This window comes from Lytechinus variegatus, chromosome 1, assembly GCF_018143015.1.
Source record: "Lytechinus variegatus isolate NC3 chromosome 1, Lvar_3.0, whole genome shotgun sequence".
NCBI lineage: Eukaryota > Metazoa > Echinodermata > Echinoidea > Temnopleuroida > Toxopneustidae > Lytechinus > Lytechinus variegatus.
Window position 1 is genome coordinate 54,845,957 of NC_054740.1, and position 127,505 is coordinate 54,973,461.

Below are 127,505 nucleotides of genomic sequence, written 5' to 3' on the forward strand. Positions count from 1 at the left end.
AGATACCCTTTTTTCATTATTTTTGTGTTTTTGACACCCTTTTCACGTTACGTACGTAACGTGCCCTATCGTGAAAAGGACATCCTTTTTACGTGTTTTTTTGGTCGCGCATGGTATCCACTCGTCAATGTAAGTGGCCCCCCCCGGGAGCTGCCCTAGATTTAGTTTCTTAAATATTATCATATTGTCCAAGTAATTATCTTTAAAATACCTTATCCAGGACCAATTACAGACAAACCCCGGCCGGAGACAAACATATATTTCTCAACTTCCTTCTTACCCTTTTATTTTCTTGATTTTGATGATGACGGGGTGCTGTCATGATGACTTCAAGTTGTCGCGCCTGGAATTAGATGTGGAATCCAGCAGTTTGGTGTTTTACGGCCAGCGTATGCCTATTTTCTACACGATATAATCACACGTAAACAAACTGTACACGTGTCAAGAACCAGAAGTAAACAACCCGTTCGACGACATGTAATTGCTGAATAGTATACATCACTATGATTGGAATCCCAATCGGATCGGAATGCTGAAAAAAGCTCCAATTGTCCTCTTAGCTTTTGATATCTACAATCAGCAAAGCCGCTCCATCAACTATGCAAATGAGCAATTCAAGTTTTTTCAACAGTCGACCTTAATTTCGTCATAATTTCTAAGATCAAGACTGAACGTGAACTCTAGCTCTATCTACGGTACGGTACTCGGCTTCATCACCGGCTAACTGATGAGCTGCGGCCGGCAGCAGCAGCACCCCGGCCGACAACACGAACTACGAAGACAGCGTTTCCTACATTCAAGTACCGAAAGTGTATTTTAGGGTATGTCCACAGTTTTGTCCAGTTTCATTTGATTTTATTTGCATTAATAGCTGGGTTTTTGTCTCACCTGCGAAGCAAAGTGAGACTATAGCTAGGCGCCGCTTTGGCGACGGCGGCGGCGGCGTCAACATTAGACAGCTGGCAGCCGTCTGTTTCGAGGAGTTTTTTAACATTTTTTAATTTTTTAATTTCTCCTCGGTGAGTGAAGCCAACGAAGTTCAGCTGAACAACCAACATAACAGAGACCGAAGCTTTTGGTCTACGTCAACATCATATCTTAACCTGAGGTTAAGTTTTTGAAATGACGTCATAACTTAGAAAGTATATGGACCTAGTTAATAAAACTTGGCCATAAAAGGCATAAGGTTAATCAAGTATTACTGAACATCCTATTAAAGTTTCATGTCACATGACCAAGGTCAAAGGTCATTGGCATACTCGTGATATAGGCCCCGCTCGAGAAAAAAATTGTAATCGATCATACCTCAATATCTAGGTTGCTAACTTCAGCTCACTATATATTCTCGTGATATAGGCCCCAATGCTGTGTTGAATGGCTTTGAATGCCCGTTCGCGGGGCCTGTTTCACGAGTATAGTACTATAACCGTTATATAGGCCCCGCACTACGACACTGCAGACACTCCAACACAGTAGCGGGGCCTATATCACGAGTATATATTAAGCTTGCATCCTAAGATAGTCGCGAAACAGGCCCCGTCCAATGCACTTGTCCCAGCATTCGCACGTGTGTGGGGCTCGGATGACGGCTATATTAGTATACTCGTTATCGAGGCCCCTTACACTGTAATATAATGGAAAATAACGTGGTCGTGGGGCTTGTTTCCCCGCGGCCGGTGAGAATTATTATGGGCGGCACTGTAGGGTGTCGGGGGGGGGACCTCCAACTTATTTTCCAAAGAAACGAAAGAATATCATGGGCGGTGCTGTAGGAGGGGGCGGGGGGTGAGGGTCTCCAATTTATTTTCCAAATAAACAAGGAGAGACAATTAACGTTAATTTACTTCTTTAGAAATTTATTTGTCGATATAGTTATTAACTTGTTCATTTATTTATCAATCAATTTCATTTATTAATTAATGTATTAATTAATCATTTAATTCATTTGTTTTCAGTGTTACTTTTTTCTCTTGTGATAGAGATCGAGTCAGAAATATTCGTTTTAAATCATTTTATAAATCAGTTCATTTATTTCAATCTATTTTACTTGATTAATTAATGTATTTATAGGCTTATTGATTGATAAATGTTATACATGTATATTTATTCATTAATCTATATTAATTCATTAATCAATGTATTTTATATTTATTGATTAATCAAGATAAATCATTTGATTTATTTATTTCCAGTTTTATTTTTCTTTTCTTTTGTGATTTAGAGAGTCAGAGGTATCACATTCGTTTTTAATTCTTTTTATGTGTGGAAGTTCATTTAATTTATTCATTAATCCATTTTAAATAATTATTTATTGTATTCATATTTCATTTGATTTATTTGTTCTTTTATGATGTAGAGAGTCAGAGGTATCTTTCGTTTTTAATCATTTTTATGTGTGGAAGTTCATTACTATTTCCCTTGTTTTTGGAAAATAAATTGGAGCCCCCCCCCCAGCAGTTTCATCGTAATTATTTTTTGTGGGGAGGGAGGTGTCCATAAAATTATTCATTTTTTTTGTATAATCCATCCCCCCAATCTTTCACTTGACGTAATGCTGCGATGGAATCCATATTATTCATGTATCATATATCTATTTATAATCACCTGGATGTAAATAGTCAACATATATATTTTTTTTCAAATAGGCTTTCTTCTCTTATTCAATATTGAAGCATTATATGGTATTCATTTATTTACTAATTCATATACCCTCACGCCCCCCCCCCCCCCCCCCCCCCCCCGATTTCCCGTTTTTATTAAAAGATTTAATATTTTCGGAAAAAGTGTCTCAATGTGTTCTTACGATTTGTTTTTAAGCACGAATTATTCTACTATTTCCTTTTCTCTGTGATATTTCATTTCAGGAGTTTAATGTGTCCCCCATGCAGATCCGAGATTTCGTAGCGGGGGGGGGGGGGCGCAAATTTGAGAAGACATTCGGTGGTGCATAGGACGTACTGTCTGCATGGTTGAATGCGTCGTTCACAGGTACGGGTCCAGTATTTTCAAAGGGGCGGAGATACAGGCTGGTTGGACACATTGCCATTCATGAAATCCATGGTCAGCCACTCAAAGAAGAAGAGGTTCATTTTTTTGGGGGGGGTTGTTATATGGAATATTTACTTTAATTTTTACCAACAAGGTGCATGTAGGCCCACCATGACTATACGGCCGAACTAAACGACAACGCTAACTGCGAACATTTTGTGTATGATTATAATCAAAAGCTATGAATGGAGCACATTAAGCTTTCTTAAACCCTAAACAACAAACATTTATTTCATATTTAATTACTAAACTTAAAATGGGAAAAGGACTTTACAGTGACGCATTAAACAGGATATAAAAGAGGGGCGCGAGCTGATTTTTTTCACACTGGAAAAAAGGATGCGAATGCGACCGAAGTTCGAGATGAATTTTGTTGATATATATATCGACACAATTTTTTTTAAGCACTGCATGCTGACAAGTAGGAGTGAGAGAGAGAGGGGGGGGGCATCTTGTTCAACACTTAACTTTCCTTGTAGAATTTGATCGATTACAAAATAAAATAATCCATTTTGAATGATTTTCGTATTGACGTTTTCCTCGAACCGTTATGTTCTTTGAATAGATGGAAGCATAAAATTATAGGTCTATAATCTATTATAGTTATTTTTATTTGGGAGCAATATTTTTTTTTACCAAAGTCCCCTTATCTTGGAGTATAATATTTTTTTCTTCTTTTTTGCCATTAAAAAAATCCCACAGCACCCCCTAATCGTTCCAAGTGCCCTGCTTATTTTTTATCGAAAATTTTACGTGGATATTTTTTTTTCATTTCTCTATATTTTAAATTTACTGCTTCATAAACTTCTTCGTTTGTATAATTTTATTTCTTGAAGACGAAATGATATGACTGTTGTGTTTAAGTGACATTTGTTACCTTGTCAGCTTCGTACGTTTAATAGTTTCTGGAGGTTAAGTAAATAACTTTATTTGATTCGTATTTACGATATACATCCAAAATGATAATGCTTGGTCATGTTGGATTCATCTGTAAATATCATTATTTGACAATGATTTACATGTATAGTTTCATTACCACTAACATAGTATCCTGTTTCTAGGCAACATCCAACAATTCTATAGGCACTGTTTGTCATGCAGTTGCATCATACATATACGGTGAGGTTACGAATCGTGGCATGTTCTGATATTGTTTTTTTATACTTATATAAATGCACAAATTTAGAATGCGAAATCAGATAAAGCACAAAAGTATTTCTAATTCTGTTGTTTTTTTTATATACAAAAGCCAAATCACAACACGTTTTTCTCGTTGTGATTTCGTTTTTGTGTTTTCAAAAACCAAACTAAGTGGCTGATTTCCGTTTTCGCTTCTTCATGGTTGGAACAGAAAAACAAATAATCCATTAGTACCTTGATTGTGCAGGTTACTGGGCGCGTAAAAGTGATATTCACAATTGATCTTAGCAAGACATCCATGGGTGGAATACAATTTCATATAACAAACACTAATTAAAGTATGAGAATGGAAATATTTGATTAGAAAATATCGAAGTTCTTAACCAAAATGCGCAATAAAAAAAATATTTTCTTCAAACCTTTAGTTTAAGAATATTTTTCTATGTTTCTGCTTAAATTATCATCAAATTTGCGTCAGGGTAAACTACCCCCTTTAAGGGTAGGCCTATCGTGTCAATTAATATAGAGCATTTTTCCCCAAAACAGTGCAATCATGAACGAATAAATGAATATATGAATAAACCAGGAAATGAATAAGTAAGTGAAACAATACGAAGGAGAACTTGAAATTAGTAATGCATTAGCCCCCTTCCTCACTCTCTCTCTCTCTCTCTCTCTAAAGTTTCACGTATATGGCTTCAGTGAGGTAACAAAATATATTTTATTATATATAATATACGGTATACAGAGAGATCAAATCCATAAGCAAAAAAAAAGAGAAATTAACGATAATGGTTGGTCCAAGCTCAAATAAAACAAAAGAGTTTGATACAAACAAATACATCAATTGTTCAATTTAAAGGACAAGTCCACCACAACAAAAAAAATTGTTTTAATAAAAAGAGGAAAATCGAACGATCATAACGCTGAAAATTTCAATAAAAAACGGATGTAACTTAAGAAAGTTATAACATTTGAAGTTTAGTTTAATTTAAAAATAATAGTTATATATGCACATCCAGGATGGTATGCAAATGAGGAAATTAATGACGCCACCCACTCACTATTTCTTCGTATCGTATTGTATGAAATATTATATTTTCCAATTTTCTTCTCATTGTCAAGTGAAACAATTCCTCCTTGAACGTATGGTTCATTCACGTTGGCCCTTCAAAATCTGTGAAAAATTATATATTGTATAATTAAAAAAAAAGAAATAGCAAGGGACATCAACTGTATCATTTGCATGCAAATGAGTTGTGCATAATATACATGTATATCACTGATAAGCGAAACTTGAAAATATCACAACTTTCTTATTTTATATCCTATTTTGATTAAATTTCCAGCGTTATGCTAGCTTGATATTTCTCTATTTATTCAAATCAACATTTTTCTGGGGTGAACTTGACCTCTAAACAAAATATGAATTCCTATTATGTAACGAAAAATAAGGTTATAACACCCCTTAACTATGACTAATTCAAAAAAGGTAAACGATTATTTTTAAATTCAGATTATATATCTATGCATTACTTTCTTAAAATTGTCAAAGCCACTGATGCCTGAATTATCGAGGAATCCTCTGAGGATACCAGGTGAAAGAGAAGATAGGCTAAGCTTTACAATGATTGCCGCCATCATTTTATATAGCCATTATAACTTACCAAATGAATAAAAATAAATGAAAAATAAATTAAATGTATGACCATGTATCCCCAAAAGACCTAAGATTAAAAAAATAATAAATACAATCATATATAGATCATAAATGAAATGAAATGAATAAATTTCCAAACATAAAAAGAATTAAAAATCGAATACCTCTGACTCTCTATATCACAAAAGAAGAAAAAAATTGAGAAGAAACATATTAAATGGGTAATAAATAAATAAATATAAATGCATCAATTAATCAATTAAAATCTATTGATAAATAGCTTCCACACATCAAAAGAATTAAAAACGAACGATAACTCTGACTCTCTCTTTCACAAAAGAAAAAAACTGAAAACAAATAAATTAAATGATTAATGAATAAGCACAATCAATTATAACAAATTAAAAGCGAATGATAACTCTGACTCCGCTCCTGAAAACAAATAAATTTAATGATTAATTAACAAATATAAAATACATTAATGAATCAATTGAAATAAATTGATGAATAAATAAATGAAATTTCACACATAATAATTAAAAAAGGAATGATACCTCTGTGATTCGCGACATCACAAAAAAAACAACTGAAATATAAATGCATTTATTAATCAATATAAATATATTAATTAATAAATAAAAATATATTAATTAATAAATAAAAATATATTGAAATAAATGAACTTCTGCACATAAAAATAATTTAAAACGAATGATACTTCTGACTTGATCTCTATATCACAAAAGAAAAAAAACCACTAAAAACACATAAATTAAATGATTAATTAATACATTAATTAATGAATAAAATCGATTGATAAATAAATGAACAAGTTAATAACTATATCAATACATGAATTAATCGACAAATTAATTTCTGAAGAAGTAGATTAACAGTTTATTTGGAAAATAAATTGGAGACCCTCATCCCCCCGCCCCCTCCCTACAGCACCGCCCATGATATTCTTTCGTTTCTTTGGAAAATAAGTTGGAGGTCCCCCCCCCCGACACCCTACAGTGCCGCCCATGATAATTCTCACCGGCCGCGGGGAAACAAGCCCCACGACCACGTTATTTTCCATTATATTACAGTGTAAGGGGCCTCGATAACGAGTATACTAATATAGCCGTCATCCGAGCCCCACACACGTGCGAATGCTGGGACAAGTGCATTGGACGGGGCCTGTTTCGTGACTATCTTAGGATGCAAGCTTAATATATACTCGTGATATAGGCCCCCGCTACTGTGTTGGAGTGTCTGCAGTGTCGTAGTGCGGGGCCTATATAACGGTTATAGTAATATACTCGTGAAACAGGCCCCGCGAACGGGCATTCAAAGCCATTCAACACAGCATTGGGGCCTATATCACGAGTATATATAGTGAGCTGAAGTTAGCAACCTAGACATTGAGGTGGTATAATCGATTACAAGTTTTTCTCGAGCGGGGCCTATATCACGATTTTGCCAGGTCATTTAGGGTCAATGAACTTAGACCATGTTGGAGGAATCAACATCGAAATCTTAACCTGAGGTTAAGTTTTTGAAATGTCATCATAACTTAGAAAATATATGGACCTAGTTCATGAAACTTGGACATAAGGTTAATCAAGTATCACTGAACATCCTGCATGAGTTTCACGTCACATGACCAAGGTCAAAGGTCATTTAGGGTCAATGAACTTTGGCCGAATTGGGGATATCTGTTGAATTCCCATCATAACTTTGAATGTTTATGGATCTGATTCATGTAACTTGGACATAATAGTAATCAAGCATCACTGAACATTTTGTGCAAGTTTCAGGTCACATGATCAAGGTCAAAGGTCATGTAAGGTCAATGAACTTTGGCCATGTTGGGGTTTTTTGTTGAATAACCATCATATCTCTGTAAGTTTATTGGTCTAGTTCATAGAAAGTGGACATAAGAGTAACCATGTATCACTGCACATCTTGTGCGAGTTAGAGTAGTATTCAAAGTCAGCACTGCTGCTATATTGAACCGCGTGATGCAGGTGAGACGGCCAGAGGCATTCCACTTGTTTAAACATTAGGTCTACAGTTTTTTTGTTAAGAAAACAAAAGAGTAGACAAAAAAATAGTTTTTTTCAGGCCTTCATTACCAGTAGTGAGTAGAGGCGCACGGCCAATATTGGAGACTGTCTCCAATGTGGGAAATTACCTCCAATATCAGAGACTTTTGTAAAGAATTTGGGTATCCAATTTCAGAGACAGTCTCCAGTTTTGGAGACTAATTTCCTTTGTTTACATTTGCGGCAAAAGGATTACCTTGGCGGCAAATAAAAATGTGATAAGCAGATTCCTCATGACAAATTACCCCTTTTCACCATCTACTTTAAAAATTCACCGTCTACTTTTGTTTTGATAAGGATTTTTGTTGTCAATCACACACAAAACAAATGGGCTTCTGACCTCAGTGAGACAAAATTTTGGGTGGAAAAAATTATGCTTTTGTTGGTGTTGTTTCTTTTGTCCTTTTGCAAAGCAAGTCTCCAATGTGGGAGATTGTCTCCCCTATTGGAAAGAGTCTAGCCCAATCACACAACATGCGAGGTTAGTAATACTAACCTCGCACAACGCATGTGATTTCATAGTGGACTTTGACGTTTTCACTCATCAAACGAATGTGAGGGAATGAAACTCGCCAAACCTTTCAGTATTTCTCCACTATGGTATTCTTTATGGAATGATTTAAGTTTGTTTTAAAAGGAATTGGAAATTATTTATAAAAGTGTTTTTATCGCTTACCTCCAAGTCTCAACCGTTCGATCCGTCCTTAGTTATCCTTGATACTGCGGTGGAAAGAAGCAAACAACAATCGAAAAGCTATTTTTCCTATTGAACATTCTCGATTCAAGTCGTCAGTGCATAATAGGAAATTGTACCAAAAATCAACAGGTTCTTCTTCTGGAAACAGTACAGTCCACCGTCTGGTGTATTGTCGTACTGGTGAAGTGCAGCGTGCAAGTGTATGTACATTATCCAATAAAAAATTGCTTACAGTGTGCAAGTAAAAACAACCACCGTTATTAACGGAGCTGGGTCTTTTGTACCTCTTGTTTAAAGATGCTTGCATCTCATGTATATACTTATTGGTAAAGTACGCCATCTTTTGACAAGATGATGATGAAAGTGGATTGAACGAGCAAGAAAATAATGCCGATCGCCTAGAATGCAGCTAGCAGTATAAGTTGCAAAACCTTAAACAAACGGTAGGCACTTAAGAACCAAGTTTGAAAGGACACTCGTAAAATTACGTCACTCTCGCCGATGAATATTCATTAGATCGTGGTCGTGCGTGTTCAATACAAACTCTCTGCATGCATGCACTGTGTATTGAACACGCACGACCACAATCTAATGAATATTCATCGGCGAGAGTGACGTAATTTTACGAGAATCCTTTCAAACTTGGTTCTTAAGTGCCTACCGGCTTGTGAATAATATCGCGCTCCCTCTTTAGGCAAAAATTGATATCCACGCTGAGCAGGAGGTATTTACGTGAAGATCACGAAAAATGCTCTTATCTTATTTAAAAAAACAGCAAAGAGAAGTCAACAAATGATCCATATGGTTCATTAAGTGTCATAGCACAATTAGAATTCTTAGCTATGATGTAAAGTCATACTTATTTTAGTAAAAAGGGTGTGAAGGATTCCCGTGCACCAGGTGCATATGAATCCTTCACACGCGAGATGATTTGAAACCATGGGTGGACCTAGCCACTTGTTCACTGCTACCACCCTGCCTGTGGGGAATCTACAGGTAGGACTATGGTATGCCAATGTTGTACAGAGCACACCTTAAAAAATCATTAAAATATCACTTCTGTAACCAAAATTACTAATTTCCATACAGTTGCAATTGATTTTTCATTGGTAACTTGGGAAGAATTTTTGTATTCTCGAGAGCGCTCAACAACTTGAAATTTACTTCAATAACTCCATACATCTACTTGATTTGCTAGTTCAGCCCTCTGGACTGCCATACCCGAAAAGAACTCCCAAGAATTTAAAAAGCGCGAGCGCGCCCTCTCCCGTTCAGGCTTACTACCCATGATCACCGCGCAACTAGCGTCCATCTTCCTCTTTTGCTTTCGGCAAGCCACCTGTCAAGACGTGCTCAGATAAGTCTCCTAGAGCTCAAATCTTTTTTGAGCTTTGGTATATTATTTTCGCTTATCTGTGGTGCATTCTCCCTTTTAATTTCAATCTTTCCATTTGTGTGTAAGATTGTGTTCAGAATTTACACCTGGCGTGACTTTTTAGACGTGTTTTTGGTGACACTTAAATTGTTTTTCTAACGTTTGATTCTCGTCGCGCCACATCGCTAGCGCGTTCGCGAGGCACCGGGCTTGGCCTGCCTACGTGGCAGCAAGCCTTCACCACCTGTCATGGTTATTGTTCTTCACGTTCAAAGCGTGGTGGCTTTTGGTGCCGTCTTTGAATTAAATTCTAGACAGCCTCTACACTTTGTTGTCGAGGGTGTTATTGTTATTTCTTTTTGCAGGTTGGGATCTTCAACTCTGTTCCTTCCTTGCTTTCTGGAATTGATTTATTAAGATTTTCGATTGATTATTGATTGATTAATTCTTCAATTCTCTTTCCTTTCTGTTCTGAATAAATTTCTTGATTGATATTTTATTCACAGGCGGATCTTAAAGCTCAATTCCTTTTCCTTCTGTTCTGAATAAATTTCTTGATTGATATTTTATTCACAGGCGGATCTTAAAGCTCAATTCCTTTTCCTTCTGTTCTGAATAAATTTTCTTGATTGATATTTTATTCACAGGCGGATCTTAAAGCTCAATTCCTTTTCCTTTCTGTTCTGAATAAAATTCTTGATTAATATTTTATTCACAGACGCTTCGGGGATTGTTTAATTCGGCTTACGCAATTATACCTTGATTGATTGGTTATTCAATCCCCCCCCAAAAAAAAAAAAAAAATTTTTTTTTGTTCTTTACAGGTGGGGTCTCCTTCCTGTTTGAAATTTTTTTGACCTTTCCCGGAATTGTTTTCTTCGTTCAATTCCCTCTTCCCTCCTAGTCTTATATTTTTTTACTTCGACAGGCGGGCTCTACGATTTCCCTTTGAGGATTTACTGTGTCGTTCTTCCTCTTGGAATCGTTACTAGAGACGTTCCTCCTTCCTCCTGTTCTGAATTTCTTTACCTTTCCACAGGAGGTTACTTTTTTTCCTCTTGGAAATTATCGTAAAATTTCTCTTATCTGGAATTTTTTAATCCCTTTTCTTCCTGCTCTGAAATGCTTGTTTTTGTGTTTCTTCGCAGGTGGAAACTTCGTTCTCTTCTGAACTTGCATTCATTTTTGAATTTTTGTTTCAAATTTTTCCTTCGGGCACAAAAAAGAGAATATAGTAGGGGAACCTTGTAGGAGTTTCTTTTTTCAAAGTCTCCGACCTCCTTTTTATTTTCTTACAGGCAGATACCTAAACTATTCTTAGGTTCTTCTTCCTCCCTACCCCTCCCCTCTTGTTTTGTTCTGTTTGCTCAAACAAACTCCTTTTAGGAGGAGGGAAAGACCACTCCGGTCTCCACTTTTAATCTAAGCGAGATCTTTGTAAAAAAAAAAGAGAAAAATTCTTGTTTTTCCTTTTTCAGGGTAGAGAGAGGTACCTTTGAATGGGACTAACACAGCCCCAGAGGACCTGGTGCCCTCCACGGGGACCGTCCCGATTGCAAGTTACAGAAGTCGGCCGCCTCCAGGCGAGTAGGAGGGACGCCGCGGTGAGCGCCCGGCGGCGGTGAGTATGAAGGTGCGTCGATCAGCATTCCGAATTTGCGGTCGGATGCTAAGAGAAGGAAGGCCGAGACTGTGGTGCCACGGTCTCGGACAAAGGAAAAAGTGGTAGCCAAGGCTTCCAAGCCTAAACTAGGTCCTGCCGCCGCAGCACCCATAGGGCTATGCGACCCACCGGCTACCAGGTCACCAGAAGTCCGGAGGGAGAGTGCGGTTCTCTCCCCCCGGCACAGGTCAGGATCTCTGCCGTATAAGTTGTCCTCCGTTGACAGCATCGGGAGAGATCGCCCAGCCCCTGACCGCGAGAGGCGTCACACAGACTGTAACCACAATCTGATCGTGACCACAATCTGACCCCGTCAGATTCGGGTGAAGTTTCGTTCTTGGCGGCCGCCCTGCCAGGGGCGGCAAATCGTAAGAGATCACCCGTGCCTCTTGTGCCTTCTTCTGCTCCGGCCACGCCGGCGGAGCCCGCAAAATAAGAAGAAGAAGAAGAGGTCGAAGGAGAGGTCGGCCAGCCCTGTTGCCATGGGCGTTCCTCCTTCAGACCCTCTTATCGGTGGCCAGATGTTACAGTCATACATGTTATGCTGCTATATTCTGCTACCGCGAGAGGCGTCACACATCAGGCTGTGACCACAATCTGACCCCGTCAGATTCGGGTGAAGTTTCGTTGTCGGCGGCCGCCCTGCCAGGGGCGGCAAATCGTAAGAAATCACCCGTGCCTCTCATGCCTTCTTCTGCCCCGGCCACGCCGGCGGAGCCCGCAGAAAGAGAAGAAGAAGAAGAGGTCGAAGGAGAGGTTGGCCAGCCCTGCTGCCATGGGCGTTCCTCCTTCAGACCCTTGTGTCGGTGGTCAGATGTTACAGCTATTCATGCTGCTACATTCTGCTACCGCGAGAGGCGTCACACATCAGACTGTGACCACAATCTGACCCCGTCAGATTCGGGTGAAGTTTCGTTGTTGACGGCCGCCCTGCCAGGGGCGGCAAATCGTAAGAAATCACCCGTGCCTCTTGTGCCTTCTTCTGCCCCGGCCACGCCGGCGGAGGCCGCGAAGAAGAAGAGGTCGAAGGTGAGGTCGGCCAGCCCTGTTGCCATGGGCGTCCCTCCTTCAGACCCTTGTGTCGGTGGTCAGATGTCACAGCTATTCATGCTGCTACATTCTGCTTTCGAGTAGTGCGGGTTCACCCCACCCTCGACGTCTACTCACCCCGCTGATGCCCCTGAGCATCAAGCGAGACAAGTGGGCAATAACCACCAGACACCCGGGAAATCCTCGAGCGATTCTGTTAAATCGCCAGCCAGTGCACCGACTAACCGGGTGCCCCAAGATCGCGTGTGCTTTCCAGCATTTTCGTCGATCTCAGAGCACGTGTCCCAGCCGACACGCGGGGCCACCCCGGCGCTTACTGGACAACCCCCCGGTTCAGTCCATAGAGCGAGACTCCCTTTACGAGGAGTCTCTCGAAGGCGGACAGTGCGAGGACAACCCCTATCCCGCGGTCGACTTTTCAGTAAGCGCTCAGGCGCTGCTTGACAAGTATCTACCTCACATCTACCCTCCGAGCGGGGGTATTGATGAAGCAAGGGAGTCCATATTTTCTCGCCCCGCCTCTTCAGGCGCCCCGAGCTCAATCGGCCGAATTGGGGGTCTCGGAGAGTGACGGGGTCGCTCTAGACGAGGCGGCTCCTATGACGAGGAAGCCGCCAGCTCCGAGGGTGTAAATCCACCCCCGCTCTGCTGCTGCCCGGAAGCGCCAGGCTCCGGCGCCGCCGTCTCGAAATTTTCAAGCCTCTCGAGGCTAGCGAGAAGGCAGAGGCAGGGGGGGGGCGATTATTATGCAGGTACTCCCGAATTCGCCCTCTACGTCAAGCTCACATACGGCGACGACTCCTTCAGCGGTAACTCTCTCCATTCTTCCCCCTAAGCGGGCCCGTAGATTGGAGGTATGAATCTCTTACATACCGCATGCCGCACTTCTCTCGTGAGAATGTTTGACTGCTTTGAGAGGGCAACCTATCACGTCCGCGGACCGTCCGCCCAGGCGACGAGACCGTCGCTTTTCTGGCCTGAACCTCACTTTCTATTTGAAAGTAAGGGTGCCCTGTCTTACTTAGCTCCTACCCTTGCAACGCCAGAGTCAGGGCTAGTACAGATACCCGTTCTCCAGCGATCGCCGCTGAAGAGAGGGCGACTCTGATATGAGCACCATCACCGCCCAGCGGTATGTCTCACTATCTCATAGCTCTCCGAGCTTATGAGTATGTATATCGGATCTGAATGTCACGGCGATTAAAAGTTCTCCTGTGCTTAATAATCGCTATGCCTTCACCACCCGGTGCATTATGGTTATGTTAACCTATTTGTCTCGTATTCGGGCGGCTCGTACGAACCCTGCCCGAGCTGCCATCACCGGTCGTCCCCCCGGACACCGCCGGCAGCACCCGCACCGAATATGTGGAAGGAATCAGCTTTTCATATGCTAGATATCCCTCCTGTTGGCATTCACAGCTGTTCCCCGAGTCTTTCCCGGTTGGGTAAACATCATCTCGGAGGAAAGTAACCGCCGTACATCTCATGAGATTGTTGGCTATGTACGTGCGTTCAAACTTGTTTAAAGCCCCAGGATTCTCTGTCGGCATTCTATGCCTACTTTCTGGGCACACCCACCGTACCGGGTCGGCGAGTTCACACCAAACTGTACACCGCCAGACCATCGGTCGAGCTCTAACTGTCTATCTTATAGACTGCCCTCTATGTGGGTCAATCTTGCGGGCGTCTCCGCCGTTCCCTCCTTGTGCGGAGTGGTCTACGGTGGATGTCTTTACCGTGCCCGTTTGTCGAATCGGCTTCTTTCTTAGAAATTTTTTCACGGCACACTCGAGTCGCCCCGCATGCTGCTTTCATCCTCCTTCCATGCAATGCATGTGGCCAGGGTCACCGCACGACCGAGGATGATGTAACCGTGGATGGATGTATGCTTATGCCTTCCTAACCACGATCACTACGACCCGCCTTCTCTCGGGCCGACTGTGGATGAGTCTCTCCATGTAAGTGATTTACTTCACTGGAGTTCTTCTTTTAGAAATTTAGATTCTCATCCCCCGCTGCTTAGGGCGTCATTTTTTGCCGCCCCCCGCAGCTTTTTGGAGCTCCTTATCTTACCGATATCGGACTGTTCCACGCTGCCGCAACCGGCGCCGGCGGTGCTTGCTCTTACGATCACCTGAGAAACAGGCCTTGTGACTGTTTTCATAAACAACTGGTTCTCACCGCAGACTGATGGAAATTTTGTGATTACTTCCTCAAGTCTCCTTCGCTTGTTTCTTCAAGCGAGGACTTCGACACTCTTAGCCAGTTTCCGTCCCTAACTTGATAGGACAGGGCCGTTGCTACCTCATTCGATTCCGTTGGGAATGTAACGGTTGAGGTATCATATCTGGCGATGTCTGTTCGTTTAGAGCATCTCTTGATGGTCGTTTACACGTAATATCGTGACAGATTTTTTTTCGCCAGCTCCCTCTGGCGTACGCTTGCGGCTGCTAGGGATTCCCCCGCCCAGCGGACAGCCATCGCAGCCTAGCCTCACGGGCTCTCTCGGCGATGGTGGCTTGAGCCAAGCCACCTCTTCCACCGCGGGCACTGCACCCTCAGATGGGTGCTTCAATCAGTATGGGAGAAAGGGGATCCTGAGTTCTCTCTCGATCACTCGGTCTAACACACTTTTGTCGTGATGTGTACCGCGCTGTTTCCCTGACACGCCCGGTTGAGCTGTTTTGACCAGACTGCTCTATTCTACATAGGCAACATGTCCGCGGCATTCCTTATTAACAGGATGGCACTCAGTCGCTTTCTCGACCCTTGTCTGCCTTACGAGTGGTTTTCTTCCTAAATCCCTACTCTCCGTCGTTCCTGGTCCCCTTCGGACCGCTAGTAACTTTTTACCACAGCTCTCTATCAGAATTCTGCAGATTTTCTGCCCTCACGCATTTGAGACAGATATCGAATTCTGGGCGCTTTCTCCCACGCGGAGGCTTCCCCTACAGAAATTTCCAAGCTTGCGGGAAGCGTGCGACTAGCTTGCGCAAGCTTGCGGCATGCTAGTAACTAGCATGCGGTTAGCTTAATAAGCGTGTGATATGCGTGCAGAGTAATAGTTAAGCGATCTTTTAGCGAGCAGGGACTGTTCGCTAGCATGCACTCGCTTATTAAGCGAGTGCCCTGCTAGTCGCATGCTAGTTACTAGCAAGCGGCACGCTTAAATTTCGGTAGGGGTTCTGAGATATCTCGCCTTCTCAGATTGGTCGATTGATCACTTACTGAGCCTTAAAAGCTTCAGTTTTCCGATCACGATTCTTGTTGAAACTTTCAACAAATTCTGATTCTTACGCTCTAGTCAGCAGGTGATGTTGTTCTCCTGACACTAGGCCGAGGGCCCATGATACTTAGTATTCCTGAGTATACAGGGCTTTCCTCTCGAGGACATTTTTGAGGGCCGCCTTTTGGCGCTCAACTAACTCCTTCACTTCTTTCTACTTGAAGGACATTCCGTCCAGCGAGGCGAGATTTGCTGCTTCGGCGCTTAAAGCAGCTGCGGCTTTTTCCCCCTCTCCCTAAATTTCGTTGTTTTTGTTTTTTCAAATTTTCTTAGGCTTACAATTGAAAACATGCCTCCCTACGGTTTGAGTCCGTGCTGGTCTAGCAAATCAAGTAGATGTATGGAGTTATTGAAGTAAATTATGAAAATACTTACCTGATTTTCTTATTTACGAGATAACTCATACATCTACTTGATACCCTCCCACCGACCCTCCGCCTTGCGCAGCAACATGTTTCAACGTATGGGCTTGCGAAAGGTGAGGAAGATGGACGCTAGTTGCGCGGTGATCATGGGTAGTAAGCCTGAACGGGAGAGGGCGCGCTCGCGCTTTTTAAATTCTTGGGAGTTCTTTTCGGGTATGGCAGTCCAGAGGGCTGAACTAGCAAATCAAGTAGATGTATGAGTTATCTCGTAAATAAGAAAATCAGGTAAGTATTTTCATATTTTGGGCATATTTTTGTGTACACCTTCTATTGGAGGAAAGTAATATGGCAAGAAAATTTTCATTTTTTGATCTCTATTTTAAATTAAGAAAGAAATGATTTAATGAATCAAATTTAAATAAGAGCCAAGTTTTAATATGAATATTAGGTGTAGAAACTGTCAGAGTAAAAAATCAAGCATTTTCCCCAAAGAAAAAGAGAAAATAAGCCAAACATTGCCACCCTTATTTTGCCACACATGGAGATATAACTGAGAACAAGGTTATATCATAACCTTGTTCATTGAATGAGTGGACCTAGCCAGGACTCGTAGGCTCTCTTAATGAAGCCAGGGGGGTGTTTCACAAAGATTTAAGTATGACTTAGAGTCGCACTTAAATGTCTAGTTGTGCGCAGTATAAAAGGCATGACAGCATTGGTCAGATCATGCCAAGAGGACGCGCACTACTGCGTATTGATCAATAAGATTGGGCGTTGCATTATGATGTACGCCTCGACATTTAAGTGCGACCTAAGTCATACTTAAATCTTTGTGAAACACCCCCCAAGTCTTCCTTCTCATTCACCGACACGAAGGACGCCAAAACCTGAAACTTTCACCCCCGAGATTTCTACTTTCCTTCTGAAAGATCTAGCCCTAAATCATGTACATGGGATAAAACTTCATTCCCGACATTTCTACGCTCCCGTTGTTATTTTTTAACAAGAATTCATTAAAAAAATGAGAAAAATATTGTGAATAGACAGAAGAGACTTTCCCGATGTTTACGCCGCCATCTTGTTTCCTATTGTTCTTCGCCAACGTTACGCGCCTTCTGAATATCTTAAAATAATTATCGAGTCGATCTATCTATGTTTTATTCAGTCTTACCAATCATAACCCAGGTTACATTTCAGGTGACCACCGAGAAATATATGATGATGAGAAGACGCAAAAAAACTTGCTGATGCTTGTTAAAGTGGCCATCCTGTTCTCTTTGTTACTAGGAGCTAAGCTAAGCTATTAGATGCATATAGAGGGCAGCACATTCTATATGCATCCTGTAGCTTAGCTACAACAAAAAGAATAAGATGGTCACGTAAACATCGGCAAGTTTTTTTCCCTGTCTTCTCATAATATTTTTCTCATTTTTTAATTTAAATGTTTAAGAATGAAATCAATATTGTATAATCTGTGACTTCTTTGTACTTCCCCGTTCGTGAATTCATTTATTTAATATAGGGATACCGGATTCCGACCGGCACAACACTGGCAGTTTACGGAACAAAATTTTTTTGACATGACTCGAGCCTGACATGTCTGACATCTTTCTAAGAGATTTGGGAAGGAAGGTTGAATATAGACCAGCTCATTCAATGAACTAGATATAACCTTGTTCTCCTTTACTATTCCCTGTCCCTGTTAGGTGAAATAAGGTTGCCAATGTTTGGCTTATTTTCTCTTTTTCTTGGGGACAAATGCATGATTTTTTGACACTGTCAGTTTCTATTACAACTATTCATATTAATTAGCTCTTAAGTAAATTGAATTCTTTAATTATTTGTTCTAAATTGAAAATAAAGATTGTAAAATGACAATTTTCTTGCAATTTTACTTTCCCTTAATAGAGGGCCTACATAAAATATGCCCAAAATTCAAGTTTTGAGCGCTTTGGTGAAAAAAAATAAATATCAATTGAATGGAAATGGGTATGTTTGGTTAAAAAAGTGATATTTTAATGATTTTGTTTAATGCGTGTTGTACACTGCATAGATCTACATTCCCCACAGGAAGGGTTGTTGCAGTGAACAAGTCGATAGACCTACAATGTAGACAATGGGTCTCCTAGAGAGTAAAAATCATTCACTACCGGACCGGTACATGTTTACTCTCCATATATCCAGGAATTGTACCCATATCATGTGCGCATACCCTCGCATGAATGCTAAGGTACTGGTAGCCCGGAGGAGGGGGGGTCTTGTGGGTAACTCACATTTATTGGTGGTACGAGGATGTGCCGCTTTGATGACCCCTTTTTCCAGACCTAATTCTCAGTTCTCTTGATATTCGGAATGACAAAAGTTCTGAATTGAAATTCCGAAGAAATGTGGACATAAGGCTCATCTTGCTTATCTTGCACAAATCATATGTCACTTGATCAATAAATATAATTTAGGGTCAATGAATGTAGTATTCTATTATGTGTAGGTTTTTTTGTAAACGATTATTTTATCAAAGTCAGCACTGCTGCTATATGGAATCGCGTAATGCAGGCGAGACTACCAGTGGCGCTCCATTTGTTTTATCTCGTTAATAATTTCTTCTCGATATTTTCAATAGAGAAGACTGTCATCAGGCTAGAAGTTTAACAATGATAGAGTGACAGCTTCGTGAGTATGTGTGGAACATTTTCCAAGATCTCAACGAACATGCACCCAAAATAAGAATTGAGGGTCTCCGCTTTTTCTTGCTTATTCTTGATCCATGATCTCTCTGCTGCATGCAGGTCTGGGCTCCATCTTTCAAAGAATTACGATTGATCGAGTCAACCTCAACTATATGGAAATCCATTAATGTCATTATACATGTATTTTCTACATGAAATTTTGCACAGTGCCCAATTGAAACAAAAGAGGAGTACTCTGAATTTTCCAGAAAACAATGAAGTATGAATATACATTCATAGAAAATATTTTGAACAAACATGCATTTTTGATGTTGATGGCTTTCCGTAGTTGTGGTTGATCGGGTCAATTTCAACTCTTTATAAGGCGGGGCCCTGTTATCCCAGAGTGTGACTTGATATTACTTTTCACATACTTCCAAAATGACTTTGGATTGAATTTTATCTCCTCTGCTAGCTTGTTAGATTTAATGAACGGTATTTCTTGCATTCATGTACAAGCAATTATGATTCTTGTCATTGTTATTCTTTTGTTAGTTTTTCCATGGTTTCTTTGATAGCCGAAACTTGTGCTGACTTTGTCATCATTGTTTTTTTTTCTTTACACCTTTTGTAATATAATATATAAGATATTATTATATATGTAAAAAGCTGAATTGAGTCTGAATTCATGAGTCATATTATATAATATTTGTACGATAACTTTAAATGATAATATGTCATCATTATCCTTTTTTCTTTTAGAACTATACTGAAATAGCCGATCACGATGCTGGAATCTTACATATCACCATTCCTATTGGGATATGTAGACAAATACATCAAAAACCTGAAACCGGAGGATTTGAGGCTCTCTCTGTGGGGTGGGGACCTGGTCCTGAACAATTTAGAACTACGCTTGGATGCTTTGGAACGTGACCTTAACCTTCCTCTGTCGTTTGTGAGTGGTTTCATTCATGAGCTTCGCATTCATGTTCCTTGGACACGGATTGGCTACGAGCCAGTAGAGATCAGCATCAACACTATCGAATGCACGGTCAAACTGTGTGATGCAGAAACAGATGGTAACGAAAGTGTCAGCTCGAAGTCTAGCACCGGTACTAGCAAATCTAGAACAGAAAGTAGCTCCAAGGTGAAGCCTAAAGCTGACATTCAAGATGCTAGTCTCTCACCAGGGTACGTGACTTCCCTCATGAACAGGGTGCTTCACAATGTCCAAGTCTCCATCAAAAATTTGGTTCTGAAGTATGTAGAGGATGACATCGTCCTGTCAGTCAATGTGCAGTCTTTTGCTACTTTTGCTACTGACAGTGACTGGCAGAAGGCATACCTTGAACTCTCTCTGCCAGAGCTTGTGCTGAGACGCGTCTGTAACTTCACAGACATCACTGTCTGTCTGGACAAGCGCAGTGCCAGCGGGAAGATTGAAGTTTACCAAGAGCCAGTCACCTTCAGGTGTGCAGTATCGGCTCGAATGCATATGACCTACAACAGTCTGAATGCAAAGCGAGTCAGTGCTGTCAAGGTTAGTACTCACTGTGAAGAGTTGAAGATGTCGTTATCAGACACGCAGCTTCCGATGTTCCTCAGGGTTCTCCAGTTGGTGCTGGCACTGTATTATGGTTCCATTGATCTTCAGGAAGGAGAGGTGGAAGAGGATCAAGGTGTCAAGGGAGAGGACACAAAGCAAACAGTTTCTTCATTAACAGGTAAACAATAATCTCATATTTATTTACTTTTAAATTTTCTTTCTCATTAACATCCAAACTCTGTTAGAAAAACTTGAAAAGAAATTTGGATTGGCAGTTCTGCTTTATGTACAGATCCTACCACTTATCTTATTGACTTCTATACATTTGGTATGATATCGATTTTTATTTTGATAGGGAACAATAAACAGAATCTTATTCTTATTTTTGTTCAGGCCAGTGGGTTTATGAGATTATTCATGGATGTCAAATGTATTTTCATCTTTATCAGATTTTAGCATGAATAATTTTGTGATAATGCCAAAAACGCATCGCTTTAGTTTGCCTTTGACTAAACCTAATGTAAAATTAGTAATTGCGAAGACATACTGTGACATATAGAATTCTCATGAATAGAAGTAGACTCATTTCATTTTCATTTAATGTCCTTATGGATTATCACTAGATTATGTCTTCAATGTAATGGGGCAAATTACTACTTTTGTTCATCAGTTTGTGCTCTAAATAAGCAGATCTTTCAAAGAAGTGAGACACTTTGGAAACGAATCATATATTTTTCTAATCCTGATGAAGCTCCCATTGATCTGGAACCCTCATTGTTTTGGTTCACTAGGAAGCATGTTTTTATTTCAGTGGTTTTAGATCCAGATGAAGCTCCTGTAGGCCTAAACCCCTCATTGTTTTGGTTAACAAGATGCATGTTTTTGTCTCAATGGTGTTAGATCTAGATGAAGCTCCCGTAGACCTGAACCCCTCATTGTCTTGGTTCACACGATGCATGTTTTTGTCTCAATGGTTCTAGATCCAGATGAAGCTCCAGTAGACCTGGATCCATCCTCCTCCTGGATGTCATGGGCGTGGTCATTTGTCCCCGAGGCCCTGACATATGACGAAGATGAAGACCAAGAAGAAGGGGAAGTTAATCGTTATGGTGGTGGGAAACTCCAGAAGCGTCAGGACACTATTCTTTCTATTGGTTTCTTCTGTGATAAAGCTTCTGTTGAATTCAAGGCAAGTGATCAGGAATTTGTGAATGTTTATCTGTAAAGCAATAATGCACAAAGTTTTTGAAAAATTGCCTGTTCAGTATATGACCATTGCAAGGTACACATATATATGTAAAAGCATTTTGTTTTTTTGTAAAATTAAAGTATACCTGACAAAATTTTCAAAGAGACCTACAATCTAAGTTTCTATTTACCTTCTTTATAATAATGATGTCAAGAGGAATTCTATTATGAACTTTTCTGCTTGTTTTCCCAAATACACTGGTAAATATTTGTTACATTGTTAAAGGGTGAATCCAACCCAACATAAAGTGGATTTGGATGAAAAGGGGGAAAAAAAACACCCAATGCTGAAGATTTCATCAAAATCGGATGAGAGACCAATGGAAGGTATTTATCACAATCTAGGTTTAAGGTTAACCTACAACTTCATGTGTACACAATTAGGAATTGCCCAGTATTTACCAAGTATACCCCGCCTAGGTGTATAGTAAAGGTATCTCCCTGGAAATTGCCAATCCTGCTTGAAATCCGGGTGGGTGTTTCATAAAGCTGTTTGTAAAGTTACGCAATACTTAAAGGGAAATCCAGCCTTGGCCATAAAATGTTGTTTTGGGAAGGAGAAAAATAAATTAAACAGAATGGTGAAAGTTTGAAAGAAATTGGACAAGCAATAAGAAAGTTATAGCTGCTTTAAAATTGAGATCACTAATACTATGTAGATTTCAAATTGGCAACTGGGTAAGTAAATTATGACAAGGGGCAAGGACAACTTTCCCATAGGCCATGTACTTTATTATCAGGGATTTGTGGTTTTCTCCTAAGTACCCATTCCCCTGGGGCAGTAATCTAAATATAACCCATGTAGTATATTGTTTTATGTCCTCATGAAAGAAAAATATAATTTGAAATAAAACTTTTGGGAAAATGACATTTTAGCCATAATATGTATTGGAGTACATGGAAGAGTAGTCCTTGCCTTACATCACTATGACATCCCATATGCGGCCAATTTGAAATCTCTATGGGTATAGTGATTACAAATATTTACAACTTTTAAAAATTCATATCTTTCTTTTTGTTTGTCCAATATTGTTCAAACTTTCACCTATCAACTTGTATGATTTTTCTTTTCCTTATAAAAACAAGTTTTTATTTGGGTTGGATTCCCCTTTAACACTCGACTGGTGACCCTTTCTTGTACTATATAATATATCCCTATGTAGCTGACTTAGCACCTAAGATCATGTTCTAGTCATATGTACAGTTGTGCATATCTTTACGAACAGCTTTATGAAACACCCACCAGAAGTAATGGTAAAAAATTTGTCTTTTAAATTTTTTCCCTAGGTGACTGATGCGGTCAGTGAACGTAATCTTTACACCAGACCGAAGCTAAGCTTTCAGCAGACATTACTCTTTGAGATGGGAGGTACGGCCATTGATATTCTACTAAAAGGAGAGGGTTTCTTTGCAGCTCAGCTTGGTATCAGCCATATGAGTCTGTCTGGTGTTGGGTCATGTCCTTGTGGTATCCAGGATCATGCACAAGAACTTCAGGTAGGGTACCTTATCAAGAGTCAGAGCCACGTCTTTTGCATGGGAATCCCACCCCGCAAGCATCATTTCCTTTTGATTCTTTTACTTCAGCATAGAGACAAATGGGGAATGATGGAAAGCAGCAATGAAAAGATGCACAGTGCCATTTATAGCAGGATTCCTACAAAAAGACATAGCACAGACATTTGAATGCAATGGTTTTAAATATTTTACTCAGTATTTTGCTTAAGAAAAATACTTTGATATTCAATCGCATTTGTGGATGAAGTGTTTTGCTTAACTATAAGTCAGCCGCGAATTAGACTTAAGTCTGGCTTAAATACAGTTAACAAACATGATGCGCGCAGTTATACATTCTGTGCACAGATAGATAGACACATCTGTGTTATTTGCATGAAACTTAATGCTGTCAAGTTTGTAGGAATGCCTGATAAAACAGTCTGGCACAGGTTACTAGTACTCGTCTCTTTTATCTTACATTTAATTCATATTTATAAGTTAGAATCACTCAAACATACCAATTATCAGATAAATTGGTTGACAAGAGTTGTTTTACATAATCAACTGTAAATGAAAAAAGTTAGTTAGGACCTTACCAATTGAAGCACAATTTTGAAAGTGGCACACTGTATCAAGGACAAGATTTAGTAAAAACTAATATGCTAATGTATGGCCAGTCAAATGCTTTATTATAAAACCTCTTCTTGCCTACTTCGCATAGGGTCAGAGTCATTACGTTGAACTTGGCGACGACAACTACAGCAACAAATCCAACAACTACCTGTCCCTGACACTGTTTGATGGCGACAGCCCGGAAAACAATCGCCAGAAGACCATTTACATCCTGGACGCGGAGCATCACCAGTCGGTCTACACCGAGAAGATATCGATGAAGAAATATGGAGCCTTCTGGATGGACTACCTCTACACGTATGAGAAACTGAGAGGATCTGATGGTAATTACCTAATGCTGAAACATAGTTCAATGCAGTTGCCAATTTGAACCCTTGATGTAACATTTCCGAAAATTGAAGAAAAAAAACTGGGATGGAAGCTAACCCCCCCCTCCCCTCAGGACTTTTGACCAAGCCCACGTTTTCAGCTTAAAGCACAAAATAAGGAGTGTGGATGGTTGAAACTGTTGTACTTTGCATGCATGCATTGCCTTACACCTATAGATCATTTAATGAAACTTAAATTAATATTCACTGAGTATATAATTGTTGTAAACTACAATAAATCCCTGAATATGTTTTTTTTTAAGAACAAATTATCCAGTGAAAATCACTGATTAGAACTCTTGATGAAATTGTGCCCAGGTAATGATAGCTCTAGCCGATCATCACACCAGAGCGAGACGGACCCAATCTTTACCACGAAAGAGACCTCCTGGAAACGGTTCGTCTTTGCCCCGACCTCCATCGATGTCTGCAGCTCCTTTGTTCATCGTCTTCAGCAGTTCACATTCTATGCTGGTAACCATGACTACCAACCATACAGTACACCCCAACCAGGTAATTTTCAGTGATGCTTGTTTGTCTTACTTCAAACATTTGCCAAAAATGAAATTTAGGGGGAAGGGAGAGGCAGATTGTTGTAGAATGTGGGGAATATTTTCTGATTTGCTACAAACAAAAGTGAGATCTCTACAAGAAGTATCATACATTTTGTTGGCTGTATCTGAATGTCAAAAAAATATCAAATGTCTAAAAAGATTAGTGTAGTTTGATTGACATGAAAATGAACGTTGATATTTCAGAGGTGGTTGATGAGAAGCGCCCCGTGCCTACTCCAGGACAGGTGGCAGGATTAGAAGATTGTATTCCACAGAGGCATTCTCACTTTGCTATCCTTGGTCTTCATCTGATTATCAGAGCTGCTGAACATGGAGATTATGACCCCAGTGGTTCCAAGGAGGTAGGTTTACATTCCGCTATAGTCTGATCCATTCAAGTTTAAAGACAAATAAAAGTAGTTATGTAGAGGTGATGTAGCCCAGTGGATAATTCACATGACTTTGAAGCGCAAGATCCATGGTTCAAAACCCACCTTAAAGATAAATGAAAATAGTTGCAGTATGTGTAGAGGTGGTGTGACCCAGTGGCTAAGTCTCCCGACTTTGAACCACAAGGTCCAGGATTTGGAATCCCCTTGGCACTCTGAAGGTTATTGGATATCATGAATAATATGAAATGAATAACAAGTTTTTAAACCAAGGTCAGAGGTCATTTGGTGTCAACAAAGTTTTGTGGGTTTTTTTATTCTCCTGAAAAATTATTCATCTTATTTGTGTTCTAAGTCAACAATGCTGCTAGACTCTGGCAAGATTTCCATAGATGTCCACCTCTAAAATTATATCTTTCAAAAATTCTTTTATTGTATTGTATTGTATTAGGAAGGTGCATTCTTGCCTGTAGTCCCAGGTACTGCAATCCCTGCTGTGAAGGTACAGTGTGAGAGAGTGGACTACCAAGTGACAGTACCAATGTATGCAAGGCAACTGATAGCTGCAGCCAGCAAGGTCTCTCATCCCAGCTCGGCTCTTATGCACCTCTGCTATGGCCAGAAAACTATCAAGGTATGATCTGCCCTCAGGAATCTGTTTCACAAATTAAGAGGTTCTTATCACTGACCAATTGTCATTCATTGATAGTTAGAGTGGAGTTGTTGGTTTTGATTGGCTTAGAAGTACTTGAATTGGGAAAAGTGTCACTGAAACACAATATGACAGTATGATGAAAAGTGTTCTTGGGGCCCATTGAAACAAAGAGTTGCATTTGAAGGCAAAGAAAAGAATCAAGTGCAAGTGCACAATACTCTCATTTCATTTGGCTGGAAAGCAAGTTGTTTGGTTTTTGGCTTTGTGGTTGATCCTAACTATTTCAGCCACTGGGCACATTGACATATATTGATATATTCATATTCCACAAATTCTCAAAGTACATTTCATTATCATTTTTAAAATGAAAAGATGCATCAACTGCATAAAACCTGCAAGGATGAAACGTACCAATGAATGGAAAAATGTGGATGGGCCTTCTGAAAAGCAAAGCTTGTAAGATGTAGACTCCCTATATGATTAATTCATACCTGGAACCCAGTGATCATCTTTTTTTGTCTCACCCCGGAGGTGAAAGTGAGACTAGGGGATCCACATGGCGTCCGTCTGTTGTCTATCTCAAATGTGTTATGATGAATGACTTGGCAACTGCTGATCAAATGGCGACCAAACTTCGGTAGTAGATGCCCTAGATACACTATGATGAGGCCAAAGATCAATTGAAGTCAGAGATTTTAAGTTGACCGGCAAGACTTTTGGTGAAATAAAACTTGGTATGGATGTACTTGGGGAAATCTTCATGTTATGTAGTCATGTGTGGGCAAGACTAAATCTGGCTATTGCCTTGTTTTACTATCCAGATTTACTTTATTCACTATTGCAGAAATTGATAAGAGTAGACCACTTCAAATTCTTGTAAATGAATTTACAATTTATCAGTTTGATATTATTGTGCTTTGGCCTGGAAGGGTACCCTATATCCACACTTTACATGTTCTGTTTATTTTGTTATACCTTCTTATATGTTATTCTCTCTTCAGGTATTTGGATTGCAAGCTGGTTTGACCTGTGACCCCTGTACCGGTGACCTTTCACCCCAAAACATTCAGCTACTCCAACCATGCAGCTTTGCTGGACTGTCTAAATCATTGTGCCTTCCGATGTACTGGTTAGTCTCTGATAACTGATGTTCATGAAAGATACAGCTGAATAATTATAATGATAACATTAGCCATTTATACAGTGACATCTATTTTTTTTTAAGCAGCAGACTGTTATTCTTACCCTGGCTTTAGCTCGAGCTGCAGCTTTCAGCAGTAAGTACACTGTAGGAATTAACCCTGATGGGTGACAATGCACCTTACCTGGTTTGAGTGCAGGAGAAAGTTGGTAAATTTCTCAAACATTAGAAAAACAGTGAAGCCAAAATTGAAGAAAAAAATATTAGTACAGTATGCATATATCTATGACTGATTCCACATTGATATTTTCGTGGAAGTCTCACAATATAAGATCATATTTAATCATTGCCATTCTAGTTATTCTTTAGTCTTCTCTTCTGAACTAGATCCTCAAATATTACCCAATTGCCTTTCAGGACTGACCCAAACATAATCAAATCAGAGATGATGCTAGAAGTACCGTCAGTTAGATTAGACTTCACCAAGGGTCAACTTCTCCTCCTCGTATATATCCAGCACAGCTGGATGGGGGAAACTCCAAGAAACCACTGGTTACACGAGACTAGCCTGATGGAGGATGTGTTTACAAATACAGGTTGGAATGAAGGCATTGTTATTAAATGTGATCTGCCATGCCCAAACCAACAATAGGTCACCCAAAATGAATTTTGAGATTTTCATTTAGATTGGATAAGCTCATCCTAAGCTTTAAGGTGACCAATAACTGGTCAGATTTGATCAACAATGGCCCTAACAAGTACTTGATTAAGTGCTTGAGTTATTCAGTGAGAGCAACAAACAAAAGGAGAAAACAAAGTTTGAGGTCCAGGGTTCACTCAAAGCAAGAGAGGTGCTCATTATCAGTTCAACTTCCAAGCAAGCTGTGAAGAATGGTGTCAAAGAAAGTCTTGTATCAAGTGCTTTATTCAGCTTAAAAATCTTCAAATTTTTATAGTATGAAGAAGAAGAAGAATACTCTTTTAGATATGCTAATTTTCCACTTTTGTTATTAACCCTAGAATCTCAGGACCAAGTGAAAATTTGTTCTATATTTTAAAAATGTACTTGGTGTGCATGCAAACATATCTATTAAATATTCATTATTTTCATTTTTTGCATTCCTCTGCAGAAAGTGCAGTATCAGATGGTCAAGTTCAGATGGTAGCTTGTCTGTCCAGTGTGGAGTATAGATATGTGGTCAATGACTGTGTCAAGGCTGTCTCTGGAAGCGTCGGTCAAGGAAAGGTGGCCATTAAACATCCAGGTGAGGGCAATATTCCTGTTGGTCAGTATGCATTGGTGACCATACAGCAATGCTCAAAAGTGAAAAGGAAATTGTTACCATACAATTGCATCAAATGAATATAATGAAGTCATGCCTTGCACAAAGAACAAAAAAGTCTAGTTTGTGTTGATGTGTTACTTTTTATTTTGATATTCACTTCAAAGTATACGAGGCTGTACTTTGAGATTTAGGGGGAGGGTGGTTGTCCCGGGAAAGAATGTATGGTGGATGAATGTCAAGTGCGGTGGGTGGATGTCCGGGGGTGAATTCCTAGAGAGTGATTGCCCTAAGGGATACTTATCCTAATTGGTAGTTATCTAGAGAGTGGGTCTTCAGGAGGTAGATGTCCTAGAACCAATGTATCTTATTCCTATGTGATGTTCCATCCTTCTTGATATTTTCTGTGGATACACTTCAACCTATTTGATGAACTGTGTGTACAGTATTGTGATATTCAAATGACATTTCATTGTTATTGTTTTAATCGGATTTTTTTTGGGGGTCTCATCACCTTCGATACATCTATACAGGTGGAGAAGTTCCTACACCTGTATTTCAAGGTCCCCTCCAAACCAGCAAGTGTCATCTGACAACCAGCATAGTACCATCCTCTCAGACGACTGCCAGCCCCGTTACTAGCCCGAGAATGGAAGAAGCTTGCCTCTTAACCATCACTGCTCAGATACCTCAGAATGACAAACATAAAGGTATACTGGAAATCTGCTCCTTATTACAGGAAGAAAGAAAAATGTTATCCTTTTTCCTATTCAAAAGTCAAATTTCACAGTGCTTTAACCCTATTACCCTTTTTACACACGCTAAAATTTCCTTAACCCCGTACTATAGGTGGGGCTAAATTGCCATTTAGCCCCACCTATTGTACGGGGTTAAGCTTAGCCCACTTTCTTTTTACACAGCATTTTTGCAAAGTGGGCTAACCTCACCTATAGTACAGGATTATTTGGCAGTGCAAAAAAGCAGGGTTATCCCAGCAAGAGCGATAGTACGGGGTTAAGATCGCTATTGTAAAACGAAATTGGGCTAAGCTTAACCCTGTACTATAGGTGGGCTAAATGGCAATTTAGCCCCACCTATAGTACGGGGTTAAGGAAATTTTAGCGTGTGTAAAAAGTGTACGAGTGAAGTACTTGTACTACGAATGATCAACAAAAACCACTAGTCCGGGGTTAGCGAGTTTCGTGTGTGAAAAGCAAGCATTCCTTATCCGGGGTTAGCAATAACAATTTGGCATGTGTGAAAAGGAAAAAAAATAGTACGGGGTTAAGGATAGTACGGGGTTAGCGATAGTCCGGGGCTAAGAAAATCCTAGGTAAAAAGGGTATAAGACTGGGCTATTTGAGATGTAATAAGGACTGGAATGTATTTTTTTGTGAAAACAGTATTTGTATACTTAACACCCAAGATTTTTTTTCCAGATTATTCCTTTAAGAATTATATATAGGCCTATGTCATATTCTTATATTTAGGTTCCCTTGGTGCCCTCCTTTTGAAGATTGAAGGAACTGCTATCTGCCTTGATCCAGTGCTTTATTCATGGTTACTATACCAGCCAGGCAAGAGATCGGTGACCAATCACATCTCAAAGGATTCACCAGATAGAACAGGAAAGAGTGTACCATCTGAGATGAGATCACCACCCAAGAAAGAATCCTCACAAGGTTAGTAAATATGCTTACTATGTGTAATGTCTACCATCCAGTTGTTAAGGTTGCACAAATCTTGTACTTCTTGAATTAAAAAACAACAACCCTATATAGCGCAGGGGTCCTGACCAAAATTTAGTAGTTCTGGGGGGTGTTTCACAAAGATTTAAGTATGACTTAGAGTCGCACTTAAAGGTCTAGTTGCGCGCAGTATAAAAGGCATGACAGCATTGGTCAGATCAAGCCAAGAGGACGCGCACTACTGCTTATTGATCAATAAGATTGCGCGTTGCATATAATGTACGCGTCGACATTTAAGTGCGACCTAAGTCATACTTAAATTTTTTCTGAAACACCCCCCTGGAGCTTTATTGTAAGATTTACAGCAGACTTTTGGTTTTATGCATTAGTGTGAAGTATTCATATACTTATTAGACATTGGTAGCAGCCACGTGTCTGTAGCTATAAGAGAGACAAAGAAGACGTCTGACTGAAGAGATGTGCAGAGTAAGAGTGAGGGTTTATTGATACAGCCTCTCTGGGCTTTCCTTGTTTCCAGTAGACAAAGAGAGTGATTGTTACATCATCAAGTTGGGAAGCATGCCTATGAGTGTGAGGGGTGCAACTCTTATATTTGGTATGGATTTAAAAGCAATACATCACAATTAGTTATAATTAAGTAATTAAGAATAGATTGGTGAGAACAACAGCGAAGATCTGAGGCGTGAGCCAAATTGTCCCCCACCCATCCCAGTCTCTTCACTAAATTTTTCCTGTATCAATTGTTACAAATTGCAGGAACTGAGACGTACAAGGGCCCCAAAAGTGGCGGTAAGTTCAGCAGGCAGAAGTCCCAGACAGCCACTGCTGTCATGGAAAGTGATGATGTCACAAAGGCTAAAGGTAGCAGCCAAGTCAACCGATTTCATGACTGAATAGGGAAGCTGAAAGAGCTCATCATTCAGGTTTGTATTTTTTGTATTTTTTAAAACATCAACCCACCATTGGTGGTTGCTGAAGGCATTATGGTTTCAAGTCATCTATCCATCTGTCTGTCCCCTTATAAGTCAGACATAAAAATTAAACGGCAAGAATTTGTTGGAAAATCAAACTTGGTCAGGGATGTACTTAGGAAGGTTATTTAGTCACAAGTGGATGAGACATAATCTGGTTATTGCCTTGTCATTTCGTCGCACGCACCATGACCCATCCTCTCTGCGCAGATACTGTGCGCTATCGCGCCTCACGATTTCACCACGATGCCCACTGTGGCGTAAATAATTCACTTCGAGAAAATGTAAAGATACGGGATGAAACTTTGGAACCTGAGCTATCGAACAAAGATGCCAATAAATAATTTGCTCTCCTTGTAGGTGCACTAATTGCTGGTTTTAAAAACTTTTTTTTTAATGCAAAACTAACTTTCTCATCGAAGTGCGAAGAGAGGACGGTTCGTGGTGCGTGCGACGATTTTCTCGATGATTAAACAGTAGTCTGTCTGACCAATTCAAACTTGACTCATGTGTATGCATATACGAGATATAATGATCTGATTACATTGGGGGTCATGAGGTCAAAGTTCATAGGTCACATGTAATTATATGCATCAAAATACCTCGTTCTCACTGTAACTTGACAGCCATTTTTAGGGATTAACTTCAAACTTAGATCATATATGCATATTGGAGCCTCTTTGGAGGGACAATGTTCTGATTTGAGTCGTGGAATCATTAATACAAACAGTGACCTTTGTGTAATTGGATCCTGAACATTGCTAAATTCTTCTACTTCTAATGTTGGTTTGAGTGGCGATTATTCTTATTTGACTATTGTCGCCATTGACTATCTATAAAATATCACTTCTCACATAATGGTATTATTACCAATATGATGTATACATATATGAAATATTTTCTTGTGCATCCTTCTAATATGGCAAAGATGATTATAGTATAAGTTTGTCGTATCTCATGTCAAAATGGCATATAAAAAAATCTTCACCAAAAACAAGCCACTATCTTCAGTTCCAACTGTGCTGGAGGTGCCATGGCCGAGTAGTCTAAGGCGCCTGGCTATACGTGGAACGTTCGGGGGTTCGAATTTCGGGAGCGGCACCTATGCCCGTGAGCAAGGCTTTTAATCTGCAATGCACTTTTATCCTGTTTTCAAATAAATGGAAATGCTATAATATGCATTGTTGGTAACTTGGTGTGCACAAAAAAAGAAATAGTTGCGCTTGCCCTGCCCTTTTATGGTATATTCAAAGAGTAAATGAAAAATAAAATGCTTGATATTTCATTGTCATAAAATAAACACTCCTGCACTATTAAAATACATAAAACTGACGCGACTTGCCTACTTGTTTTTGAAAGAGGCCTCTGTAATTTTTGCTTCAAAGTGCATTTCTGTAAATTTTATTTTCAAGCATTGATACACTTTTACCTTCTCTGACCCCAGGTGGACGTTTCACCATGTATCGTTGCCTGGCCGACGAAGCATCTCTCCTTCCCATCACCAGACACCTCCATCACTCAGTGCCTCTGTGACCTCATGACCCCTGGAGGTCAAGGGTCAGACTCGCCTCCTTCAGTGTTGGTGGTATGCGTACCAGCCCTTTCCATTCACAGCTCGGGTCATAAAGCCGTTGATGCTGATCAAGACATCCCTCTCAGCAGAATGGACCTACCCCAAGATCCAGGTTTGCCTTTTGTTCTATTGATTTTTTTTTTATATCTATCTCTGTTTTCTTGCCTGCATCCTTGTCTTCACCATCTTCATTGTCGTCATCTTTATCTTCTCGTTTTGGTCTTATTTTTACCTTCTTTTATTTGTACTTTTTCTTCTTCCTTGTTGTTTGTCATCTTTATCTCTGTCCTCTTCTTTGATTTTCGTTTTGTAAATGAACAGCTCAGATGTCTGTACCATGTAACAATTCTTTTTATTGTATGAATTATGCAATAATCAAACATTGTTTCTCATTATAATGAAGAGAAATTGAAATATTTCACATCTCATGTAATGAAATAAGAAATATAGATTGAGTGGGTGACATCACTGGTCCCTTCATTTGAATTGTCAGCAAAGTCATGCATATACCATGTTTTATGAAATTAAAGAAAAAACTAAAGTTTTATCACTTTCATTTTACGTCTGTTTTTTAATGAAATTTTTAATGTTTGATTTCTCACTGTTTAATGGGCTCAATTTTCAGGTTTGGGTGAACTTCCCCGTTTTGAGAGATCAATTAACTCTTTATTTCTCTAAATTTCAGGTGAGAAATTTCCTTGGACCATCAAGGCAAAAGACTTTTCCATCTACTCAATCCATGATTGCCAGAGGGTGTACTACCTCCTAAAGCCAATGGCAATCTCCACAACTCTGGCCCTTACAGCCAACAAGCACACTCCCTCTGAAACAGGGGAGACACCTGGCCTTGGCCTGGGTATACACACAGATATGCCTGCAGTAATAGTCAAGTGCTCAGATGCTCAGGTAAATAAATTAGAACCATATCTTAAATTGGAATCGAAACTGAACTGGTTACCAAGTGTAGGTGCTGTAAGACAGCCAGGATATCTTATCATTTTTCTTTGTATTAGCGACAACTCGTGCTGCACAATTTTGGATGATTTGATAACAAAGAGTGCTCTTTTATTCTTGTACAGGTCATCCTAATCCAACAACTCCTGCAAGTTGTCCTTGGTCTTAAAGAAGATCTTGTCCAGGCTTTTGACTTCTCAAACATTGGATCCTCAGCTCCTCTATCTGCCTTTCCTACAAGTCCAAAGCGCGGTTGGAGCTCCGCCCAGACAACTCCCTCATCACCTTCTAAGTCCTTGCCTCACCTAGCACCCAGTACTACCACCAGCAGCCAGGCTTCATCAGGTCAAGCGGAGAGCACCGTGGAAGTGCAGAGTGTGTCCATGCCCAGCGAGGCGCCGCCCTCCACCCAGGGGAGTGGGACAGGGTCAAGGTCAACTGTGGGAGGCATCAAGCTCTCTTTGTGGGTGCAGTGGACCCTTCATAAACTCTCAGCCATAGTCTATGGAAAGGACAAGAAGGCTCCTGGCCAAGATCAGAATGGTAATTTAATTTCACTTGATATAAAGTGCTTGTTAAATTTAATTCAAACTTCCTTTTTATACAACAATTCTTATGTAATATCCTCTTTATAACACTATGATTTAGATGATATACCATTTGAAAATTATAATACTTAGGTTTGTTTACTTATTAGAAGTCTCTGAGTGCTCAACATGAAGTCCCCATTTTCCTTTCATTGATTGGTCAAGTGGAGCACAATATGGATAAAGTATTGGTGAAGACACTTGGGATAGAATTTAAACCAATTCCTGATGATTGAGAAATCCTTGTCAGAACCATCTTGGAAAAATTTACCCATCACCTTTTTTCAGGAATTTCAGATTAATGCTGATTTTCATTCATTGAGAGTCCTTGTTGAATGATTTTGAATGAAGGTTTTGTCATTGTATTTTATCATATTCAAATGTTTGTAGTAAAGCTGTGTGCCGACATGGAGGACCTTACAACAAGCATTGACCTTCAAGACGTCTACTCCAAGGTTACCTGCAAAGTTGGTGCTCTCAACATTCATCACTTTGTAAAAAGGTAAGATGAAGAAAACTGCATTCACAGTGGTGTTCAAAATTTAGTGAACCCCACCAGAAAATGAACATATTTTAAAGTTTTCAATGTTTTAGATATTTGATTGTGAAGTCAGGTGATAAAATTCAAGGCTCGACAAAAATTCATCTCGGGCAACCATTCTTGAAAAAAAGTTTTGGTGGCCCGAATCGGGCAACCAATAATTTTCAAAGTAGTGCAATTTTTCTCCCGATTTTGCATGCATTTATCAACTTTCTACAGTTCAACTTGCAAGCCAATTCGTCATGCGCCTTTTTTGTTAATCTACACACAAACACACACACACAAAGATTGCATAGTCATGACTGTATGTAGGCCTACCGCTGGCATACAGTAACTATTATTCAGCCGGCCGTGCCGGCTGTCTGACTGAGCTTTGCATGCATGAAACCACTGCAGCCAGCTGTGCGCTAGCAGACTATTCAGACTTAGGGAGCTTCGATACGAAATGTTACTGCCAAGAAATCTTCCCCAGAACATTGAAAATCTACGTCAAAGTTTCATTTTACACCAATGAAATGCCCTTCTACAGTCTATATTACTGAAACCTGATTAGTTGCAAGCATTAAAAGGAGGAATTATGACCTCTCTTTTGACTCAAAAAGACCGATTTCCAAATGCATTAATACACATATGGTGAGTACATCACAGTCCCACATGTGCATTTGTATGTATGTTGATATTTCGTTTTTTCGAAGCTGTGTCTCTTCTAGCCAAAAATAAATAGACAGCTTCTTTCTTTCTTGTTCAATGACTTCTTAAACCACTCTCAAGGAAGTTAATAGTTTGGGAAGGTATTTCATTGATATGAATTGTGAATTTTTTTCCATCATTTTGTCAAATATAGGGAAGGAATTTTCTCACTGTTTTTTCCAGATAACTTATGCCGTTTTCTTATTTTTTTCTTTCATTTTTTACAGTGATTAAACCATTTATACCCCTTCCCATTGAATATGCCTGATTAAAGAATGTTTTTACTGAATAATAATTATAATAACGATAATTATCCATATTTTTTAATTTTGTCTTATTCATTTTTCTTACATTTTCTTTTGTTTTTTTTTTCTATTTTTTTCCTGTTCTTTGTTTTTTCTTTCTTCATTTTTTCTTTTGTTTCATTTCACTTATTCATTTTACAATTTTTTTCATTTTTTCAATATACTATTCTGAAAATTATTTTTGTTTATTTTCCCCCTTTTGTACATTGTTCTAATTCTGCAGCATATTTTTCTGTGATTTTCTCCTGCTATAATATGCTGGAAAAGAGAAAATAATCTGGATTTGGGGCTTGCATAATCTATGTTTTACGATCAAAAAGGAAGAAAGGAAAAATCATTGTTTTGTAAATCTATCTGAGTTTGCTATGCACTATTTGTTTACTTCACCATTATGAGTGTGTGTCTATATGGAGATTAAAAGTCCACACAACCTGGGAATAATACAATTCTTTTATTCTCTTTCACTCATTTCATATTTACAATGATAAAACAATTTAAATATTACCACAAAATAAGTAAAATAACAGCAAGCACGATTCACATACAAGATGTACAAAGAATAGTGGTAGTGACTGCAAAATATTTCAGAAGTTTGTTTTATTCATTTAATTAATGTTTTTCTTTATATTTTTCGGGCCACCAAACTTTACTGCTGGGCCACCAAAAAAAATTATTTGAAGGTTTTGGTGGCCCAAACGGGCCACCACCAAAAAAAGTTTATGTGGAGCCTTGGATAAAATATCACTTTATTTTCAAGTTTGTCTTTCTGGGCTCGCCGATCATTGTAGTGTTAAGTTATCCCGGGGAAGTAGTTAACGTATTAATTTATTACTGATAATTACACATTTATAATCCTGTTCCTTTGTAAAGTTGCATTAGGATAATTTGTACTGTATTATAGTAACCTTTCCAGATTAACTGTCCGACACTTAAATGACACACATGTGTTGATAGTGTCGTTAAATTTTTATCAATCAATCAATCTACATTAAAAACTCAGCACAAAGACTTACATTTTGTGAAGGGGTTCACTAACTTTTGAGCACAACTGTATATGCTTCTGCCCACTGTAGATAGTGGCCAGAGGCATTTTAATATCTGGGTCCCGTCTTACCAAGAGTTGTGGATTGATCCAATTCTCCTTAATGATATAGATATCCATCATTGTCATAATTTTCTAACAAGATATTTGCACAACGTTCTTTTGTAAATATAGAGGATCATACTGAATTGTCGAGAGGAATATGAATGCATATCATATGTAGAAACAATTTGAACCAACGTTCATTTATATATTGACGTTGCTGGCTTCCATAGTTGTACTTGATTTGATCAATCGAAACTCTTTGTAAGACAGGGCCTGGATTATCTTCCATTATTAAGTTATGATTAAGTGCTAACAGTATATACATAGTAGAGAAGAGTCTCCTAAATCCTGTTAATGTTGCAGGAGAAATGGGGGGGAATTGATAATTTAATGTTCAGAATTAGAATTTGAAATAGAAGTACTCTGAAAATTCATTTTGCCCAATTGATCATGGGCTTAGCAGCCAATATGCAATGCCAGATCACTTTAATAGAACGTCAAACGGGATGGCAGCAACATCTTTTAACGTCTCTTGGACTGACGCGGCCGAGGCTTGAACTCCTGACCTCCCAGTTGTGAGACGGACACTCTACCAGCTGAGCCAACACACTGGTATATTATTATCTGCTTCTCTCTGTCCATTATGTGTTCACCTTACATTATTCTCTTTCAGTGCAAAGACTTGGACACCCGGACCATTCAAAGGTGTTCTCCTGTCCTGCACAGATGCCATGTCGCACAACGTAGAGATGTCTCCTCCATTCAAACGCCTCCGCACCAACTCGCAAACAGCCAATCCTTTCTCGCTGCACTCCAGCAAAGCGGCTGAAACCAAACAGACGCACGCCTTTGTTTCCTTGACATGGACCTCGGCTCTCGGGACATCGTTAGCGCAGAAGATGTCAGGTGGGAAGACTGAGAAGCTAGGAGATGGATCTAAAATGGGCGAGGAGTCCTCAAAGCAGAAACACTTTGTGAACGAGGTGATCATATCATCGCAGGCGTTTGATCTGATCATCTGGTGCCCGATTATAGCATCGACTGTGGACGTTCTTATGTCTGGACTAGCTGTAGAGGGTGTCAGCAAACCTGACTCTGTGCATGCTCCATGGAAAAAGACTGACTTCAAGATGTATACCATCCCTGAGGCTAAGATTGAAGAAAGTGCTGCTTCAGATGCAATGTCCTGGCAGAGCATTTCTCACCGATCCACCAAGTCTCAAATGTCTGTCCGATCCTTGAAGTCCAGTAAACCTTCTTCGGGTATCTCTGACTGGCTAACGAGCTCCAAACTTCCACTACTCTACCTTGACTGCAAGCAGATCAGGTCCTTCGTTCCTGCTGGCCATCTGAATGATCAGGGTGGACCTGGACTAATGAAAGGAGTAGACCAAGACCTTTTCCTCTTCCAGATCTCACAAATCTCCTTGGTACCATATGCAGATAACCCTCTTCAGCGCTTGGTAGTAAAGCAAGACACATACAGGTGAGCAAAGTGCTTTACAATTCTAAGTATTTGTGTCATTCGTTGGCATCAGGTAATTTGGGAAAAATATATTTTTATCAAAAAACTTAAAATTATGAAGTTAGGGAATTTCTTGTCTGTCTATAAAAAAATTTGAATTCAAGATTACAGTTAGCGAACCATTATCCACAGTCAGTGATCACATGACACACAAACCAGTCTTTGTAGCTGTTCAAAGAGATGAACATTTTTTCTGGTCTGGGAAGTTGGAAAATATCAAAAGTGTTCTTAATTGTTCCAACCTGTTTGTTTGGTTATCATAGTTATATTGTACATGTAAATTTTCCTTGTTTTATTGCCCCTGTTTGTTTCAAGATGTATGGAATAAAATATATTGTAAATGTTGGAAAATGGAAATAAATGAAATGAAATGGAATAATTCTACCTCGAAATGATTTCATCCCTATCTGCAGGAAAGCGACAGTAGCTGGCATCACCCAACAGCCAGGATCGGAGGTAGAGGACAGGCAGTACCAGCTGGACGTGAACGGTATCAGTCTGAATGTTGCATCGTGGGATCAGGTCATGAGGTCATCCGAGCAGGTCAGGATGAAGGTCACATCAGGGGTCACCAGAAGCAAGACCCAGAACCCTGCATTGGAGTGGAACCTCTCACTACCTACGTGAGTTTTGTTTCCCTATTAGTACTTAATTTATGACAGGCCTATGGAATGCTTTTCATGCCTATGGAATGCTTTCATCATATTTTCACATTGCAGCAAGCATTGATGGGAATGACAAAATGATTTCAATTTATTCAGTTCACCATCATAAATTTACAGGGGAGCTCTGGGTCCCATCTTACAAATAGTTGAGTTTGATCCTATCAACCTCGACTGTATGGAAATCCATCAATGTCATAATTTTTCTAACATTCTAACAATTTGAACAATGTCTTGAAGTAAACAAAGAGGAGCATACTGAATTGTCAAGAAAACAATGAATGTATGAATCTACATCATATCTAGAAAATATTTTGAACAAACATGTATTTTAAATGTTGATGTTGCTGGCTTTCTGTAGTTGTAGTTGATCGATGCAATTGCAACTCCTTGTAAGATGGGGCCAAATATAACCATCCTCAGGACAAGGTTCACAACACTTCCATTCATTAGTGAGAAAAATGCCAAATATACTACAATATATAATATATAATACAATTTCCATAGGGTGTAAATAGTTTTGTTAAGTGTATGCCCTTTTTTATAAACACAATATCGGATACATAGCCCTATATAGGGGAAGGAGGGGTAAGTTGTGACAGTTTTTGCTTTTTGCATGTTAGAATTGATATGATTAATAATCTTGTCGAAATAAGTACCTTGCCTTGAAATTTAAGTCTTCTGAAATATTTTCCACCTATATATAACTTTCTATCCCCACACTGAAAGTCATCGTGACCTTTGAAAAAAACGATGTCAAATGGCTCAACTTGCCCCATATATGGGGTAAGTTTGAGCCACCTTCTGGGGTAAGTTGAGCCACAAAAACTTTGTACAAAGTGTATGGGGGAGAACCAGCATGTCAATTTTTTGTTTAAAGTCTTTTCACTTGCTAATTCTTTATAAATACTAACATCCTGTAAAAGGAAAAGAGCAGTCATGTAAATTTGCTCCTTTCAGCCTGCATTTCAATCGATTTTTATGGTTTGTTTGTTTTTTAAGATACATTACCATAGGAATTACCATGGCTCAACATGCCCCATGCTGTTTGGCTCAACTTACCCCAGTCCGAACTTAGTGCGATAATTTTGTATCCACACATTTATTATGCATCCATCATATAAAAGACTATGACAAGAATGAAGATCCATACCTGGACTAATAATGTTGTTATCATGTCTTTATTATATTTAAAGACGTGTGTTTATAAAGCACTTATCTATTTCACACTCTTTTTTACTTTTTTGGCTGAAATTCATATTTTTCCCTCTAAAAAACTACTTTTTGTTTCAAAGTTGGAAACAATGTGGTGGGGTTAGGGGTTATGCTATGGGTCATCAATACATGACACCACCACAATGTCTGACTCATTCATTATTGGCCTGGGCTGGTGGCTCAACTTGCCCCTATGCTCAACTTACCCCGCCTTCCCATACCCCTGTTCAGGTTTCAAGAAATATGCTGTGATAATGTGTTTTGATTAGCCATAAGCTCTTGTCACCAACACTCACACACATTCCATTCTTTCTGATGTTTGTTTTATAGGCAAGACCCAGAGGAGGTCAAATTGACGACGGTTGTTCAAGAGTTTGACCTTCATCTGGTTGCAGCACCGTCCATTGTCATGGAAAAGACAAAAGCTGACAAGGGAAAGCAAAAAGTAAGCACAAACTTTAAATGATGAAAGTTTAAGATGTTTACTCATTTTGTATCTCTTTTACTTGAACTAATTATTCAGTACATCTAGGAATAATGCATAAAACATAAAGATGGCTATCTTACTTAAAAGATATCATATATTCGACAATTAGTAAAAGACATAGTGGAATAACATTTTCTGTTGTTGAATTCATATTGGCATAAGAGAAAGTAGAAGAATATTGAAATGCAGAGTATGTAACAGTTGCTCTCCTAAAGCCAGGTAATTATGCTGCATTACTGTGCATGCTTAGAGATCTCTGATAAAGTAAATAAATGCAACATAAGCGAGTATAATCATTATGATTACTATTTGCTTGTCTTTCATTATCCTCTGTTTGATATCACAGGTCATTGTTTGCGGCCACTCTTTAGAGTTCAACATTTCCACCGATCTAAACTTCTACGTGAGCACCGAACAGGTGCACCTTGCCTACCTGGTCCTGGATTCAAACCTCTGCCACTTGCTTCATCTTAGAACCACCACCACCACCAGCAGCACAGACCACCCCCATCCTCAACAGCCCACCGATCCCACCAAACCACCTAGCTCCCTGGAGGATAGCGGACTCGGTAGCGACTGTGGCACTCACTCCCCGCCCAAGGAGTTCGCCGAGGCCACGCGCCAGACCGTCGCCAGCCCGCCAAGGTCGTCTGGTGCGCAAGATCCGAAGGGTGTTGCCATGGAGACCACAGAAGGGAAGTCCAAGAAGAAGTCGAGGATGAAGGGTGTGACCCCGTTCGACTTTCTGATGACAGGAAGAAAGGTCACACTGTTCCTGTACTCGAGTAAAGGGGATTTGAAATCCAAAACCTGTGAGTGACTTTTTAATAATTATAATAATGATATAAAAAAAATTAAAAAGCGCTTTATACGAAAGTTTCAAAGTGGTAAAAAGCAAATGAAAGCAATGACTTGCTTTAATTTCTACTTATCTTTTGCTGTATTATCAGGTGTAATATTTTGTAAGCAGGTGTATAATGATACATCTAAAAAAAATGTTCTGTGGTATGGCACAGAAGGTAGAAATATGTAAGCTTCTGATGCATACTGGATGTTTAACAAATTTATAATTTCTGCAATTTTGATAGTTGATATCAAGCTAGTATCCTGTTGGAAATAGTTTGATTTGGAGGAAAATATCTTGTTTTCATTCAATTGTTTCTTTTCAGTGAAAAAAAAGAAATGCATGAAAATTATCTGCTGATATGCTTTAACAAGTAGAGATGTGCATTTGTAATGCAACTATTTAATTGGATTTTAAATACAAGCTCTCTTTGTTGAATAATGGTGTACCCTAAATAATAGTATCATATTAAAAGACTACAAATATACTTATTAAAAATTTTCTCCCTTTATGAACTTGAAATTTGCAACTTTTTAGACTTTCAATCATGTGCAAGCCAAATCGTCATCTTTTGTCCCCAAGTTAAAATCTCAATTTCATTTTATTTCCATCTCTAGCTTCTAAGAGGGAGAGCAAGCGGTCTCTTCTACCCCCGATCTACCCCACTGCCCTAGAGCCTTTTATACTCCTCGTCCTCTCTCAGCCCTCACTGGTCATGTCGGTAGAGAAATCAAAGCAGAAACTAGAGCTCTCCTTTTACGACTTCCGTATCGACGGAGCTCCCATGAATAAACAAATTCTAGGTAAGTTGGTTTATTCATCATTCTTAATATTGATATGCTTCTTTAAATAAGGGTGTAATATAGAATAAGATATGCAAATTAAGATATTAAAATATCTTTATTACTTATTATTTTTCTTATTTTCAAAATCATTTTTATTTTCAAAATTGTTTTTCTCATTTTTGAAATTATTCTTATAATTGTTTATTCACCCCTCCTGGATGGGCCGTATTATGGTATCATGCTCGATGTCTGTCCGTCAGTGCGTCTGTCTGTTTGTCCGTCCGTTAACTTTTCCTTGTAAATGCGAGAACTTCAGTTTGACTTAACCTAGGCTCATATAATTTGGTGTGTAGGATACTAGCATGGATATCAGGGAGCCTATTGATTTTGAGGTTAAAAGGTCAGAGGTCAAGGTTGAGTGGTATGTTTTCTTCTTACCCATCTTCAGTCCTTGTAAATGTGATAACTTCAGTTAAACTTAACCCAGGCTCATATGATTTTGTGTGTATGATACTAACATGGATTCCAGGAAGCCTATTGATTTTGAGGTCAATTTCACAGTGACATGTTTTCATCTTACCCTTCTGCAGTCCTTGTAAATGCGAGAACTTCAGTTTGACTTAACCTAGGCTCATATAATTTTGTTCGCCTAAGTGACACTCTTGTTTCTCTTTTTATACGCATCCTCAAATGCCCGGATGTGAGACCAGGGAAAATACAAAGGTATATTTTGCGTCGTCTCTGCATAAAAGTCAGTACGTGCATTGAGACCAAGGAATATACAAACAATATATCTATCCCTTCACTATATTCAGAAAATGTAGGGTAATACAATTTTGTAAATAACCAGCTCAGATGTCTGATACGGGTAAAAGTAATGATTATTATCATAATTGTTATGATGATGATAATACTGATAATGATATTGATGATGATGATAATGGTGATGATGATATGAATAATAATGATAATGGTGATTTTAACTTATTATGCATATCATTATGAAAGGAAGGCTACAATCTACTTGAATTTATATTGTCTAATTCTAAAAGATAGTAAACTTAACAATCAAGTCAAGAATGATTTCTCCATTTTGTGAATTGAATGTTGTGTGTTAACAGATCACAGTGTGCCTCAAGCTATGGACTACCCCATTCCCTGGTTTCAAACATGTCAAGGGGAAGCTGATCCAAAGACTGGTGTTAAACCTGCTCTCTTCACATTTACTGTCACAGACTTCATGATGCAGAGTGCAGGTAAGCCACACATAAATGCTACCAGTCTGTATTTTCATTTTGTGACCTACCACCTAAAACTAACAATAAATCACCAAAGTGACTTCAGAGATTTGTGTCAAGCTTGAAAAAGCGCTAAGATTTGGAATGATATCACTTAACAATAACCCACTCCAGTACTTGAATGCAGAATGAATTAAGGGAAAGCTTAAAAAAAGGAAGAAAACATGGTTTGAAGTTTGGGGTTTGCTCAAGCATGAGATGTGCCCTCTGTGTAATTTCTATGAAACTTTCAAACAACTGGTCCAGAAAAATGGTGTCAAAGAAACTCTTGTATCTTGTTTTCTATGCAAATTTACATCTTCAGTCTTTGACAGTATAAAGAACAAGAATAATTTTTTTCAGATAAGCTTTTTTTTTTTTTACCTTTTGAAGACCACCCTACTCTTTTTGGCTCTCTCTCCAGTAAACCTTCCCTGGCCACTTATTGTTGGATTTGGGGTGGCTGGTCACATTTTTTATTTCAATTATTTTGTTGTCATTTCGTTGAAAAAACACAAAAATTGTCATCAGACTCTTTATGTGTCCCTTATAAGTCACAAACAATAAATACATCAAAATAATACATGTGAATATAAATCACACAAAATATGAATTACAAATATACCCTTTTTGCAAACAAAGAAATAAACGTAGGAAATAAACAGAAATCAGTGCAGGTAAAAAAGAGTCTGTAGTAATCGCCGAGCAGCACCCTCATATGTTTTATCTGTGTATGAATGAATTGTGGAGTTTAAGAATGGCACTGGCACAAGATATATGTAGATGACTGGGTGTCATAGTAGATTACAGTAAAATCAAGAACTCAGGGGTCAATACTCTGACTTTATCAACATGGGCTTTAAGGAGTTAGTCAGCTGCTCATATTGTCTAATACTACATGGGCTAAACCCATTTGGTCTAAAACTGCACTTTGTCTATAATAATAACTGAAGTTATAAAGCTCTTTTGCCTGAGGATACAAAGCACTGATATTATTGCCTTGGCTTTGACAGTGCTGCCATAGAGGCACTGAAAAATGAAAAAAATCCATAATGTATTGTTCGAAATAGACATGAAATGAAATACTCCGAAAATTTGCTTTGCCCAATTGATCGTGGGCCCGGAAGCCACTGTGCAGCGCTAGATCGACGAGGCTATATCCCTTTAATCGTTGAACGCCAAACAGGGTAGCAGCAACTCCCATCTTTTAATGTCTTTTGGTTTGACACCGACGAGGTTTGAACCCCCGACCTCCCAACCACCGTTTCAAGGAATTTCTTCCTTCCTACTGGGCACCCATTCACCTCACCTGGGCTGAGTGCAGCACAATGTGGGTAAATTTCTTGCTGAAGGGAAACATGCTATGGCTTGGGAATCAAACCCACCTCCCTCAGCTTGAAAGATAAGAGTCATAACCACTAGACCACGATGCCCCCACCTAGTCTAATTTCCATTTTGTCTAATGCCCGGTTGGTCTAATTTCAACTTTTTCTTCTTATTTGTCATTTTGTCCTAATGAAATGTGGTTGATAAATAATTCATGTAGCAGGCTATGGGTGTAAAAAACGAATGGATATTAGACAAAATTGATATAGATAGAAAGGTAAATGGACATGATGGCCTTATGACTCGCACAGTATAATGCATTAGATGATAATATTTTAGTTGAGATAACAGATTGTTACGGTTATTTGTACACATTCCACATTCTTCCCCACCAAGCTGTGATCAAAATGGAGATTGCTCGGCCCCTGAAGGTGAACTTCAGCCTGACCAAGGTTCAGCAGGCGAGGGAGTTTGCAAAGCGACTGCAACCGACTAGGTGTCAGGAAATCTCCAAGGTGCCGCGTGAGGTGAAGGAAATCAAACTCATGACGACACCTAGGTCTGGAGAGAAGTCTATAGGCATCACTCTGCCAGGTATGATAGTATTAAAGCGGAATCCTACCCAAATTTGAAAAAAAATAAAATATTTATAGAGGGAAAGAAATGAGACAATCATGATGCTATTTGCCCAGATACAGGGTATGTGTGAGAGAATGGTGATGCCAGTGCTTTTCAGGGTGAGATCTAAAACTATTCATAGATGGTGCTTGTACTGCTACAAGTGATGGCATGTTCCAATTATTAAGGACCGAAAAGCAAGGAACCTAATATTTGTCTTGAAATGTGGTTTATCGACATTGAAGATGTGACCTCTTGTTCTGCTTTCCTTGCTTTCCTTTTCAATATCTACTCTCCCACTCATAAATTTAAAGGGGGAGTGAACTTTGTGTGGTCTCTTATTGACTGTGTGTTATAGTCTTATAATATACGGTTTCAGATATCTACTGATACTACAGAGAATAAATGTACCTATAATTGTATTTGTATAGAGAAACTGAATGTTTTGAGAGGAAAGAAATTGTTTTGCTACTTGGTAACATAACTGTTGTGGTATAAATGTATTGAGTAATTAATTAACACGTTATCGTTCAAGTGGGTCTAACTTACTAGACTACACTAGCATTATGGGTCAGGAAACTGGCCAGGTATGAGGAGTTGAGGACTCAAGATTACGTCATTGATTCTGCTTTAAACTGTTGAGTTTGATCAGCTCTTTGGTAGTATCAGTGCTTTGGGTCTCTCTGGAAAATTAAGTTTAACCTTTAGAATACGTTCAGTTTTCTTTTGACTGTTGGTTCATACATTTATCGAAAGGGGTTCTGAAATCCAAGAAACTTTTCCACATCATTTTTACAGCCATAGGTCCATATGGATTTTTATACCCTTTTAATGAAAAACAGAAATAAATTGTGAATAAGATGGTTCTTGTTTTCTTATGGCTGATGATAAAAAAAGAGACACAGTCAATACTACTATATGTTTTTGCTATTTAACGCATCAATTGTTATGGTCTAACTTATGAAATATTGATTGTATATTTTATATGCATATTGAGTACTTTCGTCTTTAGAAAGATGCCTATTTATCTGTTTTGCCTCTATTGAATTTAGCTATGAATTTTGTCACTGTCTCATTTTTTAAATTTTTGGATGCAGAATGCTCCAAACAACATTGTGAAATATACTTCTAATTTAAATGTTTGTTCTGTGTACAGGACAACAAACCAGCCAGCGAGAAAAGACAAGAAAACCAAAGAGTTCCGCACCTCCAGAGGGAGTCCTTCAAAACCTCATGATGCTTTCACACTTCCAGTCCGCCATCGTTGAAACCAGTCAGATGGTAGTTGTCATAGCAACGACCCCTGACCCAGACTTTCCTCACATTGTGACTTCAGTAGGAGGAATATGTTTTGATTCAGAATTTGTGGTCAATCAAAAAACAGGTAAAAAAAAGCTTGGCAAAGTCTTATGAATCTTATCCATTCCAACAGATTCCAGAATATATTTTATGTAGTCCATTTTCCTTGTTGGTCGACAGTACAGCACCATTCAACATTCTTAGGCCACTTAGAATAAATGTCGCTGATATTGTATTTAATTCTCTTCTTATATGGTATTTGTTAACTTCTATGGACTTTGATGCATATGCTGTCAGTGGAGGCCAATGATTATTATTTTTTATGTGAATGAAAAAAAAATCTTATCTTGCTGACTGTATATTGTCATAGTTTTAGAGGAGACAATATAATTTTGTTCAATTTTCATTTTTTGGTGATTTGTTAACAGATAATCATGTGATGTATGTCCTGTATATAAAGTCATTATTTTAAATTTGAATAAGATAAACCTATCACATCTTCTTGAATGTATATTTTCGTGGGAGATGAGCTCTTCCATGTGGACACAGTTTTATGTTCAATTCTCTGTTTATGGTATTTGTTAACTTTTGCAAGCAATTAATTTGATGTACATGTATTTCCTGTAAATAATTGTTATTTTTAATTTGAATAAGAAAAATGATCTAACTCATCTTGAATATGTATTTTGTCATTTAGAGGAGCTCTTCCAAGCAGACAGTGCCGTCCAAGTCTTTGACTTCACCCTGAAGACGTCCCTTCAACAGTGCACCAAGCCTCTCCTTGGACCTGTGACCTTTGACCTCCAGCTACGGACCAATCACGAGCCTCACAGTGCCAGCGAGCTGAGTCCCTTCCTCCCGAGGATCTATGCTGACCTCAACGTCAAGAGCGTCCCTATCTCGTTTGGTCAGGAGAATTTGAATTGTCTGAGGAGGGTGATCGATGAGATGAATGCTGTGCTTGCTGAAGGTGGAAAGGGAAGGGAGAAGAAACGGGTGGTCCCTGCCAAGGTCAGAAAAAAATGGATCATCTTACCTAATTTTATGATTTATGAGATAATTAGGCCTACATGTGCTCCCCCCCCCCCTCCTCATCCCCCTTCTTGCATAACAACATGTCCTAGCCTATCTACGGCAAATCCTGAGAGGAAGAATGGCGATGTTGCGGTGATCGCATGGGCAGGAAGGCAACACATTTTATATCGACGTTGTACTTGGTATCACATTTTGAGCATGTCTTGGTCTGACTAACACGTACTTGTGTAATTTCATAACTGCATACCCAGGTGTCGCAAATTTGGCCTCAAAAGCTGGGCGAGACATGAAAGTTTATTTTATATAGCACAAAAATCTATGTGCAGATATTCTTCTCTGCTTTAAGAGAAGAAAATGCTTGGAAAACAAAATCAAACAAAAAGGAAGTGTTTGGAAATAAACTAAAAAGGGCGGTCTTTAGTCTAATTTTGAAAGTTTCTACCAATGGAAATATTCTAATTTCAAAAGGCAAGTTATTTGACAATTTTGGGACTGAGCAGTCAAATGCTCAATCTAGAAAAAATCATTTTGTTTTACTTGTGGGGATTTGAAGAAGCAAAGTATCATTCGAACTTCTGTGCAGAACTTTACCCATCTTTCATTCTCTATTTCAGAAATTCAAGTTCAAAATAGATCCCTCGGCTGCCCTGCCACCCGTCGATGGCCCTTTATACTCTGAAGATGAGGAGGATTACGATGTCAGTGACGATGATGGTGAAGGAAACTGGGAGGACGTTGAAGAGGAGGATGAAGAACCACCACCAGAAGGAGTGATTCAGATAGAATACAAGGATGACCTCAGGACTGGAGCGTTTGAATATTTCACTGAAGGTAAAAAAGGGCTGAAGCCTTTGTGATATGTTGGGTATTTTAGGTTGAAATGACGCTGGTTGTTTATCTTTAATTGGTCTAATGCCAATTTGTCCAAATGCCAACTCGTCTCCTATCATTTAGTCTACCATCAATTCGTCCACTATCCACATGGTTTAATTGCCATTTGGTCCTCTCACTATTTCGTCTAATTACCAGTTGGTCCAATCGCCATTTAGTCCATATGCCATTTGGCCTAATTGGACCAAGCGTGCATTGGGCGAAATGAGTGAAAATGAATTGGGCATTAGACCAACTGGTTAGCAGACAAAATGGTGACGAACTGGTGATTAGAGAAAGTGATGATAGTGGTTACAGTTGTGATTATTGATAACGATGCTCTATATTGAATCACAATCTCTTTAATGTCCATCCTCCATGACATACAGTTGAGGAGATTCTCCTCCCCTATCAGATCTACTTCACCCCACCCTCATATTATATTCTCTTATCCACTCTCAAGCACATACCGAAGATGAGATACCCCCCCATCAGATATACTTCACCCCGCCCTCATATCATAATCTCTTATCCACTCTCAAGGACATACCGAAGATGAGATACCTCCCCCATCAGATATACTTCACCCCGCCCTCATATCATATTCTCTTATCCATCCTCCAGGACATACTGAAGATGAGATACCTCCCCCCCATCAGATATACTTCACCCCGCCCTCATATCATATTCTCTTATCCATCCTCCAGGACATACTGAAGATGAGATACCTCCCCCCATCAGATATACTTCACCCCGCCCTCATATCATATTCTCTTATCCATCCTCCAGGACATACCGAAGATGAGATACCTCTCCCCAATCAGATATACTTCACCCCACCCTCATATCATATTCTGTTATCCATCCTCTAGGACATACGGAAGATGAGATACCCCTCCCCAATCAGATCTACTTCACCCCACCCTCCCAGGAAAGTGGCCATTGGGGTACCATGGTATGGACCTACCCTGAGCCGAGGATGGATGTTGGCTTGACCATCACTCCAGTTCCAATCTCAAATCCTGATGTCAGACCATTTGGAAGAACGAACAAGGTATTATCCATCCAAAATTTTCAGTCTGTATTCTGAAGTCAGGATTAATGTAGCCCATATTTTAACTCTGTCCTAAAATTGTAAGAAGCAAAAATGTCATTGTCAACATATTTTTAAACATTGTATGTTTCTTATGTTCCCTCTGTGCTTTCAGTCATTCTACAATGATCAAGAAAACTGGTTCAGTTATTTATAAAAGTTCTTATTAACATATGAACTTATTAATCAAACCTGTATTTGGTAAAGATTTGCATCACAATTGGCTATCTATAGTCATAGCACAACTTTAGACCAGAATTTAAATTACACCCGAGTTCTGAATATGGGCCTATGTTTATTCTTCTTCATCCAATATTAACATAGTATGTTAGCATACCACACCAAACCTTGAGCCTTTAATCTAGAAGGGGATTAACCCTAAAGAGACTGGGGGATCTGATTCAGCCCCCCCTTAACATTTTTCGCGATAAATCCGCCGCTCGAAATTTTTTTGAGCGCGTCGCTCGATGACTTTTTACGTTCAAGTCTTGTGCAACTTTTGAGACCAAAATTGTGATCCCGGGTACGCGGTTCCAAAATTACGCAACATTTCGTAAGTGCATGCAGACCCAAAATTACTCAAAAACATGAATTTGTGTACAAATCCAATGCAAATAGTGTTTTCAACCAAAATTCATAAAGTGTACTATTATTTTGCCTTTTATTGCTAAAATCAAATAATTTTACCTTGTTTATGGCAAAAATAAAGTCCCCGACAATTTCCATTGAAAAAACAATAAAAATAAAAAGTTGAAAAACATAGAAATACATAAGAAATTTAGAAAACAATAGAATACATAAGAAAATAAATATGATGTTGAAATTTTTGTAAAATAAATTTGATCAGATGCCTATCTAGAGTATTTGAAACAAAAACTAGCATTTTAGGGGCATTATTTATTAATTAGAGCGAACTAATTACGCATAAATTAGCATAATTAATGAGCAATGAAATTTTTCGCAGAATTTGATATTATTGATTTGTAGGTAATGCCACAGGTAATGTGCGTGCCAATTTTCGTCGCGATCGCGTGATCGACGGCCGAGATTATAAGGGGGGCTGATTCAGCCAGTCTTCTTGGGTGTCGAAATAGCCCAGTCTATTTAGGGTTAAGGTTGACCATGTAGTTGGTCATGAAAAGAAAAGTTGGGCCCAAGATAGACAAACGTCGAGCATAAATTATGTGTATATGCTCACTATTTGTTATTGGCAAACCGGATTGAGTACACCTTAAAGGCAGCTTGACCTCAGAACTAGAAACAAGTATAATTGTGAACAATAATTATTACTAACAAAAAAAGAGAAAATGCTGACGTGAAAAGACAGAGGCACAGGTGTCTCTTGAATAGTCGCCATGGATAAAGAATCTCAAAGTGGTTTCAGTCGACTTCTGGTGTATGTATGTGTATACGCACCAAATTGCAGCGTTGAGGCGTGACGCATGTGTATCTTGGGCCTTCAATGGTGGAATAGGTGGAATTGAAGGTTAATTGAAAAGTACAAGAGAGAGAGAGAAAGTATACTTTTGTGAGATAAATTGAAGTCCTTATTAAAATACTGAATACTAGATGAGATCGATGACTGGAGCAGAAGAGTGAGGAGTTTAGTAGCAAGAAGATGAGAAGAGATGTGATGAGCCTTTGAGGAAGAAGATGCATCTTGACATGTTTTTTGCTGTCATTTGTTTTATCCCAAACAAATACTTAGATGACCAAGTCTAGTTTGTGTTTGTTATCTATCAAACATGCATATCTCAACTGCAAACATATCAATGGCTTTATGCAAGCTATTGAATCTAGAGTATGATGCTTTACATCTTTCATTCTACAAATCAACTGTGTAAATCAACATGAGAACACACATTTGCAGATAATTACAGAATATGATTCACTCAAATTTTCTTAAATCAAGATACATGCCACACTGAATTTTCATATTTTTTTGTAGGTTTCTAAATTGTGAACATCAAATATAAGGATTTATATAATTACAGAACTTATACAATGAATATTACTAAGACCAGTTTTGAGATTCATTCTGTATATCAAATCTTCTATTCCTGTTACAGATTCCTTGTATTCTCCAGGCGTTCAATAGTCAGAGGCAGAGCTTTATGACAGTTAGGGAGTTCTTCGTTTCAGAGACTCAGCGGTATCACAAGAAGCAGAAGATCATTGAGAGTAGAGACTTGGTGGAAGAGATGGATGCACATAGCACATGGAGGGTTGTACTTAATACAGATGTGGATAGGTACGAAATGGTGATGGTGGTATTGGTAGTGGTGGTGGTGGTGATGGTGTAGGTGGTGGTGATGATGATGGTGATGATGATGATGATGATGATGATGATGATGATGATGATGATGGTGATGGTGATGGTGATGGTGATGATGAGGATGATGATGGTGGTGGTGGTTGTGTTTGTGGTGGTGGTGATGTTGATATGTTGGTGATGATTATGAATGATGGTGATGTTGGTGGACGATGATCATCATCGTGGTCATGCACTTGTTATTGTGATGATGATTTTGATTGTGTTGATGATGATAATTTGTTATCAACTTGAAATTCTCAATCTTTTCTTTGAATTTGGACCCCCCCAAAAAAAAGCCTTCATATAATTGATATTTGATCGGGATAAATCTCTTTATATGATTGGTTCGAGAGTTCCATGTTCACATGATCTCTTTCATGCCTGTAACCTCATAGCTACAGTGTCCTAAAAAATCATATTCAATCATGTTTTCAGGCAAGATATGCAAGACCCTCTCAGTCCACCGACCCCCGACATCATTTTGACCCCAATGACCTTGGCAGCATCCATGAGGTTCGACACCGTCTTCGCTCCGCGCTTCATCCAGTTCTGTCATCTGAAGGTCACCGTTGGCCTCATTGAACTTAGAATGTCAAATCATCTCAGTCAACTTGGAAAAGGTAGCAATGAGTTTTCATACATTGGTATTTGTTAAATGTTTGTAAGTAATCTTTTCCGATATTCTTATTTTAACGGTGGTTAACAAAGAAATATTACCTTAATCCCCGTTCCATGATGCTAGTATTTACAGATTGGGCAAAATTCAATAATTAGCTGAGTATTTTTCTCATCTTATAACTATGAGAATGCACTTAAGTGCATTGTTGTTCCCACTACAAAAAAAAGCGAACAACTTATATTGACTTGTGAGTGTGATTTTTTTTCTTTGAGTAACAAAACATCCAGAGTTTAAACGTCGACCATATCTTATTCGAAGAGTAATAACAAGAAACATGTAAAATAGTTTCATCATTGTAATTACAAATAGTACATTTTTTTTATTCAGTTACAAACTCCAAATTGTAATTAGGCATCTTTCATTTATGATATTCCATGTAAAATCTTTATGACACCGTGGGTGTCAGAGCAGAGGATTATCTTTTATATAATAAATATATCATTTATTTATTTATTTCTGGGGGGTAATGCAACAATAGATGCCCCCCCCCCCATATTTGAAACCATCTTGAATAAAAGTTCCATCATCCATGTTGGTTTGCAGGAATACCAGAGTACCTGAAAGGTTTCACTCCCGATGATAGTAGCCCCAGGAGCCATGAGTTCATGGTGGCTCACATCACAGAGACCAGACTGGACGTTGAGAGTTATGGTGGAGTCCATGCAAGGACCAGAATCTGTGTGAGTAAAATCTCCACACACCTCATGACTGGTCTATAAGACTCGATTTTGACAGATACAGCATTTTGAACATTTTCTAATATTATAAACATGTAGAATATTCTCATTTGAGATCCAGGGTAAGTATTAGAAAACTAATTTTAAAATGTTAGATAATTGCAAGCCTTTTGCAAGCCTTTAGTATGTAGAAATTGTCAAATTTGCTAAAATCATAGGTGATTGTAAGATTCCAGGGAGTGGAAAAAGGGCATACATTGTGTGTGGGCATACCATAAATAGAATTCCATCAAATGTCAGGTATTTTTTGAAGCAATATTAATACACTGTCCCGCATATGCTATTCCGTGTTAGTGATCATCCGAATTATCGATTTTGAGCTAAGATTTCATGATTTTACAAAGATAAGTGGACATTAATGTACCAGATCTAGATGTATACTATTTATACAATAATCCTTCATTCAAAAGACTTTCTCAAGAAATAATTGTTTGCTGCGTCTACTGTATTTTAACTTTAATGGCTGTATAAAAGTGGATGATGAGGATGATTATTGTTGTTATTATTATCTTTATTAATATTACATCATCATTATTATTATCATTATCATTTTTATTGTTATTATTATAACTGATTATTATTACAATCACTTACAGGGGACCTCTGGGCTGGAAATTGACCTCTTGAACTACCACAACCTGACCATGTCACCTCTGCTGGAGAAAGTGGAGGCCGACTTTGGGTACAGCTTCCGCAGTCTGATGGATATTGAAGGCCAATTGGGATTAAGTAACATGACATTCATAGTTGGCCAAGGGACAGTTCATACTCTAAGCAAGGTGGCCCAAGCATGGAAGCAGGTAAGTTGTGGGCCAATCAATTATAAAAAAACTCTCTATAGGGGCTCGCTTTTTTGTTTTACTTCTACTATGGTTTACCTCTCAGATAGTCTAATACCCCATTTGGGAGTGGGGAGGAGAGGGGGAGGAGGAAGGGGTAGGAGGAGAAGGGGGAGGAGGAGGATGGAAGAGGAGGAGAAGGGGAGGTGGAGGAGGAAGGGGTAGGAGGAGGAGGGAAGAAGAGGGGGAGGAGGAGGAGAAGGGGGAGGAGGGAGGAGGAGGAGGGAAGAGGAGGAGGAGGAGGGAAGAGGAGGAGAAGGGGGAGGAGGAAGGGGTAGGAGGAGGAGGGAAGAAGAGGGGGAGGAGAAGGGGAGGGGGACGAGGAAGGGGGAGGAGGAGGGAAGAAGAGGGGGAGGAGGAGGGAAGAAGAGGGGGAGGAGGAGGAGAAGGGGAAGGGGAGGAGAAGGGGAGGGGAGGAAGAGGAGGGGAATGGGGGGAGGAAGGGGAGGAGGAGGATGAGCTTAGAGGTTGACTGTAGGGCTGATCTGTATGATTGATTGTACACAATAATCAATGCAGCAATCCTATAAATCAGCCCAACGATCGATCCTTAAGCTATATGTCACATATCGCCCATATTACTGGATTATCTAACGATAAGTGTATTATTGGTAATGTAATCTTGTATTTCCCAGAATATGGAGCCAGAGGCCGAACGACTTTTCTATGGACACTACCTCATCTGCAATTCAACCAATCAGGCGCTTCGCTTTGGTCAAGTGCATACCGATGAATCGGTGGTTCTAAAGAGCGGCGAGATGCATGAGTACAGCTGGAGGACTCATAAGAAAGACAAACAAGTAGGTTCAACTTCATTTTAAGACCATGGTTTAAATCGAAATGGAGTTCACAGAACAGTCCATGGTATTAACACTCCATTCCATTATTAATTGATATACATTACCGCATGTGACCAGAATATTGATTGCAACACACTTATTATTCGTGAAACACCCCCCCCCCCCTTACAGGAGCTTCATGTCTGTATGGAAAACTGGCGTAACTTCCGTTGGTCAGAGCCATTCAGTATTGACGGCGAGGATGGAGATACGACAGTTCGAGTTCTTCATAATAGAGATCATACAGCAACTCTCTTCATCCAAATCAGAAAGATCACAGCTGTTCAGAGACAAGTAAGCCCTCAATATTTAAGTTTGGCTCATGTGTGCTCCTCGGAAAAGTGTTTTGGTGTATTTAGGGCTTTATTTTAATATTAATTTTGCACAGTTTTGACAATGAATGTGATAAGCACTATTTAATCAAGTGGAATAGTGATTATTATATCATATTTTTTTCTTTGAGCCTGTATGAGATATTTGAAAGGGGTTTAGTGAGGTAAACTTTTTCACAACTTGTTTATGGCATGTTGAGTATGTGTTTCATTCATATATGTGGTTACGATTGATTGGATCAATCGTAAGTCTTTGTAAGACAGGGTTCTGATGAGTTTTGTTTTGTTTCCAATCCGGTAGATCATCATTACGGGTACCCAGACTTTCTCAAACCAATTTTTGATGGGGTGGACTTGTCCTTAAAATATGTTTTCTTTGAAATGCAGTCATAGTTAATTTACATGTAGAGAGAAACTTTCATCCATCTTCTTGGTACTTTATATTCCAGTCATAAAGTCATTCATAATATTGTGAACAGTTATGTAAAAGTGGGTCCTGATGAGTATCTTATTGTTTCCGATCTGGTAGATCATCATTACGGGTACCCAGACATTCTCAAACCAGTTGACCATCCCGCTGGATGTCCAGGTCACACGGAGGTCATTCTCCCAGACCTCTCCTCGGTCCGCTACCAACGTCCAGGAGACCAGGTCACTCCAACCCAACTCCAGCCTCCCTGCTTTGACCTGCAGCGATGATGACATCATAGGGGTCTGTGTCAAAGTTCAGGGGTCGGACTGCGATTGGTCGGAGCAGTTTGCTTTGAGTGGCGAGATGTGCGTCACAGAAATGGTTGTCAAGGTAACAGACACAATTGACGTAATTTTAAGAATTATAGGTATTTACGTCAGATAGAAATTATGTCCATTGTATTTGATACATTTGAACGATATATCTAAGTGCTTTACACCATGACCTGATTAGAGATTTCTGGTAGGTGTTTCACAAAGCTTTTTGTAAGTGTACGAGTGACTTTACGAATGACTGGTGATCCTTTCTTAGCCACAAGATCAACATTAATGACAATTTGGTGTATGTCATTTACCACAAGAAAGGATCACCAGTCACTTTAAAAGTTGCTCATAACTTGAAAATAGCTCCATAAAACTGCCACCCAGATCAGTCTTTTATGATCCTACTCTACTACCCATTGTATATTGTACAGCATTCCCGATCATGATTAAATCATAAAGACCACATTTGAATAATAATAATTATAACAATAATAGTTACATTTATATAGCACTTCATACTTTTAAGTGCTTTACATTGTAATTATTATTAACCCAGTCATGGGATCCGTCATTGTTCCACACTTAAAATGCACCTTCGCCACTCCCTGGGGAATATCATGGCCAGGCAAGCATTTTTTACTGGAGCACATATGCCAATCTACTACCAATGACGTTGGCATCCTACCGGGTCTCCATTTAACATCTGGGTGAACATTGGTTAACAAATCTATCACAAAAGGTATAGAAAAGTTGTTATTTTTGTAATAGTGGTGTTATCTTCTTCAATGAATTACTGCTATTTTGCTTTTTCAGGTGCCATGTGCTGATGGTAGGAGATTCTATTTCTGGTGCCAAATCTTCACGGAAACTCACGATGGAAATACACAGAGACTAGTATGTATTTTTATTCTCTATGTTGTGTATGGTAATTATTGGTGCTGATTCGTTATGGTCCAAAACACCGTTTCCTGACTGATTTTATTGGAACCAAGTTTGATTTTATCATAAGTGATTCACGAAAGAGAAATTAATTCATTCTTAACTGGTTTAGATCTGATAAATTTCATGATTGATATTAGCACTTTTCACGATATTGAACGATAACTGAACAAAGTATCACTTTGAACATTTCATTTGCACACAGAATTTCAACAATTTTTCTCACTTAAAGTTATTGTCCTGTAAACTTAACAACATCATCCTGTTCAACACAGCGCAGGCCACCATGGTTTGTCTACAACTATAGCCTGTGTAAGTCTATGGGAATGTTGAATTCAGTAGACAGTGTTTGTTTAGTGAAAACCCCTCTAAATTTGGAATGACAGATGAAAGATGCTCAAGAAAGAGTATTGTTTCATCCCACCAGTCTGAGAAAACAAAACTCCTGCTTTGACTTGCAGCGATGATGACATCATAGGGGTCTGTGTCAAAATTCAGGGGTTGTACTGAGATTGGTCGGAGCAGTTTGCTTTGAGTGGAGAGATGAGGGTTACAGACATGGTTGTGAAGGTAACATACATCCCTAAGAATTTATAAACAAGGTGTGATTTTAATTTCCGTTTTGACAGGTTGTCTTCAGCCCTCTGTTCACTCTCCAGAGTCACCTCCCATTCCCAGTCAGCATTCATTGTCAAGCAGCTAGGGGCAATGATACACAGGTCATAGAGGTCAGAGGTCAAGGGTCATTGCAACAGCTGTATCAGATCCCTCCTTTAGCATGGTACAATCTCACTCTAACCTCTATCAGGTAGGTCTTTTCTTTGGGTCATGGTAACAATTTAAAAATGAGTTTGAACTGTATTCAATAAAATGGCCACAAAAGTGTTTTTATGTATAAATTGAATAAACAATTGTGCCAAGTGAACCTGGGAGAAAAATGTGTAATTGTTGAGAAAGGGGCAGGGTAGGCATGGCTTTCCAGCATTATGTGTGGTCTTTCTCCAAGCAATGAAATATACACTTTCCCACATGTGCTTATCTGTGTAAGTGATCTTCATCATTTTTTCCATCACAAAGTTAGGTCTATGCAAGTGTACCAGATCCAGATGTACAATGACATGGTGATGGCTGATATACTACTCCTTCTGCTGTATAATAATTGTTTTGAATAATATTGTATTCTGATAATCTGTGGGGTATCATAGGTAATGATAATTCCCTGATCTTACAACAACATTATGCTATGTCACACCATGACATGCATGTACTACAATTCAATGTTAATAAGGCATTGATGAAGTTGAATTCATGTATAGAACTTTTTTATACTTGGAAACTGAGAAAAATATAATATAAAATATGTATGTGACAAAAATATGGCTCTGTTGATGTGTGTTGATACATACTAATCCCTGTAAATCTTCCCTTGTGTTCACGCAGACATATCTTGCAGAAATATAGAGTTCCCATCCATTGAATTCCAATGAATTTCAATTATATAATGACCAAAACCTACATTTTTCTCTAAAATATTACCAAATTTAGTGAGAGCATGGCAGCCAGCTCCAGCTCTGCAGCTGTCTGCATCTCTACTGAGATGTTAGAGAATGTAACCCACCACCCAGATGAAGCAATGGGACTAAAGAGACTAGCTGACAATCGAGATGACCTCGATATGACCAAGTTCTGGCCTTACAATCATCCTGATTATAGCAGGTAAATGGGGATTTGATTTATTTTCTTTTTTTTTAAGCGGAAATCAAGTTAAATGGTTAATTTTTATTTTTTTTTAATACCTAACCTTACTAGTCCCCTATTCAGATACCCTTCAAAATGACGTCAGAAAATGCTGACTATATTAGGGTTAAGAGTAGGAGTAGAAATTTCGGCTTTAAATCCCTATCTTAGTCCCTAAATTTGGGGTTGGCTAGATTTTCTGTCATAAGCAATTACTCTTCCCACCTTTCTCCATATGATGCGTCCAGCTCCTCCAATCCCACCCTACCCCTCTTCACCCCTTCCCTACCCTCGCCCTGTCCCTTGCCTCTTTCATGCGCCTTCTGTTGCTGTTAGTGTCTGTCGATATTTGATTTCAATGTTAGTCGATTATCGCCAGCAAAATTTTGCCGATTACAGGGTACAACATGAGTATGGAAATTAATTAAATACATTCATTATGAGCTGCAATGCTGTGAGAGCAGGAAAGAGGGAATGAAAGTAAGGCTTCCATCAGTGTTTGTGTCTGAAAGTTGGGTACTGACTAACATCAACTTACAAAGTTCTGAATTGGTTTAAAGCAATACAGAGCAGCTTTTGAGACCAATAGATAGTGATTAACTCTTCATAATCAACAATATTTTTGTCATATTGTGTAACTGCAATATATCAATATGATCATAAAACTATTATTGAATATGCAATATGATTGTCAATATCGCTAAAACTAATATTGCAAGATCGCCCAGCAATGTTGGCTGTCTCTTCTCCCTACAGTCTGACCTTATTAGTAAATTATGATTTTACGGTCACCTCTCTCATTCAGCTCCAAGCTGCATGCATCGTCCATGCAGGGCATCACCATTGCCCCTCATTCAGCAGAAGCTGCTGGACACCCCTCGGCCAGTCTCCAGGTTGGAATGGTCCAACACAGGTCAAAGGTCAACACCATCAGGGTAGAGATCATGCCGTGTTTTTTGGTAGTGAATGAGACAGACATGGACTTCACCATTATGGAAGAAGGGGGTAAATCTACCAAGGTGACTGCAAGGACCACCAGTGCACCACAAAAGTTCAAAGTGAGTATTTTTCTTCAAAGATGAAAATTAATTCCGGGGGGTGTTGCTCAAAGAATTAGGTGTGACTTAGGAGTCATGCTTAAATGCTGACGTGCATGTGATATGTAAGACGCAATCAAATTGACTGATAGATGTACGTGCTAATGCACGTCCTGTTAAAATGATTTGTCAAATGCGGTCATGCCTAATGTGTGCAACTGGAAATTAAAGTGTGAAACTAAGTCACACTTATATCTTTGTGAATCACCCCCAAAACATCAGGTCTAAGGTTTGTGTTATGAGCCCCGGATTCAAGATTTTCCCTTTTTTATCTCTTAGGCCAATCTGTCCTTGGGACTATCTCATGAAGGGGAGGAATATGTGTATAATGACTCAGTGAATTTCCTCAGTGATGTTACCACCCCTCCAAAGAAGAATGAACCAGTCCAGGGACTGCAGCTACAACCAGAGGACCATGGGACCATTGAACTTATTAGTAGGGGTGTGCATCTTGGAACACAGAAGGTGATTATTTCATTTTTATTCATATGTTCTCTCTTATGTACTTCTGTGTATGGGCATGTCGTGATTTGGTGGTTCTGACTCTCGTCTTTCAAACAGGGGTGTCATAGGTTCAAATTCGAGCCATGGTGGGTTTTTCTTGAGCAATAGATTGATCCACATTGTGCTGCACTCAACCCAGGTGAGGTTAATGGATAACTTTCAGGATTTAATTCACTTATCATTGGGCTTTATATTCTCTGCAACATCACTATATTAATCTAGTGTACTATGTTATTCAATAAATCTAGAAGGATAATTCCAGAAAAAATTCTATCATATGAAACAAAGCAAGTTTCACAAGATTGCCTTTGCCATATTTCTTTGTCCATTCAATATAGTCTTTTCAGATGGAAGATTAAATATGACCTTTGACCTTTTTCCTCTCCAGGTGGTCCATGTCGTAATGCAATCGACAGTGAAGCATCAGATCAGAATCCTAACAATCAGACCAAGATTCGTCTTTCGAAATAACTCTAAACATGATATCAAGATAAGAATGGTTAATCTCAGATCTGAAGAAAAGGTGAGACATTCAGAGACTAGCTGAAGGGTCTGTCATATTCCACACTAGCCTTGCACGTGAGTTGTGGGTGATTGCCCGCAACTCACCCGTGACAAAATTTTGAGCATGTTCAAATCTTTTCTTTGTGCAAATAAGACTTTGGTGCACTTCTGCAGTCAACTGTGTGTAAGATACGTGTGAGATACTGTCAATGCGGGCGACCTGCAGGTAGCAAAAATAGTTACCCGCTAGTCACACGCAAGGCTTGCACGGAACGATGTGACGGCCTTAAAGGACTTGCAGAGGCTTGATGGAATGACTTTGACGGTCGGTTCCAGATGTAAAAAGATGTAATCATATGGTACACACCTGTGAAAGCTGTAACGCGCATCATCTCCCTCATGAAATCCCATGATTCTGACATGCAGAGTGATAATGTCGCAATTTCACAAATGTAATGGGGGGAACTGAATTGATGTTTAAAACTTTAAGGAGAATGAAACCATTGGAACAAGATAGCTTGTGTGAAAACAGAAAAATCAAAGAAACAGATCAACAAAAGTTTGAGAAAAATCGGACAAATAATGAGAAAGTTATGAGCATTTGAATATTGCGATCACTATTGCTATGGAAATAGCAAATTGGCAATGCGACAAAGATGTGTGATGTCACTGATGAACAACTCTCCCATTACTTTAGTATATATTTCACTTGAATTGCCTCTTTTATCACATCTATCCATAGATCATGTGTTCTTTCTACATGAGGGCATGTAATACATATTTTTTTAAGAATACATAATGGATAAAGAGTTTGTTTAATCGTAAGAAAAAGCAAAAAGAGACATTTTGAGGGTATTTAATAGTCCACCAAAGGGAATGTTGTTCATCAGTGACATCACACATCCTTGTCGCATTGCCAATGGGAGGATCTCCATAGCATTGGTGATTGCAATATTCAAATGCTCATAACTTTCTCATTATTTGTCCGATTTTTCTCAAAATTTCTTTATTCTTATTCTTTGATTTTTCTGTTTCTACACAAGCCTATTTGTTCCAAAGGTTTAATTCCCCTTTAAATAATGTTCCTGTGGAGGGCATCTAGGAGAACAGAATACAATGGTAAATTGCTACTTGGTCCACATCTTCTTTCAATTTGGTCTCATCCCTCACGGACTAATCGTACAGGGGCGGATCCAATCTTTGCCAATGGGGGGGTAGGAAATTTGTTTCAGTAATATTTTGTTGGATTGGAAGCTCAAAGATGATTTTTTGAAGGGGTAGTCCTAATCAGTCACTTCTTAGCTTTATTCTTATAAATTAATATTTAATATCATAACCCTTATTTATATGATGCGATCGCAAAGCGCGAGCTAATTTTGTTGGAAATTTTAGTTATTTTTTCCTGAAATTTGAACATTCTGGGCAATGTTTGTTATCCTGAAAAAGTTGTGCATGCAACCTAATAATTACTACGAACACAAAGCACGAGCAGAAATGAACTCATGGAAAAGCTACCTCTGAAAGACTGCTTGCAGTTAGCATTTAACAATCAAATGATGCGAGCGCAAAGCGCGAGCTGAATTTTTTTGACATTTTCACCTAAAGAATTGAAATTCTAAGCACTTTTTGTAATCAAGCAGAATAAGTATATAAGTAGACAATTGATGACCTTTGACTGACACCAAAATAGAATCATGAATGCAATTTATCCATATTTGTGGTAGAATATTTAATGTTCCCACTTTTATGCTTTTATGATTTCTTTTTAATCTATCTAGATTATCATCCAAGCAAACACCATTCAGACTGTCACCATTCCCTCCAAGTCATCAGAACACATCCCTCACCTCAAATGGGATAGCCCAGCATGTAGCCAGCCAACAGGATCCTTCCATTACCTATCTCTTGCCTTGTGTGACCAATCAGCTGCGGAGGGGGCGTGGCTTGATGAATGGAGTGCTTGGTTCAAGGTTGACAGTGATTTCCCTAGGGTTCCTCTCACTCTGCCAGTAAGCTATTTTTTTTTTTACTTCCACGTACTATGACCTTCCCTGTGGAATTAGTTGCCATATTCCATTCGTTATATTTCAAACATCGATTGTTTAAAAATTGCCTTCATGCAATTTCCTCTCATTGTCATGTTTGTGTTTCTTTTAACCTTTGCCTTTTCCTGCCCCAAGTAATCTTTTTTTTCTTCATTTTCTCAGCACGTTGAGCACATAATCAATGTGGATTTAGTGCTTTAGAAATACTCTATTTTAGTATGAATCGTGTTATAGGATTGGTCAGAGGTTGAAGGGTCACGCAAGTTCGGAACAATGGGGAAATTGAATAGCATGCAATTGCAAAAGCCTATTTCCTTATACACTCAATAATCTATCCATTGTGAGCAACACCCATGAGATAAAAAACAACAGAAAGTACATATTAGATTGAACTCAGGATCGTCATTTGTTTTGGGTTGCCAAAACAATCCTAAGACTCTTAGTCTCATGATTGGTCATTCAAGCAAACATGTATTACACTTATATGTTCAGCTGTTTGATTGACTTATCACAGCACAAAATTTTGAAATGCAGGGCAATAAATTGTGTCTCTTGGCAAAGATTATAATTGTATCAAACCTATTTAAGGCTTAGCCAAACTACATTCTTCCCCTATCGTTTGGAACGTGCTTGACCCATTAATCATGTGTGTTATTTCCACTCCCATTGATTTAACTTTTGTGTTTTGCTGATCCCTTCAGTCCATATAGTCATAACATGTTAGGAGTGATTGTAAAGGGGAAGTCTACCCCAACAAAAAGTTGATTCAAATTGAAAAAAAAAATTAAAGAAAATCAAACCAGCCCAACACAGAAGTAGATGTAAGATAAGGAAGTACTGTCAATTTAAAGTTTTTCTTAGTTTCACAAGACAATTACATGCACTCGGTGATCAGTATTCAAATGAGGGAATCAAAGGCATTACACATTATTTTTTTATTTTTATATATTTTTTTTGGGGGGTGGGGATAAAGGCACGTTCTTCAGGAATATAATGGATTAGGAATAATTGTATATTTGCCATTTGCATTCATTTGTCTTCATCTGTATGTAATCTTGTGATGACTTTCTTTGTGTATCAACTTTCACCATCATTGCATAATACATTGTTTATATGTAGACCAGAGCAATTTGAACTTTACTGCAATGTAATCACTATTATTAGCATGAGTGCAATTTGGAATGACCTTTGACACAGATCACCAAGCCTTCCAAGACGTTCCAGTCCAAGAACATCGTGACCTGCCCCGTGGTCGCCATGGTATACTGCCATCAGGGCATGACCTATGTGACCTTTGACCTGGACCCCTCTCCCAAAGTGCTAGTCATCAATCGATGTCCCTTCCCAGTTCATATCGGGCATTCCCAAGAACACACCAAGGTGGAAGGTAAGGTCATTTAATTGTGAACAACCAAGTAGTCACCAATATGTTTTTAGATGATGTTTGCATGGTGGTATGAACAATATCAAATATGGTTTACAGAATGCCATGTGTGAAGTCCTGGAAAGGACTGGGATAAAAAGTGCATAGAGGTAGAAGAGAAATGGAGAGGCAAGTAAGTGGAGGTCATTAAGGGTCAATGTACTTAGTAATTTATTATCTATGGATGGTGTTTTGTAATGATCATTCATCTTAGTTGTTTTCAAAGTCGGCACTGCTGCTATGTTGAATTGCATGATGCAGGCTGCTAGAGACTGCCAGAGGTGTTCCATGTCCGAATTTGTGTTATTATTACCCATGTAGCCAAGTTATATCAAAAGGAACTATACATTAGTTATTTTTTCGGTTGCAGAAGCCCTGGAGATTGAAGAAGAGTCCAGTCCAATGCCTAAGATTCCCATTGTTCCATCCACTTCCGTCATCCACTACAACCCTCCGCTGGACACACAGTCAAAGCAGTCTAACGTCCACAAGTTCCACTTTGCCATCGCCAAGCCTCCAGGCTCGGTCACTGTCCCATCCTCCCAGTCTCTCATGGAAGGCGGGTCAAAGGTCGAAGGTCAGCAATGGAGCGAGGCAGTGGATATTGTTGATTCGTGCAACCCAACGAGGTCCGAGATTGTCTCTATGCCTTCGGGAGGGTACCTGCTGGTCGCCACGGAATGCGTCGGAACGTTGATCCATATCTTTGTGGATTCTCTAAATTCTAAGGATGAACAGGTTGAGGAATCTCAAGTCGATCCACCTCAGATCAGCCAGTCTATTGGCACAGCTGGTATCATCGTCAAGGTAAGTTCTTGCATGATTACATCATAACATCTAGTCAATTTTGTTTTATTCATCTATCAATTGAACAAATGCCAATTCTGTGCCTGTTAGAATTGCCCCTGGCATTGACAGATAAATAAAGCTTGCTTGCTTGTAGATTAAACGTTCTCTACAGAACCTGCATTTCTTGTTGAATCATGCTTATCTTCTTAATATTGACCTCATGGAGCTCACAGGTGGCTGAACGGTCTGAGTACCAATCATTTGACATTCTTCTATTGACGTATTTTATCAGGTGATGAATGACCTTACACCCGGACCAGATGTCAAGGAAGTCCTTCGGGTGACCGCGGAAGGTGTGAGCTTTCTCATGGTTGCCAGAGAGGACCTGAAACGCACCAAGGCTCTCCATGCTGTTCATCTGCTTTCTTTCTCCGTCGCGGAAATCCAGGTCAGTCCCATTCATTTATTATCATGTCATTAAAAATGTTGATCACTACTTGTAAAACAGAATGGTGAAAGTTTAGGGAAAAAATCGGACAAGCAAAAAGAAAAGTTATGGCTGCTTTAAAATACTGTACATTTCAAATCGGCAACTGGGAAAGTAAATTATGACAAGTGGTAGGGACAACTTACCCATAGGCCATTTACGCAATTATCAGGGATTTTAAGTTTTCTTTTAACTACCTGATCCCCTGGGCGGTAATCAAAGTATAACCAAGGTAGCATATTGTTTCATGTCTTCATGAAAGAAAAATTTAATTTGAAGTTAAACTTTGATTTTTTAATCCATTTTATGTATTTGAGTAAATGGAAGATTAAGTCCTTGCCTGTCCACTTTGACCTCACCAATGCAGGTTTCCATTGGTATAGTGATAATACCAATTTTTACACCTTTTAAAAATTTATAACTTTATTATTGTATGTCCGATATTGTTCAAATTTTCAACTATCTATTTGATTTTTCTTTTTCTTTTTTTTTCTAAATTGGTTGGATTCCCCTTTAACCCCTTGCCTTGTAAGCCCGATCAGTCCCTATAGGAAGTCTGTAGGAATATTCTACTCTCATTAGGTACATTTTAGTTTCTCAGACTGATATTTATCTTGTAGTTCTTCATTATGTTTCCAACGCAATATGTTATACTCAGACCTTCGCATTTTTAGGAATAAATTCCTAATGCATTGCTGAGCTACGGGATATGTTATACGAATGCATTTTTTATCTCTTGATACAATCTGTCCAGATTGACAACCAGAGCCAAGATGGCGGCGGTTACGACTTCCCTGTCATCTTCAGAGGTCATGAAAGGTCAGAGGACAACTTCTTGCCAGGCATTGACCACAACTACCAGCTTACCCCAGAAAGATGGTACAACTTTGTCTATGCAGGAGTGCAAGAGAACAGAGAGAGTAGTTTCCTCTGGATGCATGTCTTCGTGGAAGGAAACGAGGGATTCGGAGATCGTCTCCGCAACGCAGAAGTTGCTTTCCACAACATGGAGGTGTACATCGAAGACCAGTTTCTGCGGAATGCCAAGAGCCTCGTGGAGACATACTCCCCATCATCTCTGGTCCAGGAAGCGCCCTCGGCAAGGTGGGTGGTTTTCTGATATTATTTGTCTGTTTTACTTGACGATCGTTATGTAAGTTTAATGTTTCTTTGATTATATCAGTCATAGATATCTCATCTTGACTTATTTCTTGAGTGTAAAATTATGTCTCCTTGTATAAATATGTGTCTCCCTTTTTAAGAAAATAAGTTTCAGCAATGATTATGATATAATAAATTAGTAGTCAATCTTACTTCACCTTCTTGCATGAGAAAAAAAGAAGAATAAACATTTCATGCTAAAATAAATAGGGAAATGACATCAGTTTACTTATTGCATATTCATGAAGCCATGTATTTTACCAAAGTAATGCATAACTGTGAAAGGTCATAACTCTTTTATTCTTAGCGTAATTTTTAATGAATTTCTTAATGTTTTCTTTGTCTGATTTTGCTCAATATGTTCAAATCACACAAGTTTTCTGCCTGGAGAACCCCTTTAATACTTCATTCAACTTATTTTCAGAAGAAAAAAGAAGATGATACTTTTTTCCATAGAATCATAATGCTTCAAGCTTTAAAAAAAGTTACTGTAGATTCTACTTTATCATCAAACAATGTATTTTATTTGGTTTCAATATGTGGGGGCATTGTGGTCTAGTGGTTACGACTCTCTTTTTTCAGTCAGAGGGACTTGGGTTCAAATCCCAACCATGGCGTGTTTTCCTTCAGCAAGAAATTTACCCGCATTGTGCTGGACTCGACCCAGGTGAAGGAAAAGGAATTCATTCCTTTAATGTACCAAGTGCCCTTAGCAGCTGGAGCCACAGGCGGGTTAATATGAAGTGCGCCACTGAATAGGCAATGACATGAACGGTGCCTCATAAATGCTGCTTATATATTATTATACTTCATAATTTCCACTTTAAGGTCTGGCCCTCCTCTGATGGTGACCGTAGCGATGGACGCCTTGAGGTCTCCCATCGGCCTTCAGCAGCTGACCATCCTCCCAATCTCCTTGACCGCCAGCGTACATGCTACACTCAAGATGTTCATCTCCTTGGACCAGACCCGGCTCCAGTTCCAACGGTACGAGACTGGACCTATCTACGCAACCCATCGTCAGCTGGGCCAAGCCTTGACGCTCCATTACACCTCGGGAGCTCTCTTCAAAGCTGGTGCGTAGGTTTAATTAATCAGTGTTAAAAGCCCTATTTTTAAAAGGACACTCAAGTTATCCATTGTCTTAGGTACATCTTCGAAACATTTTGAAGTTTAGTTTAAAGTGCTTATGATACAGAGTCAAAGACCATTGCTATAGATCTTCGGTGATCATGGATCATGTTGATTTTTTTTTTTTTACCAGAACCTCAATAATGTTTAGAATGCCAGATCATAACCGGTTAATACTAATCCAGACAATGAACACATTTAAAATGTGTTCAAGTTCTGCCATGTTTAAGATATTTACATCAAAATAAAGTTTGTTTCTCTAGGCTCACCCAACATTGTTGTGTTGTTGTCTACATTCAACACTCAGCATGAAGGAGTGCATTTTGTGGTGGGATTCACTAAATTTTGAGCACAACTGTATGCAGGATATTTACTTGTTATCGCTGTATTCCTTCTGTGATGCTAATTCAGGTTGGGCTATTGGTTCATTGGATCTGATTGGCAACCCAGCCGGTTTCCTACGTAGCGTTCGTACAGGCCTCTTTGATACAGTGTACCTACCCTATGAGGGACTCACCAGGGGACCTAGTGCCTTTGTGGCAGGCGTGGCCTCCGGAATGTCATCTTTGGTTCGTCATCTGTCAGCTGGTAAGAAATATAATCATACAATGTAAAAGATGGGCAGTAGTGACTCCCCATGAACAAACATGTCACTTCTGCTATAATCATAATATGAAAAATGTTGAATTATAAGTTATTCCTGACACATGTAGACAAGCAATAGGAACAGCTGTATTTTGGCATTGGTCTTAACGTTTGTTCAATTCTCAGACGTGTTTTTGGTCACTCATTTCAGTCCATATCAAAATTATGGCAAAAATTTGGTAAATGAACGTGTTGCTGCTGCCCTCTTCGTTCATTGGCAAACTGAGAATTTATAATCCCACCAACTTGCCTGGCTCTGATTTCCAGCCTGGCCTGGTTCCCAAATCACTGAAATCACTGATTTTGCATCGAAACAAACAGCTGCTGTCAAGGATTGAATCATGTTGGCTAGCCTGTTTGCAAGATTGCTGAAAATGCAGCTTTGCTTTCTTTTTAAAAACAGGTACGCTTACTTCCATCACCAAGTTTGCATCCAGCATGTCTCGCAACCTTGATCGTCTGTCTCTCGATGCTGACCATGTTGCAAGGCGTGAGGAAGAGAGACGCCGCATACCGGAGGGGATGTCCTCGGCTATTGTCCAAGGTCTGAGTAGCTTTGGAATCAGTTTGCTGGGTGAGCATACTTTGTATTCATCCTAGACTTCACAAGAATTCAATCTGGAAATGTTGGCATTCCTGGGTCCGGGATTTCCTGATTGGGGTGGGGGTGGGAGGCCCAAAATTGTTCAATTTTGTTTGGAAAAGAAAAGCTGTTTACGTATAATTAATTTTCTCACTGATTCACAATGCACTCAAGATTCTTCGGTGAATCTCTGAATGCATTCAGTAAATAACATGGCAGATGCTCTTGCTAAGGGTGCTTTTTAAATTTTTTTTATAGTAATGTTATACTTTCAGGAACGTTGCCGAGGGGGGTCAAGAGATGACCCACAAGTACCCTTTTTAAATGGAATACTAGGGTATTATATGGCTGCATGTCCCTGACCTGCATCCTTTCTTTAATTCTATCTTTCTTCCTCTCTTTTTCCTCCATTTTTTTTTCTCTTTTATGTTTCACCATTTGAAAAATCACGGGGCGGTCACCCTCAGGGCTGCCCCTGTATAACATATTTCTTTACAATGTGGCATTAATTCAGTACTGACCTTGACTTTCTCAGGAGCCATTGCCGGCCTGGCTGACCAACCCCTTCGGAGCTTCCAGGGAGCTGGCACCGATCCGTCCTTGTCTGCTTCCCCTTCGCAGCGAGCTAGAGGTGTGATATCGGGCGTTGGCAAGGGGCTGGTAGGGGCAGTGGTCAAACCTCTGGGTGGGGCAGCTGAGCTGGTGGCCCAAACAGGACAAGGTAGGTAGATGAAAATGTTGTCAAGTTTTGCAAGAGGCAGTGCGGTCCAGCTTTGGACATGATAGTTTTTATGCTCTGTTCATCTATCCAAACTTGTAGTATGGGGAAATGGTAGATGCTTACTTCAGATTTACTTCTGAATTCGTTGATTATGGAATCTACATTTCTCTTAAAACTTTTGAATTTCTCGCTGAATTTCTTCTGTATTCAATCAAGTACTTGTGAGGGTAAATGTTGATAAATTTTGACATGTTATATATCATTTTAAAGCATAGGATTTGCATTTACAAGCTTGATTTTAATCTCAAAATTTGTTTTCAGTGACCTATTGTTGGTTTGGGGGTGGCTAATCATGTATTGCACACAGAAATATGTAGGACTTCACACAATTGACTAGCTCTGCCATTTCATCATTCTGCTTTTAGCTCATGTTGGTTTATGTAAAGACATTTGGTCAGCAGTTGTTACATTGAATCATGATACATTCATGATTATCATGAGAAAGAATTTTAATGCCCACAATTATTTTTAATTTCATTTTGCCCACAATCGTAATATCAGGGCCGCGTCTTACAAAGAGTCCCGATTGATCCAATCAACCACGACTATGAAAAGCCAGCAACATCAACATCTTAAATGCATGTTTGTTCAAATATTTTCTAGATATGATGTGTATTCATACATTCATTGTTTTCTTGAAAATTCTGTGTGCTTCTCTTTGTTTACTAAGGATATTGGGCTAATTTCCTGTGCATGACATTGGTGGATTTTCATATAGTTGAAATGAGGCCCAAATCTCCCTGATTGTCAGAGAGACTCCCCGTAAATTGACTGATTTTCAACAGCCCCCTGATTCACTCGTTGATTTCTTTCAATGGATTGTGTGTGATGGAGAAAGATCTTCCTCCTGCCTAAGTAAATTCTCCCTGAAAGGTCAAAATAAAAGATGAATACCAGTTGTGGTAACAAATCTCAAAATGAGTTCGAACAGAATCAAATAAAATGACCACCAAAGTATTTGTATGTATGAAGAAAAATATGTGCCAAATGGCTCTGGGAATAAAAAAAGTAATTGCTGAGAAATGAGGAAAATTAGCACTGAATTCCATAATATGTCAGGTATATTTCCAAACAATATTAATACACTGTCCCACATATGCCTTTTTTTTTGTTAGTGATCATCAGAATTATCAATTTTCAGCTAAGAATTCATTATTTCACAATTATAAGTTTATTTCAATGTGCCAGAACTAGATCTATGATAATATGGTAGCATTAAACCTTGATTTTAAAGACTTTTTCACGAAATAATTGTTGGCTGCAACATCTTTCTTTTACTTTAAACTGTTCTACATGTACCTCTTTAAAATCATTGTGTTGTATTTACCTTTGGTTCATAAATCAGGTATCCTACATGGAACCGGTCTTGCAGAGTACCGGACGCCTCTAGGAGCACAGTTTAGTGTGATTAGGAGCTCAGCCACCAATGCAAGGCTTAAGTATGAATGGTAAGTTGTTGGTGATTGTATGTTAAAATATTTTGTCTGGTTCTGTATTAAAGGCCATGTCAATATTAAGTTGGCATTATGGAGTGTGCTTGTAATCCGGTCTAAGTGGGGAAGTTACAAATTGATCCAGAGGTTCGAGCCCTGGTCACGTCTTTCGAATGGTGATGTTCACGGTCGGTCCAAGCGTAAATAATCAGATCTGATCACTAAGTCAAGCTGGTTAAGATTTCCTGAGTGGGAAATTTGTAGAAAGTGGAAAATCACTCTGTGGAAATAAGATCTTTGTTGTTGTTCCATCAATGAAGTCTTTCTTGGGCCACTCACCTTTAGCTCTCTGGTTAAAAGGCGTACATTTTTTTGTACTATTAAAAATAGTCAAGCCCTCACTGCACTCATTGTCATGTGATAGTGACCTAAATAAACAAGATCAACTGTAGTCTGCAATGATGACAGTGTTTAATGGAACAATAATATAATACAGCTGTATAATATGTTATCATCTTTAAAATGGTGATGAGTTTTGCATTGTTTTTGAGTTTAGAGGGTTAGAGAATGTAAGATTGGTAAAGCTTGGAATCGACCCTGATGTGATTGGAATTGTTTAAAACCTGTAGGAAGATGCTGAAAACCCTTCCAACCTCAGAAATCCTGTACCACGTAGACATCACATCCATGACTGTCCAAGGCCTACAGCGTGGGGGCGCCCTGCTTCTTACCCCTGAAGTCCTTTACGTCGTGAGTTCAAGCGAGGATATGCAGCAGTTGACCCTTCCCCTGTGTGACATCGCATGTGGACCTGTCAGATTCAATGAGAAAATGCTCAAGGTTGTTGTCAAGGGTCCAGCAGCTGCTCACAAAGAAAAGGTGAGTATTTCAGTTTCCATTCTAAAAGGATTACAGACATTTGGCCTGGGAGTGAAACTCAAACAATCGATGCATTTAATCAGTAAACCAATAATCGGCAACCGAATACTGCTTTTTACCATTATCAAATCATTGGTGTTCATCCAAACCGTCATGTTAGTCAATTTTGGTCATAAAATTGATTATGAGATTTTTGCAGAAAATGAAACTGCAAGTCCTATTCTATTCATAACTAAATTTCTATGTGGCAATTTATTTCAGTTTTTGAGATATGAGGGAATTTTCATGGGGATTCCATACATATTTTTAATCAAATGCACAAATCCCATCGAAAACATGTACCGTAACAGAGCGATACATTTTGACTGATCGCGATCTGATGTGCATGGTTAGCCAAACTTTTGTATCGGCGCTTGGCACTGCATTGACTGTGCATGTGAAAAAAAATATGTTTCGACCGTTGCGCGCATTGGAATCGCGGTCAATCAAAACGTTGTATCGCTTTTTCCCTATGGCATTTTTGTACAGGGAAAATCTATGCCTCTCAAACCAAAATTACTAGCCTGTAGCTCTTTGCGATATTTTCTCAGATCCTTATTTTGTGTAAGAATAAGGATACCAATGTCAAGCAATTGTCTTGGTCTTTCCAACCATGTATTTTTCTAGCGATGCATATGTTGTAAGGCTGGGGAACTAAGTGTGAAAATAACAGTAAACTTTGTAGTCAATTTTCTCTGAAATGGGTTTGGACTGTCCTATGTGTGATACGTTTTGAATGACCGCCAATGAAATGCTCGACAGATGTGGATTACTGATTTGCGATTAATTTGATTAATGCATTTTTTTTCACAGCACCCTCTGACAGCAGACCGTGTGGCGGACTACGTGGCGGCAACCTCTGACACATCGGGTCACGAAGACGAACCGACCGCCGCCTCTGACAGCCCGTCGGAGGCATCGGAAAGAGGGTCGCAGGAAGTTCGGCGCTCTTACCAGTACAGCATGGAGATGGCGCACCGTGAAACGTTCCTTGTGCTGTATACGGCGGCCAAGAATCGGTTAGGAGGTATAGGATTCTGTTACGATGAAGGTGATAATATAGAGTACAGACAGTGGCAGCTGGCAGCAGAGAAAGCCAAGATGACTGAGATGTAGTGTGTGTGTGTGTGAAGGAGATGGTGATGCACTCATAATAACTTATTATTTACCTTCACCCTCATTTAGCGGGGGGGGGGGAACTATGACCCCCCCCCCACTAAAAACTTGGCCTGAAAAAAAGTTGAAATAATTTTTAGGCCTTGTCAATGCTGAAATCTTAACCAAGGTTAAGATTTGAAATGTCACCTTAACTTGAAAGTATAAGGACCTATTTCTTTCATGAAAATTTGAAATTCTTGGAAAAGTTATCATTTGTATAAATGAAGTGTGTGAAAGATAACTATGTCAAGGCCTTTCTTCAAAGCTTTTGGGCACCATGAGCTTGCAATTACCCAAGAGTCCTAAAATATTGTATGAATGTAGACTAGGATGACACACTGCCTCGATAGTATTGGAAGCAAAAAAATGAATCTTGTCAATTTGAGCATTTCACAATCCTTTTACCCTTTGATATATTCACATCTCTCCATTGTGAAATTCACCTTGGATTATTTCATCACTGAAGTTTTATATGCATCATTCAAGTGAAAGTGAAAAAGAAAGTTCTCAATCTTATTGAGAGCGATTTTAAAGCTGACAAAGGTGTTTGTTCTGACTAGACTATCAAAAATACTTTCTACACTTATAAATATTTCTTTTTGATAAACCCTTATGATAGGTGGGACTGAATTGCCATTAAGCCTCTCTTGTAGTATGGGGATAAGCTTAGCCCACTTTCTTTACACACAGGGTTTTTGCGAAGTGGGCCTACCCAACCTTTAGAACAGGATTATTTGGCTCTTTAAAATAGGAGGGTAAGTCACGCTATTGCGGTGCTGAGAGTGGTAGTCCGGGGTTAAGAGCTGTTAGTGGGAATGGAAACCTGGCCAAGCCAAGGATGGTCATTGAACGTCCTGAGGGCTACGGGGCCAGCGCTGTTGTCCAATCAGATATAAGCGCTCATAAATGGCTACCACTAGTCCGGGATTACTGAATTTTGTGTGGGGGAAAGCTAGCATTTCCTCTAATAGCCAGGGTTAGTCAGAAAATTTGGCCTGTGGGGAAAAGGAAAACATTTAGTACTGGGCGCCTATAATACATGTATGATAAAGGTCAGGGGCCTGTAACACAAAGTTTAGCAATGATCGTAAACATTTTTCTGCGATTGATTGCATTGACTACAATGTAAATCAATCCTGAAAATCAAGCCTATGATTAATAGCTAACTTTTGTGTTATGGGACCCAGGTTATAGGACTGTTTACTTCATAGAATCAAGTTCTATGGCCCGTATTCTGAAGTCGGGTGTAACTTAGGTCACGGTCTCACTCTGTGCTAAAATTATGGGCAGCCAAAACTAAAAAATTCTATTTACATTGTATATTTCATATGTTTACTGTTTTGTTTCCATTTTGCTTTCATAATGAAGAAAAATGCTTCGGTTATCATTCCCAGCAGTTATGAATGATTTTAGTGTCGTGTCAATTAATAATTGAAAGTTTATTTATACTAGAGGTTTGTGCCCCTGTTGGCTATCCATATTTAAACCGCAACTTTAAACCTGAGTCCAGAATACAGACCTATGTGTGTTACGATTTTTTTTTTTTCAGAGGAACGGTCAAATTGAAATTTTGCTTCTCAATCGTTTCGCCTTCCATTTCTTGGGAATATGCAAGGCAAGGTTATTTACATCTCAGCAATATCAATCCACTGAAGTTTAGTTTATTACAGAGATACCCTGAGTTTGTTTATTATTCAAACTTTAATAGCCATTGTGGATTCCATGCACACACTAACCTTTCAAAGAGAAACATTGTGAATATAAATTGATTTCTAAGTCTTCCTTGATTTTTTTTGGTGTTGATTTACATTTCCTCTGTTCAAACAGTAATTTTCTCATTAACATATATATAAATAAGATGTTATGAATCATGTGATATAGATTTATAGAGATCTATTGAAATAATTCAAATTTCATTGTGTAAGTGTATTGTCAAAATCGGACAGTTGTTGCAATATAAGTTTGTTTGTATTTTTTGAAAGCTATAGAATATATTTATACCTGAAAGAAATGCTGAATATAATTAAGTGTATTTTGGAATTTTTATTTATTTAGGCAAAGTTTAATTGGTGCCAAAATTGATAAATATATGTATATTAAGTATTCATGCATTTAATTAAGTTTATTGCCATTAATTTATTGTAAGATATAATGTACAAATATACTTTTCAATTTTGTATTCCCCCTCCATTCATGATGTTGTTTGTTGTTGTTTTTTTTGGTAAGGAATGGTACAATTTGCCTTTACATTCCACTATATAACATGACGCAAATTATCCCAATATTTCAGAATTTTTCTTTACATCGAATAATAGATGTTGATATCTTTCAGTTCAGATGTGACAAGTATTATTCCTTCTATTTTTTTTTCATTTTGTGTATATCTATCTGTTTACAGACTTTACTCTTTATTTATCTTTGAACTGGATGAGATTTTTTGGGTAAAAGTTTTATTACATGTTCTACTTTCTGAATGAAAAGATAAAGTTACAGAATACAAGATATCAAGCTAGTGTGTGTTTTGTTCTTGAAGTGGAAGTTTTTTTTTAACTCGAGAAATCAGTGGGACATGAAAAACGTTCTTTATTCCACAATCACGAAAAGTTACCTTTTGAGGGGAAACCTTTCGTTTGCGAGGCTGCAAGCTTCGTCATTGATGGATCAATTGCAACTATGGAAAGCCAGCAACATCAACACCTATTATGCATGATTGTTCAAAATATTTTCTAAAGTTCTATGATGTATATTCATGCATTCATTGTTTTCTTGAAAATGTGCTGTGCTTCTCTTTGCTTACAAAAGACAATATGCAAATTTCCTGTAAAAAAAAATATGACACTGATGGATTTCCATAGTAAGACTGGGCCCGGGGAAGCATTGTATCAACATTTTCGTCTGACAAGTAGTCAGATCTGCAACTTCCTTTGATTTTGATTGGCTGAGAAGCACTGTTACTATGGTAACTGTCAGATTAATCAGAACTTGTCTGACAAGTCCTTTGATGAAATGTGCCTTGTTTGACTAAATGCAAAATTTCACTAGTACGATGTAAATAAAAGGTTTGCATACAGGCACGGATCTTACCAGATTAGATTCAATATTTTCAAGGAGCCGACAATTGTGCAAAAGCAATATGGCCCCTGGCCTGAAATGATATTGTGTTCAACCTGACTAGATCCACCACTGTTTGCCTATTCAGTGATTCAAAACACAAAGGATAGCGATTAATTGCTAATAGGAAAGAACGATTCTGGTTGGTTCCTATCAAAATCTACAGAACAAAATGCGCACGCAACAAAGATCTTGATAGGCCATTTCATTTTGCGATTAATTGCTAACATTTGTTGTAACTTCTAAAGGTTTCCATGGTGAAGAAGTATAGTGTAGTAGGTTTCATGGTACACCATGCATCTTTATTGGGCAAGTGTTGGTCCTGAAAAGGACCACCCAATCTCGCCATTTCGACAAGTGTGTTCTTGTCATCAGGAGAATGAGCAAAGTTTGTAAAAGAAGGTCTTATATACTTGGGGTACATGTCTATGCTCATTACCCAGCAAGGTACCGTGCACTGTGACCTACTATGTAAGGCCTGCTTTTACAAACTTTGCTCATTCTCCTGAAGACAATAAGAACACACTTGTTGAAACATTGAGAATGGGTGGTCCTTTTCAAGACCAACACTTGCCCCAAAACGATACATGGTGTACTGCGGAACCTACTACCTTATTGCTAACCTTTTCTTACGGGGCCCTGATATTAAAAATGCTTTGACATTGGCAATTATTTGACTTGTGAAGAGACTATTGTAGAGAGAATTGGAAAGTATAAGGAGAGAAAGAATGACTCACAGGGCAAGCATGTGGAGTTGAGAGATTGAATAATTTTTTATTTTTTGTACAGGAAATGGTATTAAAAGAATATCCCAGACAACGTGTGTGCCAATTTTTGGCATGATCGCGCGATCGACAGCCGAGATCTCGAGGGGGGCCTAAGCCCCCCCCTATATATGATCTCCCAAAATACCCCAACCTAGATATGGTTAAGTCCTATAAAATCAGCAGTGTCCTAACATACAATTACAAAACATTTTACATTGAATTTCAGTTGAATGAGCACAATGCTAAATTTGACGAGATTGCATTTTTTTTTACACATTCTAACTGGTATCTTCAACAATATCATTTCACAGCAAAAATGAACATCTAAATAATGAAACAAAATTACATGTACTTAAACAATCATAGGAACAATTTAGTTCCTGCATATGGTAAATTAGCATGTTTCAATGATTCTATGGCATTCAATTAAACATGTATCTTCAATAAACACATGGAATGCAAATGGCTCTTTTTTTCTTTTCTTTTTTTAAATACAATTCAATATCTCATATACCTGGTTTAGTTCATTTGATTTTTATGAAAAAATCCTGATATCTTGTGCTTCATTGAGCACACATTTAAAAATGAAAATTAAGAGAATGGTCAGGGCTTTGGCCCCACTTTCTACCACATCAAAATATCCATTTTGTCATTCTGATAAATATTTCATTTTTTCACAAAATCAATGTGTAAAAGAAAACTACTTGTCTCACAATCATTCTGGGCAAAAGTTACAGCATTTTTACGGGGGGGGGCTTATTTTTTGTTGAGTATAATTATATCACTGTGGTGGTTCATATGAATGAATTGTATTACACCCTGCCAATGGCATAACGCTTATATTGTTATAGTCCTATGCCATGGACCTGGGTTGAATGTATATCTTCTTTTGATTAATAAAGATGAAACATATACTCATACACTCGACTTCAATATGACATCAAAATATTATGAAAATAATTTGTATTTAGGTCAGTTTTGCCCTCTTTTGGCATTGATATTAGATTGTACAGGAATGATAGCCAGATTCTCCTATATTTAATATGCCTTAAAGACAAGTTATTTTTTACTTTTTGAATACTCATATCAAATTGAGGTAGTTCTTTCATGGTACAGAAACTACCATGGAACCCAAAGAAATAATACAAAATTGACTAGGAAAGGAGGGGTGAGGTAGGTGGGGAGAAAAACAAATTATTCCAAGAACATGAATAAAAAATCAATTCCATTTCACATCTCAATATACAATGTCATCAATTTTATCATATAATATTTATTTCCTCATAATATAAAATAATGAGAGACCATGGACCATACATACTTGTGAATCAAAATACTTAATCATACAAATAACAACTCACATGTAATAGAAAAGACACTGCAGCTGCGAAGTTTCTTTGAATTGGTAATATTCTCTGTCCTTATGTTCGTTCAAACAAATTCCAGAATCGAAAAATTACTTCTTACAGCCTATAAGTGACCAACAAGTATATAATGTTTATTCATTTCCCAGGAACATATGACATATAATAACATAATAGTCTCAAATGAAAAAACAGTAACATTTGCACCAACCAATGCCTGGGAATGACCTTAAGGACATTATTTCTGGATGAATTAAGGCTCTCCTCAATGGCTATTGTCAAGAAATTCATACAAACAAAATATACAGCATGTACACGATAACAGTAAGAAAGAAAGACATTCTATCAGGTGTTTTCTCCAAATTGCGATATAACGCACTGTATCAATTTTTTTTTTGCATGGAATGTCTATCCCATATTTTTTATTACCAGAATCTTGTAGAATCTCTCAGTTTTAGAGATCAACATCAAACTAAGGTAATGCATGCATATAGGAGCGATGATAATTCGATTACTTTTGGAAATTTCAAACTCTGAGGTCAAATGTCACATTCTTATACAGAAAATATTCCACTATAATGTTAATTTTTAATTTACAAACATGATTCCCAATATACAAAATACATATTAAAAATATTAATTGAAAGGCCCAATATTCCATCAGGCTAGCATCATGCATGAACATTGATGCAGAATTTGTTCGACCATGTCTGATTATAAAACTCTAAGGCCGTATTCCAAAGTCTGGTTTAATTGAGCCCACGGTCTAACTCTGTGTTAAAAATGCCTCAAATGAGGGAAAAATCAGGGAATTTTGATCAGCCCAAAAGTCGAAAGCATGGTAGTCAGTCAGACTGTTATATTTTGTTGCTTATCAAAACAACATCCATTGAATGACTGGTTATGGTGGTACTAATTAGTTTTACGTTATTGATTTTATACCAAAAATACATGTAATTCACTGCAACAACTAAAAGATGCGAAACTGGGATTGGGTTTAAATAATTATCAGGGAATTTTTAAACCTCATCAGGGAGTTTTGTTTTCTTGAAAAGCTGGGAACCCTGACCTTCGTTTTACAGGGCCCAGGGGGGTGTTTCATAAAGCTGTTCGTAAGTTAAGAGCAACTTTAAGAACGACAGGTGATCCTTTCTTGTGGTAGATGGTATTGAATTGGCGATGGTTTAGCGCTTAAGGGTTCACCAGTCGTTCTTAAAGTCGCTCTTAACTTAAGAACATCTTTATGAAACGGTCCCCAGGTTGTTGAAACTCATCAGGTTGATGATCGCTGAGATGGAATGCTCCTCAATCAATCTTGGAATACATGAGATCAGGATCAGGTTTGTTTTCTGGGGGAAAAAAGCAATGAAAGAAAATACCACCACTTACAACCAATCACAGACAACAACACAAATAGGAAACGACAGAGGGTTCACCCTAGCATTAAGTTTGTTATAATGAAAACAGAACGGTAAAAGAAATGTGTGAAAGTGGATCAAAAATCCAGTTATGAATGGCCTAAGTCACAACAAGCGGTCCACTGGTGCCCAACTGATGCTTCCCCCGTTTAAAAAACTTGGGGGGGGGGAGTGCGTGCCTCACTTTGTGGAATAGCCTTCCTGAAGATATTAAAACAAGTGGAATGCCTCTGGCCGTCTCACCTGCATCACGCGGTTCAATATAGCAGCAGTGCTGACTTTGAATACTACTCTAACTCGCACAAGATGTTCAGTGATACATGGTTACTCTTATGTCCACTTTTTATGAACTAGACCAATAAACTTACAGAGATATGATGGTTATTCACCAAAAAACCCCAACATGGCCAAAGTTCATTGACCTTACATGACCTTTGACCATGATCATGTGACCTGAAACTCAAACAGGATATTCAGTGATACTTGATTACTCTTATGTACAAGTTTCATGAATCAGATCCATAAACTTTCAAAGTTATGATGGTAATTCAACAGATACACCCAATTCGGCCAAAGTTCATTGACCTTTGACCTTGGTCATGTGACCTGAAATGTGCACAGGATGTTCAGTGATACTTGATTACTCTAATGTCCAAGTTTAATGAACTAGCCCAATAAACTTCCAAAGTTATGATGGTAATTCAACAGATACCCCCGATTCGGCCAAAGTTCATTGACCCTAATGACCTTTGACCTTAATCATGAGACCTGAAACTTGCACAAAATTTTCAGCTTGATTACTATTATGTCCAAGTTTCATGAATCAGATCCATAAATTTTCAAAGTTATGATGGGAATTCAACAGATATCTCCAATTCGGCCAAAGTTCATTGACCCTAAATGACCTTTGACCTTGGTCATGTGACGTGAAACTCATGCAGGATGTTCAGTGATACTTGATTAACCTTATGTCCAAGTTTCATGAACTAGGTCCATATATTTTCTAAGTTATGATGACATTTCAAAAACTTAACCACAGGTTAAGATTTCGATGTTGATTCCTCCAACATGGTCTAAGTTCATTGACCCTAAATGACCTTTGACCTTGGTCATGTGACATGAAACTCTAATAGGATGTTCAGTAATACTTGATTAACCTTATGGCCAAGTATCATGAACTAGGTCCATATACTTTCTAAGTTATGATGTCATTTCAAAAACTTAACCTCAGGTTAAGATTTGATGTTGACGCCGCCGCCGCCGTCGCCGCCGCCGTCGGAAAAGCGGCGCCTATAGTCTCACTTTGCTTCGCAGGTGAGACAAAAACTATCTCTGTCGAGACTTTTGAAAATCTTCTCAAGACTCTTTTATTTAACTCTAAGGTTTTCATGCGCCTTGAGCACTCTACAGAGTTGATTTGGCACTTTACGTTATGATTATCATTATTATTATTTTTCATTATTATTATTACCATTGCTATTATCATTATTATTATGTTTATTTAAACCTTCTCAAGCATAGAATGGGCTGAAAATTTCAAGAAATAACCTTTTACAAATACTAACTTTGTAACATGCATAAATTGTTATTTCAAATAAAAATTAAAGCATTACCCAGAGAAGCTAGCTTTAAATCTATATCAGCTGGACAAATGCCAAAAATTAAATTCCAATGGGGAGAAACGGTCAATGACAACTACATTTATGTAGTATTTGAATGTCAGATGATACTCGAGTAGAACTCACAGTAATGTAAACCAAATTTACCAATGCTTCAGGCAGGTTTTAAAAAATGTGTTCATTTCATTGAATACTCACTTCCAAAAACCAGGTTGCACCGCTCAGCTGCAAAGTACAAGGCTGCTAGGAAGGATGCAGTTGCCAATACAAAGATGACAAAGTAGATGCCTTCTAATTCTTGCAGGAAAGGATACACCCACAAGTCTTTCACAAAACCTAGGTAAAGCATCCTGCAAGGAACATCAAATGTTTATGAAATGCAATACTTGGTTATTGTACACTGTCAATTAGTTTGTTGTATGCAAGCAAATGGTAGGCTAAATGTCATACAGTTGTCCCGTTGCACACGTACTGTTCATAGTGTTCCGTTGCAAGGTCAAGAACAAAGTGACGTCACTATACAAATTTATGATTCGGTGCATTGCTTTAATACCCATCCAGCTTTAACTGGCTAATGCGCATTGCTGCTGCATATCAGATGCGCGTTTCAGGGATTTAGCGCTTCGCTTTCAAAATGTTAAATCTTATTTTCATAGATCACCGACAGGGAAAAATTGTTTACTCTTCCAATTTTTGCTATCTTCCGAGGCATCGTACAAATAGCAAATATTCTTATTTGTGCGATGGTACAACATTTCGCATTTGGTGAAAGAGAGAGACACTCCATTCAACTTATGCAAAATCTTGCACCATTGCACTTATACCTATTTGCCATTTGTATATTATTTAATTTCATAGCCTCAAACAAAATCTGTAGTCAAAGTGTATGAAAGTCATTGTTCAACCTTACAACCCTAAACAAGAAGACAATTTACTCTCATCCATTCCTTAGTACAGTGTGACAAGTGTAAATTCAGTGTTAACAGGCTCTGAAAATTGTGTTCATCATTGGAAAAGGTGTCTAACTAACTACCTGGTCCAATTAGTTCTTGATATTCCCATTTCATATCTAAAGCTTGGTATGCAATGTGGTTAATGTCTGATTTTATGTAGTTGTATTGTTAGGGATTCATAATTTGAACAAATTGGTTTTAGGGGGTAATATCATAATCCCACAATGTTTTTATCAAAGTAACCCCCCCCCCTTACTGATCCTTCATCTAAATTTTGTGATAGATTACTTACCATAATAAATAAGACAAGCCAACGACAAGTAAACCCAACATTCCTGATTTCCTCGATGGTTGTCTATGTTTCAACAAGTATGCCTCAAGCAGCATAATGAAAACTATGTAGGTGTGCTGCATAATACAAACAAAGAGTGTTATTACAATACACATGCCAATTTTATTTGCATAACCATACATTATCATAAATTATTATCAATGCACTACTAACGATGTCCAAGCCACATTGCAAGGACGCACATGATTTATATGGCAATTGTTGTGACATCACAGAATTAAAAACTTCAAACTAGATAACTAAGACAAGAATCTGTCAATCATCTCTTCAGTAAAAAAAAAATGACGTCCATTTCAAACAAGATAAATTGCAATTTTAGACCCGAGAGTCTATTGCTAATGAAATGTGATCTCCAAGTTGTAGCTCTGGAACAAATAATTTGAACTATGTACAGATCCTTCAAAAATTTCAAATCAAAACTTGTGGTAGGAGACCTTCCTCACATTGAACATTCAATACTTTAAAGCCACATCTGAATTGAACTTTATCCTGAAATGAAACAGTTGATACCTACATTACAGGGGGCGCGGAAGCGGGGGGCTTCAGCCTCCCCCCCCGCACTTTTCTCCAAACCGTGTACAAAAACGTAAAAATGATATGATTGTGATTTTTTGCATGGTCAGCCCCCCCCCCACTTTGAAAACCGTTCCTCGGCCCCTACATTATACCTAAACTACATGGGCATCTTGTTATTTGGATTCAACGACATTTTCTCTGGCGACAATTGCTCCGCTATAAATTCCACATACTAAAATTGGTTGACCAATTTCATCCCTGGATTTAACACTATAATACCCAACCCTAAACCTTACCTACACCCCAAACTTAACATGGAACCCTATTGCAACCCTAACCCTACAATTTAGATTAAAGCCGGGGGCAATAGTTACAAGGACAAACATCGTATCACTGTTATTTCTTGTCCCAAATGAATGAAATGGCCTACTATCAATTCTTTCATTATCATATTTAATCATTTCGGAAGCGACATTGGTTATAGTTATCGAGGTAACCTGTTCCATACCAATACAGCCTCTCCAACTCTCATCCAGGGGCCCGTAACACAAAACTTAGCAATGATCGTAGAACATTTTTCTATAATTGATTACATTGAATACAATGCACAATCAATCGTGAAAATCAAGCATACGATCAATTGTTAACCTCTGTGTTACGGGACCCAGGTCCTATTTTCTTTATCATGCAACACAACAATGTCATTGTTCTTATCACTGAATTATTTGTAAGATCTCTGTATTCTGTGTATTGGAAATCCCAAATAAAAATCTAAAGTTTGGTTGCAAAAGGGGTTAGGTCCACTTTGGACCATTCCAAGAAAAAACATGTTTTTATATCCTCACGTATTGCAATATCCTTATGATAAATTACGTTTTCATGTGAATTCAAACTTTCTTTGGTTTCATCAGAGCGACTAAAAATTTCTAGGTTTTGAGACAGAAAACAATAAAATTTATGAAAATGGAATTAACCCCTTTGAGAAATGAGCACTCCAGTAGAGTTTGGTTGGGAAAGGGGTTAGGTCCACTCAAGAAAATCATATTTTTTATTCTCCCAAATTTTGCAACATTCTTATGCGAAACTAAATTTTCATGATACCCTACCATCAGAACATGAAATTGGGTATAAAAGAAATCTACCTGTGTTCATATTTTTGAAAATATTCTTTTCCAAAAAAATCCTGTGTGGACCTAACCCCTTTTGCAACTAAACTGAAATGGACCTTAACCCCTTTTGAAAAAAGGGATTTTACTTTGCCATTTTAGTTCACTTTTTAATGGGAATTTCAACTTTTCTTTGGTATCATCTTATAGAGCTACTAAAAATCTATACATTGAGACCAAAAAATCAAATTTGGTGAAAAACGGACCTAACCCCTTGTGCAAGTGAGCTCTTCAAATATAAAAATCATAATTAGCGGTACATACCATACAGTGACTAAGCCACATAGGATATACGTCTTGGATCCGTACAGGGTAGATCAACTCTCTATCTATAGCGTAGATACCCCAGTACATCAATCCAACTAGCTGAACAGGAGAAACATGACAGAGATAAAGGAGGTCTAATGATTTCGGAAATTAATCTGCTGTGCAAACCCTTCACTCGAGTAAAGGGTCTGAATTGCAGCCTACTCATGCCTTGTGCACTTGAAACAGCAAGTTTTGTATGTGCTAGTCTTTGCGTGGAGACACACTTGTTGATCAAAGTTTCAATCGGGGTCTGTGCCTGCAGACTTATCGGAAATGGTGTACAGTGAAAATCCAAAGGACGTATTTGGCATATGCCTTAGGGTATTAATCAGTATTCACCTATGGGTAATGATTCTATAACTAAGGCAGAATACAACCAGAATTGACCAGGGTCCAGTCTTACAAAGAGTTGCGATTGATCCGATCAATCACAACTATGGTCAATCAATCACAACTATGGATGGGGAGCAATGTCAAGATCTAAGATACATGTTTGTTCAAAATATTTTCTAACTATGATGTATAATCATGCATTGATTGTTTTCATGAAAATTTACTGTGCGTCTCTTTGTTTACAAAGGACATCGTGCAAATTTCTTGTAGAAAAAAATTATGACACTGATGGATTTTCATAGAGTTACGATTGATTGGATCAATCTTAATTCTTTGTAAGATGGGGCCCAGTACTACTGTCAACTGGTGAACTAATATATTAATTGAAAATTTATCTTCCAAAAATGAAAATATTTGGATTGTCTATTGATTTACTTAATTATTCTGTTACAATACTAATAGAGACATATTATTTACACACATGTATGAAATATAATTATGATTTCATAAAAGTCATATGACATTACCAGCATAATTGTTCCATATTTATGACACAATTGTGCTATAACTTAAAAAATTCAATAACTTTATCTCACATTAATGAAATATTCAGTGCTTTGTTTGGTGAATTTTACTCCAAATTATTCATTTTCAGCCTGGAGTACCCGTGTTACAGGTGAAGAGTGGTATTGTATTATTGTGATCGCTGCCCTTTTGCTCCCTTTTACTTACCAATGTTATTGGAAATGCTACAGAGCAGTAAAACCAATCTCTGAGGCCAAGAAAAGTCTGCCCTATTTTAGTTCTGCTACCTGAAGTAAGGATCAGGTCCGTCACACAGCATACAAAGAAATACAGTATCTGGAAAAGCTGAAATAAGACATGGAGAAGTGGACAATCAGTTAATCAAATTTGTATAAAAAGCAAACATATCAAGGAGGAGTAGTAAATTGAAATTTTCATCAAAAGAAAACATTGATTAGCCAGTCTCGAAATTAACCAGGTTAGATAATGGGGTGTCGTGGTCTAGTGGTTATGACTCTCGTATTCAATCAAAGGGATGCGGGTTCAAATCCAAACCATGACATGTTTTCCTTCAGCAAGAAATTTACCAACGTTGTGCTGCACTCAACCCAAGTGAGGTGAATGGGTATCCGGCAGGATCGACTCCTTGAATGCGCTAAGCGCCTTTAGCAGCTGGAGCTAAAGTCATGGTAACATACCGTGTAACATTGAATATGCAACTAGATAATTGATGCCTCTTAAATGCTCTATTTTATTATTGTACTACAACAAATAACATAAGTAGTTCCATGTCACTAATTGCTCAAAAGTCCAAACTAAATGAAATCATTCACCACAACTCAAGATGAAATAATGGCTGATAGGCCTACCTTTTGACAATCATATCTGAAAAGGGATATTTTGAGAACTTTATTTATGTCAATAGGCTACACAAAGACAATAGGAACTTGGCATATCAAGTAATGCGACTGTGCAGCGTGGGCTGAAAATTGTAACCATAAAATGGACATTTTACAGAGCACTTGAAAAATCAATTTGTAAATAAAGAAAATAATGAAAGCTCTATATGTCCGAGCTGAAATATATTTTGTACATTGAAATTTGAATTCAAAATTTGATATTTCAGCATATATTAAGCAAGATACCAATCTCATCGAACAGGCAAAAATATTACATACTAAAATGAAAGATTTTGTTTTTTAAGTCTTCTCGATCCTCACCTATATTTTTCACTCGTCTTCCTCTCAATCTCATTTTCTTCTTTTTTCTTCTGTAAAAATTTCCCCTTTTTTTCTTCTTTCTTTCTCCCCCCTTTTTTTTCTGACAAAATTCTGTGCCAATTTTTTTCAGGGGAGCACCTGGGGGGGCGCACCAAATCCTAGGAGGCACGTCCCCCCCCCCCCCCCGTAGCTACGCCACTAGTGTGTGGTCGATGGCATGGACCATGGTCGAGCTTGATGATATTCTTTTCCACAACAAATCAAATAGCCCGACATGGAAAAGCATGAGTGGGAACAGGTAAACTTACCGTACACCAGACAGTAAGAAACTTGAGATCTCCCCCAAACGAGTTATGATGTGGGAGTTTTAAATCAACTTCCATCTTGTAATATGCGTAGATGTAGCAATAATACGCAAAAGCCACAAAATGGAAAATTGTGGCTAGAACTTGAGAGCTCATTATTGGCCTTTTATTAATAACAACTCACTAATAAGAGAGTCAAAAGGAGACACACTAATAAATTAGACTGAGGAACATGCACTCTAAATGAACGTAGAGGGCCATTTGTCCCCGATGATGTGAGCGAGGACGTACGTCTGCAAGCACCCTGATTGAAACTTTGATCAACAAATCTGTCTCCATACAAAGACTAGCACATACAAAATTGCTGTTTCCTGAGCGAGACGGCCTTCAGTACACAAGGTATAAGTAGGCTGCACATTCAGCCTCTTAACTCGTCCTGACAACATTCACCCTCGTATTTTGAAGGAACTAGCTAGTGAACTGTGCACACCTCTGTCATTGATATTTAATCTGTCCTTTGATGAATCTGTGCTACCTTCTGACTGGAAATCAGCTAATGTTACAGCAATACACAAAAAGGGCAGCAGAAAGGACCCTGGAAATTACCGCCCTATTAGTTTGACATCAGTAGTGGTTAAAGTTTTCGAGTCCTATACGTGATACCATTGTTAATCATATGAGCGATCATTATCTATTCACTGATGCGCAACATGGATTTGTCCAGGGAGGTCATGTTTAACTCAACTGTTAACTCCGCTCGAGAATTGGACTCAGTATTTGGACAATGGAGATCCAGTTGATGTAGCGTATTTAGACTTCAAAAAAGCTTTTGATTCTGTGCCACATGTTAGACTGTTGAATATGATTGCTTCATATGGTATCGATGGCCCTCTTCTTTCTTGGATTCAAGATTTTTTAATGCATAGAGTCCAGAGAGTTTCAATTGATGGATGTTATTCAGACTGGTCTACTGTCATCAGCGGAATTCCGCAGGGCAGCGTTCTCGGTCCGACCCTTTTTGTTCTGTTTGTGAATGACTTGCCTGACATTACTTCCTGTCGAACTCAGATGTATGCAGATGATGCTAAAGTTTATACATCCATCAACTGCCAAAATTCTTGCCATGAATTACAAGAGGATTTAAATAACATTTCTACCTGGTCTTCACTTCGGCAGCTTCCTTTAAAGTCTCAAAAATGCAAGACCCTACATCTTGGCTACAATAATCCTAAACACACCTATGTGATGGAAAACAGACATCTTGAGAATGTGGACTCTGAAAAAGACCTCGGTGTCATTGTTGATAACAATCTGACTTTCCATAAGCACATAGCAGCAATGGTACAGAAGGCTAACCAGATGCTAGGGATCATTAAACGAGCCTTTGTAAATACAACTCCGGATATCTTCATACCCTTGTATAAAACTCTTGTCCGTCCGCATCTCGAATATTGTACTGTGTCTTGGAATCCACGCTTTGTAACTGATGACCGTAAAATTGAGGCAGTGCAGAGGAGAGCTACAAAAATGGTTCCTGTTATGTCTTTTTTAACCTACACTGAAAGATTGAAAAAGCTTCAACTCTTCTCTCTTCACTACCGACGTGAAAGGGCCGATATGATTCAAGTTTACAAGATACTTAATGGCTTAGACAGACTTGCTCCAGATTACTTTTTCGAAAGATCTCTATGGTACAGCTCGTGGTCGCTCTTTGAAGCTTTTTAGCACACATCGGAGACTCAATGTTAGAAGTAGTTACTTCAGCATACGTATTATTACTTCATGGAATGCCTTGCCTGAATCACTTATATCTGCACGTAATATTGTCGCTTTCAAAAATGGCTTGGATAAACTTTGGCAAAGCAAACAGTTCTATGTACCATGACGACATCCACGCACACACGCATCATGTATCAGTTTTGCAATTTTATATGACTTCGTTGACGACCGGGAGATCTACAGGTTTACCTCACTCCCGTATACCAGATGATGATGATGATGAAGGGTTTGCACAGAAGACTACAGCCCTGTGCGTCCCAATAAAAGCTATAAACTTTTGAATTGACTGCCAAATAATTTTTTTTTTTTGGGGGGGGATACCTACATATAGGCTATGGAAGCCAATAAAGTCAACTTTCAAATGACACCAAATAAGTTGGAAAACTATTCATGCTTGAGCGAGCACTACCCACTTGAACAAATGTTATGATAATTAGGCTGGGCCGGAATTTATCTTCCGATTTCTGTCAGTTTTTGATAGGCAAATCTGGAACCTGCACAGGCATATGTTGTGATTTAATCGACCGTGACCTGTTTTGGTTGTTTAAGCAAATTATCAAATTGAACCTTAATGCATGATCGAGTGAACACAAATTACACTTGTTTGGGCGCAGCATTTCAACTTTATCATGTGGATCTCAGTAATGCATTCAAGTGGGTGAGGGTCACATCATGATCGACCCCCCCCCTTAAATCCTCCCTCTCTCCCGCCTTCCCCTCCTTTTGAGATCCATTGCTATTGCATGTACGCATGAAGCCCAGAGCAGAAAGTTGATTTAACATAAATTCTGAATTGGGGCATAAAAAATAACTTTTACCTATCAATCATTTAATCGACAACAATAAATCAACTCATTCAATGTGCAATGGGATCGATCAAACATTCAGTTTTTCAATAAATTACTCCATAAATCATCATAATCAGTCAATTTCTTGGTAATCATTCACTGAAAAAAAACCCTGAACATCAGCCGCCGGTCATTTGGCACTAAAGTTTTGAATAGGAAATGAAGGTGGAGGGGGGATACATATGACTTGTAGTTTGTAAAAGGACAAAAAGAAGAGGAATGAGAATGCCCATTTAACCAATTCTTACCATCTCGCCCTCTTGCTTGTAATAGGTACCATCACATCTGCTCTCACGAAAACACATAAGAGGTCCGCAAGATAAACTTAAAATTCTACACTAAAATCCCAATTCCTGTTCACTCATGCATTAAATTTCGATTTAATAACTCATGAAATTTGCCTAAGAAACCAAAACTTATCTCATTAATTTTGCATGGCATCCTTAGCTTTGCAAGTTCCAAATGACTATAACCTCTCAAAAAAAAACCTGGAAGGCTAACTATTCCTGCCCAGCCTAGCTGAGGTTAGTCTCTCAGGAGGAGAGAAGTGGGGGGGTCGAGGAGATGGAGCAAGGGGTGGCTAAATGTTCTATTGACATATGCTTTAGTCCGGGGCTTTAGTCCTATCTTTCCTCCTATTCTCCCGACTCTCATGAACACATTGCTGAGATCCACATGATAAAGTCAAAATGCTGCACTAAAAAATGCAATTCATGATTAGTCATGCATCAAATTTCAATTCAATAACTCATGAAATTTTATCACACAAACAACAAACTGATCACAATAATTAATTCACCACAAAACTCTCAACTTTGCAAGTTCCAAACAAACAAAAAACCGAAAGAAATTGGAAGCTTATTCCTACCCAGCACTCGATCATTTTCATACCACTGGTTTAAGTAGGCAGCGTTCATTCAAGCATGAATAGCTTTCCCGCTTTCAACAATTTACAGTATAATATTAAGGTCCAATTGTTAGCTGATGGGTCATATACTGTAAAAACTGCGGTGTTAAAACTGACACCAACTGGTGTAAATAGAGGACCACACCCTGAGGTGATAAAATTACACTCTTGCAAGTAGGCAATTTTGCTCCTTTAGAAATGTTTAGAAATTATAAATTATAGACCTATTAGTTTACCCTGGTATCTTTGTGGAAGAGGGGGGGGGGGGTGATAATAAATTCTGTATAAAAAGTATAGGACTACCGTATTCTTCAAGTTAGGTATACGATGATCATGAGTTATGACAGTGATCAAATTAATTCCGTTAATGAAACGTCCATCTTTACAATTTACACAACGATGTAATGAATATTTCAAATATGAATTTTGTTCAAACTTTAAAATGTTGGAATATTGTACCATCTCCCAATATAACCGATATAATCGTTCAAAATCTTTCTTTTTCATAATAGCCTATGCATCATTGTATATTTCCACGATTTCATAGAAATCTATATTGTGGCCTAGATGGCCTATGATCATTTCATATGGCACCCTTATCCCGGCCCCCCACTCCGTGTTAGGGTACGCCTACGCTCGCCCCCCCCCCCCGTTGAAAGCACCTCCCCCTAATGTCTGCCAAAATTTCTGAACCCCCCTTTCGCGGGCTTTTCGCGGGCTCTTCCTCCCTTGGCGACCCCCCTAAATCCGGAACACCGCTCAATGTACCCCCCCCCCTCATCTCAGGTGAGCACCCATTCTATCTCCCTATCTCAGGACAGACAACCTCTCCCCTCCCCCTTTAGGTAAGCTGTCATTATGGAGGACAAAACAATAGCAAAACCATGAAAACAATGACTTTTCATAGTCTGATGCACAGGTTTGTATATTTTGCCCTCCAATATGGCTGCTTGTGGGAACCCTCCATACAGTGCATGCGTATCAAAAAAGGGACAGTTTTGAAAAGTCTATAAAAAAAATTGTTTCAAATTATTATATCTATATTTTGATTTTAATAGATGCTCTGAGATGTTATCTTTGAAATGCCATTAAAAAATGAATTTTGTACATGCTTGAGCAAACATATGGGACGTTTTTGTCGGGGGTTCATAAAGAGGCTTACGCCAAAATGGCAGAAATGAGAAATTTGACGATTAGACTGTTGGCTAATCAGCAAACTTCCTCTTAATATTTTCATTGTCTTTGCCATAATTTTCGAATTATGCTGTCAAATTTCGTTTACAAATTTATTTATTGACCTGAATTATTTTGTTTTTCATTTAAACTTCTTTTACCTTTGAATTTCCATTCATAAGTAAGAAAAGAAGACTTTTTGTCATGCCAAGTAAGAAGATTTGCATTATTAATTGGGAGAATTTGTAATTATTCAAATCCTTTTATTATGTGAAACAAATTATGTTATGGTACCTATAAAAGACATGAATCTTATTTTCAAGGGGTTATGGAATCCTTCACCAAGTTTATGTGCTTGACATAACAAACAGGAAAGGATTCATGTCTTTCAATGGAAATGGTGTATTGAGTCAATTTTGAAGGAGCAAGATATGGCAGATCGGGTAAAATGTATTAAAAAGTTGTGAAGCCATCAAGCAAAAATTTCCACTTTTTAAAATAAAATATAAAATTTTGTGAATTTAACATAATATTCAGAAAATGATATTATATTTCGCTTTCTATGTTTTCTGTTCTTTTCCTTTTCACTTTTATTTTCTTGGTCATGATTTTTTGTATTTATTGTTTTGGGAGGAGCACCCCAAGCCCCAACCCATCGGTATGCCACTGTTCAAGGAACCATAACCTTTTTAGCACACAATCAAAGGATTTGAAAAAAAAAACACGCTCTCCCATACTTCGGTTAAAAAAAATGTTCTTGCCTATAAAGAAGGAATATTCAAAGCTAAAAGAGAACATATTAAAAAGGAACAACAGAACTATTCAAGCAAATAAGTATATTTGGAAATGAATTTTGACCGCATAATTCGAAAATTATGGCTAAGATAATGAAAAGGTTAAGAGGAAGTCTGCTGATTAGCAAGAAGTCCAACCATCATATCATTTTATGCCATTTTGGCGCAAGCCTCCTATTTAACCCGAGACAAAAACATTCCGTGTTCGCTCAAGCATGAACGAAACTAAATTATTTTAATGGCATTTGAAGGATAAGACTTTAGAGCACCAATTGACACCAAAATATAGAGATCATAATTTGAAACAAAAAAATTATAGACTTTCAAATCCGTCCCGGTTTTTTTTATACGCACTGTATATAGGAAAGATTTTTTTATCAGTGTTCAAAATGGGATCTCAGAACTCAGAATAAGGCAGTCATAAGGTAAGCAGCTAGCTGAATTTTTGCAGATTTAGAACTAAAAACAAGACATTCGAAGCAATGTAACCATGAAAAGGGTAGGCAGGCGCGGATCCAGGGGGTACAGGGTGCACGTGCCCCTTTGAGAAGAAAAATTAGAATTTGTGATGTAAAAATGCCATTGAAACCTAGATGTGCCCCCCCCCTCCCTTTTAATTTTTTCTTTACTTGTCATTTTTTTTTCGGGTACGAAATATCCTTAATATGTGAATGATAACCTTCTTTTTTTGGGGGGGGGGCTATTCCTCCGAACCCCCCCCCCCCTTGGAAAATCTTGGATCCGCCCCTGAGGGTAGGCATAGAACCAAGCAATAAATATTGATGCGATCGCAAAAGCAAGAGATGAACATTTTTTATTTTACTACCTGAAATCTTAATATTCTAAATACTTTTGTGCGGCTTTTGTGATTATTAATAATGTGTGTAAATATCTAAGCAATTTTTATGCGAGCGAGAGCTGAAAGTCTTAATTAACTGATCTAAAAGATTACCTGTTAATGACTGTTTGCAGTGATTCATGAATAGAATACGTTTCTCACTAATCAATGCGAGCGCGAAGCTCGAGATGAAAGTCAATTTTCCATCATGAATCCTGGACATTCTAAGTACCTTTTGTCATCATAAAAAATATGCGTATCTAACTAAAAAGTTCATATGAGCGCGAAGTGCGAGCTGACACTATTAATATACTGACCTGAAGAGGACCCTATTAATGACTGTTTGCAGTGACTCATAAATAGAATTTAATCTCCCCAATCAAACCATGTGAGCGCGAAGCGCAAGCCAATTTTTCTTTTTAATTCTGATTAAAAACTGGACAGATTAACCACTTTTTCGCAATCACAAATAGAATGAATAGAAATAAAACAATATTATTAACACGAGCGCAAGGCGCAAGCTGAACATTTTTTTATTACGACCTGAAATTTTACATTCTAAACACTATTGTAATCATGAATAATGTGCGTAAATAACTAAGCAATTAAAGCGAGCGAGAGCTGAAAGTCTTAATTAACTGATTTGAAAAATGACTTGTCAATGACTTTGCAGTGACTCATGAATAGAATATATATCTCCCCAATCAAACAATGCGAGCGCGAAGCTCGAGCCAAATTTTCTTTTTAATTCTGATTGAAAACTGGACAGTTTAAACATTTTTTTTGCAATTATAAATGGAATAAACATAAACAAAACAATTAAACGAGCGCGAAGCGCAGGCTGAACATTTTAGTATTTAGACCTTAAAATAGTTACATTGTAAGCCCGTTATTAGATATAGTATTAGAGCGCTAAGCGCGAGCAGACTTTTTATACCTTGTTTTAGACCTAGGACATTGAAACAACGTAAACATGAACAGGGTGGGTATATGTAGCCAATAATGATAAGCACCTTTTGTAATCAATATGTGAATCTAACAAAATAAAATCATGCGGGGGCTGAATGAAATTTTGTATGTATTGCAGTGATTCGTACAATAGAATATATGAACTTAGAATAGTTTTGAGTCCGTCTTGGAAACTTGACAATTTCAGCACGTTTGTAGTAAAGAACAAAGTTTTAGAGCGCGCAGCATCATCTAGTAGATTTTTTTTCATATAAATTATATAGACTTGTAACTAAAACTGGACATTAGAAGCAATGTAACCTTGAACACAGTGGCGAAAAAAAAGGTCTTCAATCACAAATAACGGATATTGTACCAGAAAAAAAAGTGACAAGCAAAAAAAAAAGTCTTCAAGCTCGTCAGGGGGCAATAAAGGATAAAGGTATTCAAGCTCGTCAGGGGGCAGGGAGGGATACGTCCTTTGCATGGGTTGTGACTCGTCAGGGGGACAGACTGCCCTCCAGCCCCCCCCCCCCCCCCCCGTAGGTACGCTAGTGCATGCTTGAACATGATGGGTATATTACTAAAATTATTTGATGCGAGCGCGGAGCGTGAGCTGAAATTTCTTACATGACCTGACAACTGGACATTCTAAGAATGTTCAATATGAATATCAATATATTATGTATCTTAATAGAAGATTACTGGGAGCGCGAAGCGCAAACTGTTTTTTTTTAGATCTAGAATTAAAAACGGGAGATTATTTGCACTTTAATTAATAAAACCATGGGTATCGTGCCCAACAAAATTTTGATACTCTGAATTAATCAAATCTGGACATTGTAAAACGTTTTTCAATAAAGAACATATAATTAATGGGAGCGTTTTGCGTTTTGCGCGAGCTGATTTTTTTATGTACTGACCCGAAAGGAAACCTTTTAAGCACGGTCCAACTCGTACAAAAATTTTAAAGATAGTACAAATATCTCTAGAATAATGAAGGATGCGAGCGCATAGCGCGAGCTGATTTTATTTATTCATTCATTTTTTTTTCTTCGGAGATTTGGAACTTCAACCGGGACATTCTAATTACTGTCGGTACATCAAGCAGTTGGAATAGCCATGGGTGACCCGACAATTACATTCCAATCACTGTCTGTACATGAACCAGTTGAAACATTCTTACGCGACCCGACAGTTTATAGCATTTTTCCGACAGGCGTCATTCCAACAGCCCCGGCATGTGCTTGCAAAACAGACAATAATTATTTTTCCAAATCGACAACACCTGAAAATCCGCATTTTTTTTTTGCACCAAGAATCACAGGTCTACCTCAGTCCTTTTCTGTGTTTTTCCTCCCCCTTTTTTCTTTTTGTCCCTTTTCCTCTCCTTTCTTTACTTTTTCTCTTTCCTTCTATCTCTTCTTTCCTTTTTTCCTTTAATTCTTTCCTCTTTTTCCCTCTCTTCTATTTCCCCCTAATTTTTTTTGTCCCAACGGCTGCGAAGATTTACTGACGATATCAACTTGACTAGGGGGGGGGAGTGTCGCACCCCGATCTAGCGGCGGTCCTGTCTGTACGCGGGGTGGGGGGTATCCTTAAGATCTAAATTTTAAGTAGGCATATTAATATAATGTTATAGCTTTGTTTCTACAACAATACTAGGTACTTTGTATGAACTAAATAATGCGAGCGCGAGCAGAAATTTTTGAAAAACTGGCCTCATGATGAGCCTTTTTGTGGACTCATCGGTTTTATGGCTATTTTGGTTTTATTCACTGTTATGAATTTAAAATCTCATTTCTTTTGTATGTTCTTCTCTTATTTTACATCATTAACCTGAATGACGGTGATATTAAAAAAAAGCAATGGAGGATCTACGTTCGTATATGGGGTTAATATTATAAGGTCTTTGGGTTACCCCCCCCCCCTTCATCCTCATGGGCTGATTTTTTAGGTCGGGAAATCAAAATTTTTAGCTAGCACTTTGCACTCGCATATTTTTTGCATCATGATCGTGATTGCAAATAATTAATGCTTATGTCGATCCAGTTTTCATGTCTGAAATTGAAAAGTATTCAGCTTCGCACTCGCGTCAATTATTGTATCCCCCGAACAGAGTTCGGAGGATACTATAAATTAGGCCTCGTCTCGCCGCCGCCGCGTACGTCCGCCGCAGAGATTCCTTGTGCATGAGCGCTTTGTCAGCTGCATTTCTTCTCCGATTGTCTTCAAATTTGGCATGAAGGTACAGTATATGTATAGCGTAGAAGCCTATCGATTTTGGTGTGGGCGGAGGTCACATGGTAAGGTCAAAGGTCATTTTTAGGTCAACATTAAAGTTTGTACATGCAACACTCTCAAGATTATGACACCTAATTCCGCAACCATAAGTCACTTTTCAACCAAACTTGGATGGTAGATGGATTTGGGGTACCTGCATGTACTGCAGTCGCAGCTAGGTAACATGGTAAGGTCAAAGGTCATTTTCAGGCCAACGTTGGAGTTAACATGCAAGACTCTCTTTCTCCGCAGCCAGGCTTTTCAACCTCTGCAACCGTAAGTCACTTTTCAACCAAACTTGGATGATATGGTAGATGGATTTGGGGTACCTGCAGTCGCAGGTAACATGGTATGGTCAAAGGTCATTTTCAGGTCAATGTTAAAAGTTTACATGCGCTCGCATCATGAGATATAAATTCTGTTTGTGAGTTCATTGCAAATTGTCACCAGGCCTATAATAGAATTCTTTTCAGTTCAATGTATATTCATTATTTTAGTTCATCTTAGCGCTTGCATTATTTTTTTTCAAGACAGAAACGACATTTTTAGATGATTAATGCTACTGCATGTCAATGCGTGGATTCATCTCTAAATGCAGTCATGCCTGAATTTGTCTACATTTGCATTCCAAAAACGAAATATTTCTCACGCCGTTGCTGATCCGCTCCTGCGTTCCATCTATTCTTACAAGAATTTTGCCATGCTAAAATTTAGCTTATTGCAAAGGTTTATCCGCTATCATGACTTCAGGTTATAATAAATCCATTTATGGATTGAATAATTCAAACGACTTTTATATATAGGCCTATATACCCGGGGGGCCACTTCCATTCACGAGTGGATACCATGCGCGACCATGGGGTCTCGAAAAGCACCCTAAACACGTAATTTTCATATTCTAAAAAATGCACCCCTTAACAAGTATTGGCGTGTGAACCCCCACCCTTAACAAGTATTGGAAACAAAACGATGCTCTTGGCAAATATTCCCTGAAATGAACCCCTAAACAAGTACAGGAATGTTTTATTGTTACGGGTCCTTCGGTCGTCGGCTTTACCTTATTTGGTTTAGTACGACCCCACCTTCTACACCTCGCGCAAATCGGACTCTAAACACGAAGTGTTGGGGCAAAAAGGACATCCTTTATAAAACATTTTCATTTTGTTTTATCATCCCCGCAAATTCGACCCTAAACACGTTATTTTCCTAGCGAAATAGATACCCTTTTTCATTATTTTAGTGTTTTTGACACCCTTATCACGTTACGTACGTAACGTGCCCTATCGTGAAAAAGACATCCTTTTTACGTGTTTTTTTGGTCGCGCATGGTATCCACTCGTCAATGTAAGTGGCCCCTCCGGGCCTATATATTGATTATTTTTTACCATAAACCAATAAAAACGCTCCGCTTGGGGGAGGGGTCGTGCATATCCTGGCATCATTGTGAAAGCGGGATACCCTATACTTCAAATTTATTATGTAGGACTATACTATGAGTTACTGATGAAACTGATCAAAGGTCAAGTCCGCCTCAGAAAAATGTTGATTTTAACCAATAGAGAAAATTCAGACAAGCAATATGCTGAGAACAAAAAAGTTTCATCAAAATCGGATATGAAATAAAAAAAAGTTATGACATTTAAAAACTTCGCTTATTTTTGTCAAAATAGTTATATGCACAATGTAGTCCTTTACTCACTATTTCTTTCTTTTTTATTGTTTGAATTATACATTATTTCATTTACAGATTTGACACTATACGGGACAATCTTGATTGACCCATAAAATGCGAAACAATGGTAATTCCACATGTTCAGGGAAAACATTTTTTCACAGGACAATGGGGAGAAAATTTCCCCAAAATTGATAAAATACAAAAGAAATGTGAGTGACTGATGTCCCTCATTTATACCGACTGGGATGTGCAGAGAACTGTTATGTGAAATTGAGCGAAACATAAAATCTTATCTTATTTCCGATTTTGATGAAATTTTTAGCATTATTGTTGGATGTTTCTCATTTTATTCAAATCAACTTTTTGTTGGGGTGGACTTGTCCTGAATACCTCGGTCACATTTGCTCTACGCCGGCCGTACGGAGAGTTGTTTTGTTCATTCATATTCAAACCACCTATATTTAGTTGGTACAAAAAATGATAAAACGGCTACTCACCTTACGGCCGACTATCTAGCTATAAATGAAAATGTCAAATATGAATCTTTGCTAGAAATTTTGAATATTGCATCATCTCCCATTATAATCTTAAACAAGCGTATTATTCAATTATTTTCCTTTCATATTTTCCTTTTCATTTGCATCATTATGCCATTTTCGCAAATTTTTTTATGTGATGGCTGTAAAATAATTTCATGAGGTTAATGCACCGTACGTTATTCCCGATAATCATGATCCCAGTTTTTTAAATTCTCATCTCAGTTGCATGGAACAAATCTTGACTGTTTATTCCTTGCTTTTTTTCTTATTAACTTTACATTTCTTTTCCCTTTCTTTATTGATAAATTACACTTACTTTCCTCGATGAACATTGTTTATAACGATTAAAGCAACTTTTTTCAAGTATCCCTGGGCCTTGAAGGACATTTTGCATCATCATTCTGTCTTCCAATTACTGAAAATTTACTGAATAACTCGCTCTTATTACAATGTAATTCAGTAGACTTAAGCAATCTCTTAACAATATTATTATAATAATACTCGAATATACAAATCTCGCTTTATATATATATATATATAAAAGTTTTGAAGGGTATTATTATCATCCTTAGTATTATAATCGGAGAAAATATGCCGAGCGTGCTGACGTTGCAATCACGTGACATGAAAGCGCGACTCGACTATACGCGATATATGCACGACGACGATCTACGAACGAACGCAACGTCTTTCTGCAAGGCACATGTACTTCTTGGGAATCCACCATTGTTATTGGGATCGGCCGACGTAAATTAGCGTTGTTTTGCGGGACGATTTTTCCGTCAAGAGGAAGGAAATACGATTTTGTGAACATTTCTGTTTGACCGTGTACAATTGGACTTTCAGAGAAGACTTTATTTTAGTAGAATCTTGGTATATTATTGGATTTACAAGGCAATGTCTGCGGCGGCAGGAGTTGAACAGGTTCGTTTCACCGTCTGTTTCTCTATCACCAAATTATGCATTGATGTGTACGTACATGACATGGCACACTCGCCGGCCATGTACACCTCTATGTGCCCAAACCACCACGTAATGGAGCATTGCATCGCAGTGTGTGTGTATCTGTGTGTGAGCTGAGAGAGGATGGGAGCTCCACTGATATCTGCGAACGTAATGCAGGCTCTGTGTTGACATGCCTGTATGTAACAAATGCATGCGTACAGTGTACATGACAGCCGTGTGTATTTTTACCATGTCAAGCTATCGAGAACTAATCCAGACGAAAGTTTAATGCAAATGAAATGTAACTATAGGCCTACTTAAGTTAAAAGTATGAATATGTTCATGTTAAGATATCAATGAGGTTATTCTAGAGATAGTTTAATTGTGTTATTGCTGTATTGTGGATCTACTGTTGCAAAAAAAACTTGTCTCGGATCTCAGTGCAGATTCACATCCATGTCATGTGTTTTGAATTGATCAGCTGGCTGTTCATGATCAAATGCAACTGGATTGACAGTGTAAACGTGAAGGGAATTTTCAATCAGATGAGAAGTTATTTACAATAAAAAGTTTAAAAAAATATTAGTGAAAGTATTTGTAGTTTGATGAATCAAGAGTTTCAATTTTTTTATTTTGTGATGGCAGCTTCACCAGTCATCCTAACATAATTTCAAAAATTTTATTTCCGAAGAAAAATAAATTGATGGAGTTACGGCCTAGTACATGTAATTGTGCGGTGGATATATTATCAGACGCATCATTTCATACCTCTCTTGTATAATAAAAATATTTTTATTTATCATGTGGTTGGGGAGTTGGTCTTGGTCATACATGTAGATGACATCTGATTTTACAATTCTCTCTAAAAAAAATTTAACCTTTCATCATTCTTTCAAAGTTTCATCAATGATTTTTTTATTTTTTTTATTTTTTATTCAATATACTTTTTATAACCAACTAATCAGGTTGAACTTCCCCTTTTAATCCATTGTCATGAAACTGTAACTTGTCATAAATTAATCTCTTCTTGGGTATTATTTTGTTCATTATGACTTTTCATTATTCCACATCAATATGAAAAATGGCAATATTTTTTTATTTATTCCCTAGAAGTCCAGGATACATGTACAGTAGAATCTACATAATTGAAAGAATTATCAACTAATAACAAGAGCTGGATTTGAACATGTGTTTCCATTTCTATATTTAAGTTTCATTAAAAATTTAATGTTTTTTTTAATATTTAGTGTGGAACTGTGCTCCGCTAATAAAAGTAATGTCATTATGAAATGAAAAAAATTGATTGTAGGCCTAATTTGGAGCCCAGATTTTGAAATATGAAGTCTAGTCTAGCTTTAACAGTAAAATATAGGCAATGGTCTGACTTTGTGTGAACATTTTGGGAAGCAGAAAATGTCATTATTTTATTTGTTTCGTATCGTAATTGTTTTAATGATGATGAACTTTTTTTAGTTATTATTCCCAGACAGTTAGGGATAAGGTCTGGGTCATTATGTTTATTATGAACAAAAAAAAATGTTTTAACATTATTTATTAATTGGTGGTTTGTAGAGGTAATGGCAGGGAGGAAGAAAAAAACCCTCCATAATACAGTGTACATGTAGCTACTAAATTTTCACATTTACTTTACATCCATGAAATGTAACTTTTGGTTGATGTCAAATGGTCACTAGATTTACTAACATCAATGTCTACATGTGGGACCTAGATATAAATTTTATATTCTGGCAAGGCATATTGCAATGTCATTCAATGTAGACTTGAAAATGTATACATGTATGGTATATGCTGAATTACATGTATGAGCCATGAAATTAGTATTTGTATCATTGATTTGAACTTATGAACCATCCCAACCCCCCCCCCCCCTTCCGTCACCATGCGGCCACTACATGTACATTTGTCAACATAAGGAAACGTTCATGCATTTAATGGTCGTTTGAATGACGATTAAACATATTGACTCAGTCCTTATTTGTAAAGGTACATGTACATGTGCACATGTCATATGTTAATGAAATGTCACTGTCTCACCCACACTACTTTTAACTTAAGGCTGCGTTTATGCGACCTCAAGCCAGAATCAGGATTTGAATCATGATTCAAAACACATACATGAATCACAATATCACAGAATCAGCGTTTAGACGACCTTCATTCCAATGCTGTTTCTTCTGAGATTAGGGCCAATCCAGTGCGCATCACTAATGCGCAGTTTGACAGAGGAAGTTTTTCGCATGTGTTTCGGCTCTCAAAAAATCTTTTGCTTCCAGAATTCAGTCTATACCTCATTTTGTTTACTTCTATCATATAGGGTCCGTATGCTTCTATTCATCTTAATAGTTTATCCAAAATGGTGTTCGGAAGTGAATTTCAGCGTAGATCCAATTTAATATTGATACTGTATAACAACTGAGATCATTGTCTGTCCAGTTAATTCATTTTCTAGAACTTGAAGTTGAAGACATGACCAAAAAATGAAAAGTAGTGGACGATGCGATGACCAACACAGAACTTGAACATGGCAAGAAATGCATGCATAGTAGGCCTACAGTACATACAGTGATCATATAGCGTCCTTGAGCTTGGCAAGAGTCAAACTTGAAGTAGCCCGACACAACAGTGAGGTCATAGAATCATGATTGCAATCATGATATCGTTTATTCGAACACTTTCGTACGTGATTCTGCAGAAACGTCTTTCCAAACGCCCCTTTTTTCATGTTTCATGTTTGTGATTCTAATCATGATTACACTGTACATGTATATTCAATTTCGACTAAACGCAATCGTGATTCTGCAGAATCATGATTTGAATCATGATTCTAGGGTAAAAGAGTGGCAGATAAACGCACCCTTAGTGTTACAAAAAAGTTAATTGAATCTTTTGTGTAATATTTTCATCATGGTGGCTTACTGGTACTGTTAGGACCATGATTGTAAAACAGTTTTGTACAACATGTTTGAATAAATAATAAAAGACTGTATTGTAGATACATGATCAGGATATCCATAGTACTGCCATAAGGGATGCACCATTACATGTAGATACCCAGGGGTAGGGGCTGGAACTTGTTTGGGTTGATGCAAATCTTTTTTTTCCCCCACTTTCTTTACCTTTACCCGATTCTGGAAGAATGCTGATGATCCCAGCAGTCGTGCTTCCAGTTCAAGACCTTCATCCTTCTCGTTAGTTAGGTATCTTCATAGCAAAGTGTTTTTTTCTTCATTGAGACAATTTTTTTGTGTGTTTTTGTTGCAAATTTCATATGATTTATCAGTGGACCAAGGTTGTTTTTTGCTCATATTACAGTTATATCAAGTCAAGAATTTTTAGACCCGGGGAAAAATTTCCACCCCCCCCCCCCATGGATATCTAATGGTGCGTCCCTAATGATGATTCATAGTATTACTGTATCTTACCATGCATTTCAATGAAGTTTTTTGGTGTAATTAAACAGATCTTCTAAATTTACATGTATATTGTATATGATATGTACATGTTCAGGTATGTGTGATCCTCAATATTAATTTCTCAGATCTTTAGTCATGCAAAGTTGTAGGTAATGACACCATTCAGTACTTTCAATTCATTTTAAATAAGAATTAAAAATCAATAATTTCATCCAGAACAATGATGGGTGTTGTACCATTGTACATTGTATGAATACCGTAATCATGTAATTATTGATTATTCAATAATTGACTTATATTGAGAAAATATGTCTTTCTATTTGAAATAAAAACTATTTCTGTTCTGCCTTATGTGGTCCATATTACACTTACAATGTACAGTTGCCTTGTGATGCGGTGCATTGCGATGCACTAATCAAGTAAAGCAACCCTTTGGGCTAAGCCCTCGCTTGTCTTGTAAGTGTTGTGTTGAGATCAGAGTGGTTCGTTAATGCAACTTTTTTAAATAAGCAGGATGGGGGGGGCTTTTCTTGAACAGTTGAATGGTTACACGAAACTAGCCTTCCACATCAGTCGTCTAAATACAAAATACTGAACATGTTATCCAGCTTGCCTGTCTTTGCGAAAGTATATTATATTTTTTAAGTCTGCATAATTAGCTGGGGTCATGGAACCGGGGGGGAGCCCCCCCCCCCTCCCCAAACCATGTACAAATATTAACATCACCATCTGAGTCTGATTTTTTTTTACCTCAACCCCTCCCCCCTTTTTTATAACCATTCTGTGACCCCTGCTATATTACTAGGGTACATGTATAAATATTTAAGTAAAATATATCTTTTTTCTTAATTTCACTACTTCATCATACATTTTCATGACTAATGAGAAAGGCTAATTAAAATAATTTTTTTAATTTCCAATCTCTATCTTCAATTTTTATTCTTTCACTTTAAAAAGACTAATATCAGTTGACATCAAACTTGCATAATTTTGTACATGTACAAATGGGCCCTGTCTCACAAAGAGTTGCCATCGATCTGATCAAACTCAACAATGGAAAGCCAGCAACGCCCACATCTAAAAATCTATCTAGATATGATGTACTTTCATAAATTCATTGATTTCTTGACAGTTTAGTGTGTTTGCCTTTGTTACTTGTCATTTTGGCAAATTTCCTGTAGAATTTTTTTTTTGACACTTGTGGATTTCCATACGATTGGCAACTCTTTGTAAGACGGCCCTGATGTACATAGTCAGACTCAGACTACATGTACATGTAGTTGACTCAACTTTTGAGATAACCTTGTACATGTAGATAATTCTTCAAAACAAACACTACATGTACATGTAAATATCAAAATTGATAACTTACGTAATTTAATTTTTAATTTGCACTTCTTTTGCAGAAACCAAGAAGTCAGAGGAGCCAAGGTAAGAATCAGAAATTGTACATGTAACTACCTAAGTCATAATTATGCATTTATTTTACATGTATTATTATTTAAAGCCAATAATCCTTATAATAATAATTCTTCCACATGTACAGGTAACCACACAAGTGCATGTACATGTATGCAATTTACATGAAGTAAAGAACATTCAGATGTTAATGTACATGTAGACAATACTTTAAATCAATATAATTGATGGCAACTTCCTTTGTACATGTACATGTCCATTCACATTTAACATATGTACAACCTGTATTACTGAATATCTTGCCTGAGTATTGACCAATGTCAAAGGTCATTAAGGGTCAGTGAACTTAAGACTATGTTGGGGACTCGGCATCGAAATCTTAACCAAAGTTACACATAGGTTTTTGAAATATCGTAACTTTTAAAGTATATGGATCTAGTTCATGAAAGTAGGTCATAATAGTAATTAAGTATCACTAAACATTCTGCCCAAATTTTAGGTAACATAATTACTTAAGGTCAAAGGTCATTTATGGTCAATGAACTTTGACCATTTTGGGGGTATTTGTTGAAATGCCATCATAACTTGGAAAGTTAATGGATCTAGTTCATGAAACATGGACCTACACATTCATGTAGGGGTAATCAAATATCAGTGATCCTTAATAAGGTCATTCACTGTCGATGAATCTAGTATGTTATCATGTGAGTGATGTTTTTGTGAATGATTATTTATCTTAGTTGTTTTTGTAGTGGGCATTGCTTCTATATTGAATCACGTAATGCAGGTGAGACTAGAGTGAGACTGCCAGAAGCGTTCCATTCGTTTATTATCATTAATAGATTTATGCAAGTCATCCATGCATGTATTGTGCATACATGTCTGCCATTATCAAATGGCTTAATTTCTTTTCCTTGGCCCATTTTCTATTTAGTACCAAATGGACCGATAAACCCTAAGGAGAATGTTGCTGAAGGAGAACTAGAACGCTACATGCAGTCCAACCAGCCCGCCCATCAGGTAACTATTTTTTATTCTTATCCATAATTTTGTGACATTAAACAAAATTTCAAATTATCATAACTTTCTTATTTTACATCAAATTTTGATGAAATTTTCAGTGTTAAGCTTGTTGGATTTTTCTTTCTTTAATATTCAAATCAACTTTTTGTTGGGGTGGACTTGTCCTTTACCTCAGTACCTGCAGAAATAGTGAAAAATAATAAAAGTCAACTGTATGAATTGGATCAAATTAACATTTCTGTGAAAGAAAAACATCTTTGCCTGGGGGCACCCCACCCCTTCTACATGTAATTTGCTTTTCTCCCTTGCTGGTGGATTCCAGGAAATTGTAATGTACTCAGTGGCATTAGTTTATATTTTTCGAGGAATGGCTGGTAAAAACAAAGGTTTCACTACTCCGTACTCACTCCTCCTAACTATGATTTCTCTGCATTTCAATGATTTGATTTGAATTGCACACAATTAAATGTACTGTAGCTCTGATGAAGCAGGCAAGATTTTGAAAGGTTTGCTGCTATCGATGGTTTACACATTCTGTGCTATATTACAATCACAGTAACTACCTAAATTGCCATTAGGCAACGTAAAATGGTCATAAAGAGCTGTTTAAGAAGACTGATATACATGTACATCCTGGCATTCAAGTTCCTGATGCGAGATAAGCCATGTATATGTAATATACTTGTAAAGCCAAACAATAGTACACAAATATTCAATGTTGTTGAGTGCGATCATTCTGAATATTGCATGAGTGTACAAGTTGAATAGTCTGTTTCAACTTGCAACGAATGTAATATTCGGAACGTCGCACAAATACAGCATTGAATATTTGTTTTATACAACACCGATAGCTTGCAGTCTAGACTAGATCTAGATAGGCTAGAACTATAGGTCTAGTCTATGATTAACGCGTGTTACATGTAGGTCTTATTTTGCTTACAATGTTGTCTTTTGAGCGTCGAGTAGTCAGTAGATTTACTCCAGTAATCCTAGGAGAGTCAAGTACTTTCAACATAGATTCATAAAGGCGGTTTCAAACCGCCTCGATCACAAGAATCCCTGTTAAATTACGAGAACTTTTTAAGGCTAAAAAATACCCGTTAATTATTCCTGCATTCGAAAGACATCCTTCGGGATAAGTTCCCGAAGTTACGAGCATGCGCAGTATGGTCTGATAAGCAGACAAGGCGCGAGATTCAAAATCACTAGCCCAGCAGCCACCTACGCCGCCGCGCCCAACGACACGCTGGGATAAAAGTTCCCGTAATTTGCTTTCACATCGCCAAAATACCTGCGACCTTGGAAAAATCCCCACGAAAGTTCTCGTAATTTCGCCAAGTACCTGCTATTTAGCGGGTATTTTCTTTCGGGGATATTACGCGTAGTTTGCTTTCACATTACCAAAATACCTGGTATTTTCTGATCGGGGTAAATTTCCCGATCAGAGAATACCTGGAACTGGCGAACTTCGAGGCGGTCTGAAACCACCTAATGATTCATAAAGTCATAGATCCATGAAGTCCAATTTGTGAACGAATTCCAAAAAATTCAGAAGGTAAGCAGCCGTACCCTGGGAATAACTAGCTTAGCAATGTACGTACGCACATTGTGTTCAGTTTAGCAACGTGTATGCACAATGCTACGTACATCGGTCAGAGATCCGAAAACGTGATTAGATATATATGCGCGTATACCACTGATTCACTTAACGTGTACGAGGCATATGTCCATGGGTTCAGTGTGCCCAGGGATCTTGCAGTGCTGGCTCATTTAAATCAGCGTGCTATGGTCGACTATAGCACGACTAGCATATCTTAGCGTGCTATAAGTTGATTCCTCTGAATGTCATGTGACACGCTTTCATCCAATCAGCTGTCATGGATCTATCCATGTGTTGTATAATAGTTTATAGCTGAATAAACAGTATTAAGCTATTAACTACTATTTTGTGGCTTTAGTGGAAATGCAATATTGTATTGTATGCAATGCATGAACTGTTATGAACCAGTTTGATAGGTGGAATAGATATTTAAATTCAAGGTTCATTAAAACACGAGTCGCTGTTGCAGCCAAATGGCTGAGTTGGTCAGGCATACAAAGTAAAAACAATATACTCATGTACAATAAACATAAAAAAACAGTAACATTTGTAAAGACTGAGATAAGAAATGTGGAATGCGAGACTACATGTACATGTACTTAGCCTCATAGGCAATGATAATAATAACAGAATGGTAAAATAAGAACAATAAAATAGAGATAATAAGCATTAAGCAAGTTGTAAATACATGTATATGGATATTTTAAAAGTGATGCTTTTCTCATTCATTTTGCATCTTTTGAAGGTGAGATTTCCTACTTTCCCTCATTGGGAAGCATTATCTTTTATAAACCCCTTTTTCAACAAACAAGAATATATAGTGCTTTATTATATTGAATGATATATTGTACAGTATGTGTCCCGACATGTAGAACATGGAATCATGGAACATGCATTTTAGAAAACTTGAGTCTCCATTTCAAGATGTAATTTTGATCTGTTGATTTATGATCCAATGAACACCAATTTTGTAATAATGCATACTCTAAATGTAAGACTACTCAAATTGCTGTGTTTGAAGAAAAATAGAAACGTGTATACTAGAGAGAGGGCCCATGATAATTATTGGCTTTATGGAATGAATGTTAAAGTTGTAATTGACAGCACATATTATTGAGGAGAAAATACTTGTAAAATCAAATTAATACAACACATCCCCCCCAAATGTCCCTCTGAAATAAAGATCATTTAATTCCAAAGTGCATTGTCTTCTCAAATGTACACTCTACATAACTACATTGTAGAGACTAGAGAGCTCATTTTATTTTAAACTTGCCTCACTTCACCGGTTTACACATTTTGTTTAGTAACAGTGGCACATGTACATGTACATTTCAGCCCATTCCAAGTTTGCAGCACTGCTGTATTGCTGCATTGTCTCCAGCATGTTAACCCCCATTTTAACATCCAGGATCTGAGCAGGGACATTACCCTTATCTGACAAAGTCCATCATATCTCAAACATTATCCTGATCAGAAGGGCAGGGAACATCCAGCATGAAGTTTTTGTTTGATGATTGATAGGGGAATCAGTGTGGGGTTGACTTGCTTGATACTGCAGAGCATACTGCCGTGCAGCATGCAAACTTGGAATGGGGTAAAAAGCACTATATTGTGTATTAAAAACCGCTTGAGGTGAGACCAATTAGATTTTTGTTGAATTGAGAATATGTAACAAGCTCTCTATTACTGCACATTTTAATTGAGAATAATATAAAGTTCTTAAATAATGCAGCCGTGTGTCAAGAGGGACCTTATTTTTGGGATGTGCTGTAGACAAGAAAGTTTTGAAAAATACCGGTACTGAAAAGTTAACATATATTTTTGTTTTGTTCCAATTCAGGGGTACTCGTCGGCACCTAGTATGGCTGCACAGGATTCCTATATGCCAACAACGTACTACCAGTCACCTTACTCCTTCCCATCGTACTCTATTCCTGGAACTGAAACAACATGGTCCACAGGTGGAGACACCTTTAACAATTTTAACTACACAAGCTATGAGTCGAACTATGCTGCTCCGGACTACTACAACCAACCTGGCACCACCCCTCCTTACTTGAACCAGACCTTCAACTTTTTCCCTCCCAATGCAGACTTTATGCCAGGGACCTGGGCTAGTAACTCTGCTCCCGCTGCCCAACCCCAGGGAACAGCTCGTACCCAGCCACAGGCCCAGGCACCGACTGGCTCTTACTATGACTACCCTAGGTACCAGGCTGGCCCGACTTCTATGACTGGACAGCGTAACTACAGCCAGGGTTTAAATGGACTTGACGCGCAGGATGGAAAAGCCCATGGGATGAAGGCAATGGAATTGGGAATGTCTGGACTGAACATCGGTGCTCCCATGGATAAGACTGCTATGAATGTTGCTGGACGTGAAGTTCTGAAACAGGACGTGATTCCTCCTAAGCCTCAAGGGCCCAGCTTCTCTCAGGCTGTGGCTGGGGCTGGAGGAACTGCACAACCCCCTCCTCAGAACACAGCAGTGCCAAAGCAAACATCCTGGGCTGCCATCGTTAGTAAGCCTGCAAAGCCGCAACCCAAGAAAACAACAAAGACTGGATCCCATGCTCCTGTACCTACTCAGCTTCCGACAATGAAGCCCCCAATGACTATTGGAACTTGGAACAATTGCGACAAGACTGGCACTCCTCCTAAGCCAGCTGGGACTGCCACTACCATGCCCTCTCCCCCTCAGAACCCAGCCCAAGCACAAGCCCAGCCCCAACCTCCTGCTGCCATCCCTCCTCAGCAGCATATCCAGGTGCCACCTCAGCAGCCTCCCATGCAACCTCCACAGCAGCAGATGCCAGTTCACCCTCAACCGCAAGTGCAACATGTCCAGCCTCAGCCAGTTGCCAAGATTGAGGTTTCTCAACCTCCTCTCACTTCAGCTCAGCCTGTGTCCCAGCAAAAGCCAGTGTTGCCAACGAGCGACGTTCCACGGAGGGGACCTCAGGCTGTTGTGCAACCGCAGCCCCAACAACCAAGAGTGTGGGACTCGAATGGACAGAATCGTGGCTATGGACAAAGATCTTCTAACCAAAGCAGTACCGCAGGTCTGGCACCCATTTCTGGTGTACCGGGCCAGAAAAATGATACAGATAGCCCGGTATTGGAGAAATTACGTTCTATCAATGACTATAATCCTACTGACTTTACACTTGACCTTAAGAACTCTCGAATCTTTATCATTAAGAGCTACTCAGAAGACGACATCCATCGCTCCATTAAGTATGGCATCTGGTGCAGCACCGAGCATGGTAACAAGCGCTTGGATGCTGCCATGAAGGAACGCCAAAGTAAAGGTCCTGTGTACCTTATTTACAGTGTGAACGGTAGTGGGCACTTCTGTGGAGTGGCAGAAATGATGTCTGAGGTGGACTCTACAACCAACACTGGTGTGTGGGCCCCAGGATAAGTGGAAGGGTCGTTTTGATGTGCGATGGATATATGTGAAGGATGTTCCAAACAGCACGCTTCGGCACATACGGCTGGAGAACAATGATAACAAGCCTGTGACCAACTCTCGTGACACTCAGGAAGTGTTATTGGACAAAGCTAAGCAGGTGATGAAGATCATTCACAATTTCAAGCACGAGACCTGCATCTTTGATGATTTCAACCACTATGAGAAACGACAAGAGGAGGATTCCAACAGAAGGGTATGTATTTCCTTTTCCTAAATTTACTGAATGATTGTTATCAAGTTACAGATTTCATGCAATGATTGGAATAGGTTGTTCAGTACATGTTGTTACAGAGCTGTGAAGTTGGCTCATTTAGCATATGAATACTGTGCATCACTAGAATCTTTAGCCCCTCACATCAATTGGTCTCAGAATCCAAAGTCACAAAATGGCAAAATAAAGACCAATGAAAATGAGATGGGATTAAGCAAACTTCCCAGTTTATTACACATACATGTAGTTCACAGGCATGTTTAAGTCATTGGCTTAATTACAAAGAAACTACACAGCCACACACAGATTCCAGGGGATGTTCCGGTAAGCAGGGGATAATCTGAACACAGCCTAAGTCTGTGTGTGGCTGAGTGAGGTACACAAAGACACACACTGTGTGTAGATCAAAGAATATCATGCAAACTGTCTTGCATTTTAAATCAAGGAAATTTGTTAAATTTTTTTCTCTCTCTCTTCTGTATTTTTACTTGTGAAATATGGGAAAACTTTATAAAATTTCAATTCACTGTGAGAATTTTGCTTGCCCGATTCAGGCAAGTAGTTTTTGTCTTTAATTCAAAACACTTGCCCAACTCTTACTTTTACTTGCCCTGGACAAGCGCATACATGTATGTCGCATACTGCCTTTTGTCTCGCCTAAATGAAGTTTGGCAAAGACCTTGTACATGTAATGTCATCCTTTTTCCTGTTATTCTGTTGGTCAGTTACAAAAATGTTGGAAGTTTTTTGTTCAACTTGTTCTCATTTCTTATTTCTGCATCAATTGTGTTCACACTTGTTACAAATGATCATTGTTCTTTCCAGTTTTATTTTTTTCAAAGTTTGTAATATTTTGTTTATTTTTATGGGTTTGTATAAAAAAAATTTAACAATGCATTTTCCATCCCAAATGAATCAACTGTTCAATCACATACGTGCACTTATATTTCCACAATTTAGTCCTCTTAAATCACTGTGAATCACTTCATGCTCTCATAATTCTGTCCAATTCCAATATGTTTTTTTTTCTACAGTGTACATGTACATTAGTGTGATGGTAAAATTTGGGGGGCTATTTCATTTTAAGGACTGCTTTTTGTCTCACCTGTATAGCAGAGTGAGACTATAGGCGCCGCTTTTTCCAACGGCCGCAGCGTCAACATCAAATCTTAACCTGAGGTTAAGATTTTGAAATGACATAACTTAGAAAGTATATGGACCTAGTTCATGAAACTTGGCCATAAGGTTAATCAAGTATTACTGAACATCCTATCAGAGTTTCATGTCACATGACCAAGGTCAAAGGTCATTTAGGGTCAATGAACTTAGACCATGTTGGGGGAATCACCATCAAAATCTTAACCTGAGGTTAAGTTTTTGAAATGTCATCATAACTTAGAAAATATATGGACCTAGTTCATTAAACTTGGACATAAGGTTAATCAAGTATCACCAAACATCCTGCATGAGTTTCACGTCACATGACCAAGGTCAAAGGTCATTCAGGGTCAATGAACTTTGGCCGATTTGGGGGTATCTGTTGAATTACAATCAAAACTTTTAAAGTTTTTTGGATCTGATTCATGAAACTTGGACATAATAGTAATCAAGTATCACTGAACATCCTGTGCAAGTTTCAGGTCACATGATCAAGGTCAAAGGTCATTTAGGGTCAATGAACTGTGGCCGAATTGGGGGTATTTCTTGAATTACCATCATAACTTTGAAAGTATGTTGGTCTAGTTCATAAAACTTGGACATAAGAGTAATCAAGTATCACTAAACATCCTGTGTGCATTTTAGGTCACATGACCAAGGTCAAAGGTTAATGAACTTTGGCCATAATGGGGGTATCTGTTGAATTACCATCATAACTTTGCAAGTTTATTGATCTGACTTTTGAAACCTGGATATAAGGGTAATCAAGTATCACTGAATATCCTGTGCAAGTTTCAGGTCACATGATCAAGGTCAAAGGTCATGTGAGGTCAATGAACTTTGGCCACATTGGGGGTATTTGTTTGAATTACCATCCTGTCTCTGTAAGTGTATTGGTGTAGTTCATAAAACGTGGAAATAAGAGTAACCAAGTATCACTGAACATCTCGTGCGAGTTATAGTAGTTTTCAAAGTCAGCTCTGCTGCTATGTTGAATCGCGTGATGCAGGTGAGACAGCCAGAGGCATTCCACTTGTTAGGGGTAACAAGCACTTATGCAGTAAAAGCAAATATCCTTACTCTGCCATAGTTAAAGTGACCTTCCATTGACAAATCATGGGGAAATCAAGGCTAATCTCAGAACAGAGAAGGGATTCAAATCTCTCATTCGGCTACATGCCTGGGATGTAATAGACGCCTGCATGTCTGGGAGGTCTAATATAGGAGAGCAATATTTAGTTGACTAACTGACCAGAAGTTACTTGTGTGTTTTCACTTTAAAACATGTAACTTCACAGAGGTTGTTTATTTTGGTTTAGCAACAAGAGACCTGCTTTTAAATAGTCTAGGAATTAGGGTTGTTGGAAACAAGAACTGCGGTGACCCGAGGCCGAAGTAATAACGATCAAGGGTTTGGTTAAAAATTTTGCTGTCCAAACTTTTATCGCATTGGTTTGACAGGCTCTCATGATGGACGGATTGTATTATGCAAGTCGATTGGCCTTTTGCAAATTTTGTATTAATTCAATTTCCCCATGATTTGTCAATGGCAGGGCACTTTGGAATATTTATTATCTAAATAATCATTGTTTTTTTTGTGACAGATCTTTGGGCGACTCTGAAAGGAATGGTCACCCCAAAACATGTATTTGGGGGAATTTCAGGGGTAATTTGGGCAGTTGTGAGGGCAAAATTGCTGTGCTGATCCAATTGATTTTATTTATTATTTTATAATTCTTTGTTTCTCTTTACAGGTTTTCAGTTTTATAAATCACATTTTAAACATGTCCTCATTACCTTTATATAAATTTTGTTTAAACTTTTAACAAATGAAAAATGTTTTGATGTACAGTATATTACTGATTTATGTCATACTGTTATGAATATTTTTGTTTATACATGTATTATCATTGTAACTGTAAAACAAAATGTTCCTGTCAAATGAATGAAGTTTGTTAGTATTCATATTCAAATAATCATAAGATATTGTCACTTACAATATTTTTGTACCTACGAAGCTTACTGTCATAAGGTAATTTCGCATGTATATTGATCACAAAATAAGTCGAGACTTGTGGTTAGTAGACCCCCTTGTTTACTTACATAAGTATTTTCTTTTGTTTGTTTTTGTTTTTGCTTTAACAGTTGTTTTTATTTTCAATCCTGACAGGGAGACAGCCGTAGCAGCCGACGTGGAGGTCACCGAAACTAAACCCCCTTGGAGAGGTTTGTAAGACGGCTGTCAGCTAATTTCTGCAGAGTCGTCGAAGATTATGTCATGCTTTAAAATAAAATATTATTAAAACAACCTATCATCTAGGGTTTAGAAATCTGCTTCAATTGTAATTGCTAAGAAAAAAAATATTGAAAAATTATCTGATGTGCAGGAAACATTGAATAAATTCTGGTCTGTATTTTGCTTTCAACGATATGGATAGTCTTGTGCTATTGGCAGCCCCTTTCGGACAGGAGAAACGGATGCATTGTATTAATAGTGAAGGTGGGATGAATGCACTGGAGAAGCAGATAGAAGCTCAGCTCTGAAGGAAGGCGCTAGATTGTGGAGACTCTGTCCAAGATAGTTGTCAAGTTCCTTTCAGAAAGCCATGATATTTGATATATGTGGGACTAAGGGCTTCTTTTGGTATGCGATGGTTATTCAAAATAAGCAACGGCTGGAGATTTCAGTACAAGGATGATCAAGGATGACTTCATAGGTCAGCTATTTCATATATTTGACAACACAAATTACAAGGAATGGTGTTACTTCTGCACTAAGGCACTAAGGGAAGCCTCTTGGAACGAATCAAGTGAAAAAACGCAAAAACTTTATCATATATCCAGTCATTCTGATACAACTTGTACATTGGCTACATCAGTACAGAAAGACACTTTAAAAGAGGCACCACTTGATTTTTAAGTTTTATTTTCTTGTGAAACTTGTACCCAAATATCAGTAGCCAGTGTTGATGTTGGTGATGTCCATTCTTATATTCGACCTGAACGTTTGTGTCAGTTATGCCGAACAAGAACTAGACATTACACAATGGACAATACATTACAAGACCTTGTTTTCAAAGACAATTGATGTTTAAGAGACACTTTGCAACGACAAAAAGACCAACATGACATGGAATGGGAAAAAAAGTAATGAGGAAAAGAAATGGTGTGATGACATACTGCAATGGCTTTGTGCAAGATTCACATAAGAATACTGAGACATTGAACAACCAGAACCGGGCTACTAGTATAATACACACTCCTTGTCTTCTCTAAATTTGTTTTATGTACTTTTCTTTGTCACGTTCATTGTCAAATGAGGAAATTTGATGGGTTAGTTGTGTACAAGCACGCTGGTTTTGTTTGTTGCTTCAGAAATGAATTTCTCTTCCAAGTCTAAATTACCACTGAGCTGTTCGTTTACAATCCATAGAGCATACATCACTTTTCATCTGTTTACATGTTAGTTGAATGCGAGGTATACTTGGTGTTCCATTATCAAGGTGGGAATATGAATTACAACCGGGGAAAAAAATAACACGGGGGCTCGGGGGGAATTCACCCTTTGAAATGCCCTGGAAGACTTAACAAAAAATTCTTGAAATTCCCATAGGCCCGCCCCGTATTCTGATGTCAGGTCTAACTCTGCTAAACTTATGGGGAGCCAAAAATTCTAACATTCTGTTTCTATAGTATATTTCTTATGTTTACTATTTTGTGTCATTTTGCTTTCATAGTGAGGAAAAATACGTCAAAATACTTCAGTTATCATTCCCACACAATTATGAACAAATTGGGTGTCATTATGAGTTACTAAATTGGTTGTGTACCATTAGGGATTTGTGCCCCAATTGGCTCTCCATAGTTGAACTGCAACTTCAAACCAGGGTTTAATTTAAACCCGAGTTCAGAATACGGGTCATAGGGTCTAATATAAACTGTAATGTTATGTAGCAAAACTGTCTGGTGATCTCAAAGAGGAGCCCCAGAAAAATCATTAATTCTAATTTGGAGTTTGTCACGTCATAGAGAGAATTCTCTCTAAAAGGTCCAACTTTTTAGTTTTATTAGCAGTTATGAAAAAGCAATATGTAAAGCTACCCTATGCCCTCATGATTTTAATTAATTTTTTATGTTGTCTATGTAGTGTTTAGGAATTTTACAAACCACAGTTGTCAATTTCAAATTGTCAATTCTTGGAGAATCTCTTTTGTCATTGTTTATTGTATACACGTACTACGAACTATGGAGCACATTCAGGATTTTACATGTATCGTAAATGTTTCCTGGAATAACTCTTACATTGGAACTGTTTTATTGTGAAATTAAACATGATGAAGTCTCGCTTGTGTTTCCCTTCTGAATGACTAAAAAATTGAATGCTCAAAGAACTACTTTTTTTTAGATATAAATAATTGCCCTCCCCCCCTCCCCAAAAAGAAAAAGAATTGTGGATTCCATATACAGGTTGGTCATAAAGTCATCCACAATAAGTATCATTATGCAAGATCTTGGGCAGTTACAGACATCACTAGTTATGAATGGCACTATAAATCATTGGTTGTGGTGATCAGAAACACATCGTTCACAACTCATCACCCCTTTTGATAGATTTGCATGAGGAGATCAATAACATCACACTGACATTATCACCATATTTTAGGTTCCTCATCGGCAGTATTTTTTGACATGATGTGTCACTATGTGCAATCTACGTGCATTGTGACAATTTTCTATCACCACGCAAGTAATATATATTACGTGTGCTCTAAGCTCCGGCTAGCCGTTGTGTCTACCAGTGGTGATCGGTAGCGTCTTTCAGAAATAAACGTCACTTATTATCCATAGCATACATGTAAATGCTGTCCAAGTGGTGATTGATCTTGATCAATCCCCACCACTTCTCGTTAAAAGATCAATGAAAGTGGCTGCATTAAATGCCGATTTCAAGAGAAACTGTAAAGCCAAGGTTAATTGTCACTATGAGGTCGTTCTCATTATGCTTTCTAAAACTAGTTTACTGGAAACTGATTCAGAAAACCAGTTTGGAAGATCGCTTTGCTAGTGTTCCCACTTGATCACACGAAAGTGGTTTTCTAAATCACTTTATGTAAAGCACTCTTGTGCTATGGAAACGCTCTCAGTGGGGTGACACGTTTCGCACGAAATTCGAAACTGCAGCATAGGCATTCTTCACCTGTCATGTGGAGTAGTGCGCTTAAAATGTGCGAAGAACGGTTGTGTCCTCACTCTAAAATTGATTTAACGAGGCAAAGCGATCTTCAAAACTACATCGCGAGGTGGTTTTCCAAGAAGATCACTTCCAAGACCGCTTCGATCGTTCTCACTATGCATTAAACTAGTTTCCACTAAACTAGTTTCCAGTAAACTAGTGTTAGGATCGTAGTGAGAACAGCCTTTATCTCATCCATCTAGATCTGGTTCTGTTACATAAACTGAACTTTGTGAAATCATGAAATCTAAGTTGAAAACAATCACACTGACAATCGCTTACACAGATAAGCACACATGGGACAGTGTATTTTTGTTGCAGCAATTACACAAGTTTTTCCTGGAATCCTTTGGCACACATGTTTTTTTTTTAATTGTATGTACTGACACTTTGTAGTAATTTTATTGGATTCTTTATGAATTCATTTTGAAATTGTTACCACAACTCACTGGCATTTATCTTTAAGGAGTATTGAGATGATTGATCTTTCACCATTGGTTATTGATGGTGCTTTCCATCTTCTTGATTGATGATAAAGTCTGAAGGGAGGGGGGGCTTGTGATTCTCCTACATATAAGTTACTTTTTTATTTATTTTATTTGCAAGATGATTAGTTGATGATACTTTGGCCCCCCTCCCATGGGATTTGTGCGTAACTTTGTTCAAAACAAATGCGATAAATCATCGAAGCCCACCAATCTCTGACACGGGGGGGGGGGGGGGGTGAATACATGCTGTCCAGTGTCCTTGCAGTATTTTGAATTTTCCTCGTATATTACATACCTTTTAATAGATATCGTTTATACTTGCATTTCAGCTCCTTTCAGTAAGTGACTGATCTAATAGCATTTGTATGTTGAAAGTTCTTATCACAGCAAATACTGTTATCGGTTCCAATACCTTTTTTTTCTTGCGTTAGGAAGGTAACTGCAGCACTCAGGAACTTGTATCGTTGTTTTTGTGTGTTACGAAGAGAACTCAGTTTTTCTAATCTCTATTTTCATTTCAAGAGCCTGTTGATCGAGTGTAAACAATGCGTTCTGAAAATAAACACACTTAAAAGTGGTTTCTAGGTTGATTTACAGCTCCTACAAATATCTTCATTTTTAATTCATGAATCATGTTTCATTTTCCATAAGCTCAAATAATTGACAAGTAATTTCCATTTATGATATTGTATATCTCATTGTATTCTATTTTTTCTTTTAATTTCCAATCTAGCCTTTCATGTATACATGTAATCTGCATTCTTTAGAAAATTCCTTGGTGGTTTCAGCAGGGATCATTCAGTAATCACGTTTCTTTTGGTTACCATTCAATTGATCGAGATTAAAATATCTTCCACTATTTTATATGTTCTTAAATCCATTGATAACCTCTTGTACTAGGTTGGATGTAGTTTTTGTCAGTTCTAGTTTGATTTATAGGTATGTTTTGTGACATAATGCAAGAATTACATTGCCAGAAGGTTGACATTTCATGCAAACACGACCTTTGACATTTACACTCCCATTTTGCACGCAAAGTTAACACTTGTATTTACCAAAAACACATATATTTTTTTGTTGCAAACTTTTTGAAATGGGAGATTTAAAAAACACCTACCAAACGTGTACTAAACAATGGGACTTGTAAGATTGACTTTGATTTTAACGGGAACTTACCTACAAAAAAAAAATTAACTGGACTCACTCACCTCGTCAATCTGTTAAATGATGTGGCCATAATTTAATAAAAAAAGTGTGATGATGTTTTTAAATTTGATCTTGGTACTTTTATTTATATCTTTGTCTGATGGATTATGAGTGATTAAATGTATTTCATAACTTTAAAAAGTAAGTGGCTGTAGTTTAACTATAATTATTATGTTAACTGTTTTAGAGGAAAGTGAGATTACAAAAGTTACAAAAATGATGTGTTTTACTGTTACGGCAGTTTCTTATACATGTACTCTCTATTGGAAGGGCGACGTTTGCACCAATGGGTCTACAATTACTTGCACACGTTATAGTAGAGCTTTATCTAGTATTTTCATTATGTGTAAATGCATTGCAAGACTACAATATATCTGCAATGCTATGTCTGTCATTGAAAGTGAGCCCATTGTTTTTATAATTTGTCACAAGTTGAAAAGAATCTGGCAATTTTAACTAGAATGATATTTGTGATATTGACTAAAAGAGTATTTGTGTTTTACATTGTTGTAGTCTTGTTTCAGACTGTAACCTGTATAAACCATAATTGTGAATCCAATTGAGTTGTGGAGGAAAGGCTACCACTTTCATGAAAAGAGTTACAGTCATACGTACTGTATTTAAAAATCTAGCTTTTAATCTTGCAGTTGGCAACCATTTTGTGATTTTGTATCCAGTGTTGCATAGGATCTGAAGGTCGAGAACATTTTAAAATCTACACACTATATGTGAAACAAGAAAAACATTGATTAGATATGAATAAAACCACATTGGAATCAGAATGTAAATTGTTGTGTGATATGTGTCTTACCGTTATTCAAATATAAAGTTCAGGCTTAAAGGGATGGTCCAGGCTGAAGATATTTATATCTCAATAAATGGAGTAAAATTCACAGAGCAAAATGCTGAAAATTGGATTGAAATTAGATAACAATCAACAAAGTTATTGAATTTTAAAGATTTGCATTATTCCGGTGAAACAGTTCTAGGCATGTCTTCGTGAGTATTCATTAGGTGGGCTGATTACGTCATATCACCACTTGTTATTTTGTATTTTATTATATGAAATTAGGTTCATTCAAAAATTTTCTACCAAGAACTAAAATGATTGGATTGACAACTGTAAGTGCGTTATTTCTTGCTGCAAGTTATTTCATCATAATGGAGACACCTAATTTACACATTTATGAAAAAATGAAACAAATATGATTTCATGTCATAACATAAGAAAAGAAAGTGGGGATGTGAAATCATCAGCCCAATAATGAATATTCATGAGGGCATGCCTAGATCTGTATTACCTGAATAATACAAATCTTTAAAATTCAATAACTTTGTTATCTGATTTGTATGAAATTTTCAGCATTTGCTCTATTCATTTAGATATGATTATCTTCAGGACTTAGTATCCGTTTAACTGATAGCTTTCGAGATGGGCCAAGCCCTCTATGATCTAGGTGTAGACCCTTGCTACATAGTAATGCTTGAAATCTTAACCAAGGTTTTTGAAATGTCATACATGTAACTTAGGAAGTAAATGAACCTCGTTCATGAAACTTAGACATAAGGGTAATCAAGTATTACTGAACATCTTGCCCGAGTTTCAGGTCGCATGACCAAGGTCAAAGGTCATTTAGGGTCATTGAACTTAGACTATGTTGGGAGAATCAATATCAAAATCTTAACCAAAAAATGTTAAGTTTTGTAAATGACTTTAAAACTTAAAAAGTATATGGACCTAGTTCATGAAACTCCGACCTAAGGGTAATGTTGTATCGCTGAAGATCCTGCCCGAGTTTCAAGTCACATGACCAAGGTCAAAGGTCATTTAGGGTCAACGAACTTTGGCCATGTTGGGGGTATTTCCCGGGGGGGCCACTTACATTGGCGAGTGGATACCATGCGCGACCAAAAAAAGACGTAAAAAGGATGTCTTTTTCACGATGGGGCACGTTACGTACGTAACGTGATAAGGGTGTCAAAAACACAAAAATAATGAAAAAAGGGTATCTATTTCGCTAGGAAAATTACGTGTTTAGGGTCGAATTTGCGGGGATGATAAAACAAAAATAAAATGTTTTATAAAGGATGTCCTTTTTGCCCCAAAACTTCGTGTTTAGAGTCCGATTTGCGCGAGGTGTAGAAGGTGGGGTCGTACTAAACCAAATAAGGTAAAGCCGACGACCGAAGGACCCGTAACAATAAAACATTCCTGTACTTGTTTAGGGGTTCATTTCAGGGAATATTTGCCAAGAGTATCGTTTTGTTTCCAATTTCACACGCCAATACTTGTTAAGGGGTGCATTTTCAGAATATGGAAATTACGTGTTTAGGGTGCTTTTCGAGACCCCGTGGTCGCGCATGGTATCCACTCGTGAATGGAAGTGGCCCCCCCGGGGGGTATTTGTGGAATCGTCATAAATTTTTGTCTCGCCTACAAAGCAGAGTGAGACTATAAAAGGCGCCGCTTTTCCAACGGCGGTGGTATCAACACCAAATCTTAACCAAAGGTTGAGTTTTTTAAATGACAGCATAACTTAAAAAAAATATAGACCTAGTTCATTGAAATTGGAAATAAGGTTAATCAAGTATTATTGAACATCCTGTGCGAGTTTCAGGTCACATGATCAAGGTCAAATGTCATTTAAGGTCAATGAACTCAGACCATGTTGGGGGAATCAACATCAAAATCTTAACCTATATAAGGTTAAGTTTTTGAAATGTCATAACTTAAAAAAATATGTAGACCTAGTTCATTAAAATTGGAAATAAGGTTAATCAAGTATTACTGAACATCCTGTGTGACTTACAGGTCACATGATCAAGGTCATTTGAGGTCACGAACTTTGGCCAAGTTCGGGGTAGTTGTTGAATTACATGTTCCATCATAACTTCGAAAGTTTATGGATCTGATTCATGAAACTTGGACAAAGGAGTAATCAAGTATCACTGAACACCCTGTGCGAGTTTCAGGTCACATGACCAAGATAGACATAGATATGTGGATATAGGGGTAATCAAGTATCACCGACAAGTCTTGGGTCGCATTATCAATTCAAATGTCATTTATTGTCAATGAACCGTAGTGTTGTATCATTGTATGGATGGCGTTTTTGTGAATAATTATTTTATAGTGGTTTTCAAAGTCAGCACTGCTGCTATATTAAATCACGTGATGCAGGTTAGACTGCCAGAGGCGCTCCACTTTTAATTTTAAGTCATAAGTTTGAAAGTTTATATATCTAGTTCTTGGACACAAGGGTAATCAAGCATCACTGATCATCTTGCACAAGTCTTGGGTGACATGATCAAGGTCACAAGTCATTGAGGGTTAATGAACCTATATTTTATTATATGAATGGTGTTTTTTGTATAATTGTTCATCTTAGTCGTTTTCAATGTTAGCACTGCTGCTGCCTACATTGAATCTCTAAATGCAGGCGAGACTGCCAGAAGCGTTCCACTCGCCCAAAAAATAATAAATAGCTAATATAGCTAATCATTTTAAGCTCACTCACTTAATTCGCTCGCAAAATCGGCAAATTACATGGGAGGGGCCTGCTCAACTGATTGAAGTTATATATACAGTATATGCGTATAAATCTTTTCCTGGTCCGTATTGTCAGATTGGTTCATGCGCCACTAAAATATCGGCCGTCACATTTTCCAGGGGTGTGCGAGTTCTAACTTTTATCCGATTTCAGATTTTTTTTCAGCTGAATTTCAGCTTATATTTGGCTTTCCTCTGTACAAAAAGTATGGGATCTCTTTCTATTTCAGACCTTCTCAATACTCTTCAGCTTTTTTCAGATCTTTTTATCTGTGACCACTCACACCCTTGATTTTCAAATTTACCCCTCCCCCCCCCCCCCACACTCCCTATGAAATCCTGGAAAAGAATAAAGAGAAGAAAAGGATGGAAAGAGAGGGAGAAAATGAAGGAAAGATAGAGAAAGTGAGAATAATGGAAAGAAAGGGAAGGAAGGAGAAAGAAAGAAGCAAATAAATGCAAAAGCAGGAGGGAAATAAAAGAAGGTTCAAATTGTGAAAAGAAATGAAACGGAGAGGCCGGAGTAAAGAAAACGTGGGGAAAATAAAGAATGGACAGCCTCTGCCCGAATGTGTAGGTTGAGCATAACGAAGGAAGACGTGGATCTTTCTTTGGAAATTCCCCACAAAAAAAATAGAGGATATAGGCTTAAAAGGGAAGTTCACCCTGAAGAAAAGTTTGTTACAAAAATAGCAGAAAAAATGATAAAAATATTGGTGTAGGTTTAAAGAAATATAAAGGAAGTTATTAAAATTGTAAGTTTTGGATATGTGACGTCATAAACAAGCGGCTGCCCCTTATGTTATGTAATATAAAATGCATAACTTTCAAGTTTTCAGTGGTTCGCGATGACTTAACAATTTTCTGAGAAAATCATTTCATTTTTTCACCGATTTTTTTTACCATACGCATAGGCGGATCCAGGGGGGTCCCGAGGGCCCCCATCCCTATTGGCGGAGCAAAAATAAAGGGAAAAGAGAGGAGGAAGACGAGTGAAAAAAAATATTCAATGAGGGGAAGACTTGGAAAATAAAAAGAATCTTTCATGTCACTATATACAATTTTCGCTCGCGCTTCGCGCTCGCATTGCCTGTTAGGTGATTTGCATAACTTGTTCAATATGGAGCTTTAATATCAAGTTTGGAAGTCAATATATAAAACATATTTCACCTTGGAAATCGAACTTTAATTATTTTGTGTGATTTACAAATTGATTTTTATAAAGAGCTCCGTAAAAATGTCAGTTTTACGGTCTGAATATTAACATTTTCTGCTCGCGCTGCGCGCTCGCAAATTTTTATTTATCAGGTACATATTATTTTCGAGTATTCCATAAAGTTTTCAAAATATCTCTTTTCAGGTCTGATTGTCAAAACGTATCAGCTAACGCTGCACGCTCGCATTTTGATTGGCGAGTTATGTGTCAGTATTGATTTCACAACAACCTACTTAAAATCCCCTTTTCATGACAGGTAATAAAAAAAATCGGCTCACGATTTACACTAGCATTAATTCCGCGCCCTCATTATGCATTAATTAATAAGATATCCACTTAATAATTAAATTGTCCCTTTTGTTTCATCTCGCGCTTAGCAATAGGAATAGAAAGATAGTCATCATTTTAATATGATGACATGTATGTCCCGGTCCTGTATGTCAAAACTCAAAATAATAATAATGAAAAATATCAGCTTTTTTTTATTAAGTGCGATCCATATCCACCTCACAATTTTCCTACAAACTGATTTACAAAACATGAATAGAGTGTCCCGTTATCGGTATAAATCTCGAATTTTTCCACCAATTGTTTAGTTATATAGCTATCCTATTTACGACTACAAATATTGATAAGATTTTACCATTCTTTATGTAGAAATGTCAAAAATTTTCAGTTCGCGCCTGGCGCTTGCATTATTTGATTAATGAAATATTTAACCTTTTCATGGCTAAGTGCAAGCAGTCCTTAACAGGTAGGGCCTATCTTTTCGATCAGTTCAAAACATATCTAAAAATTTTCTGATCGAACTCGCATCATTAATGTAAGGACGATCCCCAATTACTCATCCCTTTCGTGAATAGAGTGTCTCGTTTTTAGGTCTAAATCTTGAAAATTTTCTGCTCGCGCTTCGCGCTCTCATCAATTGTCAACTTATATACCTATTCTGTTTAAGTTACAAAACGTGCATAGAATTACCATTATAAGTAAAAGTGTCAAAATGGCGCTTGCATTATTTGATTGTTGAAAATACTTGAAATATGTAACGTCTTCATAGCTAATTGCAAGCAGTAGGTAGGTCTACCTTTTCGTTCAATTCAAAACGTATCTAAAAAATTTCTGCTCGTGCTCGCATCATTAATGTAAGGAAGAAACCCAATTACTCATCCTTTTCATTATTTGCAAAACATGAATAGAGTGTCCCATTTTTGGGTCTGAAATCTCAATTTTTTGCTCGCGCTTCGCGCTTGCATCAATTGTTTAGTTTTATACGTAAACCGTTTATTTCAAGAAGTGCTTAGAATGCCAATTTTTTAGGTCGGATTGTCAAAAAAAAAATCAGCTCACGCTTCGCGCTCGCATTATCTAAAAGTCGAAACATGTATCGTCTTAATGGCTAGCTACAAGTCGTCCTCAACAAGTCCCTTTTCGATCCAGCCATAACCCATATTAAAAATTTCTGCTCGCGCTCGAAGTAATTATCTAGTTACATACGCATCTTGTTCAGATTCACAAACATTGCCCAGAATATTAAATTTTCAGGACAAAATACATGAAATTCATAAAAGTTTTAGCTCGCGCTTCGCGCTCGCACTATTCAAATAGGGCTTATGAGATTATTACCTTTTTTATGTTGTTTTTATAAGACTAAAGCTCAGAAATTACTGTTAGGACATAGGCGTTTTGCCCCTCCCTCAATTTTTCACGACCAAGAAAATGGAAATATAAGAAAAGGGATGTGTGAAATATAGGTCTATAATTTTTCAAATGTTATGTCAAAATCTATCACAAACGTTATTTTTTGTAATTAAAATGTCAAAATGATTAAAGCGCTTAAGAAAGTGTCAGATTTTCAAGTTTCAGGTCACATGATCATTGTTTAGAGGTCATTGATGCCAACGAACTTAATATTTTTGGGGGTTTTAAATTGGCTTTTTGTGAAAAAAAAAAATCATTTTAGTTGTCAGCACCAGTGCTATCTTGAATCGGGTAATGCAGGCAAGACTGTCAGAAGTATATTTGACTTGTCACGTTGTTCTCAATCATTCAAAGTATACTAGTAATACTTCGGCGAATCCAGGGGCCGTAAAGAATTTTAAGAGGAGGTATAAAAGTCAATAAAATAAAGGAGGGGGGCTTGGAAATAGGAAAAAGAAATACATCACAGTAATTTTTCAAATAGAAAATTCTACTGCGCTTCGCGCTTGTATTGCCTGTTTAATGTGGTGAATATCAATCATCGCCTATTATTTAAGAGGATTAAAAATAGCTCTTCCTGTTTTTAAGTCAATGTACGAAACTCGGTTTTTGCTCCGTGGATCGAGGTTTATTCAGAATTTTAATTAATGAGATATACGCATCATGTTTAGTGGCGGGTCCGAGGGTGGGGCTGGGGTCACATGCCCCTATTTTATCAGGCTATAAAACAAAACAAACTTCACAAAAATGATCTGTCTTGTGATATTTGAGATCCATTCGTTTCATGAGTCCCTATGCATCTAACTTTCAGCTCGCAATAGAAATATTTTATAAACGTGATACGTATTCATAATATGCATCATTTAATCTCTTTTTCAAGTAAGTGTAAATAAAAATTTATAACGCGCTTCGCGGTTGCAGTTATTGATTTATGAGATGCATGCATGTACGATTCTATGCAAAGACTCCTAAGAAAAAACATTTTTCAAAAATTTAAAAGGGGGAGTTCACTCTGACGATGTAAAAATAGCAAAAAATGCAAGATATTTGTTAAAGTCTGATGAAAATCCATAAAAGATTTTAAAAGTTATTAGAATTTTACCTATAGGATATCAATTCAGTTTCTCTTCAATATTAATTTTGTGTTACTGTTATCCAGTAGACAATGAATCAACAATGTTCACATCCGCTATTGACAGAAATATTTTTTTAGTCATATCATGGCCCATTAAAAATTTATGCATTTTAATTGTGGCAGCTGTTTTTATATACACTGCTTAGAAAAACACTGATTTTACAGGGGGAAAAAAGAATATTTTGCAGAAAGCAATAACAGAACCATTCTGTAAATTCATAAAACACGAATTTTTCTGCAATTTAAAAGCAAAGGTATGTTTAAAAAGGGGATAAGGGTGTTTTATTTAAAGGACAAGTCCACCCCAACAAAAACTTGATTTGAATAAAAAGAGAAAAATTCAACAAGC

The 127,505-nt window shown here is 38.0% G+C and overlaps 3 protein-coding genes across 3 annotated transcripts; 2 read left to right on the forward strand and 1 right to left on the reverse strand.

Annotated features, from left to right (window-relative positions):
* The first annotated feature begins 732 nt into the window (after window positions 1-732).
* Window positions 733-74,111, forward strand: LOC121417186 (vacuolar protein sorting-associated protein 13B-like). The gene is given in 54 exon segments (XM_041610792.1): window positions 733-821; window positions 19,803-20,767; window positions 21,570-21,778; window positions 23,125-23,334; window positions 24,056-24,290; window positions 24,654-24,848; window positions 25,094-25,251; window positions 25,730-25,912; window positions 26,935-27,062; window positions 27,492-27,670; window positions 28,205-28,339; window positions 28,891-29,067; window positions 29,848-30,039; window positions 30,823-30,989; window positions 32,482-32,722; window positions 33,296-33,516; window positions 33,690-34,107; window positions 34,542-34,653; window positions 37,448-38,260; window positions 38,713-38,922; window positions 40,507-40,621; window positions 41,010-41,475; window positions 42,125-42,310; window positions 43,414-43,548; window positions 45,292-45,489; window positions 46,670-46,897; window positions 47,510-47,823; window positions 48,462-48,678; window positions 49,590-49,771; window positions 51,880-52,061; window positions 52,560-52,744; window positions 53,347-53,483; window positions 54,137-54,340; window positions 55,015-55,179; window positions 55,351-55,512; window positions 56,080-56,352; window positions 57,099-57,179; window positions 57,854-58,032; window positions 58,770-58,940; window positions 59,767-60,019; window positions 60,338-60,523; window positions 60,951-61,085; window positions 62,845-63,075; window positions 64,309-64,498; window positions 64,905-65,341; window positions 65,616-65,771; window positions 66,565-66,914; window positions 67,800-68,047; window positions 68,514-68,690; window positions 69,151-69,321; window positions 69,866-70,051; window positions 71,457-71,559; window positions 72,174-72,423; window positions 73,276-74,111. Coding segments are annotated over 53 exon segments (12,279 nt in total). The 5' UTR covers window positions 733-821; window positions 19,803-19,827; the 3' UTR covers window positions 73,579-74,111.
* Window positions 74,112-80,044: 5,933 nt separating this feature from the next.
* Window positions 80,045-87,813, reverse strand: LOC121417192 (androgen-induced gene 1 protein-like). Its single transcript, XM_041610805.1, has 6 exons — window positions 87,582-87,813; window positions 86,261-86,398; window positions 85,151-85,252; window positions 83,145-83,260; window positions 82,098-82,249; window positions 80,045-80,211 (listed from the first exon to the last, which is right to left on the reverse strand). The coding sequence occupies exons 1-6, from the start codon at window positions 87,732-87,734 to the stop codon at window positions 80,168-80,170; spliced, it is 705 nt and encodes a 234-aa protein (XP_041466739.1). The 5' UTR covers window positions 87,735-87,813; the 3' UTR covers window positions 80,045-80,167.
* A 12,210-nt stretch (window positions 87,814-100,023) lies between these two features.
* Window positions 100,024-120,345, forward strand: LOC121417199 (YTH domain-containing family protein 3-like). The gene is given in 6 exon segments (XM_041610818.1): window positions 100,024-100,286; window positions 105,148-105,172; window positions 106,095-106,180; window positions 109,627-111,201; window positions 111,203-111,454; window positions 114,801-120,345. Coding segments are annotated over 6 exon segments (2,007 nt in total). The 5' UTR covers window positions 100,024-100,259; the 3' UTR covers window positions 114,843-120,345.
* The last annotated feature ends 7,160 nt before the right edge of the window (window positions 120,346-127,505 follow it).

Coding starts and splice junctions, on each gene's coding strand:
- LOC121417192 (XM_041610805.1), bottom strand. CDS start 87,734: ATGAGCTCTCAAGTTCTAGCCACAATTTTCCATTTTGTGGCTTTTGCG. Junction 86,399..87,581: donor TTCTTACTGTCTGGTGTACG/GTAAGTTTACCT, acceptor GTCTTATTTCAG/CTTTTCCAGATACTGTATTT. Junction 80,212..82,097: donor GTGCAACCTGGTTTTTGGAA/GTGAGTATTCAA, acceptor TTTTTCCCCCAG/AAAACAAACCTGATCCTGAT.